This window comes from Amphiura filiformis, chromosome 3, assembly GCF_039555335.1.
Source record: "Amphiura filiformis chromosome 3, Afil_fr2py, whole genome shotgun sequence".
Classification (NCBI taxonomy): Eukaryota; Metazoa; Echinodermata; class Ophiuroidea; order Amphilepidida; family Amphiuridae; genus Amphiura; species Amphiura filiformis.
In genome coordinates this window covers 34663765-34807943 of record NC_092630.1, presented here as the reverse complement: position 1 = coordinate 34807943, position 144179 = coordinate 34663765, and the positions used below count along the sequence as shown (strand labels likewise).

The window sequence follows — 144179 nt, the reverse complement described above, 5'->3', positions numbered from 1 at the left end:
AACACGTGAAATCGACTGAAAAAAAGCAACCGAATTAATTTAGGTGCGGTGCAACAAAATGGCTTCGCCAAAATTCAAACCTACAACCTTCAGATCATTAGTTGAAACCGCTGCCATGAATTGAATAATACTTATCATACTAATGAACTGATATTTCACTTCCATATTTAACTGTTTTAACCTTATTATTCTACATTTGTTCTTCAATCTAATCATGCTAATTGTGATCTTACTTTGACAGCCCAGCAATTCAAACCGCATACTGATATTTCCATGCCATTCAGTAGGCACAACTCGAATGTACTGTGCTGTAATCGGTCCCTGAAATGTATTTGTGACCGGTGTATCACGATCTAAACTTCCAGGAAATACCTGCAACATATGAAATGAGTATATTGACTTATTGGATTCGTCGGACATGTCGGAACGGGTCACAATAATGCAAATATTTTGACTTAATATTGCATTGACCATTGCCGTTGACGACGTAGTTTTAATATCCTGTGTCTTTTATGCCGTTGTTGATCAGCATCAAGTAATAGGTCTAAAAAGAAGAATAAAATACTTTAGGGTAAGGATGCTTAGGGATTAGGTTAGAATATGTATGAATAAATGGACGAGAGTCTGAAATGAAATGTTTTATGTCAAATCATTTATAGGTTAATAACTGCGCATCGGTTATTTGGAGGGCATTGTGAAAAATCTAAACATTTTGCTTTTGGAACCGAGGAATATCCCGAGGGGCGCAGCCCCGAGAGATATTCCGAGGTCCAAAGCAAAATGTTTAGATTTTTCACAAAGCCCGACATATAACTGATGCAAAGTTATTAACCGAATTCATAACCGTCATTTTTAACTCATCACTCAACCAAATCTCAAGATTTTATTCTCCGAAATTTGTTGAAATATACATTTTTTATCAAAACTTATATTTCGCCCTTCAAAAAGTCGCACAGTCTAAAACGGACTTACCAATTACAGCACTGCGCAATCACGCCATGTGCAAATATGGTAGTTGCGTGCGCGTGTAGAGTTCCGGCGCAACAGATGCGCACTACGCGGAAGTCATTGTACCGCGTAAGCATACGCGGAGGTCATTGATGGATATCAATAACCTCCGCGCCGGTACACCGCGGTGTGCGTAAATCATCTAACGACCAATTTGATTGGGACGCAAATATCATGGCGTAATACGCGGAGATTATGAATAATTATTAATAGTGAAATGGATTTTACGATGTAAGTTACGATGGATCTTTAAGCCTTACGAAGTGTCGTAAATATTAGTGATATGGCCTAGGTCTACTTGCGCGGGTTATTTTAATCTCATAAACGGTATTTGTCGAGAGTATAATTATTTCAGACCCGCCTTGTATTCGTCATTTTCCAATTATCAGGTGATTATCCCTACTGTATCCTTACCTTGTTGTTTCCATCACCATCTTTCACAAAGAGCCAGTCGACATTATTTAAGCTATGCTGGACTTGAAATCTCGTCACCCACTTATCAGTACTTGGATTGCCTTTAACAATTACTCCAGTAATTGAAATTTGACGCAGCAAACTAGCCTGAATCCATTGATTTTGGTCGTCAAATTCGGCAACCCAAGCTCCTTGAGATTCCGGTGATTCTGGTTGATGGTTAAGACGAGCACTAGTGGCACTAGTGTCATTGTTTAGTTTGGATGATGCAGTTAATTGACTATCGGTGATGTTACCATCTTCTAGTCCTAAGGGGTCGACACAGGGAAGTTTTTCACCTGCATACGAAACAATTGCATGGTTGTTTGCTTATAATGGTTTTGAAATTTTGTCATGTTAAAATTTCGTGGAAAAATATCGATCGCAATTTCAATGATACGCTCACTGGTTATTTAACCTATGCCAAAACCATTTAAAGACCCTGAAAGTGAACAATTATATTACAATGACAAAATCAGTTACAATTTCATTATTGCTCACCAATGCTACATTGAAAATCTAACACCTTCAACCACTCAAGAGTGAAAATCTTATATCAATATCAAAATATCAATTACAATACCTATCACGTATATTATTGGACGGCAAACACAAGCCCTACACTTGGTTTCAGAGAAGAACGGCAGTCCCTTGTGTTTCCTTCAAGGGCGCCGATCTGTGCCAACGTATTCAGTCAATCAGATAATCGGTCTATTACTAAGATTGTCAGACGACTGAATCAGCCAGTCAGAATCCCACATCCGTGTTTACGCTGTGCACACCCTCAAAATGTAAACAACTGCCGTTCTTCTCTGACATTCACTCTAGACGATAAAGTGTAAAACGCTCTTATAAATCCAGCCAGGAAATTTCCTGTCATCATATAAGGACAATATGAACCAACGATGTTTACCTGTGCAGCCAAGAAGTTCCAGTCGTAGTACGATGGCACCAAACCATTCAAGTGGGTGGATTCTTATGTACTTTGCGATTACCTCCTCATGAAACAAGTGTATCGCTGGAGTGGTTCGATCCCAGCACCCTTCAAAGGTCTAAGAAGGTGTTAAACATGGTGTTTATAAATAAAATAACAATTCTCTTAGCTGGTGCTTATTTAAATGTAAGTAATTCTTCATCGAATATAGAAACTTTTATTTCTTGCTGATGTCAATGCGTCTGGTCCGAGTCTGACATCACACCTGATAGCACGACGATATTGCATGAACAAGACGAACCAGAAATAACGCCCATGAGGAACTACACGGAGAAGGTACGTTACGAGGGGTAATTAAATGTTGTCACGCAAAATTATTTGGGCCTTGTTTATTAAATTGTATTGGGAATGATTCAATTCAAGTAAGTACCGAGATTAAGGATTACAAAATGATAACATGTCCAGAGAAGGGATTATGTGTTCAACAATAGATTCTATACTTACTTCAATAGTAAAGTTACTACCCACTACAGCGTTCCATTCTTTTCCATCCAGGCTAAACATGACATGATATCTGGTCACCCATTGGTCAGCATTCGGATTCCCTTGCAAGATGACGCCAGTTACTGGTGTGCTACGATATAAATCGATCTGAAGCCATTGGTTTTGATCATTAACGCCAGCTGTCCAAGTTTTTGGAGAATTTAAGCGAGCCTGGTATGGATATACATTGTCTTCGGAACTCAAAGCAGTTATTTGAGAGTCGGCGATTGTGCCGTTTTCGATTCCAAGGTTGTCATTGCAGGGCAAAACTGGTACTGCGGAGATAGATATGATATTCTTCAAATCATATTTTCGTACATTATGGGGGCCTGCTCTACCCAGCACTACACAATGAAGTCACATTACTTTAAACTATGAAGAACGTTAACCTTTCTTTTTGATCATGTTAATAGTTAGTACATGCTTTAGGGGTGATAAATACAATATCATTGATAAATTTACATTCTATCAACAATTATAATGCTTTATGTGACTGGTTTGTTTTGTACCATCAGCAGTCCAGGCAGAATACGTGCGCTTCAGGTTTTGTTCAGGACTCTTGCAATTAAAAAAATGTACGCCGTTGAACAGTGATTAGGATATTTAATGCTACCCCCTCATGCAAATCGAATCGATAGACTGACCAATCCCTTACATTTATTTACGGACAGATCACACAAACCACATCCTAAACCAGGTGATACTAAACCTAACTTTTCACTCCCCGTCAGTACTTAAAAGGGCATTTCGTGATCCACAGCATCATCCCCCCACTTTTCTAAAAAAAAGTTGAGATTTTTATATCACTGGAAACCTCTGGCTACATAACGTTTATGTACAAAATATTTCTTGCACATTAATTCGTTTAGCAAAAATATCGCCAAATTTGGATTTCGTTCTGGTGCACAAGAACGACATTACAACACATTGTCTATGGCGCAGTGTAATACACATAATCATGCATAACTCGCAAACGCAAAATCGGAATCAACTGAAATTTTGGGAATAGGTTTTTTTTGTAGATATCTCCATAAAAAGAGGATGCTAGAATCACGAAATACTCCTGTAAGTTGCAGAAGATAAATAAATACCTCGCACTTTCTTTTTTCTCAGCTTTCTAGTATGGTACATTTTGATCAATCCATTTTATGGACAAGAAATGCCCAATATTGAGATTGACTTACGTTGACATCCCAAAATCTCCAAACGAAGACTGATATGACTATTCCATTCCACGGGTATGATGCGCACATATTGGGCTTCGACAAGAGAGTGGAAGAGATGAATAACATCTGTGTCTTTATCCCAACTACCTTCAAAGACCTATGATAAACATTTGTGAAAGTACAATGACATGCATTGATAAAAGCGCGTACGGTCTATATAGTGACCTGTTGACGTGTTGTGTTCTTGAAGATGACACTTGACCTCGAGTAGTCCTCTTCACTCAGGTGTGCAAATGGGTTGGGAAAGTATAATTGAAGACCGAATTAAAAAGACTAGTTTGCGTATGAAGTCCTGTCAACAAGACCAAAAATGCCATACTGCGCAGGTCAGCAACCAATAACCGGTGCGCCTTTGTCATGACGTCAGACGCAAACTAGTCTTTTTAATTCGGTCTTTAATTATAAGCAGTCTCGTTGTGTGGATGATATGCGACCCACTGGACACGCAACATTATACACAGAAATCGCTAAAATGAAAAGAGATGCACAAAACAGTGTGACCACCACATGTACCTTTCATCTTTACATTGATGAATTGGTTACAGGGAGCACATTGCAGTTCAGACTTTGTAATTCTATTGATTCCAAGATACACGCCATGCCGTAAGAATTCCGAGGTCATGCAAGTTAAAATAAGTCCTTCTTGAATTGCCATAAAACCCTATAGCACATTGTTCGCGCGACAAGTAGGTGTAGATAATGTTACTTTGTCAAAACCCAATGGGTACACCCCGTACAATTATTTTTCAGTACATGCCCCTGGGTTGTGCAGATCCTCTCCATAAGAACTGTGTTAACCATGTTGCTTGTGATCTACGTGAGTCAGATGATATGTAAATGATGTAAGTAAATTGGCAAGTTATAATTTCCCATAAGCAATGCGCCTTACTGCTGGGACTCTAACAAAGATGGATGAATAGGATATAAAATCGAACATTCGCTATAATACACCCGCCTTGATCACAGTCCCTCCGTAAGGCACATGGTGTATGGGACATCGCAACCACGTTAATATTCTATTTGTACCCACCTCATCGGCTCCATGCTCGTCTGTAACATATTCCCAAACAGAACCATCCAGACTTGAAGAAACTTTATACCTCGTAACCCATTCATTTTTATCTTGTCTTCCTTGTATTATCACACCACCAATCCGTGTTTGGCGATACAGACTTATTTGAAGCCATTGGTTAGAATCAACCGTATCAGCAATCCAGCCTCCTTTGGTAATATTCGGTGTGCTTTGAAAGTTAAGACGTCCATACCGCGCGGATGTCTCGCCACTTGATGCAGATAATTGTCCATCTACAATGCGACCATCTTCAAGTCCCAAAGCGGCTGCAGAAAGATCTTCTATGCATTCTAAAGTTGGAACTAAATAAAGCAATAAAAATGTTAGCATTGTCGTATAAAGTTCAGTGAACTTTGCCAAACGAGTTGGACACTAACCGGGAACAGCGAACTGCTATTTTCTATCAGGCATCTGTGATTTGCTTTCCAAATTTCAAATTTGACAGGGGACGACTTTTGCAATGGTAATGTCGAATTGGGCCTTACTGACATTATGAACAGGTATTTTGTGACATGTATAAGATATGATGTGTTGGTAGTATTTGAAGTCACGAAAACCTTTGACCACTTCACCTATTATAACCTTCCATACCTGAACCCTGAAGCAACACGTCGTCGCGCTATGTTCGATTGTTCAGTGTTTGAAATAAAGCGCCTAAAGTCAAAGGTAACTGTAACCTGATGTTGAAGATAAGTGAACTTGCAACCTGATGTCGAAGGTAAGTGTAACCTGATGTCGAAGGTAAGAGACTTTGCAACCTGATGGCGAAAAGGAAAGTGGCTTTCAAACTGATGTCACAGGTAAGTTACCTTGGAACTTGATGGCGAAGGTAAGTGAACTTGCAACCTGATGTCGAAGGTAAGTGATCTTGGGGTGGCCGATCCCCACCCCATAAGCTCCTAGCCTTACCATTATTAATGCTTTTCATGGTGTTACATATTTAGATTCCATGGTGTTAAATATTATATAAACACACTTAATTGTTATATATTATTATTTATGGCTTAATCAGTGAGTCGTATGCATGGTCAAGAGAATACATTCCTATGTCTCTGTTGATGGTTTTGTCACCCCCTCTGCGAATCCATATTGTTTCGTGGATCTGTCTGTCATTGATTCCTTTTTCTTTGTTCTGGTCTAATTTCTGTTGCTTATCATCTTCTCGGCATCTTCTTGATGTTTTTTAAGCCTTCTTGCAAACCCTCTACCTGTTTTGCCCACATAAGTTTTGTCACATCCTTTGTAACTACTTCACATATCTCGTTGCTGGGATCCTTTTTATCTATGGGGTAAAGCTCTTGAAAGTGTTGTGGGGTTTCATGACGGTAGCTATCCGTAAAAGATGCGTTGAATGACGAACATTGCTTTAGATGGATCGCTGCCTGATTTGTTTGGTTTTAGTGCCCTTCTTGTTTTGTTTTGCATTTGTTGTTTAACCTTTTTAATTGTATATTTTGGATAGCCGCAGTTTGCAAGGGCTCTTATTATTCTTTCTCCCTCTTCCTTTTTGTCTTCGACATCGGTCACTATGTTGTACATTCTGTTTAAGAGCGTCTAATAGTGTCTAAGATTGTTCTCGTATTACGCCGAGTTTCTGATGTAACGGATGCTGTAAGGTAAAGTTCAGTTATTGATCTGTGTCAAGAGACCGAATCTGTAAAAAAAAAAACCTTATTCACACAAACATTATTAAGTCTTAGGTTTCTGATGGTATAAAAATCTCAACTGTTTTATTTGCGGCTTTGATTGGGCAGCACTGATATGCATGTTTAAAAATTAAAACAAATATGTTACATGATTTACAATATGATTCAAAAAGCTACCTTTACAACCAAGCAATTCCATTCTGATGTAGATATAGGACTGCCATGCCACTGGTAATATCCTGATATACTGTGCTTCTATATCTTGGGAGAAGAAGTGCCTTGCATAGACGTCGTGAACCCAATTACCTTCAAAAATCTACAAAGGTAAATGATTATTTACTGAACAGTGTACTTCAGGTATATTTTTAAATGCGCTTTTATAAATACCCACGTGACCAGATGGCCAGTGCCACATTTGCATTACATCATTGAAACTCACTGTCAATCACTGAAATGGCGACCATTGAGGGAATGGCTACAGTTGTGACCTTGTTTCGTGGCTAGCACTGGCAAGGAACATTAAATGGAGGTCCGATGCTAATTTGCAAGGATAATTGATATCGAAGAAGAATAGATTACGTAACGCATTGTTCCTTTGATGCCGATTTGATTTGCCCCCGGGCTCATGATTATTGCACACACCCCACCCACCCCACCCCCATGTACAAGCATAACTAATTTTTATTTATTTATTTATTTATTTATTTATTTATTTATTTATTTATTTACTTATTTATTTATTTATTTATTTATTTATTTATTTAATTATTACAAATATTACTTGTTCACCCTTTAGGTTTGGCGTATCTCACTCAATGGAATAATTGTGTACAACATTCCCCGTGTTTGACGACATAGTGGCATATCAGTGACATACACCACTATGTCGCAAATATGCCACTATACGCCACCATTTTGGTATATCATAGCTGTGTGGCCAATATGGATATGAATTCAAATATTATTCGACATCCTGGCGTATCACGTGTCCTATGTCAATTTTGAATGGAGAATAATTTGTCAAAAAATTTGACATACTGACGTATAAGTTTAATGACCACAATGTATTTTATACATTAAATGTAACTTTTTGTAAATATTTAAAAATATTTATATTTTCAAATCCATCCAAGAAAAGGCGACATTTTAATCGAGGCAATGTATGTAAAAGTTGCAAAAACTTAAGATGCAATTATCTCAAAATGACCAATTTCGTGATACACCACTATGTCATCCGAGCTAGTCGAGCGACGGTCTAATTGTGTTAACATATTTCTCAAGTACATTTTTGTGTGTTTATGTCAATTTCCTTATTTTCTTATCTCAACACCAATTATAATATAGATCACTCTCATCTTATCGTTAAATGCGTTCTTTTAACTTTGTGACCTGATATATTTGGAAAATCAAATTCTTTAAAACTTACGTATAACATAAAATGTCATCCCTTTCAAGTACTCATGCAAAAAGAACATGTAAATGTTTTTTGTAAATGTGACTAATTCCTAATGGAATTACCGACATTTATGCAGCGTGTTATTGGTAGCCTACAGTGTTTTTATTAATGATAATTATCATGATCATGTAATATATTGATTTCAAGTGAAAGGCCCTATTTTTCTCATAAACATATTGAAATTAGAAGTTCCAACTCAGTGTATTTCCGAAGATATTATCAAAAAACTGAGCTTACTGAAGATATCATCAAAAATATGAGCTTTCATCTCATAGCAAAATCAGCATTTTGATGAGGTAAAGTGGGGGATGAGATTGGCAATCAGGTTGCCCACCTTTAACAAGACACGGCAGAAAACGGTAAAATTACTCTAATAGCACGTGTTGAACTGTGATCATGGTAAAAGCAAACAGTTAACCGACTAATGGGTCTTTTCCTTTACAGTCTCTTTTTTAATTTATTCCAATTAAGTTTGTTGTGTTAATACTTCACCTCAGTTTCACCATCTTCATCCGTAACATTATGCCAAATAAAACCATCCAGACTCGTTATCACACTGTAGGTTTTCACATAATAATTATAACGGGATGATATTCCTTGCATGATAACACCAGTAACAATTGTCTGACGAAGAAGATTGACTTGCAACCAACTGTTGTCAGCTATAGATGGACGCCATCCAGAGCTACCATCTAGACGAGCGTATTGTACCGTGCCACTAGTCGAGGTAATCTGGTTAAGTAATATATCGCCATTCTTCATTCCAAGGTAGTCTTGACACGAGACTCTTTGGGCTAGATGTACAAGGTGCTGAAGTAGTTAGTATTCTTTTATATGGAAGTACACATTTCACAAGGAAAGGAACGACAGAAAAACTAACCCGACAAAAGGCAAATAAATACAGAGAAAAAATAAAATTAATATTAGGAGGTCCAGATTATCAACTTTAGTCAACTTTACAACGTTTATATTAACGACGTGACATCATCATGTTGCCTTCAGTTATATAAAAATTAACTAGCAACATCATCATTCTTCATAACCTGAATCAGATCGTCAGATATCAGATCAAACAATGTGATAATAACAATAAATAATAATTTGAAGCCATCTTAAAATCAGCTTACCTGGGCATCCCAGCATCTCAAATCTGAGAGCATAGTATGAACCTTGCTTAGTTCTTGGAAAGATTCTTACATATTGAGCGTAAATAGGTTGATAGAAAAGATGTGTAACAGGTGCAAAACGATCCCAGGATCCTTCAAAGGTCTGTTATTAAAATAAAACAAGAATAATTGGTAGTTTAAGCATCGTAAGCGTTGAAGTCAATCAAGAAATTTATTTTAGACAAAATACGACAAAGAGGATATATTTTCGGAGACATGACATCTGTAAAACAGTTCGCAGCAATACTCTACCGCGTCTGCTTTGATGCAAATCAACATAGAAAACATTTTAAACTGAGAGCTTACTTCGACAACACCATCTTCATCTACTACATCTCTCCACATATGCTTCCCCAAACTGGTTTTAACACGGTATGTCCTGGTCCAATATGGGTAATTATCATCTGGACTTCCTTGTACGATAATACCTCGCAATATAATCTGACGATATATATTAACTTCAATCCACTGGTCAGTACCAGAAGTCAACCACATTCTTGGCCCGTTTAGGCGTCCATACTTGGCGCTATCCGCATTATAGGGTGATGACAAGAATTGCTCGTCAGTTATATTGTAGTCCTCTAGCCCGATTGGTTCCAAACACGTAAAATCGACTGAAAAAAAGCAACATTATCAAACCCAATCCTTTATGGCGCAACACAAGATGGTGCAACCTTCAGATCATCAGTTGAAACCCGCTGCCATGAATTGAATAATACTTATGAACTGATCATTTCACTTTCTTGTTAAGCTGTTTTAACCTCTGTTTATTATTCTACCTTTGTTCTTCAACCTAATCGTGGTCTTACTTTGACAGCCCAGCAATTCAAACCGCATACTGATATTTCCATGCCATTCAATAGGTACAATTCGAATGTACTGTGCTGTAATCGCTTCTTGAAATGTATTTGTGACCGGTGTATCACGATCGAAACTTCCAGGAAATACCTGCAACATATGAAATGAGTATATTGACTTATTGGATTCGTCGGACATGTCGAAACGGGTCACAATAATGCAAATATTTTGACTTAATATTGCATTGACTATTGCTGTTGACGACGTAGTTTTAATATCCTGTGTCTTTTATGCCGTTGTTGATCAGCATCAAGTAATAGGCCTAAAAAGAAGAATAAAAGACTTTAGGGTAAGGATGCTTAGGGATCATGTTAGAATATGTATGAATAAATGGACGAGAGTCTGAAATGAAATATTTTATTTCAAAATCATAGTGAAATAGATTTTACGATGCGTTATAAGTTACGATGGATCTTTAAGCCTTACGAAGTGTCGTAAATATTAGTGATATGGCCCAGGTATACTTGCGCGGGTTATTTTAATCTCATAAACGGTATTTGTCGAGAGTATGGTTCTTTCAGACCCGCCTTGTATTCGTCATTTTCAAATTATCAAGTGATTATCCCTACTGTATCCTTACCTTGTTGTTTCCATCACCATCTTTCACAAAGAGCCAGTTGACGTTATCTAAGCTATGCTGGACTTGAAATCTCGTCACCCACTTATCAGTACTTGGATTGCCTTGAACAATTACTCCAGTAATTGAAATTTGACGCAGCAGACTAGTCTGAATCCATTGATTTTGGTCGTCAAATTCGGCAACCCAAGCTCCATGAGATTTCGGTGATTCTGGTTGATGGTTAAGGCGAGCCCTAGTGGCACTAGTGTCATTGTTTAGTTTGGATGATGCAGTTAATTGACTGTCGGTAATGTTACCAGCTTCTACGCCTAAGGGGTCCACACAGGGAAGTTTTTCACCTGCAGACGAAAAAATTGCATGGTTGTTTGCTTATAATGGTTTTGAAATTTTGTCATGTTAAAATTTCTTGGAAAAATATCGATCGCAATTTCTAGGATACGCTCACTGGTTATTTAACCTATGCCAAAACCATTTAAAGACCCTGAAAGTGAACAATTATATTACAATGACAAAATCAGTTACAATTTCATTATTGCTCACCAATGCTACATTGAAAATCTAACACCTTCAACCACTCAAGAGTGAAAATATCAATAACAATACCTATTCTATCACGTATATTATTGGACAGCAAACACAAGCCCTACACTTGGTTTCAGAGAAGAACGGCAGTCCCTTGTGTTTCCTTCAAGGGCGCCGATCTGCGCTAACGTATTCAGTCAATCAGATAATCGGTCTATTACTATGATTGTCAGACGATTGAATCAGCCAGTCAGAATCCTACATCCGTGTTTACACTGTGCACACCCTCAAAATGTAAACAAATGCCGTTCTTCTCTGACAGACACTCTAGACGATAACGTGTAAAACGCTCTTATAAATCAAGCCAGGAAATTTCCTATCATCATAAGGACAATATGAACCAACGATGTTTACCTGTGCAGCCAAGAAGTTCCAGTCGTAGTACGATGGCACCAAACCATTCAAGTGGCTGGATTCTTATGTACTTTGCGATTACCTCCTCATGAAACAAGTGTATCGCTGGAGTGGTTCGATCCCAGCACCCTTCAAAGGTCTAAGAAGATGTTAAACATGGTGTTTATAAATAAAATAACAATTCTCTTAGCTGGTGCTTATTTAAATGTAAGTAATTCTTCATCGAATATAGAAACTTTTATTTCTTGCTGATGTCAATGCGTCTGGTCCGAGTCTGACATCACACCTGATAGCCCGATGATATTGCATGAACAAGACGAACCCAAAGTAACGCCCATGACGAACTACACGTTACGAGGGGTAATTAAATGTTGTCACGCAAAATTATTTGGGCCTTGTTTATTAAATTGTATTGGGAATGATTCAATTCAAGTAAGTACCGAGATTAAGGATTACAAAATGATAACATATCCAGAGAAAGGAATATGTGTTCAATAGATTCTATACTTACTTCAATAGTAAAGTTACTATCCACTACAGCGTTCCATTCTTTTCCATCCAGGCTAAACATGACATGATATCTGTTCACCCATTGGTCAGCATTCGGATTCCCTTGCAAGATGACGCCAGTTACTGGTGTGCTACGATGCAAATCGATCTCAAGCCATTGGTTTCGATCAGTAACACCAGCTGTCCAAGTTTTTGGAGAATTTAAGCGAGCCTGGTATGGATATACGTTGTCTTCGGAACTCGATGCAGATATTTGAGCGTCGACGATTGTGTCGTTTTCGATTCCAAGGTTGTCATTGCAGGGCAAAACAGGTACTGTGAAGATAGATATGATATTCTTCAAATCATAATTTTCGTACAATATGGGGCCTGTTCTACCCAGCACTACACAATGAAGTCACATTACTTTAAACTATGAAGAACGTTAACCTTTCTTCTTGATCATGTTAATAGTTAGTACGTGTTTTAGGGTTGATAAAATTAATACAATATCATTGATAAATTTACATTCTATCAACAATTATAATGCTTAATGTGACTGGTTTGTTTTGTACCATCAGCAGTCCAGGCAGAATACGTGCTCTTCAGGTTTTGTTCAGGACTCTTGCATTTAACAAAATGTACGCCATTGAACAGTGATTAGTTTATTTAATGCTACCCCCTCATGCAAATCGAATCGATAGACTGATGACCAATCTCTTACAATTATTTACGGACAGATCACACGAACCACATCCTAGACCAGGTGACACTAAACCTAACTTTTCACTCCCCTTCAGTACTTAAGTTGCAGGAGATAAATAAAAACTTCGTACTTTCTTTTTTCTCAGCTTTCTAGTATGGTACATTTTGATCAATGCATTTTGTGGATAAAAAAATGCCTAATATTGAGATTGACTTACGTTGACATCCCAAAATCTCCAAACGAAGACTGATATGACTATTCCATTCCACAGGTATGATGCGCACATATTGGGCTTCGACAAGAGAGTGGAAGAGATGAACAGCATGTGTGTCTCTATCCCAACTACCTTCAAAGACCTATGATAAACATTCGTGAAAGTGCAATGACTTGCATTGATAAAAGCGCGTTCGGTCTATATAGTGACCTGTTGACGTGTTGTGTTCTTGAAGATGACACTTGACCTCGAGTAGTCCTCTTCACCCAGGTGTACAAATGGGTTGGGAAAGTAAGCACTCTAGTTGTGTGGATGATATGCGACCCACTGGACACGCAACATTATACACAGATATCGCTCTCAATCGCTAAATGAAAACCTGAGCGCAAGAAGACCGTAAGTCCTCTTGGCCCCTCACCATGTATACACTAAAGTTACGTATAGTTTCTTAGGGTTTTATAATGTTTAATACATGTTCCAGGGTGACAATATCATGAAAGGTTGTGAAAGACTTGTTTTGGCTCCTGAACATGTATAAAACATTACCAAACTATACGAAACTATACGCAACTTTAGTGTATACATGTTGAGGGGCCAAGTGGACTTGCGCTCAGGTCTTCAAATGAAAGAGATGCACAAAACAGTGTGACCACCACATGTACCTTTCATCTTTACATTGATGAATTGGTTACAGGGAGCACATTGTAGTTCAGACTTTGTACTTCTATTGATTCCAAGATACAAGCCATGCCGTAAGAATTCCGAGGTCATGCCAGTTAAAATAAGTCCTTGACTTGCCATAAAAACCCTATAGCATATTGTTAGGCGACAAGTATAGGTGTAGATAATGTTACTTTGTCAAAACCCACTGGGTACACCTTGTACAATTATTTTTCAGTACATGCCCCTGGGTTGTGCAGACCCTTTCCATAAGAACTGTGTTAACCATGTTGCTTGTGATCTACGTGAGTCAGATGATATGTAAATGATGTAAGTAAATATGGCAAGTTACAATTTCCCATAAGCAATGCGCCTTACTGCTGGGACTCTAACAAAGGTGGATGAATAGGATATAAAATCGAACATTCGCTATAATACACCCGCCTTGATCACAGTCCCTCCGTAAGGCGCATGGTGTATGGGACATCGCAACCACTTTAATATTCTATTTGTACCCACCTCATCGGCTCCATGCTCGTCTGTAACATATTCCCAAAGAGAACCATCCAAACTTGAAGAAACTTTATACCTCGTAACCCATTCATTTTTATCTTGCCTTCCTTGCATTATCACACCCCCAATCCGTGTTTGGCGATACAAACTTATTTGAAGCCATTGGTTAGAATCAACCATATCAGCAACCCAGCCTCCTTTGGTAATATTCGGTGTGCTTTGAAAGTTAAGACGGCCATAGCGCGCGGATGTCTCGCCACTTGATGCAGATAATTGTCCATCTACAATGCGACCATCTTCAAGTCCTAAAACGGCTGCAGAAAGATCTTCTAGGCATTCTAAAGTTGGAACTAAATAAAGCAATAAAAATGTTAGCATTGCCGTATAAAGTTTAGTGAACTTTGCCAAACAAGTTGGACACTAACCGGGAACAGCGAACTGCTATTTTCTATCAGGCATCTGTGATTTGCTTTCCAAATTTCAAATTTGACAGGGGACCACTTTTGCATTACTGACATATAAGATATGATGTGTTGGTAGTCACGAAAACCTTTGACCACTTCACCTATTATAACCTTCCATACCTGAACAGTGTAACCTGATGCCGAAGGTAAGTGTAACCTGATGCCGAAGGTAAGTGTAACCTGATGTCAAAGGTAAGTGTAACCTGATGCCGAAGGTAAGTGTAACCTGATGTCAAAGGTAAGTGTAACCTGATGTCAAAGGTAAGTGTAACCTGATGCCGAAGGTAAGTGTAACCTGATGTCAAAGGTAAGTGTAACCTGATGCCGAAGGTAAGTGTAACCTGATGCCGAAGGTAAGTGTAACCTGATGTCGAAGGTAAGTGTAACCTGATGTCGAAGGTAAGTGTAACTTGATGTCAAAGGTAAGTGTAACCTGATGTCAAAGGTAAGTGTAACCTGATGCCGAAGGTAAGTGTAACCTGATGTCGAAAGTAAGTGTAACCTGATGCCGAAGGTAAGTGTAACCTGATGTCAAAGGTAAGTATAACCTGATGTCAAAGGTAAGTGTAACCTGATGTCAAAGGTAAGTGTAACCTGATGCCGAAGGTAAGTGTAACCTGATGTCAAAGGTAAGTGTAACCTGATGTCAAAGGTAAGTGTAACCTGATGCCGAAGGTAAGTGTAACCTGATGTCGAAGGTAAGTGTAACCTGATGCCGAAGGTAAGTGTGACCTGATGCCGAAGATAAATGTAACCTGATGTCGAAGGTAAGTGTAACCTGATGTAGAAGGTAAGTGTAACCTGATGTCAAAGGTAAATGTAACCTGATGTCAAAGGTAAGTGTAACCTGATGCCGAAGGTAAGTGTAACCTGATGCCGAAGGTAAGTGTAACCTGATGTCGAAGGTAAGTGTAACCTAATGCCGAAGGTAAGTGTAACCTGATGTCAAAGGTAAGTGTAACCTGATGTCGCTGATGCCGAAGGTAAGTGTAACCTGATGTCGAAGGTAAGTGTAACCTGATGCCGAAAGTAAGTGTAACCTGATGCCCTGATGTCGAAGGTAAGTGTAACCTGATGCCGAAGGTAAGCGACTTTGCAACCTGATGTCGAAGATAAGTTTAATCTGATGTCACAGGTAAGTGACCTTGGAACTTGATGGCGAAGGTAAGTGATCTTCGGGTGGTCGATCTCCACCCCATAAGCTCCTAGCCTTACCATTATTAATACTTTTCATGGTGTTACATATTTATATTCCATGTTGTTAAATATTATATACACACACTTAATTGCTTGATATTATTATTTATGGCTTTATCAGTGAGTCGTATGCATGGTCAAGAGAATACATTCCTATGTCTCTGTTTATGGTTTGGTCACCCCCTCTGCGAATCCATATTGTTTCCTGGATCATTCTGTCATTGATTCCTATCTGTTTTGCCCACATAAGTTTTGTAACTACTTCGCATGTCTCGTTGCTGGGATCCTTTTTATCTATGGGGTGGACAAGTAAAGCTCTTTAAACATGTTAAAGTGTTGTGGGGTTTCATGACGGTAGCTATCCGGTGTTTCCAAAAGATGCGTTGAAGTTTCTGTGAAAGCCCTACTATGTATGGAATGACGACCATTGCTTTAGATGGATCGCTGCCTGATTTGTTTGGTTTTGATGCCCTTCTTGTTTTGTTTTGCATTTGTTGTGTAACCTTTTTAATTGTCTATTTTGGGTAGCCGCCGTTTGCAAGGGCTCTTATTATTCTTTCTTCCTCTTCCTTTTTGTCTTCGTCTTCGGTCACTATGTTGTACATTCTGTTTAAGAGTGTCTAATAGTGTCTGAGAATGTTCTCGTATTACGCCGAGTTTCTGATGTAACGGATGCTGTAAGGTAAATTTCAATTATTGATCTGTGTGGGTCTTTTACGGTTAACCAATAATTTGATGGCTCAATCTTGTAGGACGATCAGGGTATCAAGTTCATCCTAGGTGATCTTTATGTTCCCGGTGTGATCTATTGTATTGGGGTGTTCACTCAACTGTTCGGTGGTACCCTTTTGGATGATTTCAAGGACATCGTCAACATAACGGCGCAACGATTCGGTTTATAATCTAGTGGTGCGCTGGCATGGCCTGTTCTACCAAACACTCATGTAAATATTGGCGATAATAGCACCTACTGGGCTTCCTATATCTGTCCCAAAGCATTGACGACATATGCTGCCACGGATAGAGAAGTATGTAGTTGTCACAGTAAAACCTAGCAATTCAATGACGTCTTCTATGCTAAGATTTGTGCGTGTCGAGATACTTTCGTCTTGATGACATCTAACGCTTTTTCAACCGGTGTCTTCGTAAAAAGTGACACAACATCATGTACAATAAACATGCCCCATCCTTCGATGCAATGCCAGTCAGCTCATCTGTAAAATATTTTGAGTTGGTCACGTGGTAGCTCGTGGTGCTCAGTTTTTCACGCAATTGGTGCAAGGGTCTCTGCCAAGGCCTTTGAAGTTTTATAACTTACACTACCGATGCAATGTGCAATATACAATAGGTCGTATTGGAATTGGAATTTATTCTCTTAACCATACGACTCACTGATTAAGCACACATCACATCGTGGGAACGAGACTACCAGTTCTCGCGGAAGATGCAGTGTGCCTGGACAGCGCCTGGGAACAAGCTGGCATACCCTGCTATTGAAAGCTAAGAAGTGAGTAAAAACTTTGCATTTGTCTATCAAAATATCCCACAAATGCAACTCTTCAATGTTTTATATTAATATATTAAAAGTTCCATATTCAAGCTACATACTAGCATTTTAAGGAGACTGGGTTAAATATTTAGTACTTACCTAATAGTCCCAACAGTTCAATCTGAAAAGTTGCTGTATACAAGCCTTCCCATTCAACTGGACGAATTCGGATATATTGTGCCAAGATAGGGCCATAGAACAGATGAGTGGCAAGTTGATTATGGATCCAATTCCCTTCAAAAATCTGAAAGTACCGTGAAGTTTTTGTTCAATATGTTGGTGTTTGAAAAATGTATTTATTAATAACGGGGTGGATAGGACTCTTGTCAAATCTGATTGTGAACTAATTAAAGTCTTATTCAGATTCCCTTTTACAAATTAAGCGTACTGCTAGCCGTCCAGCGCGTATTATTTGCACAAGGTCCAATGCACACGCTTGGCGTCGCGCGCGTATACGCGATGGTTAAGCTGTCAAATGAAATCTGAATAAGACTTTATACAGATTATGGCTTTCTCTCGTGGTGTTCAAGAAGAACTGGAAAACATATCTCTATTAAATGCGTTTTAAATTGTTTGATGACTCTTACGTTTGCGCTTTATTTTTGTATGCCTTATGCTTTCCTTATCCAATTTTGATAATGATTTTTAATTAGTATGATATACAGATGGGTGATTCACTTTGGACTGCTTTCTCTGTGTTTTTATTCGTCTGGCCGACGTTTGTTGCTGAAGTCTTGCGGCCTTCAGTTGACATTTTATTGCTCAGAATAAATTAATATTATAAGCATACCTCTGTGTATCCGTTTTCATCGGTGACGTTTTCCCACGACACACCGTCCAAACAGACATCCACCCTGTATCGTGACGTATAATAGTTGCTTGAAGGTCGACCTAAGGTAACTACACCAGTAACGTTAGTTTGTCGCCACAAACTAATCTGAAACCATGGCTTCAAATCCCCTGATCCAGCGGTCCAGTAACCAAGATTAAGACGTCCAGCTGAAGTTACACTACCAGAGCTATACGTTATTTGGTTGTCAGTTATTAACTTGCTCTCCATGCCCAGAGGATCGGTGATCATATCAGGTACTAATAGCATGAGAAATAAAAGTAATTTAATATTGAAAAGATCATGAAACTATTAGGATGCATATCAGCAACACGGCGTTAATTATTCTTAGATTCTACATGTAACAATACAACGCACAGTAGGTATTTTATAGGGTCATCAAAGCCAGTCGATTGGTTATACAAAGGTGACGTCATATTGTCCCACATCGTCCAATATATTGTTTGCCCTGTGTATTTTACGTTGTACCGCAATGAGAATGTAAACATGGCCATCGTTCTGCCGACTGCATGACCATCGTTTTGTCGATTGGTTGCTGCTGAACGTGATTTAAACACAAGCACTTGTTATTTGTGTGATTATGTACCGTATTAATTTTGTACCAAATGAATAATGTACATTAAGTTTAAGGAGATTGAAATTTGCTAATGTAGCTTACGTCATGCGCGTATTTTTTTGGGGGGGCTTTGGGGGCGCCAGCCCCCCGGGGTCAAAGTAGGGGCGGCAAAAACGAAGGGGCGACAAAAAGAAGGGCGGCAAAAAGAAGAAGGGGCGGCAAAAGAATTAGTAAAGAAAAAAGGGCTGAAAATTCTTTTTTTTTTTTTTTGCTCTTCACTTTTTCAAACCACCGAAAAAAAAATTGGGTCAACCTTTTCGGGCTGTTGAGGAAGGGCCGGCAAAATGTGATATTCTTCAGCCCCCCGGGATAGGAGCGACCATGGTACGCCACTGTACGTCCTACGGCTTCTGCATGTTTTATCAAAGTGATGAATGCCTGCTTCTTCCAAACGCACCACTGGATCCAGTAATTGACATGACCGGACTTAATATAAAGTATAGGTCTAATATCTGGTGACTTCAAGTGGATCCTATGGTGCGTTCGGAGGAGGCAGTCTTTTCGAAAATACCTATGGATGGTGATCATTTTGATACAGCCTATATTCTTGTAAAAATCACTGCCGTGACGTACCTGATATCAAAGTAACTTAAAGGCCCGGTCACACTGTGACGAAATATGTCAAAATGTTACTTTTTAAGATTTATTTTGCTTTTGTATCATACTTTTAAGGATTATGATACAATTTACCAAGAACACTGTTAAATGTAAATAAAATTCGGAGAAAAGAAGCAATGAATACACAGCGCGGGGAGTAACAAAGTCAACAGGCAATCATATATGTATTTGAAAAGCAATTTTATATGAAAAACATTTTCTGTCTTCATTTCTCTACTTACATCTGCATCCAAGAAATTCGAATCTAACTGCGATGTAAGTAAGCCATGTGATCGGTATTATACGCACAAATTGGCCCAGAATAGCAGTATAGAAGTAATGCGTTACAGGTGTTTTTCTGTCCCAACTTCCTTCAAATATCTTCAATAAGAATATTGTCACGAGTGCAATGTCCAGGGTGAAAGAAAGCAAAGGGAATCATGTATAGTCAAAATTATTATTATTATTATTATTATTATTATTATTATTATTATTATTATTATTATTATTATCATTATTATTATTATTATTAATCTACCTTACACAGAGTGGGCTGGCATTCAAATTTTAGATGTCTCTTGGACAAACATTAAAATTTGGTATCGCTATAAAATGTGTCATAAAAACAAAACGGCACATGCTAATTCCTTGATTTTTTCACACATGATCTCAAATGGATATGTTATGTATAAAATGTTTTTAAACCTAAAAGGTTCAACTTAAGGTTCTTAAGGGACTGTTGCGTTATTGACCCGCAGAATTTTCCGGGTCGGACGATCAAGGTAGACTAATACATAATCGGGCCGTGTTCTTTACATCATCGTCCCCTTGAATCACTGAAGAATGAAAAGGTCATTCATAAACCAGATAATTGAGATGAGCGTCACGACCGCCCGCCGTGAGAATCGATCTTGTAAATTGCCGGTACTCGATGCTATTGTTATAATTGGTAATAACTTCTCAAAACCACTTATCACAACACAAAAGGAAGCTGACCGCATGTAATAGCATTTCGCTGTCAATGTTTGATTTAAAAAAAAATAATAAGGGTAATTAATTTGCTTTTGAAAGTTATTTATTTTAAATTTTACACAATCTAAACAAAAATAAAGTTTTATTAATTCTATAGTCAAAAAGTCAAAAGTAGAGAAAAAAAACCCCTTCAGCAGTATTGACATATTTTCTTAAGAACTATTCGATCTGTTTGGAAAATAGTAGGCCTATATGTTTTTAATTTTGGCTAAAAAACTAGTAGGCCTACACGCAAATTAATAACTCAAAATGTATACTGGTAGCACGCACTATATTTTGGATCTGAGCCAAATCAGCAGTGGTGTAGCCAGGGGGAGCCGGAGGTATATAACCCCCCAGAAAATTTTCAGGGATAAAATGGGAACAGCAAAAGAGAAAAATGTCGTTAAAATTACTAAAAACGGGATGAGAAAAGTGACAAATGGGACGAATATTTGGCTGTTTTACTTCATTCTAAAAGGCTGGCTTCACTGTTGCAAATCAGGCTCTCGAATCACAACCAAGTAATATAAAAACACGATTTTCTTAAACATGTTAAAGCGCATGCTACTTTTAAATAAAATTATTTTTCCTCATAGCTCAACCCAGGGGCTCAACGATGCAATATTAAAATTAAAGTTTAAAATGTCATATAGGCCTACATCTGAGTCTATTATCTGATTTAAACTATAACAGATTTATTATAATGAAATATAAACTAGGCCTAAACGAAAGCAAAATTAAAATTCAATATGACCCTAAAGATAAATAAATAAATATGTCAAAATAAAAATGAATTAATAAATAAAAAAAACAAGAAACGGCTTAAATATTGAAATGAAAAATGGATATGATAGATGAATATTAATTAAATAAATAAACAAATAAATATAAAGAGTTAAACAAGCAAATAAATATATAAATGGTCAGATATTGAGATGGATATATTCATGCAAATATGAACGCAAACGTGCTTAATAAATGCATTATACGCATTACCGTCAAAAGAGATAACATGTTTGCATCCAGTTCTTTTACGTCAAAACTTACAGATAAAACTGTAAATTTTTGGAACAAAATTAAAGCTTTTTCAATGAAATAAAAAGTATGCTTATACAGCTAAAACATGTTTAACCTTGTCTTGCTTGTTGCGAAAGTTTAATAGAATAAATGTTTATATAGCTTGGGCAGGATCGTCCATAAAGCATGATAGGTATAGGCATATTATAATACTTCTCGTGATTTAAATGTTGTATTATTTTATTTATTATAAATTAAGGAAATATATAGTAATTTAAGACGGTTTAATCAGGAATCGTTTCTCTAAATCAATAACATGGTTTATAAAAACTAGTCCAGTACTCCAGTTACGATCAATGTAATCGGTGACCAAACTAATTGACCACTTCAGCAAAGCACTTGAAATTGGCCACCGCAAATTGCTGTTTGAATACACGATCGATCTCAGGGTCATCATGGTCATGCTTCTTCCGTCCCGGTCTTTGAATTTCATCGGGTAGCTAAGCTTGTTTCGTCCCGGGTCGTCCCGGGCAGGTCTTTCGGGTCAATAACGCAACAGTCCCTAAATAAAAATGGATTCTGTTTTGACTCACCCTGTATAAACACGTATAGTCGAAGCATACTGATGAGTAGGATGTTTAGGGATAATAGTTCTAACGTATAGTTATAGCAGGTGTTCTGCGGGTGTTATCTAACAATTCATCGTATCAGATGGTCTGTGGCTATTTTGTTCTGGTTCAATCAGGAAGCATACTTATGCCTCAAATTTAAGTTAATATAAAACAACTAGCATCGATAACAATAACGCCAAAGAAACTTAATCTGTGTGTCTTACCTCTTCTACACCTGTTCCATCCCTCACAAAATCAAAGTCAACATTATCTAAGCTGAAATCCACTTTGTATGTTTTCAACCAATATTCATCAGCAGGTTCATCGGATTCTGGCCCCTGCACTATTACGCCGGTGACCCAAACTTGCCGATAGAAGTTCACTCCTATGTATTGGTTTGTATTTTGAGAAGAAGGACTCCACGCGCGGTAAGTAGACATTAAACGACTGTTTATTCGATCCCATCCGCTTCGTGTAGAATAGACCATTATTTGAGTATCAGTTATCATTTTGTTCTCGACTCCCATGGCGTCTGTGCATGGTAACTCTGGACCTAAAGAAGGAGAATTCACACCAGTGACCTAGCCAGGTTATCGGAACAGGGAAAAGGGAGCTCAAACTTGCGAATGTACCGATGTACCGACAAAATCATGACACCTTACCAGCTCTTACCGCTCCCTTCTGTAGCCTTTTCGTAGCGTAATTGAAAAAGGCCGAAAGGAAGAAGCGCATCGCAGATTTTGGCAAATTTTGTTCATATTGACTGTCGGTACACATTGCCTCGGGACCGTTTAAATTTTGGCGCGCCGAAATACAGCCTATCAGAATTATTATTTTAGCGGGCTGAAATAATTGTGGCCATCTTTGTCATAATTAAAACAATTTTCCGCGAAAACAATAATTTCACCGCGTTGAATTCAGAATCTCGACGCGTCAATATCAATTTCACCGCCGAGAAATTCAGAATTTTGCCGCGACATAATTTTATGCAAATAATTGAACAATAGGCCTACTGGCTTTAAGCAAACGAAAGATATCTGTTAGGCTAAAACAAAGTATTTTATAAGAAGTTGTACTTCCGTTCATGGTAATTAGCCACTGGTGTATTAGACTGAAGGAAAATCTCAAATATGTTCTTGATTAAAAGTTGGTACTTGAGGTATCTTCTAACTATTTTCGATTTGCTGAATCCATAATAGGTGGACAACCAAACGAGTCTATTTTAATTGAGTCTATGATCCTCAAATGACCCCAAAAATGATCCCACGGGGTTATATTAAAATAAAGTCGTTTGTGCGCATACAACCTGTGGGTGTGGACTTGTAAGCCAGAAGGGTCAAAAGTCAATTTTCAAGTTTTACAGGGGTAAAAAATTAAAATGGCTCCGATTTTCATAAAATTTGGACTACGGTAAATTGTAAATAAGTTTCCACTATTTGTGATGTAATAGTTACTACTCCACATTCCAGACAAATACAGCACTAATTTTTTGGAATTAAAAAAATATTATCCTGTTTTGCCAAATGAAACATAGCTAAATCCTAATCCTTTAGTTAGTCCTAACTGGCAATAAAAGTCAAATTTTAATATTTGGTCAATTTTTGGAAATAAGGGCCAAAAACATGCGTTTTTAGGGTGTTTTTCGTGTGCTGTGACAATCAAGCCTAAAGACTTGTATCAAGACTAATTTCAGTTTATGCAGATTAATTTTTGGGAAAGACATGTTTCAATCTGATAACCGATAATTTAATAAAAGTGAAAATTATAGCAAACTTTTGGCATATAGTCAAGATTTTGAATGCTTAGACTTGTTCCAAGTCTTTGATTTTTGTGACTCGATTGTCAGAAAATATGCCGAAAATGCATGTTTTTTTTTCTTTTATTGCCAGTTAGGACTAACTAAAGGATTATGATTGAGCTATGTTTCATTTGGCAAAACTTGATAATATTTTTTTTAATCCCAAAAAATTAGTGCTGTATTTTTCTGGAATAGGGAGTAAGGTAGAACTGATTAAATAGGACAATTACGATAATAACCTGTATAGACATAACTTCTTTGCCACGTAACAATTCTTAAACACTTGAGAAAGTTCCGACAGTCTTATTGGTTCTAAGCCTTCTGATATGAGTCCTTCATACACTCCATCCAATAGATAGTGAGAACCAATCAGAGCAGTAAATTACTAGCCTTGCATGAATATTGTATAATTGCACGGGCCCGCACGCGAGTAGTATGCACAGTGCTTCCGGACGCGTTCGTTTTGTTACGGGTTGATGCATTTTGCCAACATTTTAGTGACAATTTTGTTATAAAAATAACAAAAATAGGCTAATAAATCGGTATGTTTTTAGCCGTGCCGTGCTCTATCGTCTCATGTAGTGTGAAAGTTATCATCCAAGAATAAAATTCCAGGCTATTGTTTGGAGTGAACCTTTTGCAAATTTCTGACTACATGTAGATTAGATCTACATCAAGAATGATGATGATTTACGAGTGTATCGTCCAAATGCATGTAAATCTGACCAAGAGACATAAAGGGTTAATCAGCCTATGCATAAGTTTCCAAAAACATTCAATGGTTTAAAAAAAAACAATACGAAAAACTAATCAAACACTCAAAACAAAATGGCGCAATATACCGGTACCATTTATGTGGTTTATACGTACCTGGGCATCCTAGAAGTTCTAGCCTCATGCTGATGTTACCATGCCATTCTGTTGGACGTATTCGTACGTATTGAGCTACGATTGGTTCCGCAAAATTATGGCTCACAACTGTGATTCTATCACCGTTTCCATCGAAAATCTTTTTGTAAAATAAAATGAAAAATGCTGAGTTAAAATGAGTTTCAGACTTGATTTTTTTATACGAAAAAGGTCCGCGATGTCAGCGGGAAATGAGGACTATTATGTTCCGAATAAGTGCAATAGTGGCAATTTTGGTACTGAAATTTGAGTAAATTGCAGGACTAATGTAAATTTTATATAAGCGCAGTGATTTATAGTGTACTACACAAAGGCACAACGCCTAGACGTTGATACACAAAGCTCAGCACACTTTAAAATGTTGCCGCTGACCACTACAATTCAGGGACTTTGCTGCTTCAAGAGCGCACACCCTAGACATTCCACAAATAACCCTTGCAACCAGGATTTTTGACCCCAGTTTTGTACGGGTTACAACGAGACAATCAGCAGTAAGTTCTTTGTCCAGTGGAATTTCAAGCTAACTCGGTTTTTTTTCACGAGAGCGTACTAGGCACCGCCAGGGTTCGAACCCGCAACCTCTCGAACCATAGTTGAAAGCCTTATCGATTGAGCTATAATCGCGTGATTACGGATGTCAAGGTTATTTATCTACAAATTGGAAGAGACGTGTAAAGCAGCATTTGTGTCGATTTCATTCAAGTTATCTCAGAGATGAGCGCGGTTTGGTTAGATTTTTATCATTAAAAACAAACATCACCATTTTTCTTGGGCATTAATTACTGTTAGGACAGTCATCTAAACTGATACTATTGAGCTATCTATTTATTTTACTCTATTCATATATTTATTCATTTTTAATTGGTGCAGTAACTAACCTTTTCGCCTCCTGTCTCATTAAAGATACGAATATCCCAAATGTCATTTCCTAAACTCCCTTCAACTTTAAATTTAGTCACCCACTGGTCAGCATTTGGATTTCCTTGAATCTGAACACCCGTAATGTTGATCTGACGATAAAGACTTATTTTCAACCATTGATTCAGATCATCCACATCGGCTACCCACGCTCCCTGGTTATTAAGTCGAGCTTGAGTGGCATCGGCTCTTGTAGCAGAATTATTTAGATCACCGTGTTCGCTTGACGCGGCTAAACGGCTGTCAATGATATCCCCTGTCTCAAGTCCTAATGTATCGTTGCAAGCTGCAGAGCATGCTATAAAACAGAGCAGAACATGGAGAAACTAAGAATGTATTATCTTTTTGAGACCATTTTGGCAAAATCGGAGAATGTTGTCAAACGGTTAATCACAGGCAGGTCACACTAACCTTCTCCTAACTTCTTATGACCTGAGGAATGTATTGATGTAGTTTGAGCAAGTTGATAATTTACCTAATATGAACTTTGACCCCTGTTTAAAATGGGTGCATATGTCCATATTTTGGGGGATATTCTAAAATCTATATAAATAAAAGGAAGTCGCTAAATCTTGTCCAGAAGCAGGCTCCGAGATGCTTTCACAAACTATTCAATCACTATGGAAATAACAAAAAAACGCACCTGCGCGTACATGGTTTCACGCGCATTGCGGCGCATGGTATGGGCGCACTTAATGTTGGCTTACCGCGCGTAGGCCTACGTATGTGTATGTGACCGGCCATAGACATTGTTTGTCTGGGTACGTGACTGACTGCTTCTCTGAGACAGTGGCGGATCCAGGAATTTGGGAAGGGGTGGGGCACACTCGGAAGTTTTTTGCCGCCACCTTTTTGAATGGCCACGAAGCACCATTGTGTCTCGCGCCGTGCAGCCGGTTGTGTCCCCTCAGAATTGGAAACTTGGTCAAAGCAAAGGCCTTCATTAGGTGTAAGCTGATGAAATGGGGGGGGGGGTCATTGGGTGACAGATTTGCAAAAAAAAGTCCACTTTACAGAGGAATGTTAAAATGTAGCCAACAGAGTCGTGCAACTGTTCCGTATAGCCCGAAAAGGTTAAATATTAGGGGTGGATGAGCCCACTTTAGTGGAACTTGAAAGTCCACATTTTGGAAATTCTGCGGCCCCCACAAATAAATCCTGGCTATAATGTAGGCCTAGCTATTAACAACACAGAATCGCTTAAAATATTTTGCTGCAACTTTTAAACATGTTGCTTACATGTTTTATACCATTATAACCTGAAATTGAAACGTTTTCTAGCAACCTCTTCTAACATTAATGTTTTATGTTTGTTTGGATAAAGTTAAAATCAACCATTTTGTCACGAGCTGTTTCAAAAGAAATCTGAGGGATTGAGTGAGTAACAACATTATCACAGGTCTGGATATTTACTTAAAGTTTAGCTTCTTTAATATGACAGGAGTTAACATGATTTATGATTATCAAGCTAACATGATCATTACTATACTGGATGAATAATCTACAGATTCTACACCAAGACACCATGATAATTATCATCACCGTTGACCCATGTTTACTAACCACTCCCGTTTACTAACCGCTCCCGTTTACTCAAAGCGCGGGTCTCCCGCTAGTGAATCATATTTTAATTCAGTCGTTATGTCTTGTCAAGAATACTCGCAAAGAAAGCGCGCGCGTCGACACAAAACGCGGCGGTACGCTTGAAGATCCACAATGCAATGATCGCGCGATAATGCCATCGCGTACTGCACGTGCGCGAACTATGAACATGTAGGCGGTTTCGATGTTCGTGACGGCTTCTTTAATTTAAAACTACGGGGATGTCCTCGCAAAATAAAAGTAATTTTCTGGAAAAAAACAGTTTTACTTATATACAGGGCCGTCGCTAGAGGGGGGATGGGGGTGTGACCCCGGGGGGTTTGACACCCCAATACACAATTTTTGTCGGCAAAAATGGACTTTTGTCGTCAAAACCATGTGATTGCCGGCAAATGTAGTTAAAGCTTTGTGATTGTCGGCAAATTGCAAATCATATAAAAGATTATTGTGTTACGAAATGTTACGTAATAGACCTATTGTTACGCAATAGACATATTGTTACGTAATAGACCTATTGTTAATGTTATAGTAGTTACTAATGAAAAAAATTAAAAAAACATTTGACCCTCTCCCCCCACCCACCACCACCCCCCTCGCCCCTCCACCCACACTTTTTAGATTCTTGAGCGCCGTCCTGGCTAACCAAATTGGGTCTACAATTCACAAAATATTTCCGTCGGCAAAACATGCTGTACACCCCTGGAATCATATTGGTCTATCGACGCCTCTACATGAACTGAATAATAGGATTTTGTCTTTTGCCTATCCAATATCGTGTCATAATGGATGAGCTGGTCAATATCTTTAATGCCATCCAGGTGTTCTACAAGGACTCCAATAGTGCCGTTATGGTAGATGGAAGTATCTCAGAGGCTTTCCAAGTAACAACTGGAGTGCTTCAGGGTGATGTGTTGGCACCATTCCTGTTCATTATCCTGGTGGACTACCTCCTGAAGAAATCAACTTTTGGAATTGATGCTGGAATTGTTACCTACCCACGCTGAATGACCTGGATTTTGCTGATGATATTACCCTGTTGGAATCTTCTATAGCCCGGGACCAGTCACAGCTTACTAGGACTGCAACAGCAGCAGCAGATCTAGGCCTTGTCATCAGCGCGCCTAAGACAGAATATATGACTGCAAACTGTAACACCCAGCCAGCACTTGAAGTCTATGGTAGTACCATCAACCATGTCACATACTTCAAGTACTTGGGTTCCAAGATGGGTTCTAGTGTTGGAGACCTAAAAGAAGAAAAGCACTAGCCTGGGCCGCTTTCTGGAAACTGGAACGCGTTTGGAGAAGCCCATCCCTGCCAATCAGAACAAAAATCAAGCTGTTTGAGACAACCTGTGTCACTATCCTTCTGTACGGGTGCGAGTCATGGGTAATCACCAAGGACATGGAAAACAAGATCAATGCCTTTGCAACATCTTGCTACAGAGTCATGTTAAACATCAAGCGTGTGGATCGGATCCCAAATGAAACCATCTACAATCTGACCAACACCATACACCACTCCACTGGTTGCCAGAGTCAAGATTCATCAACTCAAATTTCTCGGCCATATACTGCGTCTTGAAGATGACGAGCCTGTGAAAGAATATGCCCTTTATATTCCACCACATGGAAAGAGGAAACCGGGACGGCCGCGGACACTGTACTTACAGTATGTACAGAACCTCCTGGGAGATACTGAAGGTATGCTACAGGCAAACAAAATTGTTTCGCTTGCCCAAGATCGCAATAGTTGGAGAAAGCTTGTAGTCGCCTGCTCCGCAGCCGACTAATGATGATGATGATGATGATGATGATGATGATGATGATGATGATGATGATGATGATGATGATGATGATGATGATGATGATGATGATGATGATGATGATGATGATGAGTTGCACCGGCATCCACTACTCAAAATATTGGTCATCCCGTTCCATTACGACACGAATTTGGATGAGCAAATGACAAAATCGAAGTGAAGACTCTGTCCCCTTTAATTTTGTTACCCTACCTGACTATTAAGCATTTACTAAAAGTCTAATAGTGAAAAGGTGACATTTTTTTAGGTCATTATGGAAAAGTAATGATCCATTAGCCTATAAATGATTCATGTTGCCGCATTCAAATTCAAGCAAGTAATTATAAGTAACTGTAATTATAACAACCATATAATTATACTGCTAGGTCCATTTCCGCCTCATACTAATGCATATCCATTGTTTAAGTTAACAATACGATTTTTGAGACTAGCTGATAATGATTTATTACTTCCTTATTAAAAAGAAACATTTTACTCATTACAAACGGGTTTTATTGTTGGAAACTAGTATTTTGGGTCAAATTTTGCCCTCAAAAATAGCACACAAATGTCCATAATGATCTCTAAAATAGTCCAAATTAACTTTTTCTTTAAAATTCTATGTAGAGACACGGTCATTTGTTTAAAATAACGGGAGAGTGTCAAACCTATGTACGCATAGACTTCAAAAATGTCAATCAAAATATTGTTTTGTAATTTTGGGAATGAGACCTTATTTTATAAGCTAATTTGTATAATAAAGCTTTCATCAGCCACTTACTAGATTTTTCCATACACTTAATAACACTACCAAGATCAACACTAGTAATTTTAATGTCAGTTTTTAAATTATTTTTGGTATTTCTTGCCAATGCCAAATAATGTGAATTATGTCTAAATAGCTTTTATTCTGCATATGTGACTGGACACGACGAATCAGCCGTAAAGTCGGTCCCGGTCAATTTTGTTTTATTCCGTGTTTAGAAAATATATATCATAAGCTTTAAAATGGCATATCATTTGACTTCAAACGATATCCAGAAGCGGGGTTATGGTTTGTTGAACTCTGCTCCTTCAACAAAATGGTACCTTTTTTTAGTTCTATACATGTGTCTCTGTTTCCACATTGCTGGTAATAAATATCAAACAGTCATAGTTGGCGGTCATGTCAAACCATCCCCAATGTCCTCTCATTGTTAATTGTTGGTTATACAGACCTAGACATACCTACCACTACTTGAGCAGGATTTAGCAAACAAAGACTAGAGTTATTTAAGGATTCTATTAGGTATATCACCTCAAAAATAATCGCAGCAGAAACACGTTATTGAATGTTCCTACATTATTGAGCTTTATTAAAGCATCAAAAATCAAAAAACAGAATTGAAATCGGTCAATGCATTGTGATGTAGTGTCAATTTAAAGATGCTCGTAGATGGAATGAAATCCTGCCACAAATGGCTGTAATGACAAAATCGGCACATTTCGAGATTTTGAAGGTTTATTTGGACGCTTGCTTGAAAAAGCAGCGTTAATTTAAATATCACATGTTAAATGCCTATCTTTCCTGACTTCGTTATAGAAAACAAAATTAAAAAAATCTATCATTGAATAATTATAATAAATTAACCAAATATACTATTTTAGCAATTTCGCCCAATCTGCAGACAAATTAACTCTCAAAAAATGACTAAGTTCAGCTAATTAATATGCAAAATTGATGCCAATAGAAAACCGTACATGATATAAAGGTGCGGTTTTTTTTGCACACATATGTATACAAAGTTCTTTCAATTGATAACAAAAAATACACAAAATGTATTTAATTATGCAAATTAGGTAATTACAGTTAATTATGTATTATTATGCAAATTAGGCATGAGTAATTTTGGTGTTTTTTTTTTTCAATATTTAATGAACGTCTGTTCATTCATCATAAATTTTTTAAGAATGATCCTTTATGAGGTTGAATAAATGAACTGCGGTTAATTATCTAAAAACAATACAAAAAATAATAAGTTTGACATTTTGACGGTGTCTGGAATATAATTTTCATTTTTACTGTAAACATGGTATGTGTTACCATTACTCAAAGCCAAGTCCGAAAAGTAAAAATAAAAATTCAGTTGCAATGAGACCTTAAATTAACATTTTGTCATCACGATTAACATGGGAGGACAATCGGTAAATGGAACAGCTATTTTACTGTACCGCGTATACAAAAGTAGTATGGCCTTGGACACACACAATGGCTTAGAGCTATTGTGGTTTGGAAAATTACTCCCTAAAAATATCATTGATTAATGTTTTGCTTCAACTAGTTTTAGGGAAGTGCTTCATTCGTTGTCTACGGAAATAATTTACATGCTAAGAAAGATTAGTATTTCAGCTAAATGGCGGTAGGTCCCTTTACTTCAATAGGCCTATATTTACTGATTTATGAGCGATCTTCAAAAATCCATAAAAACAGGCAGTAGTTCTGAAACAAAACAATTTTTAATTTTGGGGGACCCGATGGTAGCCTCGGGAAGGCTTCACACACCATATATTAAAAATTCAAACAATTTGGATAAATGAAGCATATGAAGAAATTCATTTATCGACATGGATGTTTTCTAAAATTGGCCAAATTTGAAGCGCGCCCTTTTCAATTCACTGTTATGCTTGCATGCACAGTGTAGCAGAATTATTGTGCAGCCACTGTGACATACCTAATTCTATAGAAATAGGTAGAAGCTTATTATCCTTTTCAGCAATAGGATTATTGATTGGTTTAAACGGTGTTCAAATGAGAAACTTTTGTCGAACCAAATTGAGGTACTTATGAATATGACCTTCACGCACATACACTGTAACTCAGAATACAATTTGCCGATTTTACGGCGCATTCGTAGTGTACGGCCACATATTAAAATAGCATGTGTAACCATAAAGTAATGCTAAACTATAGACTTGTAAATCTATTTTTATTTTCTTTCATGTATCTTATAAAGCAATATTGTAATATTTCCATAAGAAAAGCAAAATAGAATTGTATTTCGTGTAAATCCTACCTTATAATTTTGACCGAACATATGAGACAAAGCAAAGAAATCGCTATTTAGTTCTAGGGCACATATCGCCAATGCATGTTACTCTGTCGATCCTTACTGTTGTCGGTCTTTTTGTTTAAATGGTGTGATCAAAAACGTAGTGATTTGTGGTTACTACACCTGGAGTGTATGTACAATCCTATGGGGCATTGTTATACCCATTTCTGCTTTTTCATATCAGAACCGCTGCAGCAGTGCTACTAAAAAATTGGAAACGTATTGTTTTAATGGTAGGCCTCAATCTAAAATAGAAAACAGGACATGAAAAATTGGACCGCGCCTCTTTATTTATAAAAGAAAACGTATATCGAGCTGCCCAGCGGAGGTAATCGAATTCGGGAATATCAGGTATCTTAATGGCTTATAGGTTTGGGGTTTTGATTTAGGTTCCGTTGTTGATTGATTATTGACTACCCGAATATCGAGTATTGATCATTCGAATATCAATCAATCGATCAATTATCGACAACCAATTGGGTCCAAAACATTTGGGACAAAATGCACATGAAAACAACAGCTATAGAGAGGTCAAGCAGCTTCAGACGCTTATCAGAAAGAAAATATTTACGTATTAATGATTGAACAAGATTTGGACACGATCTGTAATCTTTTGGCTCATAACTTGCTCAATTTCCTATGTTTAAAGTTAATGGTTTCCTTCTTCAATTGAGAGCAAAGAAGAAGAAGAAGAAGAAAAAGAAGAAGAAGAAGGAAGAAGAAGAAGAAGAAGAAGAAGAAAAGAAGAAGAAGAAGAAGAAGAAGAAGAAGAAGAAGAAGAAGAAGAAGAAGAAGAAGAAGAAGAAGAAGAAGAAGAAGAAGAAGAAGAAGAAGAAGAAGAAGAAGAAGAAGAAGAAGAAGAAGAAAAGAAAAGAAAAGAAAAGATGAAGAAGAAGAAGAAGAAGAAAGAAATAGAAAAAGAAAAGAAAAAGAAAAAGATGAAGAAGAAGAAGAAGACGAAGAAGACGAAGAAGACGAAGAAGAAGAAAGAAATAGAAAAAGAAAAAGAAAAAGAAAAAGAAGAAGGGTGTTTCACATAGAAGTGGAAGTAGCACCAACATCGATTCCAAATTGAAGTGCTTTATTTTCTTTCCTCCTATCTAGAAGTATCATAATTTTTAATTAACATCTACTATTATACATGTATCTTTACAATGAGAGATAAAACAATCTGATGAACAGTTTTACTTACCTCCTGCTATTACCAAAATAAGAATAACACTCCCCATATTCGAACACTTCTATCCACAATCTCCCCTCACATCCATGATTTATGAAGTTCCTACTTCCTTATTATCCACATATAAATGCGAAGGAAGAATATATGTTGCTCGCCCGTATCGCCACCAATTGTTATCTGATGGTTTCAAACCAAGCCCACCCAGATATAACGTTTTGATGATATTCCTGCCAGCCTAACGAGATCACTAGACGATGAATTCGGATTAATATGGATCTGTGTAATCTGCATGCGTGGATAAAGGAAACCTTGAAGGCAGTTAATAATCTGGTGAGTCGGATCGGGCAAATGAAGACATTTCCTGCGCCTTGGAATAAAGTATTACGTTGCGCTTAACCAATATGAGCTAATATGACCACTTCTGCGTACATCAAAAGCAGTCCAGTTGGAACTGGGATAATAGCGTCATGTGCATATACCTGCTATCGGAACAAATGAACATGAATGCTAAGATTGATTGTTCCTTTATAATACTAGAACAATACCACTAATCGAAGCCTGGGTCCTGGTGTTTTGAGTAGTTCCGTTAATATGTCTGTGTCATTAATCATCCCGTTTATGAAAAGATCTCTTATTAATCGTAATAATTTTGAATAAATTCTACACACTCGCGCACGTAAATTGTTAAATTGGATCCATTTGCAATGAGTCAAACAGTTAGACACAGTTATATGAAATGGCTGTGCACTGCATTCCATTATAGTGTGTGAACTCCGGGGTGGACAGTACCACTTGAGGGAACTGCGCATTTACCATAGGTATATACTGTAGTTGACATCATGGGCTACACAGAAATGCCTGATACCAATTGAACCGAAGTAGCTTTAGGAGGGGAAAAGTCATCAAACTTTACACTAGGTCAAATTTTAAAGTTGTTCAAATTGTGTTAAAAACCATTCCAATGTATTCCTCTATTCACAAGGATTCGTATCTAGGACGTTCCATTCTTTAAGTTATAACCAAAATGGTCAAATATCATGTTTTTGGTTCTATAGGGGTTAAAAACATCAAAGTGCACCTATGTTGCCAAAAGAGAATGTTCGTTTTGATAAAACAATTCAAATAAGGATAGGATTGAACCATCTTGGATGTTTCGTTACATAGGTAGCACAGTAAAATAGGTCAAGTTCAATAGGCCTCAATGGTACAATGGCAGTGCAGCTTCGTCCCTCCCCCTTCCCCAACTTGTACCAAACACTGCATCTGAGGATATCCGGCTCACACGCTATTAAGCATTTTTGATACTACGAGGGTCGATCAGTATGTAATGAAAGTTGACTCATATATTGAATATTTTGATGAAATTTCTTTATGATCACATAAAGTCTGTACCTTTATTTTTCAAACCACATAAATAATACCATATACCTGATATGTTGAAGGTAACGTGGCCTTGGAATCTGATGTTGAAGGTAACGTGGCCTTGAAATCTGACAACGAAGGTAAGTAACCTTGCAACCTGATGTCGAAGGTAAGTGACCTTGCAACTTATTGTCGAAGGTAACGTGGCCTTGGAACCTGATAACGAAGGTAAGTAACCTTGCAACCTGATGTCGAAGGTAAGTGACCTTGCAACCTATTGTCGAAGGTAACGTGGCCTTGGAACCTGATAACGAAGGTAAGTAACCTTGCAACCTGATGTCGAAGGTAAATGACCTTGCAACCTGATGTCGAAGGTAACGTGGCCTTGGAACCTAATGTCGAAGGTAAGTAACCTTGCAACCTGATATCGGAGGTAAGGGACCTTGCAACCTGATGTCGAAGGTAACGTGGCCTTGGAACCTGATGTCGAAGGTAAGTAACCTTGCAACCTGATATCGGAGGTAAGGGACCTTGCAACCTGATGTCGAAGGTAACGTGGCCTTGGAACCTAATGTCGAAGGTAAGTAACCTTGCAACCTGATATCGGAGGTAAGGGACCTTGCAACCTGATGTCGAAGGTAACGTGGCCTTGCAACCTGATGTCGAAGGTAACGTAGCCTTGGAACCTGATATCGGAGGTAAGTAACCTTGCAACCTGATGTCGAAGGTAAGTGACCTTGCAACCTGTTGTCGAAGGTAAATGACCTTGCAACCTGATGTCGAAGGTAACGTGGCCTTGGAATCTGATGTCGAAGGTAATGTGGCCTTGAAACATGATATCGAAGGTAAGTAACCTTGCAACCTGATGTCGAAGGTATAGTACATGTCCTTGGAACCTGATGTCGAAGGTAAGTAACCTTGCAACCTGATGTCGCAGGTTAATGACATTGCAACCTGATATCGAAGGTAAATAACCTTGTAACCTGATGTCGAAGGTATAGTAAGTGTCCTTGCAACCTGATGTCGACGATAAGTAACCTTGCAACCTGATGTCGCAAGTAAATGACCTTGCAACCTGATGTCAAAGGTAAGGGACCTTGGAACCTGATAACGAAGGTAAGTAACCTTGCAACCTGATGTCGAAGGTAACGTGGCCTTGCAACCTAATATCGTAGTTAAGTGACCTTGCAACCTGATGTCGAAGGTAAGTGACCTTGCAACCTGATGTCGCAGGTAAATGACCTTGCAACCTGATGTCGCAGGTAAATGACCTTGCAACCTGATGTCGAAGGTAAGTGACCTTGCAACCTGATGTCGAAGGTAAGTGACCTTTTAATCTGATGTCGCAGGTATTGTAACATTGCAACCTGATGTCGGAGGTAAGGGACCTTGCAACCTGATTTCGAAGGTAACGTGGCCGTGGAACCTTATATTGAAGGTAAGTAACCTTGCAATCTGATGTCGAAGGTAAGGAACCTTGGAACCTGATATCGAAGGTAAGTGAACTGGCAACCTCAGGGAAGTAACCTTGGAACCTGGTGTCGAAGGTAAGTGTAACATGATGTCGCAGGTAAGGAACCTTGCGCTCTGATGTTGACGGTAAGTAACCTTCCCAGCAAACAAAAAAAGGGGTTTAAATAGGTTATTTTTGGGTTTTGGTAAAAACGTTTCAGGCCTAATAACATTAAATGCCGCGTCAAGGTCATATTGGGATCATTAGGGGTCACTCGGGGTCAAATTGCCATAGATTGTCGCAGGTTTATTAGATTTGGTGGGAACGTCCACCAAAGCGAGACCAAAATTGTCATATTGGGGTCATTTGTGGTCACACGGGGTTAAATTGCCATAGATTGTCGCAGGTTCATGACATTTGATGGGAACGTCCACTAAAGCGAGTTCAAAATTGTGAAGGTCATATTGGGGTCATTCGGGAACTCTCAAAACATAGCATTTGTGTGTATTAATGGCCATTTGCCATTTTTGTTCCCATTCGGAAAGCGTATCTAAATCTTCCTGTAGAAGATTTGAGTCGACTCCTGTTGAGTTTTAATCTGTCTATATATCACGCAATCATCTGCGAACAAACGAACTGTTGAGTGCAAATTATCCGGTAAGTCATTCAGGTATATGAGGAAAAGGAGAGGGCCAAATACCGTCCCTTGTGGTACTCCTGATTCCACGCTAACCCAGTTTGAATGTTCGCCTCCAACAACAACACGTTGTGAACGGTTTGTAAGAAATGCTTTTGAGCCCAGTTTTAATATTGCCAGTTGTACAGGGTGAGTCAAAAAAAGTGCAATAGAGAAAAGAATCCATTTTTATTTAAGAACCGAGTTTTATTTTATATATGATATATCCATCAGTGACCTTGTGTGAAAATATCAAGGAATTAGCATTTACCGTTTTGTTTTTATGACACATTTTATAGCGCTACCCAATTTTAATGTTTGTCCAAGAGACATCTAAAATAGAACTGCATCATATGCGGCGTCATGTGCATAGAGCAATATTACCACTAATTCGTTAATGCATTCAGCCGCTGATGTCTGCATGGAGTGCGTTTGATACAAATGTACATGTATGTTGGTGCCATCAAATCAATTATTAATTACCTCTTTTATTCAAGTATTTTTAAATTTAATATCGTAATTAAACTAAATGTGCACAATTCTGCAAACGCGGGCACATTAAAGGTGGCTCAATCGGCTACGGTGTCATACTTATAATACTAGCTCATACTACACGAAAGGGTGGGAGGACACTCACATGTAAAGGTGGTAAGGGTATGTGCGGCCGTCAAGGGTTACTTTTCGTGCTCTCCGAGTCTCAGGCAGTTCTTTAAGACCGACCACATTTGGATCTGCTCCAGTTCCCCCAAATTACGTAAATGTCCACTTTTTGCGGCAATTTGGCGCAACATTTGTCGATTTTGTCATTCCCCCTCCCTGAAATTTAATTTGGCCATTTTGTTCCGACCTGTTTAATAGTTTTGAGACGCATAATGGGCCGAGGGACATCCGTCTAAGGCTATTGACAATAGCCTGGTGACTGACCTCTGTACGGTCAGTGAGCATACATACGCCATGAGGTCATCTGCTTTTAGACTGCCTCCACGAGTATAGCCTACACTGCGATTTAGTTCGGCACATAATCAGAATTTGTGTCAGTTTTTGAGCTCAATACGCACGGTTCTTTCTCAATACGCAAGCCACCAGTAACGACTATCATATCCTTTCAACACATATATTCAAGTGCAAGCATAAAAATATGGCTTCTTTAATTTGCAAGACCTAGATTGATGACCGTAACTGAGTTAGGGAGTGTTCATAAATACTTTGGTGGGGGGGGGGGGGGCATGGAAAATATTGGGGGGCAAATTTTTGGGTCCTAAAAAGGGGGGGTCAAAAAAAAATTCAGTCCTTAATAGGGGAACAAAAACAATTGAGGGTAAAATTCCGGGGTAAAATGTACGAGAAGGCATGTACATTCCAAAGTTTTATGTATTCAATTTTGTAATCTCAAGCTACAAATCTACCAAATGTTCGCACTTTACAATTTGGGTGTAATTAACACTATGACTCCAATGAGTAATAACTCCAAACGGTAATTTTTAGCTAATGAGTTAATGACCATAGGGGTAGATCCCAGGGGGATAAATCCCCCCAATATTTTGATAGGGGGGCTGGTCCATACAATCATCCCCCCAATGTTGACGCCTGTATATGGGTTTCTATTAACCAAAAATTAACCCCATATTGCCATATTTGGTCATTTTAAAATAAAAAGTCCCGTAAAAAGTGCAAATTTTTTTGCGAAGAAACATTGGCACTTTTTATTTTAATTAATTCAAGTTCTTGAAATGAGAACCTTCCTTGTTGTTGGCTAAAAAATGACGACAGGTGGGGGGAAAAGAATCTACCTGATTGATTGACGTCGCGTCGCGGCAGCTGTTTTCCTACTGATACAAGTGGCATGACGTCACCTCATTAATATTAATAACCTGTTCTCCATGGTTGTTTACTGACTCTGGTTCATACCAATATTGCGATCACTTTTAAAAAGTTGTTCAATGTTTGCCTTTTTTTCTGGTTCATGACTTTTGTGTAGTTGAGAGTCATCATGGCATCTTTCCATCGGTTTTCAGTTGTTGGTAATCTTACCAGGTTCAAAGCAATACGTTCTATGCAGTCGCATGTAAGTATAATTTTAAGTAAGCTTAAATCATTCATTACCTGTATGCATCAATCATGTATAAGAACCTTTAGAGTTAACACATTTGCTAGTCAGCCAAATTGGCTAAACCGGGGCCCAAACACAATACATATTTACATTTCCCTAATTAAGTGCCAATAAATTTGGAAAATATATTCAAAATAGTTTACAGAATTGCTATAATATATCACATTTAAATATCCAATTCCTGGCTATATATAGGTATCACAGGGAAACCTCGGTTAACACATTTGTTAGTCAGTCAAAATGGCCTAAACCGGCAATACAAATTTACATTGAAATTAAAAAGAAGCTTTTTAAGAAGGAAACCTTCATAAATATGTTGTCTATACTTCACTTGACCCAAATACATTATATGATTTTTTTTGGTGATGAGAGACTCGCACAGGAATTTCAGAGAGATTTTGATAGCAGTTCCATTAAAAAAAAGGTGCTATCGTCATGAGACTAAGATCTAGAAACACCCCGTAATGCTGTTTTGGGAATTTTGCTAGGAGAATCTTTTTGATGAAAGTCAATCTTTGACAAGATGTAACTTTGCTACGGAAAGTGCTATGACAAAAGGTTTTCAGTGTTGGCTTTCTTTACTCAAGGGCTTTAATTTGATATATAAAATGATGCAGTTTGATGGCAAATTTGAATTCACCTGGCATACCTATATAATAGGGTATTCCAAAAATCAATATACAGTGAATAATTAGTAACAATAATGGTACATGTTCATGCAGGCATATACATGATGCACAATTAGCCTACATCAATAAACTATTTAACAATAACCAGAGATCAATATGTCATCAGATTAAATCCTTTTACTGTAATAATCTCCTTTGAGAAGATTTATTTTATATTTCAAAGATAAAACAATATTGAAATTTATTTCATATGCATGCATACAAAATTAAAGCCCATTGTATTGTATGACCCACATTCAGTGTTCGAAATAAGCACTTATCCTCTTGTCCTCTTGTCCAAAAATCACTGGGGACAACCATATTGAGCTATGTACTTATCCCCTGGACAGCCACTATATTTTACCTCTAAAAGTATGACGCATTTTGGGGACAACCAAAATGTATTAAGGACAAGCAGAATTTATGCTTTAGTTATCCTCGGGATAACCTCCATATTTTCCTTATTTCGGACACTGCCCACATTCCACTGCATTAATTAAAAGCTTGTTAAATCCTTAATTACTACAAGTTTATTAAGATTAACTTGGCAATTATAGTTATAGAAAGTTAAAAAAAAATAAGATTAACATAAATGGCCAATTCCATGCCAAAAGTGCCTTTTGTAACGTCCGTAACAAAATTTTGGAACATTATTGCTCTAAACAGGAGCATTTATTTCAAACTTGCTAATCATGCCTCCATAGATTGATGTCAGACCTACTTCAAGATAGTAAAGAAAAAAATCTGAGAAAGCACCTTGACAGTTTTTTTTCATTATGTAAAACGTTACGGACGTTACATTTGAGATAAAATGTAACGTCCGTAACACAAAATAAACAGTGTAGGACGATATAGGAGTATTAATTGCAAACTTGCTTTTCATGTTTACATAGATTGGAGTCAGGGCTTGCTCAATATAGTTAACAGAAAAAAATAAAACACAGAACTGAATGGAGATTTAAGGATATGTACCATCTGTCAAAAAGGCAGGCACTTTTATGTAACGTCCGTAACGCTTCGTTTCTAATTTCTGTAGCTAATTAACTAAGAAAGCCAAAACAAAATTGCTTCATTATATTGAACATTAGAGTGTGTACTAGTAGCATACTAAGAAATAAAGTGTTATCCTAACAGCAAACATGTGTGCTATTCACTTAAAAGTTGCAAGTTGCATGTATCTGTAAGTTGTAACGTCCGTAACGGTGGAATTGGCCAAATGCAAATTTATGCATTTTTAATTCTACTATAGTACTAGGTAACAAAGTGCATAAATTTTATTAATGAACATCAACTTCCCATTGGAATTACACAGAGCTCCTCCGCTTCCGGCTCCTCCACTTCCGGCACCACCCCTGACTAATTAACTTAAAGCTGTTGTAATTAATTAATACATTTATTCAATTGTATTTGTTATTAAGGGAGTACTACACCCATTGCATTTTTTTTTGCATTTTTTTGCATTTTGTGAAGAAATGAGAAAAAGAAATTGGACAAAGTGGTATGCAAAATGAAGGGCAAATCTTCTCGCTCAATTGGTGGTATCAGTATCAATGAAGCGTACATGTTTCTACTAATGATATAAGCCAAAAGGTGGTACATCACTGATGTTTTAAATTCACTTCATTTTGGAAAGCTTACTATCAACGGATTTCGTTAAAATTTTGGATATGTGTTGCTAACACATTAGGGAAATAATGTTGATATGTAAAATGGGAATAAGTGGTCCCTGATTTCTTTTATGACTTCATGAACTTGGTGCTCCACAACTATCAAAAAACGAACCGGTTAAAATGCTTCTATTTTCAATGTTGAGCTATATTTTGTATTTTGAACTTGCGACACTATTTCACTGAAACTTAATTAAGCCATAGGTAACAGGTTACCACAACCACACTACAGCAATGTTGAAAAAGATTGTATTTTTTGTCACCTATACCACCATATTAGGTAGTTTTCCGTAAGCTTCATTTTTTGTGATTTTGGTAACTATTTTATATTTATTTGCCCAATCCATCTCAACTAGGCAATCTAAATTGTACTCACCATTTACATCCCAAGGTATTTTAGTATATCCACCTCACACATTTCCATTATATATCCAGTAACAGACAAAATATCAAAATTGATGCCTCATTATGACATGTATGATATCACAGACTATCACATGTATTCAAAATTGATGTCTGAATTTGACCTGAACCAATTGACCTATAACCTGACCTTTGATGACCTTATAGCCTTTTTTAATCTCTTTTCCTAACAACACATTAGAGAAGATAAATACATGGTGTAGTATTAAATTGTCTATGTGGAAGAGATTAGGCCTATTTAATTTATTCAGTGTTATAATCAGTGAGTACATTTCTATAGATGGTATAACAAAGGATTTAATGTATTCTATTCATGTACCCTACTTGAACATGTTGAAAAGAATAAATTATGGTTTGTTATGAAACACGCATCTGAGTTACTAGGATACATATAAACAAAAAATATATAGGGCTAAAATGACTTACTATACAATGGTTTAAAAGCACCTTTTTTTTTTTTTTTTTTTCTTTTTTTTTTATTTCACATGATCCGTGCATATATCGCCTAGCTATAAATGAAAAAATATTTTTTAGACCAATCAAACTAATATATGGGTGTAGTACGCCCTTAATTCATTAGATTTTTAATTTATCATATTCATGATGAATTTTAGCAAAAATATAGGAATAAGTAGACAAAATGATTTCGCAAAATGTGACAGCACCACCTTTTTCAGGGCCCCAGTATAAAAAACATGACCATATATGAGCAAATCACCTGTCCAAAATGATGGGTAGTTAGAGCTACATGTATAAGCATGTTATGGCCCTTAAAAAGAACTTAAATAGTCCAATGTCAAATATCTAGTCTTTACTCTTATCATTTTTCAGAAGGCATGTTGTCTACAGTTTTCTACAAGTACTTCAGCAAGGTAAGTCGCTATCACAAATTCATGGGCTATTCCAGTTGAAATCCATACACCCCTTATATTGAAGACATGACCTTAACTTTCCACACAGGGAGTGTGAATTTCAAGTCCTCCTGTATGGGAGATTAAGGTTATGTCTTCCATCAATTGGGGTGTGTGGATTTCAAATAGAATAGCCCAATAGGTGGCCTGACATCTATTTTATTTTATTTATTTTGCTGTCCATCACTGTCTGGGATAACGGTAGTGCACCAACAATTGACAAACTTGCCCTAGTACTTCTAGTGGGAAATGAATGGTGACCACAAAATGATGCAGAGTCCAATTGCTCTTCAAAATTGCAGAACTTTTTATAGGGATGTGGAATTTTTATAGTTTAGTTATATCTGAAGTAATAAAAAGAATAGAGGCCTTGCATGTGACGTATCATCCCGTAAATATGGCGGACTACTCAAATGCATTCAACAAAAGCATGATTGCAATCTACCGTGACAGTTCGTCTCACACACATAACCCTGCACTACGATCAAATAGGTTGATGACAACATTTGATTGAATGGACTGCACTCCGCCATAACTACGGTGAAGGACACCGGCTCAAATCCTTTGTTTGGAGCCAATCGATAAAAGAATGCAGGGCCTCTATAGAATCTCTACCAACTTCTCCCAAGGCCTTAAAATATCTTGGGTCGAGGGGGGATCTGAGCTTTGATTGGTCAGAGAACCCTAACCAGAAATTATCATTATCTACAGTCTAAGGCCAAATTAAAAACGAGAGTCTCAAAACTCCTCTGTTGTTCAAAATGTAATGTGGCAAATATTGATACAAAACAGAATGCAATAATTTTGAGTTCAAATAATTATACAAAAACTTATAGAGCAAAATTGCATTTTTAATTTCACACAAACTCATAGATTTAAAATTGATACGAAGGTTGGAAGGAAGTTTGTTTGATGCAACTGACGATCTATAGCACATGTATAAAGGAAAGTTTTCATTTGAATAGTAAAATGTAATGTAATGTAATACAAGAAATTCTCGATTTGTCACAGGTCTAGCCATGATTACCTCCATGAGAGCATTTTACCCACAATGCATTTCCAAGCTGGGTTACCAAGGTTACCCATACCCAAACTGGATAAAAGCTGCCAGCGTTACCTGGCATCTCAAGAGGTGATGCTGGATGCAGATGCTTTTGAACACACTAAAAAGGTGGTTGAAGCTTTTGAGAAAAATGAAGGACAGAGTAAGTTTACAAAATATGTGAATAATATTATATTATTTTATTTACTGTTTCTTTTCCTTGCCCTCTTCTTCCTCCTCTTGCTCTTTCTTTTCTTCATCTTCTTCTTCTTTCTCTCATTAGGCTTCTTCTCTGATTGTCTCTTACTTTTAAAAACAATTACATAAAAAAATGCAATACCAGGATACTGAAGATTTCATAGGCCTGTTTTTTTCCCCGAGTTGCATTCATTTGGTATTGTAAAACTTTTTTAAAAAACATGTTCTTTTGAATAAAAATATGAAATAATAACTACATGTAGTATAAAAGTGGACATTATCGTGCCTGTAATTTTCCCGCTTTGCCAATTTTGAACTGTTTCACATGCTTTTAAATTTGTGATTCTTAATTTTCATACATTGTAATATATTTGCACATTGTGATTCTTGCTATAGCTGCTTGAAGCGAAAAATAAATGTCTATACAAATGTACTGTAGCGCAACTTTGTCCACTTTACAGTATGTACTTATTATTGTTGATTCAGGCAATTCGAAATCTTGTTTTTAAGTTAACGAATACTCTATCAATATTGTCTCATTTTCTATGCTCATCAAACAGGTTTGAATAGTGATCTGATAGCCAATGACAAGCAAAATAAACACACCAGCTATGTGTCAGGTGAGTGATGAACCATACATATGACATAAAGATTCAATTTTATCAAGGGCTGCAGTGGTTCTAATGTGTGTACCTTAACCCTAATGGCCCAACTCCTATTTTTGTGGAGGGAAAGGAAAGGATGGTTTGAACCACCAACCAACCCTGAGGTGCAGATCAACCTACCAGCAATAACAAGCCATGGGTGTGGCCGTTGCCTGGCTAACGGTTTCGAGCAGATGCTTTGTAGAGTAGTATTTTGCAGTACTGGGTACTGAAAGGGTTAATGACCATGAGGGTACATGCTGCAAATTTCTGCTGTGATGTAGCAAGCAACTTTGGAATATACATGTATACCAGTCTCTCTAGCAGTAACACTAACCCTAATCGTAACGCTAATATTAATCCTAACCCTAAGACGTACATATAATAACCCTATAATACACTAATCACCAAAAATATCTAGGCACCTTGCATGAGAGTTTTAGAAGAAACCACTGGTAACCCATTGAACTACTGTGTGACTATATTTTGATCAGCTCGTTACATGTAATAGGCGGAAATGTTAGGCTTTTACCACTATGTCCAAAAGTAGACCAATGTTAAGAGTGCTATTAGTTGACCCGCCTGGTCTATTTTTTGTGTGTTTTAAAGAAAGTAGACAAAGTATAGGACTTGAAATAATAATTTGTGATGCTCCTCGTAAGATGTCACAAGAACATTCTCAAAATATTTTGATATTAATCTGTGATGTTATAGGGCCCGCCAATTACAAACTGATCAAAGTACATGTATAGTTTCCTTTCCAGCTGCTTAGTGTGAGAAAGGACTATTCATTATAAATACAGCACAGTAAAATACTATCATAATATTTTGATATCTGGGATGATTTTAACACTACTTAGGCCAACAAAAAAAAAGGTTTGTCTCAAAGCTCGCGCGCGCATTTGTAAAATCGTGAGATTTGGAAAAAAAAGAAATGCGGAATTTTTTTAATTTCAATTTTTTTTTTTTTTTTTTTTTTTTTTAGTTTTTCCAGAAAAATTCGCAAAATTCGATTTTTTCTCCAAATACCATGAAAAAATTTGAATAAAAAAAAAAAAAAATCGCATTTGCTTTCAAACCACTCGTGAGCTTTGAGACAAACCATTATTTTTTTTGGCCTTATAGGTGTCTAACTACTCTTTGGTGATTTATAGTGTAGTTATCTTGCTGATTATAGCTTCCAAGAAGTTAACTGTACCTATAATTATAATGCCAACCTTTCATTTAAACATTGTAAAATATTAGTCAAGAAACTTCAGGGACTAAATTATGTTTACAGTTGAAGAGCTAAAGAACATATGAATATGTTCTATAAACTTTGGAAAGTTTTGAAAAATTAGTAACCTTCCTTAAAAATGATAGAAACATTGCTGTTATTTTCATAGGTTTTTCTTTCATTTTCCCAAAAAATCAGGATCTTCATTTTCTGTGTAAAGTTATGGCAAATAAGTTGGTGGTATGTGTCCTTGACCTGCATAACCTCAATATTCAAAGCATTCTGCTTCATTTGAGAAAAATAGTTGTGACCATCCACTACAATTGGGCTAGAATATATTGGCAAAGCTACTTTTTACATGTAGATATGGTTCATTGAGCATATCAGTAAACAATAGAAAACAAATGATTCTTTTAGCCATCAATTATTTCACTGTAAAGTTTAATTAAAGGAGAATTGGCTTGTCTAATATCTCAAAAATAAAATTGCACTTTTTGTTTGTGATGGATGATTGCAAAGATTTACCCAAGTATTTTATAACTTATGATGAATATAATTATATATAATAACCTGACCATCAAACAATATGCTAACTATTCAAATGAACTAAATTTCTTACATCAAAATTTACCCTATGTATATGACCCTTCTTACAGATCGATGGTTCCATATTTATTTAGCTGACAGAGTTCCTGTGGTACTGAATTATAACCCTTTTATGTGCTACAAGAATGATGAGAGACCAGAGTACAATGACCAGGTAAGATCTTTGCTTGGTTGAACAGATTCACCAGGATCGGTAATAGTAAGCTCAGGAGACAAGGTTATATCTGATCCAGAAACTGCACTTGTGTACATTTCAGCAAGCACTGTTGCTTAACACTTGATGAATAGTGATGGTTACTTGCAGTTGTGAATATTTTCATTAACCATTTCACTGAGTTAACCAATGGTGCTGGTGATAACTGAGGTCAGCATAAGAAGGCTATCATTTTTTTCAGAAGGGGTCCCAAATTTTACAAAAAGTTGGCATCAATAAAATTGCGCCCCCCCCCCCCCTATTTTAGCAACAAAAATTTATGACCCTCCTACCACCGATACACCTTGCCCCCTAAACAAGCTAAAATTGTATTGAAATCAGTCTTTTAAAATTAAAATAAACACACTATCTGTGGTCATCTTGTGACTCCTACATTTTGGTCATCAAAATTTTATGTCCCCCCCCATTTTTTCCAAAAATTTATGACCCCGTCCCTCCCCATGTTAGACAGTTTCATCACCCAGGTTGGGTGACTTCTTCAGTAATGTGATGAGACTTTCCCACAAGACTTCTCATCCCTAGGGTGCACAGTTTTCAACAGCAGATCATATATATGTGATTCAGAGAATATATGCCTTAATTGGGATTTGACATTACACTCCTGATGACTCTACCAACATCAAATAATTTGACTTGAATTTGAATAAATAGTGCACCAAAAAATATCTCACATTTTTGGGACAAATTAAATAATGTAACCTAGAAAAGCATAATCTATGCATGCGTAGGTTGTTTTGAAGCAATCAGTTGCTGAAAGAGAATTCAATGTATTATTTTACATATGACCCAGAGAGTCAGGATATTAAAGGACAGTGTCAAAAAGTTGACTTTGTCAGGATATGGTGATTTATCATTTAAATCTTTACATTTGTAATTGCTGAAGTCTGATATATGATAATCATTTGACTGTACTAAATAAAGAATTTGTCCAACAATGCTGCTTTTTCTTGCAGTTGATACGGGCAACCAACTTGACAGTGGCGGCATTGAAGTTTATGAAAACATTGAGAGCTAACAAACTGGATCCAGAAGTGTTTCACTTAAACCCTGCTAAAACTGACACTCCTGGTTTTAAGAAAATAGCCAGGTAAGATATGATGGATACTATACTAGTTCGTCAATAGTATATGTACCTAAACTGAGGAATTGCACATTGATCCATTGGCCCTATTTACTATAAATATTTTACATTGAGGGGTAGAATTTCTTTTCACTTTGCGAGAATCCACTTTGATTCTGGCAACAGTGTTTTACAAGAATCTTATCCTTTAACTTGGTGGGTTGGCTCAAAAATTCTACAAGAATCTCGTTAGATTCATGCAAGTCAGTTTTGGAGATTCTTATGAGAATGGATTCTCACTGAATTTCTGAGTCTGTGTATGTAGGTGAAAGAGATAAGTTACCATTCATTTATCAAATTTCAGATACCTTTGTGCCTAATCAGGAAACTTCAGTGACCAAGTGGTTATTAGCATCTTTAGGCAGAGATTTTGTGTAAACTGGTCTGCCCCCCCCCCCCCCAAAAAAAATTATGTGGGGAGTAGGTTATTAGGCAGATATAAGTAGATGTATGGGTGGTCATCAGTGTGTGGCTCAAGGTTGATAGAGTTCTGGCTGGAGAGTTCTGGTGCTGTGTATGTTGGTGTGACATTATTTTGTTCATTTACATACCTGGATCACAAATCTATTTCTATCACTGTAATGTCATTATGCCAAATTACAATAAGTAATAATATTACAATAAGTTTAATAGGATTATGACTAGGTACTTCTTATTCCTATTTTCCTCCTTTGTTATTATGTAAAGAAATTGTGAATTCTGAAGTTTTATTTTACATTCTTGTAGGTGGATACCAAGTTCACTGGCAGCTTACTATGCAATTCTCAACAAAGCCTTCCCTCTAGATATGAGTCAATATTTCCGTCTCTTCAATTCCACACGGGTACCCCAGCTTGGAAAAGATGTCCTGAAAACAGAACCAAGTGGCAAGCATCTACTGGTCGTCAGGAATGGTCATCTTTATACATTTGATGTTCTAGACAGAGATGGTAGGTGACAAAATAATTTAATATCAGGGAAAGAAAACAAATTCATTCACAGCTGAGAGTTCCTTGTTTTAGTGCACTGGCCTGTAAATCCTTTCAAAATAGCATTGTAGCCTCCAAGCATTGATGTCCTCTTTTGACCATTATGCATTGTGAAAATTACAGAATTTGATAACAGGAGCCTCTGATGATAAAATATCAGTTGTGAATGCGTTAAATTGTCCAGTTATGTCCTTGTGGCACATTTATTCACATACTTATTAAAATCAGCCTCGGCCTTAATGCAGCTGCAGTGTTATCCCATGCTTTGTCTAGATCACAAGTATTATACCTGTAATTTTAGAAGCACTTTTAAAAATATAAATTCCCCATATAAAGGAAACAAGCTTGTCTGCACTTTTCTGTATATAGACAGATCCAGAATAAAATAGCAGGTCATATGCTTTGCAAGTGTTTGTATTTTATTTGCATATTCAAATTTTGATATACATCTCTTATCTCAATCCAATCCACAGGTAACATTGTACCACCAGCAGAGATCCAAGCACACCTGCAATATATCCTCAAAGACAACACACCACCACCAGAACATCCACTAGGCTACCTCACAACAGAGAACAGAGATATCTGGGCATCACTGAGGACTCAGCTTGTGAATACCAGCGCTAGGAATACTGAGGTCTTGGATAAGATCGATACAGCTGTGTATTGCTTGTGTTTAGATGAGACAGCACCAGAAGAGGCAGAGGATATGAATAGGAATATGCTCTATGGGGATGGTGCAAATAGGTAAAATATATCTTGTACTATCAATAGATACTTTGTACGAACTCACATGCCTAAGAGATACTCATGTTACCCTACCTTCTTTTGCTTTTAACCATTTATTTGGTTCATTAGCATATCTATGCCTGTTGTACCAAAGATGCAAAATCAGAATTTTATGGTGTTTTAGCAAATCACTGATAATCAGATAACACAGATATTGTCTTTTTACTTTAGAGGACAGAATTACTAATGACTTTATTTGTTGTGTACCACACAGGTGGTTTGACAAGTCTTTCCAGTTAATCATCTGCAAGAATGGCTTAACAGCTTGTAACTTTGAGCATTCCTGGGGTGATGGAGTAGCGGTTCTGAGATTCTTCAATGAAACATTCAAGTATACAACAGAAACACCTTCTATCTCGCCGTCATCTGCACCAGCTAGCATTGATTCCTCCCAATGTGTATCTAGGGTAAGGTTTAATTTTTATTTATTTTTATTTATCCTTACTGTTTGCAGACATTTCAGAATATGTACAACCACAATGTACATGTAGGGAGCCAATGCAATGAGGCCAGCAAGGTAGTGGTTTGTTCAGTAGAAGATGATCCAGTTCATGAGAAGTTTTTATAAAAATAAAGGCATAAAGGCCAGCCATGATAAAGGAATCTGTGTTTTCATCTACTGGCCCCTGTACGGTACTGCCTGATTCCTCGTTCAATGCAGTAATAAGTTTGACCAGAGAAGATAAAATAAAATATTACATCTTCTCTGGTGTGACCTACAAATTGTCTTGACTTTGAGAATAAAAGATAGATTTTGTCTTTTGCCTATCCAATATCGTGTCATAATGGATGGTCTGGCCAATATTTTGAGTAGTGGATGCCGGCGCAACTACGATAAAAATATTGGCCACCCCATGACACGATATTGGATAGGCAAAAGACATAATCCTATCTTTTATTCTCATTCTTATTCAGTTTTAATGTAATTTTTGCGAGAAAAACTGCCTTTTTTCAGAAAAAAATAAAGTTGCTTTTGTGAGGACATCCCCGTTGTTTTAAATGAACAAAACCATCACAAACATCTAAGCCGCCGAATCGCGTTCTTAGTTCTCGCACACGCGAACGCATTATCGCTACGATCATTGAATGGCGCTACGCCTGACTAATATCACTATCAACTATTGTGAGATATTATACACCAGAAAACCAATCAAATTACGTGAATTCTTTACAAGATGCACCCATTGAATAAGAATGTTACTTGACTGAGTGCACAACAAACTCAAAAATGTCCTAAGATGGAAAAATTGACAAAAATTCAAGATGGTGGCAGATCAACAGTGCCCTCTTTTAAATACCTTGGCTTACATTTTGATCAAACCCTATCCTGGAATGTTCATGTTGATAATGTTATTAAATCTGTGGTGAAATATATTGGGTTGTTCTACAGAATAAGAAAGTATCTGTCTCAGGAAAGTCTTACCATTTTACACAATTCCCTTTTATTGCCAAGAATTGATTACTGTGATATTGTATGGGGCAACTGCAGCAAGTATTTATGTGACAGAATAGAGCGCCTCCAAACAAGATCAGCCAGGGCTATTCTAAGGAAACCAATTCGCACAAGTAATGAGTATCTTCGTAAAAAGATGGGGTGGGAAACTTTGGAAAAACGCAGAAATTACCATCTCAATCTTGCTGTTTTTAAATGTCTTTCTGGGCTGGTCCCAAATGCTTTGTGCAATCATTTTTCACTTGTAGGAATTCACACACTCTCAATACTCGCCGAGTGCTCATGGGAAAATTAGACCCATTAGGCCTTTTCTTGAATATGGCAGGCGCTCATTTCAATATAGGGGGCTCTAGCTTGGAATCAACTCCACAATTCAATCATTTCTCCGTTACCAACCAGTACTGGTGTTTTTAAATCAAGATTCTATCCAAAATAGTAGGTTTATAAATTTCTCTTGCCACCAAACATTGGTTTAAAATTTAGGCTCTTTTGTTGAGTATTTTTAAATAATAGGCATTGCAATGATTGTTACAGGATCAACTTTTGCCAAATTTCTTTTGTTTAACATTTTTTGCTGTTTGATTATTGTGTTCTATCCTTCATTTTGTAGCCACTAAGTTTTTATCCATTTCCTTTGATTATTTGAATGTAGTTTGTTGTTTTTGAAATCCTGATTTAAATTATTATGCTGGCATGATGTTTTATCATTTTAAAATTTAAATTCTCATAGTGCAATAAGAAATAATAATAATATGAATTTTGTCAATGTATTTGAAAATGTAGTATAATTAATGCAATATAGTGTGTGCTATGTATTATTTTTTTACCTATCTTTTAATATTATTGTTGTACCCAATTAATTTTGGTAATTCATGTAATTTAAGTTAATATAGTAAATTATTCTAAGTGTTTTGTAATTATTTATTTGTATTTTTAGTATGTAATAACTGGGCCATATGGAAGAACAGGGGAATACTTAAATTTTCCCCTGAATATGGACCCAGTATAAAGAAGAAATAAACAAACAAACAAACAATCAAAACATGAATACCCTCTACAATGGCTGGTACAACTTTTTGTCTAGTTTCTTGATCCCGGTTTCAGTTTACAATATACATAATAGAGATAATTGCATCCGGCTTGGGAAAATGTGTATTAAATGTCATTGATAGTGTGTTAATAAATATTAACTGATTTTCAACATCAAATAGTATCCTCTTGTATGTTTTCATTGTAGATTCAACTGGATCTAGATCCACAAGTAAAGGAAGGTATCAAAACAGCCAGACAGAAGTACATGGACTACACTGGATCTCTAAATGTAGAAACTAAACAGAGCTTCTCATTTGGCAAAGACTTCTTGAAATCTAATAAAGTTAGCCCAGATTCTGTCATGCAATTAGCCTTTCAGGTAAGCGGAGTGATTTTTTTCTTTTTTTTTCATATTTTACCCCTTTTAATAATCTTAGTTAAAAGTTAATGGCATTGGTAGATGTTTTAAGATTTGGACCAAAATTGTCACAAGGTTAGTTTATTTATGTCAAATTATTTTAGTACTCGACAAGGAAAGAAAGAAAAACAGTAAAGTACACTATATCAATTTTTGAAAACTCGTAATGATATGAACTTCAAACGTAGTTAAGAACAAGAGCTCTATAGAAATTGTCATGCGAGACATGACACACAAGCAGACCTGTTGATGGGTCAAGTTTGAGCAATTTAGAAACTTGACCTTTGACCCCTAAACTTTGACCTTTGGGGTCATAAATATTTTTAACATGTTTAGAATGTCGTAAGAATAATTCCTGTTGAATTTGAGCTCGATTGGACCAATTTCGAAATTTGACCTTTGACCCCTATAACTTGACCCTTGGGTCACGGATGGGGTCAACTGCTCTTGCATTGTGCTTAGGATGTCATAAGAAAGATTCCTGGTGAATTTCAGCTTAATCGGAACTTATACATGGATTTTGATTTTTTTAAATTTTTGATTGACCTTTTGATCCCCTTAATGACCTTTGACCTCAATGAAAAAAAAACCTTATGTACACCGACAAAATGCATTGTTCCAATTTTAATTTAAAAATTCTAACATGTTTAGTTCTCGAGATAAAAATTCTTGAAGTTATTCAGCTAAAAACAGGAAGTGACTCCTTAATGACCTTTGACCCCCAAAATAAAAATACCATGCATACATCAGGGAACACTGATTCATGTATGATGGTTATATTATTCTGGTCTGTTTATCTTTTGAGATAAAAAATTTTTGAACATTTTTGATAATTTTGGTTTTGGACTGAAGTAACCCCTTAATGACCTTTGACCCCAAAACTGTAGGCATCCTAAAGACCCCGTCTAGTAGCAATGCATGTGTGCTAATGGCGACAATCTGCTATGTAATTTGTAAAGACAGTGATTTTTTGAGTATTATTTACAAGTTTTTCAGACTGTAACCGGAAATGACCCCTTAATGACCTTTGACCCCTTATCAATGAACACCCTATATACACCGACCATAGACGAGTCATGTGACCAAACCGTGTCATCATCGCATGTTGTTTGTAGGAGAAGATACATTTTGAAGAAAAATCACATTGTTGACCTCTTTATCTAGGTCAAAGGTCACACGTAGTTCAAAGTCATATGACATGTGCGGGGCAATGCCAACGGTCCTTCTGACAACGTTTAGTTAAAATACGCCAACCCGTGACTGAGTTATACGTACGAATGTGGTCGACAGAAAGAAGAACGCTAAGAAGACAGTACAAGCCGGCGTTAAATCAGTCGGCTTGTAACAACAAATTGTATCATCAGGTAATGCAATTAAGAGATCCTAGATACTCTGTAAATTGTACACTGGTCTCTATGTATGTGAACTGTACAGTGAGAAGAGTCCATAGACCCAATATAGCTAATTCGGCTCTGTGTAAGAGACTAATTACAGCAGTGCCAAATTTTGAACCATTCTCAAGCAACAATATGCCTGCACCATATTTCATTTTTTGTATCACTAACTAAGTGTTAGTATTAGTACCGGTAATAAAAATGTTTAAAAAATATTTTTATGGCAAGCGTCTATAATGCAAGACTATGATTACAAAATGTATATTATTGACTCTATTCTTTAATTTTAATTCTATTCTTCATTTTTTGTGTGCACACAGATGGGCTTCTATAAACTAACAGGGAAAGTAGCTGGTACCTATGAATCATGCAGTACAGCTGCCTTCAGACATGGCCGTACTGAAACCATCAGGTCTGCCACCAAGGAAACCAAGATGTGTTCACAAGCTTTTATGGAGGGATCAGGAGTCACTGATGCTGAGAAGAGAAGTCTTATGCAGATGTGTTCAGATAAACATAATCAGATCACCAAGGAAGCTGCAATGGGTTAGTTATTAAAGTGTTTGTTTTAAAAATTCCCTCTTGCCCTACTGGAAGCTACTGGATATTTTACTTGCCCTGCATCTGAATGCTACGTTAGTGTTCAAACAAGGTGTGGCATACAGGGTGGGACATCTTGCACAAAATGTATACATCCATAGCAAAAGGATGCACTTGTCGGCTGCTACATGTGTCTCTTTTTACATAATAGCTACGAATAAATACAAGACTTGTCTCAGGTGGAGGTCACTTCAAATCATTTTTAAGTTGCATAGTTTAGGAACGTTCTCTGTATTGAGGATGATTTGAAGTTACTGCCACGTGAGATGAGTCGGGACATGCCCATGTCATGTATATACAAATTTTATTACACAGTTACTCATTGCCAATACAGAGGTCAAACATATGGACATAATCTGTTTTAATCACAAAATTTTAAATATTTCAACTGTTCAGAGACTAATTAATAGATAGAAGGTATGCAATACGACATTACTCATGACAGAGTCATATCATTTGAATAAATTTCTATCCTCCAAGAGACCCCCACTGGGAGTTTCCCATGATAAAACACTGAAATACATTTTTGTATGTGGTAGTTGTGAATGGCAGTGGAATCAATCTAGAGACCTGTCCCTCTGTCATCTTAGAACTGTCCTCCAACATGGCTGCCATTTCAATTGTTATACTGTTCTGGGTGGTTTATTGCATAGGGTCTATAATTAAATAAGCAGGAGAGATTCTTGGATTTTACATATGCGCAGGATTTCACATATTGGAGTTAAGATCGCGATTCATCTGCCTGATACCCCTAACTTAAGCCAAACTGGGTAGAAAATGATACTGTTGAACTTGTAATTTGTTACACTAATTGCAAAGACCTTTCACAGTGGCTGACTGCTTGTCCTGATCATCTTGTGAAAAGAACTAGTGACTGACGCCTGAGTCACACAATGCTACACAGCTTGTTCGGGGAATGAGGTGCCGATGTGATGATGATGTGACTCAATTAGCCAATCAGAACCCCACTTTCTGTTTACGCTGCGTGCCAAATCGGGCAATTAAGAGTCTTTGCAAAATACTGTAATATGAATCAAAATAAGAATAGACCCAGTGATGATATCTTTCTCTTTTATCCTGTGTACATCCAACAGGTCAAGGATGGGACAGACATCTATTAGCACTACGTTTCTTGGCTCAGGACAAGGAGCTTACTCCAGATATATTCACAGACCCAGCCTACGCCGCCATCTGTCACATCATCATATCAACGAGTACGCTATCCAGTCCAGCTGTAATGGCAGGTGGCTTTGCACCTGTAGTACCCAATGGATTTGGTGTAGGCTATGGTATTTTGGATAACGAGCATGGTGTGAACATTACAAGCTATCCGGCATCATACAATGTCAAAGACTATGTAGAATGTGTTATGGGAAGCTTAAATCAAATACATGATGTTCTACAGGCAACGTCCAATTCCAACTGATTAGAACTGTAGGTAGATCAGACAAAATGGGCTATTCCAGTTAAAATCCACACTACCCCTGTGGAAGATTTTGGAAATATCCTCCATAGAAGGAGTGTGTTTTTCAAATGTAATTGGTCAGGGTTAATCATTTTGAAACCCATACTCCCCTGTATATTATGGCTTTACCATCTTCTTCAACAACTGGTGTAAGTATTTCAAATGGAAGTTACCCAAATGTCTATTCTATTTGAAACTCATACTCCCTGTATGGAAGACTTTAGCTAAATCTTCCACAGGGGTAGTATGGATTTTAAATGGAATAGCGCAATGGAAATTATAACAATTATTTTATTTTATGATGCGTAATTGTACTGAATGTTTTTGGGTTTTGCTAACATTGTGTGCAATATTTTTTGTACTTGTCAAATGTTTTACTTAATTTCACCGTGTAATGGTAAACTACACAAATGAAAATATGATATAATAAGAGTGCATTAATGCACAAAGATAATTTAGCGGATTTCAGTTCAACAGATAACCCTAACTTTCTGATGGGGGTTTGGTCACAGATGCCTTGTGTGTTGCCCTTAACACCCACTGGTGGTATTTGGCAAGGTTAGGGATAATAAGCAATTGAGTGAGCTAAAGAGGAGAAAGGTGGGTGCGCATATGTGGTGTGTGTGTGTGTAAGAGGCAAAAAGTGTTGCTAACTTGTCAGTATGACAAACAATGAGCCCATGTCGCCTATCCCTGTGAATATACCTCCGGGATCATAGTGGCATATAAAAAGCCAAAAACCTTGTTATGTGCATGCATTCCATGCTGTTTTTGGCCATATTTTGGGTAGTCGCCTTTTGGCTATATGGGTCATATTAACCCTAACATTCTGATTGGGGTTTGGTTGGATGTGCCCTGTATGTTGCATGCCCATCCCTTCTGAATGGTGGTATTTTGTGGTATTTGGTAGGTTTAAGGGATCAAAAAAAATAGCATTGTGATCAAAATATAGTAACAGGGAATGATGATTAACTTAAACTATTACTTTTATTTAACTTAGCCTATCAGTTTCAATCATTCTTCTCTTATTACCGTACTGTCTCGAGTATAATAGTCCCACCCTGTTTTCAAAATTGGAGGCTGGGACTATACTTGAATTTTTTGGTTTTGTAGTGTCCCTGGACCTAGAGCTAATTTATAAGTCAACCATGAATGATACTAGCATTTAGCTCTAGGTCCAGGGACACTCCAAAACTGAAAAAATAAATAACTTAAAAAAAACTTTACTCGAAGGTGGGATTATACTCGCGTCATATGAACCCACAAAAGTATGCTGCAAAATTCTTATTGCTACCACCTGCACAAGTACACTGTTGTCAAAGTACCTGACTGGTACACACAAAGTACCTACATAGTACCAATGCTGTTAATGCACAGGACTCACCAGCAGTGGTACTGCACTGGTACTCCCCTGGTACCAGCCAAGTATTGGTGACAGTGTACTGTAGGTGACCCCAATAGGAATCTTGTAGTGCTCTTCCATTACTTGCCATTATTATAGTGACGTGATTTATATGAAATTTGCCATGTATTCAAAATGTTAGCATTCGATATCAGGTAAGTTACATACGCACAAATATTTCAGTGGTATAATTTAAAGTTGTATATTTGGATATTGAAAAATATTGGTTTGATAAATCAATAAATGAACCAAAAGTAAAATACAATTCTATGTGAGTGTATAATGATGTATGTTATTATTGTGTGAAATAATGTTACAAATAACTCCCATCTCTATTATGATGGGCTGTCAGCGATATAGAATAAAAACTAGATAACCAAAGGACCAATCACAGGATGAGCTAGCTGGAGGAATGGCGACCATTATGCTAATTAGGAGATTTTATGTCCGTGACATCATTTTTTGCCAAAAATTTTTGTGCCGAAAAATGACGAACAATTTCAGTTTTCTTTCCATTACTGTTATATTGTGAAAAACCATATAGCTGTGGAGTTAGTCCAATATGTTAGGAAAATATTCAAACCGATGACCCCATGTTGACACTGGCTAAATAAGCTGTATTTTCACTCGTAAGGGTGACAGTCACTGTTGCAATTTCGTCATTTTATTTTTCACAGACGAAATGAGAAGATTTGACCTTTTGAGGTCATTTAGTAAACCTGTTTACCAGTCGTTTTGATTTTTGTAACAACAGTTCGCCCTTTGAAAAGTGAACTTCGACGTATGTGGTGCGAAACTTTCTTGCCACCACTTGCCAAGTTTTCTTACGGTGCTTCCCGAATCTTTTTATCGTGTGGTTGATCAGTGCATGAGCGGTAATGACACACGGCACCAGGGCATTCGCTTAACTGCCTTGTGGGCTTTTATGCTGGCGAAGTGATGTCATAATCGGATTAACTACCATAGCAATAGATGAATACAACTACAGCAGGTTGCACTCATCACATGTCTTTAATCATATAATAAATTGAATACAATACCACTCTTTTCAAAGAGACTAATCTTACAGGTGCAAGTGATTAGCATTTCTTTGACATCTATCTATGGTTCAATGCATCAGTACCGCATTATCGTTGTAGTGCGGGCGATATAGAGGGTATCCACTTTACTCATGCGTGACTCCTAACAAAAGGCGCTGATTCCCGTAGTATTCCTCATTCAAAACAATTCAATGCACGACCTCGGAGTTACCTGCATGACTTAAGACTTTGGCAGGCAATTTTGAGGCAGTCACGATTGCACATGCAGGTACTTCTTTTGAAAGTCTTAAACAAGGTATAGCAGTCGCGGATAGCATATGCAACTTATAGAACACGGATAACCTCTATTGTCAAAATTGTATTCATCTATTGCTATGGTAGTTAATCCGATTAACTCCGTCACTTCGCCAGCGTATAATGTTCCATTTGAAATCCATACACCCCTTATGGAAGACATTACCTTAATCTCCCACACAGGGATGTAGATTTCAAATGTAGTCACCCATTCGGGTAACCTCATTTAAATTCACACTTCCATATGGGTGTATGTAATACAGCAATGGGCTATTCAATTTGAAATCCACACTCCTCCCCCCCTGGAAGATTTAGAGGGAGTATGGGTTTTCATACTTCCATTTAAAATACCATCTCCTGTAGTGTAGGTAAAGCCATATACAGGAGAAGTATGTACACAGGAGCACAGCAGATTTGAAATGGAATAGCCTAATGCAGTCACATAACAACATGTCCCTGTGGGTGAATAGCTACTGTTAATTTGGTCAATTCACAATACTAGTATGATGCAGCTCTAGCTGTTGGTTGGGAGAGGCCAAAATATGCAGTGCATTCAACATTTGACAAAAAGTCGACATTCAAAGCCCCCATAATACAAATGCGACACAGGAACATAATGCCATTAGCCTTTTCGAAGTATGGCGTACACAAAAGGAGGGCAGTCTTTTTAAGTTGGGTAAAACTCTGCAAATTCTTTACCCACTTCGTGCAGCGCCATCCTATTGTGTCCGCCATATCTCGAAAAGGCGTATTGTCTAGAAGCCACTTCTCATGACAATTTGTCTAAATGCAACATATACATGTAGTCCATATTTTTACAAGCTTGAGGGTGAATATAAGTTGTTTAAAATTGTTTACAAAATATTTTAATTAATGGAAAAAAAGACACAAAATAACCATAAATGAACAATCATAGTTACAGATCATTTAATAGTTTGTAATATATATTACTTAATTTTATTCAACATTTTTTAATTCTTTGAAACAATACTATATAACAATACTTCATTCAAGTGAAGTATGCACATAAAATTTATACAAAATACACATTCAGTACAAATTATATATATTTATAATTATTACCAGAATAGTTCAAGGTCTTTATTTCATTAAGGCATCTGTTGAATAGACTTTTGCAATAAAACCTATCAAGTCATAACTGGTAAAATGTTTTCAAGAGGAACAATAACCAAAAACATTCAAATGAGTGTGTTTCAATACGCAGATTTAGGGTTTCTCTACCAGAAGTCAATTTGTGCCGAAATTCCTTTCCACAATGCAATATGCGTATTGCATAACAAAGGAGATCGATTAACCTCCTAACTGTATCTATTGTTATGCAAAACGCTTATTGCATTATGGGAAGGAATTTCGGCACAGACTAACTTCCGGTAGAGAAACCCTAAATCCGTGTATTGACAAGTGCCCAAGCACATTTGATGGTGATGTAGTTGTCAGAATTTTAGACCGCAAAAGTTCTCCTGAAAACATTATTCAACTGGGCAAAATAGGTACTGCCATCTCTGCCCTTTCTTAAAATAAGCAAAATATGAAGAAGCACAAGGTTTTTATTGGGATTGTCTACCTGTACACTGTTTCCAGTGTGAAGTATTTGAAAAAAGAATACTTTGAACTTGATGCAATACATGTGACTTGCTACGGATAAAACAGTTTAGTACTGATGTAATAAATTGGTTGTCACAAATACTTCTCAATGAATATCTTTGGTTAACCATTAAAAGCTGCTTGAAATTTCTCCCTATGCACTAATTATTGCTGAATACAAAGGCATTTAGCCATCGCATATTTATCAGAATACCTATCTATCTGTGTTTCAGTATGCATGACCAGTCATATCACAAGGAGAAAACTGTTAACAGTGATATTCATACATGTATAATCAAAAATTGTTACACACTATTATTAGTGGAAAGTGTGGAGCCTGTAGAACACAATGCACTTATAATTATACCCACCTCAAAAAATGCCTCAATTAACAAAATACAATTCCAGTTGCATGGGTGGAGGGTATGATCACATGCTTGCTGACACCTCTGCACATCCAAGGTAACTTATATTGAACAAGAAATGATACTTCCAGAGGATCTTCCAGTGACTGCAGTTGCAATCACCATCACCTCATAGAATCAGCAATAAATGGCAGTAATATGATGCTCTTGCTGAAAATATTTTGGATAACAATGTGACTCATTCAGAGGAGCAGTTGCTGACAGCGCTTTCCAAAAGGCCAAATTCAGGACTCCAGCTGTTACACTCTTTGCTCGCTATGCTGCTATTTGTCACAATATCAAAAAGAATTGTGTTTTTACAACAAATCTTGTAGCATCTTCAGTGGCATAGCCAAACATTTTTTGGGTGGCAGAGTGAAATGTCATTATTATTAAAATGACTAGAAACGGGACAAAAAGTTGACAAATGGGGCCGAAAATCTGACTTTACCTCCTCACACTAAAAGACTGGCTACGCTGATGGGCATCTTTGGGTATGAGAATATGAATCATTATTCACCATCACTGTGTCTGACCTGACCATCAAGCCTCAATATCTCTACTCCCAAGGTGTCTACAGCAGAATGTATCAACTATTTGTTGATGTTACAGTATATTTTGCAAACCATGGTGAATCAGAGGACTTTGTTCTGCACAATGCAAATGAAGAAGTTGAGAATGGGTTGTGAATTATTACTAAATTTGAATTGTGGGGCAGATGCAGTGGATGACAAAGACTTTGCAGCCAGTTCTGCTCAGGGTAATGCCTCTCTATTCGTACACTGAATGATTTACCTACGTTAAGTAAGACACACACAAAAAATGGTAAGGGGAAAGGTAATTTATGAAAAATTTTCAATACAGCAGATTTCATTTTTGGCCTGTTGTGATATGACTGGTAGTTCTTGCTGGCACAAACCCTGACTGGTCCAATGAATTCACCCCAGAGAGGGCAGACACCACCTGATTTACATGCAGCCCATGTGGGGAAAATATGTACCTCTGGATTGTTTCAATATACATTCAGCTAAGGTATCCGTAAATAAAGGTATTATGTGTACAAACAATGTGGCTAATAGTGTGCTTGGCACACTTAGTACTAACTTTTGTGATGATCTGGCTTTCTAAGAAACCAAACATGGATGAGAAGCACTATTTTAGTACCAATGCATAACAATCCAACAGGTTGAATTTCCCATGGTATTACACATGGGGCTTCATTAAGTCTACAAAATCTATTTTAATTCTGTCACATAATTCAATTTTCAGTGTTTGTCTCATAACAATATGTACTACACTCTATATAAAATACTGGTTGGACGGAGATATTCTATATATGTGATCCGATCAAGCAAAATCAGTCAAAACTCAGAAATATTGATTTTGAGATATAGCCAAACAAAGGAAATATTTCCTTTTGTTTTCTGCTGTTCTGGAAACTCTTTAATTGCTCATATCTTTGGAACTGGTTGTTCAATTTCAATAGGGTTTTCTGGAAAATGCCGCTTTTTACTATCCTACATTGTATAAGAAACTGAAGATTTAATATTTCCGAGTTCCGACTGATTTTGCTTGATCGCATCACATATAGAGAAATTAGTACTATCACTACTATCTTAATGAGGTCAAGGTACCCAGGCTACCAACAAGTTATGCCTTTGAATGGCCAAATTTTGTACATCAAGAGTTATTGACTGGGGATTATAAAACTTCTTAATTTATATGTGAAGCCATATATGATCCAATCAGGCCGATGGTGACTGGCATTTGTGAAATTCAGACAGGCAGTCCAGAAAATAAGGAGGAAAGGGAACAATCTAATAAGAGCATTAGCAATGTAAAAATTCATAACTTTGCAACCAAGTGTGCTAGCTAGGGATGTACAGGCGTCAGCAATTATTACGTACACTTGGTTATTGTGCAAGTTGGTGACAATTATTTTAAAAACTGCCTCCTTTGGCCTGATTGGATAAGACTGGATCAGATTGTGTTCAATACATGTAAACATATATGACATTTGACAGGTAAAAATATCAAATACATGTAATATTAACAAATGTGTAAAAAAAAGTACCACTATGCTGTTTGTCCTACTGCAAGGTAGCTGTTCAACATTTTTTTTACATTGCAATTGCTCAATGTGTTATCATGTATTGCAGAAATGCATATATGAAAAATATTGCTTTTAATTCTCTAGCTAACAGAGAGCAACTTGGTGCTTAAGATAAAATGCTTGTGTATGTTCATATCAAGTGCTTGAAACAAAAATGTTCAGTGCTTTTTCAAATCAGTCAAATCCTTTACATTTGACTATGAGCATTGTTCGATTTACCAGGTGTAGCAGAGCAAAATACTCCCCATTTTGGACAACCTGCTACACAAATTTCAGCTTGTAAATCAATTGTTTACAATGTAAACACATATGCTAAAATGTCATAAAAATATCACCTAAATTTATCAAAGTAAATCGAACCCTGACTATGAACATTGTAATGTGCAAAGCTAAGGGCATCTGAAACTTTAGAAATGTCAGATTAGACATTAATACCATCTGTAAATAACAGCAATCCATTTCCAAAATGTGTGATGTCCTCATAGCTTTATCTATTACTATGTGCATATAGTTGAGTGTAAAGGAATTTTACAATTAGCTGTTTTGAAAAGGCAAATTCCTTGTGCTCCAAGCAATCGATGTACATGTAATTATTAGTGTTCACACATTTTAAAAAACCTTTAGAAAGACCTTAATCTCAATGCAGGAAAGCCTAATCATTTCATTATTTAGTAACAATATAAAATCATGACAAAAAGATCCAAGGATATTTTGCAACTATTTACATGCTTCATGTGAAAAAAAAAACCAAAAAAAAACTTTGTTTTGGCTTATAATTGACGAAAATTATCCGGTTTTTATGTTACTGGGCGGGTCAATATGGTCCCAACTTACGCGCGGGTAGATTCACATATGCATGCGCCAGTTACGCATTACACAATGAGCAACTAGCATATGTGCTGCGCGGAACTGTGTGCACGCAATTCTATAGTTATACACAATATTATGAATCTCATTTTTTTCACCAATTAGAAGCCAAAGAAAGTATATAGCTGTAACATACATGTTTACATGATACAAGAAAGTGCCACTAATCACATGCTAGCTTGGTCTGATCATAGCAGATAGTTTTATATAATTATTTTTGTGGCAAATCCAACTTCCAAATCATGATGCATTGTAAGAGTGCAATTTATCCTAGGATTGTGTCCTCAGTTCTTTAACAACTCGGAATTAAATTACCAAAGCTAAATCAAATAACTAACCCTATAATACTGGTATGAACCATCAGTCTTTCAAGTGAGCTGCTGTTGACCAACTAATTATTATGTAAGATTATTGTACTACACTTCTGACAACATATGGGGAATTGATTCTGCACATTTGTGTCCATATTAGTAATAATTTTGGATGTGTGTGTACATGGTGCAGCTTGTGACCACACATACCAAATTTGATGACAATGCATTGTGTCATCACAGGATACAGTTACTAACAAACACGCCAAATTCAGTTCTGAGTTTGTTATTACTTCTAGAATGCCCTGTTACATGAGCAATTGTGAAAGACAAAAAGATCCAGTAGCCAATTGATACCCTTGTTGAAGGAGAATATGAACAACTATATGCTCTTTGTTAAAGTTGCACTGGAGACTGAATATCAGTGTAACATGATGTTAAAAACAATATTTGAAATAAATAAAATTACAAACACAAACCAGTTCTTCTGACCATGATGATGTCACTTGAGTTCATAGTACTTTCCTGATCTAGGGTCAAAGTAACAATTAAGGCAAGGGTCATACAACAGGTCCAGTTCATCCTCATCATGTCCATCACTTGTACTCTCAGTTTGTCTGCTGCCATGCTCCTCACTGCTTGTAGATTTGTTGCGACTAAACTCGGGAATACCTGATACAAGCAAAGTAATAAAAAGTTTGTTACTTGGAGTGCACTAGATCAAAGAGACGGCAACAGGCATCTACTCTCAAAACCATATTTAGTAGCATTCAGGGATCCAAATATGAAGAACATACTATGAAGAGCATACTCTAAAATATAAACCTTCAAAAGAGAGGCAGCATCTCTTAAATCACCCTTTTTGTAAATATAAATTTATTAATTACATTCCAACATGATGCAAATAACTGTTGTAGACCTACTACTTACACTGGAGATGAACAAACTCTGTTGACATGTGAATAACTACTATATTCTTGTAAAGTGAAGAAATGAAGCAGCCTAATTCTGTATGAGTGATTATAAAACAAAAAATCTAAAAAGTGTCTTAAATTTGCTTGTGAAGTGGATGGAATATAATCACTCTCACTCTTTGAAGATGGATTATTCCAATACATTATGATATGAGACACCTTCCTACAAAATGAGAGGAAAGTTGCTAATTTTTATTTTTAAATTCAAAAGTCAATATTTGATGGTATCACACGCAACGTAGCTTTGCTAAAAATAGTAAGTCCAGTATTTTGATTTTATTCCAAACTTCATATACTACAACTGGATGACTGAAAACATTCATCAATTTACTTTGTGAAATATTTGACAATAACTGACCTGCAGAAGTATCTTTGTTGGGTGAATGTTGATCAGCAAGAAGCATACCGGTATTATCCATCTCTTCCCTCATCTTCTCACTGGGAAGAACTATAGGAGGACTAAATGGTTCTCCCCAGTCTCTGTGTTATAGAAAGGAAATGAGGAAATCAGTTATTGAGTAACCAATTCAGTGCCTAAATTAAGTTTGATGGGCAGAGATCCCAGTTTGAAATTGCAAGCATATGTGACACAGTTAAGGGACATGAGTGTTACAATGTTGTTTTGGGGTTTTTTTTCTCCCATTTAGCATTCTTGATCAACTAATGGGCTACAATATGCCACAAATTCCATCAAGATTGATATCAAAGTTCCCCAGAAATAATTATTTTCATGTTAGAATTTGACAATTTTTTGGCAGTACCGTAACTGAAAATCAAAAAATTAGCAAATTAACAACCCTTTTTGCTTGATTTTGCATACATATCAAACCTGCAGGATATTTTACACTTTTTATTTTAATTTATTTTAGTTTATTTTAATTGTAAACAAGAGGTTCTACTGTATCAGCCAATCAGGACACCTCATTTTTGGAAATTCAAGTACTCAAAATCTCGATAAGCAACTACTATAGACGAATCCAGCAAGCCAAGTGATGGTCAGAATTCATTTGGCCATTGCTGGCTTCCCGCCGCACCAAACTGGTGTTGTGACTGCCCAAATGGGTGGATTAAATCCGCTTAAAAATTGATATTATATTGTATTGTGTTGTAAACTTTCATCATTCTATTGTCTACATATAACACGGGTGATGGAATGCAGTTTAAAATCCCCACCAAAGCCGCATCATTTCACATTTTAGGTGGGATGGACTCGATGGGGACCCAGCTATGGCTGCCATTGAGGTGTAGGAATGTGTGAAATTGGATTTGTCTATAGAGTGTCACCACTGACCTGGCAATCATTTATGCATCATACACAGAACTTAAAATACAAAATAAGAAAAAGGAAAAAACAACATCCTGATAATCAGTGGTGTTGGAGCTTGATCAACTCAGATGCTGCCCAACCCACAACTGCCCAACACTAGGTATTGCTAGTCTTTTAATGCCTGTTTTGCTTACCGTGGATTGGACTGTAATAATGGGTTGCCATTGGCTGGAAAATGCATCTCATCTTGGTACCTGTTAAGCCGCCGCGATAAATCCTGGGAGGAAAAAGGCACAAAATATCATATCAGTCTATTTCACATTGTCAAATTGAAGACATGCAGATATTTGTGACCGTTCCATCAGATTATTATTTCAGTTGGCAGAAGCCCTGTCTATAGATATATTTATACTTGAATGGGCAATTGAATGCAGTGCGACAAGTGCCTGCATTACCACTAGTCATTCTTGACATTGGATAATAAAAACCTCAGAAATGAAACTTTTGTTGAACCTTCCTTACCCCTATATTAGCAAGTGATGGGTTTTTGACCCATACCTTGATAAGGCCAGTATATCAGTTTACTATTTTGCATGCCTTTTGCTGCTGTACCAAAACAATTGCCACAGGGACAAAACATCAAGGAGAATAAAGCTTGAAACAATGGTAATCATAATAGCAAAAAATTACACATTCGAATGAAATAAATTTTACTGTTTTTGAGAGTTACTGGTAAAATATTGACCAACTACAATTTCAAACGCTAAACTCACAGGTGGTTTAAATGTGCCAAACGTAGCTGTCGTATCATCACTGCTTGAGCTGCTCAAATCATCGTCACCATAATTGTGGAGATCAAAACTATTGGTAGCCTGGTTGTGTTCTCCATCCTCTTCAAACATCTCCTCCAGCTGCTGCCGTCTTAGACTGGCCAACATGTTGGCCTCCATGGATGAGGCCAGGGAACTGTTGTTAGACTGGTACTTTCTCCAGTCATATTCCTTGATTAGGAAAAAAAACGTTTCAAAAGTTTTATCAACTGAAATACAGGACTACTTACTAATGTATAGCAAAATATATTTAGTAGTAAAGTCTGTGGAGTGGCTTCTACATCTTTTTGTGGCTTTTCTTCCCTCTCATGGCTTCTGGCACTTTCTTCACTTCTGCTTTCACTTACTACTAGTATGGATGTTGGCGTAATATTATGCTCATATAAAAGCCATCTCTATATTTTGGCACAAATTTTAGCTGATACACTGAAAATTCCAATCCCCCCAAGTTTTTGACCTCTCAATTTACTAGTCTCAAGCTTGCACAAACTCAAGACTCTATCCAATAGACACATTTTAATGTTATAAATATTGATTGAGATGAGAGAAATGTTTGCTTCAAAACCAGTCATAATGTTGCATTTGTGCAATTCAGAGTTAAGTTCCAAAGACACTCCCATCTCCAAATTCAAATCATATGTTAGTTCCAAACAGTATGATTGTCTCAGCACAGTATGGCACTTTCTTAATTGTTTAATAAGTCCAACCTCTTTTATATGGATCTCTATGTTATCTGGTCGTGTGATTTGAGTTTCAATGCTTTGATACCTTAATTATATACTCAGAAGCATTTAGAATTCATATCTATGTTGAATACAGCATTCAAAGACATGGAACATCTTATAGTGTTATTACCCCATATTGAGTAATCTTTGTTGTCCCAATTTTAGCAATTCAGACAATCAATGCAAAATTACACATAATTCACAATTTTCACTTATCAAGCCTATGTTTGGTGACCTTGGTCCCATCCTGGTCAAACAAAAAAGGGTTAGATTGTAGCTAAATTTATATTACTGTATGATTCATGATGTGGCATAACCTAGGCAGCAAATGATGTACACAAAAATCTGAATTCAGACTACTTCTTTGATTTGTTATGCATCCATGGATATATGTGGTACATACAAAATAAAGGTAAAGAACTGTAAAACAACTTACATCAGAAAGAGACAATCTTGGATCATCTTTGGGTATTTCCTTGAGTTTCTTTGTACTAACACTACATCTTGACACAGATCTGGGCAGGGATTTCTGCAGAGGTGTACCTTCTACATCCTGACTCTTCTCTGAGCGATCACCACCTCCACGATTTCCTCCCAACTTAGAGCGTCTCAAAGTTGGTGAACCTTTTGCAGGCACAGGGCCCTGATTTGCTGCAGAGGTTGAGTTCCTATTTTCATTTTCTTTGAAAGACTGCTCAGTGGACACATGTGGCGGCCTTTGACCTGGCACCGGTGACATTTGATCAGGCACAGAAGACCTGGTTAACCGTGGGCTAGGAGTTCTTGCTATTATGGATCGATATCTCTCCTTTGAGGTTATTAGTTTTTTATCACTCTCCTCTTCAAAATGTTCATCTTCTGTGCTAATATTGCCTTTGAGAAAATCTGCTTCTAATTCTGCTTCTCTAGAACTAGTGGCCATTTCCATGTCGACAGCTGAGGAATCTGGACCTTGAGATGACAAACTGATTTTTTCTAATTGCATCTGAGAAATGAGAACAAACAAAATATTACACATCAGCAACACATGTAAATTGTTAATTCTTAAACAGTTGTTTTTTCCTTTAATTTCATTGCTTCTTGCCCGAGTACAGCTTGGTACAAACTGAACTGCGCATATGCATGCATCATGTGTGATGCACATAACATCAGATGCATGGCATGAAGTGATCTAGTGCATCAGCACTGTGCGATATTTTGTGTCCATGAATGAAGAACTCAATAGATTTGCCAATTTCATGTACTGGATTGATTGCACTTGAACACATTGACCATAAAAAGTGGACATAAATTACATTCAAACATGATTTTACAGTTGATCTGTTTAAGAATAACAATAAAGGTATTGTTCTGAGACCGAGCCATATATTAACCTTCAGTCCTTACTCCTTCAGCCTTGTTGTTATTTATGTAAAAATAATGAAATATGTGTGTTCTATCAGGAAATAGATCCACAGCTGGGTTTCAAAACATTATTCTCTAATTATTAAAGCACAAGATTATATTCAAGGAAATGACACAATGGAAGGGTACAAATCATTTTGATACAGCCTGTGTAAGTGATTAGCTTAACTCTCATAACATCCTCAAGGAGCTATTCCATTTGAAATCTACACTCCCCCAGGGGAAGATTTAGCAAACGTTTTCCACTGAAGAAGATGTGTTTCAAATAGAATAGACAATTGGGTAACTTCCATTTGAAATACTCACTCCAGTTGTGGAAGATATGTACAGCCATACAGGGAATATCGGTTTCAAAATAATTAACCCTAGCCAATTTCATTTGAAAAACATTCTCTCTCTGTGGAAGACTTTTCTTAAATCTTTCACATGGGTATGGTAGATTTTAAATTTAAATGGAATAGCTCAATATATCCATACTTTAATTCAGAGGCTTGCCATGCTCTAAAATTCCAAATATTTTGCTCTGCATTTTTCATTCACCTGTAATTTCTTAGCATCCAACTGCCTTGATCTTTCCACTGTCCTCACTGGAGCTTTCCTTGGAGGTGACTGGAAGGTGTAGATTTTGCCTTGATGTTCTTCATCTTCATCTATATTATCTTGTCTGGGAGTGTACTGTTCATCATCATCATCATCGTATACATTCAGTTGTTTGTTATTTGACTGCCTATCTCCTAGTCTATTTGCAGTTTGCTCAGCACCTGAACCTGTAAGAAAATAGTGACAAGTGGTAATATACTTTGAAAGAGTCTGTGGCTTTGACATTATTCACTAAGTCACTTTTTTGCACTGACCTGACAAACTGATTTTTTATGCTCTTTCCACTGTGCTCATTAAATTTCATAAATATGCAAATAACATAACACAAAACTATACAGAACATTAGGCCACCATATCCTATCACCAAACCAAATTTGAAGTTGATCGGTTATTGCCTAGCTGCAGAGTGGATTAATGGTTTTGCTTACGCCCTGGCAGCCAGACAAACAAACAGGCAGAGACTCGACAGCCAAACAAACAGGGAGGCAACCATCTGGGTGATAACATAATAATAAGTCCCACATATATGTGGGGAGCAAAAATATTACATTTTTATACCATCATAAACTACATAACGTTCGTGTGCATAACATTTCTTGCAGATTTGGTAGTTTGACAAATACATACTGTCCAGTTTGTATTTTAAGGCTGTTTTTTTTCTCCAAATACCATGAAAAAAGTCGGGGGAAAAAAATCGCATTTCGCATTTGTTTTCAAACCACTTGTGAGCTTTGAGACAAACCATTATTTTTTTTGGCCTTAGCTTGCATATTCAATGTAACAATCAATTGAAATTTTGGAATAAGCTTTTTCCGTGGATAATCATACCCTGAAAGAGGATGCCAAAATCACAAAGTATATATATTTGATTCTATATTTAAGTTTGATAACCTAACAATAAATCAACCAACCTTTTTGATTTCTCCTAGTATCACCATGAGCTTCATAAGTACCATTAGTTTTCCCTTTACTCTTGCCTCCTCCTCTACTATATCCTATACCAGTTCTGCCTCCATTGCTTCTATATCTGCTTGTCTGCTGATTCTCCTCTGTCTCCGAGTAGCTATCCAGTCTTCCTCTCTCTGGCTTCTTCTTTCTTCTTTGCACTTTCCCCCTACCTGCAGACAATACATTCTTACTACTTCTAGCTAGCACGTCATCTGACTCCGAGTAGCTCTCAGCATTAGTTCTTCCACTAAGATAATATTTATTATTACTAGCTTGATTGATATTATCACCATCTTCAAATAGTTCTTCATCCTCTGATATACTTTGAGTTCTGATTCTTGCCGCAGCGCTCTTCAAAAGAGCTGCATCAGGCAGTCTTTGCAAGGCATCAGCATCACTGGATTCTTCCGATGCTTGATCCTGAGAGTACTTTCTTCTTTCATATGTACCACCTCTCCTTGCGGTGCCAGAGTTATCTCGTGACCTAGAGTCACTGCTATCTCTATCTTTGCCACTGGATGGCCTCACTTTTATGACTCTTCTTGACTTGTCGCCTGATTTCTGTCTTGGTGGATGTGGTTTTATGGATGCCAATTCTTCTGCAATACCACCAGTTCCTGGTGACCATGTTTTGCTACCGCTCAAAGTTCCTAGATATGAAGAAAACAAATGTAACAATAAAATAATATAATAAATGACATTTTTATATTTATCATCTCACCAAAAACTATATTTTGATTACATTCAGTTGGGTCAAAATTGCAAATTCATCCTGCTGACCAGCTCCCAAATTATTTTACCAGGTCAAGCACACAAATGGGCACACAATACTTAAATAAATTTGACATGCAATTACTTAAGTTTTGGTCTTAAACAGGCCAAAATAAAATTGCAAACAAAAGCTTTGGTTGATTATGTTCCTGTATTTTGAGCAAAGGGGACAATTCCCCCCTGAACTTCCCTCTTATGATCAGGAAAAATACTTCGCCAGTCAAGAAACATGACTGTGTTTAATGATGAATTCAAATAGAATTTGGTCCTACCTTTATCTAGATCTGAATCAGGTGATATTTCAGTCCCGGGGTCAGATTTTTGTCGCATGTGCCCATGAAGAACCAGCGTGTCAGGTTGCTCTCGGGCTGAACGTTTACCTCTGGCACTAGGAATAGAGTCTGTCAAAAGAAAGATGTTACAAATTAATCACAAGTTCACCTTTTATCATGTGGAAGTATGGCTTCTTTATAATCGAAGTTAAGTATCACGGAGCACGGTGGCCTAGCGGAACGGGCACTGACTCATAATCGGAAGGTTGCGGGTTCGAGCCCCGGCGACGCCATCGTGTTGTGCCCTTGAGTAAGGCACTTTATCTCGATTACTCCTCTCCACCCAGGTGTTTAAATGGGTACCGGCATTCTTAAATGCTGGGAAGGTAACAGACTCGCTGTAGAGGTGTAGCCCCCTATAGCAACATTACATGGAGGAGTCTCGACCCAATCGCCAATGAAAGAGAGATGGGCACTCCGATCACTGTTTATACTGGGATCGCCTCCTTTACCTTTACCTTTTTTTTAAGTATCAGCTGTAGCCAGACATCCCTTAGAGGAAGCTAGCTTTATGCCTGATGAAAGGATCCTTTACCATTCATATAATCAGACATAGACAATACCAACATTAACAGAGCCATAATAGGTAATCTTATCACTTATAACTGGCATGCCCCAGGTTTCTTTGAACCAAGCTTTCACATGCATATATTTATCCTTATAATCATCACCTTTCATTTGATTTCACTTTTTTTTTGTAGAAAAATACTTGTGCCAAGAAAAAAAAACTTTTTAAAATCAATAAGAAAATGCACTGAATGCATAGAAAGACATAGAAAGTGTACATGCACTTACCATCATTTCTTTGTGACATGGAATGTGATGATCGGCTGGTGCGACTCCCTGCACTACTGGACCCCTACATGTACAAATGACAAATAACACTTTAGTGCTTTTTCTATTTAAAGCTCAAACTTTTATAAGCACTATTTATTTGTTAAGGGCCACCTTAAATGTCTCTCTTCATTAAAGTGACAAAGCGGAAACCTGAATGTAGCTGACTGGATTTTAACCAATCAGTTTACAAAGTAACAAATATCATGTCACTATATCTCATAAATATTAAAAAGGCAATCCAATATCTTATTTCATATCTCCTGAAACCATACAAATTATAAAAGTCAGCTCAAATCTCAGATCGAAGTTAATGGACTTGTATTCTATATTTTTATTTAATTTAAAAATATCATTCTTCTAATTTTATTAATTTGGCATCTACTTTTTAATGTCAGTATCTTGATAACCAGAAGCATTAGTTACTGGGTAAACAATGTGTACATTGCAAAGTCAAGGACATTTCAGAAACGTAGTGCCATTATAGAAATCAGATGGCAGTACATGTATAGTCTGATCAGACATGTCAGAAATGTCTAATACCTTCGGCTTTGCATTACAATGCTCGTAATCAAGTATAAAAGTGACTGACTTGAAAAAGCACTTAACTTTTTGCACTCCAAGCAGTTGATATGCTAAGTGCAAATGCTGAACTTAACAATGACTTGGTCATAATTTGTATTTAAAAAAACACCAGTTTAATTGTACCTTTCATGTTTACATTAAATTTCCTTGCAGGCATATTTGACAACATTCTTTTCTGTATACACTCTCATTGCATGTTTTACAACAAGCTCCTTTTTCACATGTCACATACCTCCCTGGACCCAGTGGATGATGTAATTCTCTTGCCACTAGCTGTTGTAGGTACCAGTACTTTAGTCCCAAATGCAATATGTGTAGGTTTGTCATCCTGTTTTCCTCTCATGCTTGAATTCAAATCTGAAAAAAGTAGTATTGATTGTACAATATACATACTTAATATCTTGATCAAATTCAAACTTAATGTTTTAACAGTAGGTATTCTTTTAAAGAGGCACATTGTAATCTACAGCCTCATCCACCAACCTACCCAAAAAAAGTTGAGATTTTTATGTTTAAAATATCATTCAATTTCTATTTTCCAGCTGTCAACAGCGGTATAAATTACGGTATAAATATAAATATTTACGGTATAAATTATGGCCTATGGGTGCTGTAATACATCTAATTATGCGTAACTTGTAAATTCAATGTCCGAATCAATTGAAATTTTTGCATAGCCTATAAAGAGGATGCTAAAATCATAAAACACTCCTTAAGATAATGAAGAAGCCTGGCTAAATGATGTCAATCACAGTAATTTGTGAATGCTCCTCTTATTCTTCAACATTCTCTAAAAGTTTGATGAAGTTAATTTTTGATCAATAATTTTTGTTGTTGTCCACTTATAAAACCAAGAGAAATTACCAGTATATTATAAAAGCTCATGTTTTACAGTAATTACCAATTTGGGTATCCGTAAAAAGGCAGTAGGGCCCATAGAGTAAACTTACCTGTTTCAGTGGATGATGGTGGTCGACTACTTTCACCTCGGAGCTTTGCCACAGCACATTTTAACTTATTCATTGTAAGAACCTGTTCATGGAAATTACAAAATAAACAAGAAGGTATAAATTTTTTTTGGTGGCCTTTTAAGCAACAAATGAGACAAGACTCTTTAATTACAGACTTACTGGTACTTCTTTTTAAAAGGCTAATTACATACATGTGATCAAACTAAACAAGTTGTTTGTCACTAATAGTGATTTTGAGATATAGCCACTAATACAGTAAGCTAAATAATTAAGGTACCATTTATGTTTACCCCCTGTATATCCTAAACAAAGACAGATATGTCATAATTGGAACCAGCAGGCAATAGCTGCATCTTTTAACTCAAATGTACTAAAGACATCATTCGTTGAAATTGTTCAAGAAATAAAGACACAACGATCCATAAACCCAAGGAAGATGCCAATTTCAAAGTTGCAGTTTGCCCATTACATGCCCTATTGATTTATACACAAAGCGTTCACGAAAAAGTGAACTAGCGCTATGCTTCCATTGATTAAAACTAGCGCGGTGCTTTCATTGATTGGAACACAAAAGTGCAACTTTTGATTTTGTTTCTTCATTAGGTTTTAGATCACAGTTTCTTTAATTCTAAACCAATTTCAACAAATAAGGTCTTAAATCAGAGCTAAAGAGAACATAGTATATACAGGGGTGAACACAACTGGTACCTTAATTCTTTGGCTTACTGTAGTATTCACCGTCTTTGTACATAAATGACCATAACTTTAGAACTGTAAGTACAATTGTGATGGAAATTTTTATTCTTTATTTTACAGTCCTATAGGCCTATTATGTGAGAATATAACATGGTTAAAGCATGTACCAAAATAACAACAAGGTCTCAAAATCAGCAAAGATAAAATGAGATTCTTACAAGTATTTCAGCAAGACTATTTTTAAGTGGTGTGTTCCCTTTCCAGCAATAAGATAAGATTGTGACAAGTGATTGTACATTACCTGAGTTTGATAAGACACATCAGGGGCAAACTGGAAAGTTTTAGGCAGGGTGTCCAATTCATTTTCATTAGTTGGTGACTTGCAGTCATACAAATCTGGTGGAAGATAAATGTAATACAATTTGATATAATATAATGTATATATTAGTATTATTAGCTTACTATCATTTATACCCCTAAACTTTTAGATTACCATTCACATGATGTCACTGACGGTCTTTGTCAGAATTCTTTTACAACTTTTACCCACGCACTATTGTGTTGTGTATTGTGTAAATATAGAAGTGGGGTCTGAGATAACATAATAAAATACAACACCCCCATCACAAGATGTGGGTGGTACAAAAAATGAACTCCAGATTCTGCCGATCAGATTCAGCGCTCCAAAAAGGTGACTTAAAAGTGTCTTATTTACTGATGAGTGACGAACATGTAAAGGCCCACAATCTGTAACACTTATTACATTTTCCTATTACACACTGGATGACCAAAATATTTGCTTGAGTTACTCACCATCATCATCAGTATCATCTGGTAGCTGGCATTTCATGGTGAATACCTTGCGTAGATGGCATGCAGCTGAGATGGTTAAAGTATCTAATGATTTGTATGTCTGTCCACGGAATGCTTCTCCCACTATAGATAACATATCTATGCACAAATTCAGCCACTGAAAAATGTATACAACATGATGTGTGATTATCCATTAAAATTACCAATTTTTTTTTGCTTGAATAAATCTTAATAGAAGAAATCCTTTTTTTTACTGATCAAGTTATGTGGCCAAATAAAAGAGGTTGGACTGTATGTAGAATATAATGACTACATGTAGATTTGAACCAACCAGCCTAAAGGGTATTGTGATATTAAAGCGAGATATAGGCAAATATATGGAAAAAAAAGTGGCCTTGTTAAAGCTCACAACTATGCACCTAAGTGTGCCAAGGATGTGGGTATTTCAGCAACACTTGGTTTGCAAGTTGATGATGAAAATTGCTCAATTTTCAAAATCGCCTCTTGGTTGGTTCGGATCATGTCACTATACACTTTGTATAATTCTTCAAAACTGTCACTACAGTTAAACCTCTCTTATCCGGCCATGATGGGACTCAAGGATTGGGCCAGTTATGTACAAAATCTGTATAAGTGAATTTTAGTGAAACCATCAGTCAAGTCTCTACTCAATCTGATGGAGATCCAGTGAACCAGTCACAACATTTCTAAAAAATAGTTGATGAGTCCAGAATTTGATTAATATTATTGTCTATTTTACATTCATAACTTTGATGAATGTAAGGGAATAACCCAAAAGTTTGATGAAGCCCTATAAAGGAAAGTAGGGAAGGAGGGGGGTCAAAAAGTCCGATTAAGTTTGTAAAGAAGTAGTTAAAACATCGGTCAAAGTTGATCTTTTTTTAAGGATTTAATATATAATTGTAAAATTTTAGTATTTTCTGAAGTACGATATTGACATTTTACAGTGGTTGCTTCAAAATGATTTAAAATAAATATAGAGTGCAGTACAATGTACTCGCAACCTGCAACTTGTAAATTCATTTTTTAAAGCAGCTGTACAGCACTTTGATTCTTTTTCTATTTGAAAATACAGCAAGTCCTCATTTTTTATGAAGAAAAGTATTTCAAAATAAAATAGAATTATTGTTTCTTAAACGTGATCAATATCCTAGCAATGTCGCACCCCTCCACAACCCCATCGACCATAGCGACGGCCCTGTGCCCAATGAATACGGGTTGGAATTTTCAATATTTGACACTTACATTAAAGGGGAGGAGGTTAGCCTTCTAATGAAAGGACTTTCGTTTATAGGGCTTCATCAAACTTTTGGGTTGCTCCCTAACTTATTCTGGTTCAGCTAGCTACTTACATCTCAACTATTATGTTTTACAATAAATTAAGATTGACTAGACTTGACTTACCACTGCTCTTTTGAGAATAGTGAGGGGAACTTTGGCATGTAGTGGTGTTGCTGCAATATCTCTCTGTGCAGTTGAAAACAACAGACGGCGTTTATTGTTGCTCATGTCACTCACACTGTTGGCAAAAAGAGAGGATTTTAAAATCGGTTAAATAATTAGCTAGTACCTTTTAAACATATAATTTGTTTAAAAAATAAGCTCAAAAAAGTTCAAAATGACCAGTAGAGATATTCTATCTCCTTCCAGAAATTAATGAAAGCATACAAAGATGAATTTTATCATAATAACTTGTACGTCTTGATGATACAGCTCAAGTAACTCCTTTTGAAAGGCCAGTCAGTTCATTGTGAATACTGGTACCTAAATAATCAAAGTTGACTACATGTAAAGGTTTAATATTAATCTACCATTTATGCTCTAATTAAGGGGGTACTACACCCCTCGATAAATTTGTGTCTATTTTTGCATTTTTCTCAAAAACTAATAACACACTGGTAACAAAAGTTACGTATATTATAGGGGCAAGGAATCCAATTACTACACTGGAATTTCAGTGACCCAAGACAAGCGGTTCGTTATTTATGATAAAAAATAAGGTACCGCTAGGATGTACCTCTTTTCCTGTCATATATACTGAACCGCTTGTCTTGAGTCACTAAAATTTCAGTGTAGTAATTGGATTCCTTGCCCCAATAAGATACATAACTTTTGTTACCAGTGTGTTATTATTTTTTGAGAAAAGTGCGAAAATAGTCACAAATTTACCACAGGGGTGTAGTACCCCCTTAAGGCCCATTTAGAGTAGTCTTGAGGTTCTTGAGTTATAATGTATTGTAAAGAGTGTCGAAATGAAACATCTCCATAAAAACATGTCCTCACAAAAGTAACTTTATTTTTTTCTGAAAAAAGGCAGTTTTTCTCGCAAAAATTACATTAAAACTGAATAAGAATGGGAATAAACGGTAGGATTTTGTCTTTTGCCTATCAATATCGTGTCATAATGGATGGGCTGGCCAATATTTTTATTGTAGTTGCGCCGCATCCACTACTCAAAATATTGGCCAGCCCATCCATTATGACACGATATTGATAGGCAAAAAGACAAAATCCTATCTTTATTCTCTAATTATTGTTAGGTAAGAAGAACTCTAATAAATGCTCCTCCCCTTTTGAAAATGTCGTGCCACAGGGGGATTTATTGGAGAATATGCAATGCTATGCAAGTAAGTATTATACTTACCTGATTTCAATGGAGAAGTCCTTTCCCAAAGGAACTAATAGTTGTAACACCAAATACCTTTGGATTAACACCACTGAAACAAATCAAAGTCAAAAACAAATTAACATACCGGTACTTATTGCTATTTTTTTCGTGAGGTGCCTTTCTTAATTCCAGGTAAATCTAAGCAGTTTTGATTTTAAATCTATTAGATCTAATTGCTCCATTTTTTTTTTTTTTTCATTCACATCTAGAAACCTCCTCTCCTAGAGAAAATCGCCAGCATCATTTCATTTGCCTTACTGAAAAGTGAGACTTAGTATAAAATACATTTACCAATTGTATAGCGTGTACAAGCACATACAGTGTACCACATACCCTAGAAAAGAGTATGTCAGCAATGTGTTGTCAGTCATCTAGAAAGTGCACACTGCATATGTGTGAATAATCAGGCCTTGTGCATACATTTTTTAACAACTGTTCCACTATTTTAGCTTGGACCATTTTTCAAATGAGTTAACTGTATTTTACAACTTGCCTCTTGCATTACAGTTTGCTCAAGACATTTATGGGCTAGATTTGTCCAATGGATTGTGCTAATTTCGAGCCCTGTACATAATATAATTTGTGTAACTTACATGTTTGTTTGGAATCTTTAGGCAACTGTATCTTGGTAGTTGTTGTTGCTCCTTCCAACACATGTACATAACTCTTGACTTTTTTCTCATATACCTACCAAGAAAAAACATTGATCAAATTCAGCACATTTATACCACAAATTTAACACAAAAATACGAAAACAAACAAAAATAATGAAAACAGAAATGTATAATATTTACAACCTCAATCTTACACAAATACAGTGTCTGAACTATAGCATTGAAGTTATTGAAGCATTTTGAAGTTTTTTTAAATGTCCTCATCATGACATTTTCCTTGCCTCTTGTTAACACCACACATGTCACTGTCCCTAAGGGTCGTTATGTCCAAGTCCCATTTAAGTCCATCAAAGCATGTGGGGAAAATCATCAAAAGAAGCCAATTTTTGCACACACAGCTATATAGTGTTCCCTTTTCAAAATTTCTTATAACAGACAATAAAAGCTGTTGTAACAGTCGTATTCAATTCAGAAATAAGTTCAAAATGAAGACCATAGCAACATTATGTTTAAACTCACTGAACCCCAATAGGCTGCTAAAGCTTTCATAGTTACTATATACATCACTCTGTAAGGTCAAATTTGGATAGTCGAACAGTCAACCCCCATTTCCAGCTAAGACGCAAAACACATCCATGTTGTACAGCAAATAATACAAAACTGTGCCTTTGATTAGTTCACTGTTTTTCAAACATTTTTTGTTGTTGTAATTTTCAAAAACATTTAAAGTTGGTTATAATAAATATCATACAAACCAATGTAAAGATGCCATTTTCACAGAAAAATTCTTGGCCACTACATAAATTTGCAGTATAATGCGATTTATGTTAGATAAAACTTTTAAAATAGGGTTTCCTGATTTTAAAAAGCTACCACACTTAGTTCCAGACCTAAATGTATCACGGTATCACTTAATTTTGTTTGCAATTTTGTGTCTTACCTTTTGTATGGAGGATGAGCCCATGAGCTTCCATTTACCCAATGGATCCTTGCCTTGGGAACTGAAAATTTCAACACTGGGACCTCCCTATATAGATAATGATAGGAAAGAGACATCATTTATCACACATCAAACTTTGCATGTTTCACCTTCCAAAAATTAGCTTGTGGTATCAACCTTATTATGTAAGAGTACAGTATCTCATCTGCAGCTGTGATCAGTTTGGCTGTATTTGGTGTCCATTTCAAATATGAGGAATTTTTTGTAATTTTAAAGACACACATCTGCATCCAGAGTGCTTCAATTTGAAATTTCATTGCAAATATTGGTGCAGAGCAATTCTTAAAGTTGGTAAATATTCTTGAAACACAAGTGAAATCAAAGTTTAGATAACAAAATGCTAAATAATGGGACAAAAATCCTAAAATTCCAACCCAAAATAGCTAGACCCTCAGTTCATGCCTTGCAGAATTGTATAATGTGGAGCACCGCAGCACTGCCAGGCGGTACAAGCGAAGCAATTATCATTGTACAAAAGACCTCTAACCGATGCCCACATTTGGAAAATGAAACACCCCGGGGGCATTAATTATAAAGAATACAGTATTTTACTTGCCCTTTCCACACATTCATTTCACCTTATTGCCGTATTTATGGTAGCCCCTCCACTACTCCCCAAACAAGGTATAGCATGCAGTACCGGGGTTTTTTATTCACAGGTGCCTCATATGATCATATCTATAGTTCATTTAGTAATATCAGTTTGCATTAATATATTTGTAATCACATCTGTTACTTTAAAATCTAGATGCTCAAATGACATGTCAGTAATTTTAGTTGCCTGACATCAACTTTTGATTCAAATGAAATCCAGGGTTGCCGGGCAAGCTGGGGGTTTACCAGGCCTGTCTTAGTTGTGTGGAAAGTGCTTGAATAAACTTGTACAGTTTAACAGTGTTGGGGTGAAGGTTGTTGTTATTAAACAAAACATCATATGTGTGCATCCATATCAAAACGATGCACTTGTCGGCTGCTACATGTTTCTCATTTCACATAATAGCTAGGATTAAATACCAGACTCATCTCCGCAGTGGAGGTCACTTCAAATCATCCGAAGTCACATGGGTTAGGAATACAGAGAACATTCCTTATACAATTTGACTTGGGGATGATTTGAAGTGACCTACACTTGATATGAGTCTGATATTTATTCCTAGCTATTATGTGAAATGAGACACATGTAGCAGCCGACAAGTGCATCCTTTTGATATGGATGCACACATATGATTACCGGGACGATTACTTACTTGGAAAACATTTTTAAACATAGTGTTACATTAATGTAATGACTGAAGTAGCAGCAAAGTTTGTAGCAGCAAATTATATATGCTGGATGTTGCGTCTCTCATTCTTCTTGCCATAACTTGTCAAGTCAAAGAGGATCTGTAATTGTAAGTGAAACACAAAAAAAACAGGTAATCATAATCAGGTATACAAAAATAGGTAATAAAGTTCTAAAGGGAATTAGTCAAGGTTGAAATTTATCTATACTAATTCTGTCATCAAGTAACAGCTGTAAATCAATTCCTCTGTGGTGAATTAATTGAGTGGGAGGGCCCCTTTAAAACCAACACGATCATATACATATACGATCAGATATAGGTAGTGTATGTATGTGCAACGTACGTGATTAGGAAGTCACATAAAGCCGATGTTGGTCCCGTGTTCAGGAGGATTCATCCCTGTGCATGTTAAAGTGTCAGAGCTATTCAAAAAGAAAAGGGGGACCATCCCGGTTCTGATATCTGCACTCATCTTCTCTAGGTTCCAGAGTGCTTCTAGCTTGGCCCTAATAAGGTGTTGAGAAGTATTCAACTAGAACTAGAACTATACATGTATATCCAGCAGTATTCCCATGATGTTTATAATATGGCCAGAATTTACCAGCTTCCCATTTTAATGCACCCAGATACAGGCTCTTCAAGAGGTGAGATCAATTGATATAAAAAGAAGCCACCTGACCGGTTGGTACCAATTTCGTAAGTCAATATAAAGATAACCCTTAAATGAATAAATAATAATAATGTTTGTGTTTACTCAAGAAATCTTTGAATTTACTGATAGCTTTAAAACAATTTTAGCTAGTCCAAAGCTTTAGAAATCTACTAGAAATTGATAATGCATGATAGATACTGTGTAATTTAAAAGCAATGGAAGTTCAGAAGGAAATACAACTGATCACGACGAGCAATTACATCAAAAATGTTGTTAAAATTGCACTTCAACTCAATTTTAGACTGTTCAGAAGACAAAATAGGCAACCTTTGCTCTAAAAAAGTCTAAAATGATTATCAGTTGACTCATCCAAATTTTACTTATGAAGAGTTTGGTTCCAAACCATGTTTCTGATTTACCTGTGCGATATTGCAATGGGTTGTGATGCTATAGGCAAGGTAATTTCAGTTGGATGCACCATTACAAAGCAATCAGTGGATGGATACACAGTAACAATATGAGGCATTTGGTTCCCAAATGAGAACAATAGTCAGCATATTGTTAAACAGCATTGTTGTGGTAAATAATGGCTTGTTGATGGTACAACTCATTATTGCTACATGTAATGTAAACTTGTCAAAGTCATTGTGATTGTTCACACAAGTAAATGAGAAACATGTGGTTGTGGACTTAACATGGTTTGAAAACGAGCTCTTCAAATAGAGAATAGTATACTCAAGTAAGCTTATCAACTATGTATTTTACCAGCATTTTTTTGTAGATCAGAGAAGTGCAGCAGGTTTTTCTCTGATTGATGTGAGTGCCCTGTTAATGAGCGACAATATGCGGAATCATCAAATCACAAATCGGTCAATCAGATTATTGTGCGGTCAACCAGTTTGTTGTCAATTCATAATGATTGTCAAACGATTAAATCAGCCAATCAGCTCAGGTAAACCCAACTAACTAGGTAACTTCCATCTTTACGCTATGCTCACTCAAAATGTAAACAAGTGCTGTTCAATCAATCAATCAATCAATCTTTATTTCATTCAAAATACAACAATACAATAACAATCAATCAATCTTTATTTCATTCAAAATACAACAATACAATAACAGCAAAACATACACATTTGAATGAGGAGATGCTCAGAAAGCCAATAAGGCCTGAAACAAAATCCCCCTTAACATAATGGCCTAAGTTTCATAATTTATCTAATAAAAAACAAAATAATACATACATGAACACACCCCACAAACCCACACTTTTTCATACATTCATATAGAACTAAGCACAAAAAATTGATGGATAAAAAACATGCAGAACATAAGACAAATTAAGATTTCATAACATATAATCACATAATATCGTACAAGAAAGCTGACATTTGTGCCCATCCACCACAAACTGGTCGTAAAGTCGGCATTCTCCATTTTGAGATACAATCAAAAACAGTAGGCCTAATTGGATTTCTATGTTGAATATACTAAGAATTTGACCTTTGATGAACTATAACTTCACTTCCAGATGTCCGATGAAGCTGGTTGAGGTGTCATTTTGAAGCTGAAAGTGAATTCTTTCAAAATCTGCAATAAACAGAAAATGATCTAGAGCCGACTTTACTGCCACTTCGTGGTGGATGGTCACATTTTGTGAATTTTTTTTATAGTATAAATGCGAGGAGATCAGTTAGGTTTAAGCATGTGTTTTTTAAGGGAGAAAAAAAAAAACAATTAAGAAGTAAAAACCAAACTAAGAGGTATTTAAGTGTACATTTCCACAAGGTTTGTTTTAATTTGGGACCTAAAGAGTTTTACTGATGTACCGGTAGCTGTTTTGGCGCATTTGTCAATCGAATGCCATATTCTTGGCCCGGCAGTTCTTATTGTTTTGTTAGCAAACTCTGTTTTTGTTAAACAGATCTTGTAATCTTCTTCTCTGTCAGAGACATTTACTGACCGCTGCCTAACTGCCTTGAACTCATCTAGTGGGACCCGTGCAAATTATTTTGAGTTTGATTCGTTTGACTAGAATTGACTAGGCCTAGAGACGAAGAAAAGGAAGAAAGACAAGAGTCGGAGAAACGGAAAGAATGCGAAAGAGGTATAGATAGAAGGAAAGGCATAGAGAGGGAAAGAATGAAATAGAAAGAAGTTAGGAAATAGTGTGAGCAAAAGAGAGAGATAGAATGACTGAGAACAAAGGGAAGTCAAGAAAGAAAGAGATAGAGGGATAGAATGGTTTAATGACGGAGGAGTCTGAAAATAAATAAAGAAAGAAATGGTAGAAGAGGGAAAGAATGAAAGAAAGTGAGAAATAAATAAAGAAATGGTGGGAAAGGGAAAGAAGAGAGATCAAAGAAAACAACGAACGAATGAAAGAAAGGAAGGGAAAGTGAGAAATGGAAAGAAAGAAAGTTAATAATGAAAGCAAAAGAGAGATAGAAGGACTGAGAACAAAGGAAATCAAGCAAGAAAGAAGGAGATAAAGGGAAAGAAAGATTTAATGACGGAGGAGTCTGGAAATAAATAAATAAATGGTGGGAAAGAATGAAAGAAAGTGAGGACGAAAGGATGTGTCGAAAAGAGATCAAAGAAACCAATTAACCGTGCAAATGAAAGAAATACAGGAAGGGAAAGTGAGAAATCAAAGAAAGAAAGACGTAAAAAAAAGGGTATAGTTAGCTAGTACCTATAACATGATGAACATGGGTAAACATCAGCTACAATTGTACAAGCCTGCAACCCTATGGGGTTAACCAGGTCCAGGAGGGCCCTTCTTCGTTAATTGCCTGCTGCCTTGCTCCGCGTCAACGCCCTGTGTTGTACAACAGGTAGATGAGGTATGGTAGTACAACAAGTCATACCTAGAATATTTTCTCAATTTGAATTTTATCCTTTCTAGGTATGACTGCTTTTACCGTAAAATTGTGCGTCAATTGAATTCCCGATGTCATGATATGTGCGCCATGTTTTTTAGGCTCCGCAATTGCCGATTATAGACGAGCTACGAGAGCAACTGGTAACCAGCGACAGCGTCAGCGAACCTGTGCAGTATCGGGCTGCTATTCAATTGCGTGGTGCATGGGTGACATGTATTATCAATGTAAAATGCCTATATACTATACGGTGATACACCCAAAATAAAAAAATCACCGTATAGATCCCTGACCCTGTACTATATAGTAGGAATTACAATTGAATGAACGCAGCTTTCAATAGCGTGACATTTTTTGCGTACACTGCCGAATGTACGCCAGCGTGTTCGACTGTGCGTGAGTAACGCGGAAGTCAGTTCGGAAGTGAATCCAACCATGCCAACGAACGCACTTGTGATTGGTTAGCATTGTATCCAAGGACAGGACGTGCGTTCGCGTTGTAGTTTGAAATACGCGATATACGATCACGGTTTGATAGAGACCAGCTGTTGAAATCTGTGACTAAGAACAGGTAAGCTTACATCATACATGTACACAATTTACTTACTAATTAAATTTTAATACGCACGCACATACATGTCTAAACTAAACTTCGCTCTGTTTTGGACAGTGTGTGAACCTCAAACATGTAAACTAAAACTCTGATATCCTACTTTAGATATAAACGGTCTGCACTTATCAAAAAAACGTTCCTTTTTCACAACTTACCGGCGTACTTTTGTCTATATAGCAACGTAAATTTTCTTCACTCGCCATTTTTAGAGTAGATAACATACTCATACAACCTTTACGCACTGTCAAATTTACCATTCTTACGTTTCTTAATATTAGCCAGGGGTAGAAATACTTAGGCTACATTGATTTGTTTACGTTATGATGTTTATTCCTTTTTTTTTTTTTTTTTCGCTTTAATAAAAGGTGGTCATGCATGATCAGGCATGACCTGGCATGATGAGCATACTCGAATATTAAAATCGAGTATCAATTTTAAGTAGATTTTCTTCAAAATAGTTCTCAGAACTCTTCTCGGGGGATTTAATTCTAGAGTGAATTTTAATGTATCTCTTTTCTGATTTCAAGTTTAATTCATTAGAAACAGCATGCGCAGGAGATTCAACTTGAACTTCAATGTTAACGAATGTAAGATGTGGTCATCATCATTATTTATAGAATATAGATGTTGTCCAATTAATTTTCTCTACTTAGCACTGAATTTAAGCTAAAATATCTGGATAAGGTCATACATTTGTTTTGCAACTGAAATTTTGCCTTGAAAAAAAACCAGGCTGCGCTGAACAAAGTGTATGATAGGCCCGATAGATATTGTCTGCCCGCCCTTGAATTTGCATGAATATCATAGCAAACAAACTAAATGCAAATATTCAGAGCAATTAGTAGGTAATTAATTATAGTTAATTAAACAGAACACATTGACCAAGTTTCAGGGCAAAATCCTGCTAAATAACAGTACCCTGTGGACATTTTATGCATTGATTTTAGCAAAATAATGGCACTAGCTGTGAAAACTTTCATGAGCTTTTTTACAATTTTGATATTAAAATGGACCAAAATGAAAAAATTAGGCCTATGGGCTAACACCGGGCCAAAGGAAGAGGCACATTACAACGTTTGGTCATTTTCTGGGTAGGCCTATTTCGACCAGGGGGGGTCAAGTTACAGTCCATGAAGTGGGGAGTCAAATGTAGCTATAGTGAACAGAGTTAAAAACAAATGTCCACCCCAGCCAGGTATTTTTGAACACGCCGCGACACCAAACATTTAGGTAAAAAAAAAGTTGTTTGATTATCCTCATCCGATCAACCCTAATTTGAAGAATCTTGAAAACAGTTTTTTTGTGTGTGTGGTTTTACTGTACAAAAAAGAATAACGACCCTAAATTTTGAAATTCCAGATTACATTTTTTTTAGTCTCAGCGGGTGAAGCCGTATTCGATATCTCTCTGTTCGTCCTCCTACCCATGCCTATAAAAATAGTCACGTGTTTGAATGCTTGGCTTGTATGAACAATTGAACATGTATCTTCACAACTGGGATCTTGATCGATCAAGAACAAAAGCTATACAATCAGGTACAATATTGCCAAATTGTGCTAGTTCATGATAACTTAAGATCGTTTACCACGACTTCATCAAAATCTTGACGTTATAGATCCCGGTTTTACAATTGTTTGAAAATACGCTTTTTTCTTACGAGTTAATGGAACACAACGACATCACCTGGCTAATAATTACTTGGTGCATCAGAGATACTGAACTCAATACCCGGGATCGATACACGTGAATGTGCTATGCACGAGTTTGATATGAGACGAAAATCTTTGGATACCGGGGTAGAAAATGATGAATATCTCCCATAAATGATTTCGTCTAAAGAAGCCAGATGTGGTTCCGGTTTCCTTGCACTTGAATATATGAATAGATATGATAGTCGTTAGCTAGCGTCTTGAGAAAGAAGCTTGCGTCTTGAACTCAAAAACTGACAATAATTCTGATTTTATATGTGCCGACTATATAGCGCAGTGTACAGGCCAATCGTGGAGGTAGTCTAAAAGCAGATGACATATGGCGTACCATGGTCACTTACACACTAGCGAGGTTAGTCACCCATGGTCACCGGGCTATTGTGAGTAGCCTTAGTCAGATGTCCTTCGGCCCATTATGCGACTCAAAACTATTAAACAGGTCGGAACAAAATGGCCATGCGTGGCGGATTCAACCTACCATGGCGATTTCTGCCATGAAGATATCGGGGCGATGACACTGTGTGGAGCCTGTGGGCCGTGATGGACCAATATATATACATCAATTATTGATTATAGGTATAATTGCACATGGTTTATCAATAAAGTGTTCCTCTGTTGGCTAAACGTAACCTTTTTAAACCCGAGGACATTTGGCGCGGATTGGGAGATCGATTGTTGATTCACCACGCCTTTGTGTTTTCACTGCTTAAAGACATCGTCTGATCGTCAACCTGAGATCCAGATATGGGTTCAATTGAGGTTTTATTGTGTGGGGTCAAACAGACGTGTAGGGAGGAAGGGGAGGGTCAACATAATTATTTACTTGAGATAATCCCCGTTGGTAATCCTGTCGGATCTGATGTAACGTGCCGTGAACTTTGATGTGAACTTATAGTCACGCGCACAGAATGAAACATCTGATGTGAAAAGTTGTCGTCTAAAACATGCCATTTAGTCCTATGTACGGAATAACCGGGGGAATAACCTGTCCACCCACCGTACAATTTGGCTTAGATTGTAAACATGAGTAAACATACGAAATCAAAAGAAAGCGAGGGTATCAGAAGGTGCGACCCGCAAGCCGGAAGATACGTCAATGGCTACTGGGGAAGAGAGAGATGCTGCTCGAGTATACCTAGCTATACCTGTTGGTGATGACAGATCAGGATTAAAGCCTGCTAAGGAAGTCCTGTTCTTGACGGTCACAGGAAGGAAAGGAACAGCACCCCAATAAATGAGAGAGTGATGACTATAATAAGACTGCAAGGACATCCTTTAAATATATTTATCATACAAGTTTATGCACCGACATCAGATGTGTGAGATGACAGACTTCTATAAGATGGTACAAGGAATTATGAATAACATACCTAGGAGAGACTATTATTCATCGTACTCATGGTACTGGGGGATTGGAATGTTATGATTGGAAAATGAAGGAGAAAACTGGTAAATAAAGCCAACATGGACTTGGGATCAGAAATAAATGTGGAGACAGCCTGGATGGATTTTTTGAATAAATAACCTAGTCATTGGGAACATTATCATCCACGGAGACTATGGACTTGGGAAGCCAGATCGATTACATCATGGTCAGGAAGAGCTGGAAAACATCACTCCAAAATGTCAGGACACGACCGGGCCCTGACTATGGTAGTATCAGCTACTTGCAAAGTGAATCTAAGACTGAAAGCGAAGAGAGACGATGTACTACCTACCAGGTATGGTGTTGACAACATTCCCACTGAATATTCAGTAGAGGTGACGAACAAGTTTGACGAGTTACTGAAAGTCAATGAAGAGGAGAAGACCCCAAATGAATTGTGGGAAGATATGAAAGAAGCAGTCCAGAGAGAGCACAGCAAAGAAGCACATCCCCAGAAAGAAGAAACGAAAACAGCCGTGGATCTCTCAGCAGACCTTAAACCTATAGCTGATGACAGGAAGAGAGCAAAGGCAGATTGGGGAAAGGAAGAATGGGCACGCTTAAACAAAGATGTCTCCAAACGTGTTAAGGTTACACGAAGAAACGTATAAAAAACGTATAAAAGACGTATAAAGTTGTTCTCTAAAACCGCGTTTTCTCAGCAATCAAATATCGCAATGAGTCGAATGTTGGTGCATGGATGTATCTTAACATTATTTTTGTGTGTTTATACACATTTTTAGAATCTGTTTGAAAATCCTTCGTTTAAATCATTTTTACGCACCATGTTCACAAGATCAAAAACACGTTCCATGCAGTTTTTTTCAAATATTCGCTCCGTATAAAACCACGCCGAGTGATTGTTTTCTCCTTCTTTGTATTGTACTACAAATCGACCAAAGAAATAATGTTGCCATGGGGAAGAACCAAATACAGTACTGATTAAATTTTATTAGCCCGTTTTTGGGAACAATTTTCGAGAATCTTGTACCACAAAACACTGTTATGTTACATTATCGATATCTGGATTGTGGAACGTTAATTTTGATTTCTAACTGCCTACATTATTTCTCAAAAGTATGTCGATTCCTTTACCATTTGAATTTCACTCCAAATTTAAGCTACTTTTGCAAAAATCGAGGTTTTTCGCCATCGATACCTCCGACATTTACAGCGGTGATGAGATTGTTTATCATAAGAGCCTGGTATGCACTATTCCATAATAGTCAGTTTGAGATCGATCGATTTCACAGCTCACTCAGTTGCTCAATCGGTTAGCGCGCTGGTTCAACTATATTTATAATGCTATAGTTTTGAGCTGGAATACTTTGGTACGTGTTCGAGTCCCTATGTGGTCCATTCCATCTATTTTATTTTAGTTTTCTCTCACTTTTTTCTTGTTCGTTTCTTTCTTTCTGACTGCAGCGATTGATTGTTTTTGCCCGGTTTTTTTTTTTTCATTATATAGCCTAATTCAGGAATTTTTAGGCTATACTAGTCTAATAGGCGCGGCCTATGAATATATTTTTACAAATTAGATTAACAAAAATTATATTGGTTGTTGGTTTTGTTACTGTTGTTGTAGTTATTGTTGTAGGCCTATATATTGCATAATCAGGGTATAAATAGGCATACTAGGCCTATAGAAGCATTGATTTATTTCACGACAGATATCATCCATGATTTTAAAAATTGAAAATTTAGAAAATCCAAAGGAAAATTGCCGAAAACGGCTGCCCATAATCACCCCCCCATCAGCCCATATGGTCCTATCATGGTCGCCCCTTCCTATCCCTGCAACATATAGGATGACTCACGAGCCGCGGTTTGTCCGTGGCCCTAGTTCAGATTGATACACTATTGTACGCATGAGTTAATTCATTCTTTTCTGCATGGCTGTTTCCATTATTAACTTACGCCCCTCTGGAATCAAGCCTTGAAAATCAATTGTATTTAACCTTAAGGAGGACAAAAGAAACTACATCGAAAGGAATGTGTGGAAATGGAAAGATGTAAAGCATGTAAATAGGCGACTCATAAATAACTTTTGGGATCGTCAAAGAACTTGAGAAAGGTAACACTTTTACCGAAAGTGAAGACATCAAGAGGCAATGGGTTCAGTATAGTACCCAGCACGGTATATAGGTACAGTGTGAAACGAGTGAGGAAGAACCTCCACCATTGAGATCTGAAGTTGAGCTTGCTAAGGAATAAATGAAAAATGCCAAGTCACCTGGCATTGATAATGTAGCTTTGGAGTTGTGGAAGGCACCTTGGTCTGGGGCGGACATTTTAAAAATGAATTTAGAAGAGCAGCAACGACATCACTTGCATTACATTCCAGATGTTAAATCTACATCATAATTTATGCAAAATTTGAGGAAATTCGCACGAGTCCGTTTTATTTTAGGGCCATTTGTCTATAACTGGTCTTTACATGTAGCCCTATGGAGAGAGTGCCCGTTGAGGGCGCTATAACCCCATTTTAGGAACAAAAATGTGATTTTAAAAAAACGGACTCGTGCGAATTTTCTAAAATTATGTATGTAGTATGAACATGTAGAAATATAATCAAGTAGTTGCCCTACCTGCTCTTCTCCGAAAAAATAAAAAGTCCTAGCCTATACCTCAATGATAATGAAACCTAGGTGAAGGCATCTTGGAAAGAAGGGATAGACATAATGTGGCGTCTATGTTGTATCATCTGGAAAAAGATGAAATGGTCGAGAGACTGGTGCAGGGCAGTTTTTATTCCACTGACGAAGAAGACAAATTTGAAAGAATGCGCCAATCACCGGACCATCAGCCTGATTTGTCATGCAGATCATCATAAAGAGAATGAAGAACAAAATGGAGCAAGAAATATCTGATGAGCAGGCAGGATTTCGTGAAGGAAGGGGGACTAGGGACCAAATTGTCAATATCAGGAATGTGATTGAGAAATGCAGAGAGCATAGACTTCCTCATTACATGTACTTAATAGATTACAGTAAAGCTTTTTGGCTGTGTTAACCATCCTTAGATGGGAGAAACTATGAAAAAGATGGGTTTCCCAAGTCATCTTGGTTTTAGAGAGAGAGAGCGTGACAGTGATGAGTTTGTGATAGATGGACAGCAGATTGTGGAGATGAAGCAATTTGAATACATGATTTCAATGATTAACAACATTGGTGACAGCACAACTGCAATTAAGAGAAGACTGGCTTTTGCAAGGACAACTGTGCAAGGCATGTCAAACATATTGAAAAGCCGCATAAACTGTGCATGAGTATACAGACCTGTTGGTAGATGATCTAACCCGCCGACTCAACAATTAACAGTCCTGATTTGGTTTCACCAACAATAATTCTTCCTGCAATAAGATCATGGGAGTCATACTATGATGGGCTAGGATTAAGGAAATGTTTACGTATTGTCCAAAAAATGAAACATGTTTGATAGCAAGATCAAGAACATTAGAAAACAAAATGTCATCTAACAGAAGGTATCTTCTTTTGTCCACATATATAATCGCCAAGGAAACGGTGTATTAAGAAGAATTAGCCTGTACGGTCAAGCTAAAACGAACAGTGCACACCCAACGTATACGTGTATCTTCCAAGTGATTGTGCAAATATTTTTGCGCAATTGTTTTAATTTAACAGGAGAACCATGGTGAGGTATAAATTGGTTGCGCATTTTGACACAACTGGTCCAACTGGTTCAACTCACAAACAATGCAATCTCTAGATCACCTCTGGTGGAATATCATCTTCTGATCTCCATAACTCTTGCTTTCCTTAATAATCTTTGCTTCAGGTAGTTAGTTGTTCATGTCAAATGTATCTTCCTTTGTAACTTGAGTGGTGTAAGTGTGGATAGCTCTTGAAACATTTGAAATGGCCATGCCATTTCTTCAGTCTTTCTTCTTTAGTGTCATCCTTTAGTATTCTACTCCTTTCCTTCCCTAATGTATGTGCTTAAGCTTGGCCCTTTATGTTACTTCAACTTAAAGGAGTATTTCGTGATCATAGCATACTCTTTTTATGACATTTTTCAGTACATATCCACGAAAAAGCATATTCCCAAAATTTCAGTTGATTCCGATTTTGCGTTTGCGAGTTATGCATGATTATGTGTATTACACTGCTCCATAGACAATGCGTTTGTAATTTCGTTCTGGTGCACCAGAACGAAATTCAAATTTCACGATATCTTTGCAAAACGAATTAATCTGCAAGAAATATTTTGTACATAAACATTATGTAGCCAGAGGTTTCCAGTGATGTAAAAATCTCAACTTTTTTTGAGAAAAGTGGGGGGATGAGGCTGTGGATCACGAAATGCCCCTTTAAACGTTCTCATGTCTAGAACGTACTGTTCGCTTCTTCATATACCTTTTCTAGTCCCTCCTTGCATTGCTCAAATTCTAAATGAGTATCATTGGTATTCTCTTTGACGTGTCTTTGGTTGATTTCTGTTAGTTATTGTCTATAGTGTGCCTCGTCTCAAGTTGAGAGTAACGCCATGTTTGATTTCGCAGTGGCAGATTCGAATCAGTGCGTTTACGCGGTTGCGCCGCCAGCGTCCGGACAAATCGCCCTTCTAAGGATGTGTACACGCCTAGCTACGCCTGGCAGGATTAGGTAATAGCGCGCGCGATCAGTTGAATCTGCCACTGCGAAATCCAACATTAACATGACGTTACTCTCAACTTGAGACGAGATAGATAAATAGCTATTTCTACTTATTGTATGAAAGCAAAGTGCTTCCCTATGTTTTTTGGCAGTTTATCCTTTTTTTCAGCAGCCTCCTTGTTGGCCTTAATCAGATAGTTTGTGTGTGTAGGAGGTGGGGTGTGGGGTGAAGGTGTGGGGGTGGTGGTGGTGGTGTGTTTGGTCTGTACATTAAAATAGATGATCTATTCTTAATCTCCAGAGTATACGTTGTCCTGCAGTTCATGGTATGTTGCCAAAAGAATCGCCGCAAAAATGCTTAAGTATTTTTTATAGAGGGTGAGGACCCCTCTGGATCTGCCCTTACCATGCAGCGGTAGGGAGTGTTAGACCCACACTTTTTAAGTTGGACAAGGATTTAAACAACCTGTAGATGAATGGATTTTGTTTTTGCATTAAATTATTAAAACAACAATATAAATATAACAACAATTAAAATTCCATGTGGCGGGCGCTGACCTATATCACTGATTAATAATGGTTGTGTGGTTGCGAACCTTTATCAGGGGGTGTGATGACCGGGGCCGATGATTGATTCCAGTGAGGATGATTGGATAAATTTTTAAAAGGAAAGAGATGAATCGGTGTGTCTGGACTGTGGTTACTAGCTGTTACTGTCAGCGTGCTCAATTACTATCTGACTGAGAGGCCAAATGCCCTGTAATTGCCTCCCGCAGGATATCAAAACGTGGATGAATATCTGGCAGTAAATTCAAGTATCAGGTTGTACTAGGCCCATAGATGAGCAAACGCAATGTTCAACTGCAAAAAGAAATTATTGCATACAATCATGACATGGACATTTGCGGAACAGGTTTAATCACACAAATCCAGGGTGGGGCATAAACCTCTAACAATAGAAATAAAACGTAAAACGTTTCGCGCGCGAGTTTGTGTCTTTTGAGTAACGGGTGTGTTGCGGCATTTTTGCTAACATGCATAGAGCAAAGGAGGCTGTTTCTACTTTCATTTTTGTTTGACAAGTTAAGCGTTCCCCATTTGTCACCAAAGTAGACTTGGACTAATTAACATCTTCTGAGTTGTCAAGATATAACAAACCCAAAGACATTAAACAAAATGAAGCAAAAACAAACAAAGGAGTAAATAAGCATAGATTACTTTTTTTCCATCCATAGTATTAGCTTAGTATGCAAACTCATTTTGAGACTGATGCTCGCAACTGGATTTTTTAATACCGCACACGTGTATTTTTTTTAAATGTGCACACAGTTGAAATCGGTTACCACCCATCTCGAAAGCGCGGTAATCTCAAAGCTGCTGCCAAAGACTACACGTCCCGACTCTAGTTTCTATTTCATTGCGTGTTGTCTACGACGTGCTATTTCTTTACCCACTCTCTATCTATTTATCTCCACCTGTGTTTCCTCTAATTATTAGTTATACCACAATGGAAAACCAAAGAAGGTTGCAAGAAATTCATACGACTTCATCAATGATTAAACCAAGTGTAGCTATACAATTCCGTGGTTTAGTTAAATTGAGATGAGACGGAAACAATGTCAGTACCATCTTACCTGTTAGCCGCAACTTCAATGTTGTATTTGTGCAGTTATGTGACAATAACGTTTGCCTGTGGACCCTTTAGTGAATTTCGACGAACACCGAAGCATCCACAAGCTCTTTATTGTGAAGCAGATTTTGGTGAGTTAATTCATAGACATTTTTCAGTATGTTATGAACGTTCAGAATGTAAACGAACCTCTCTGCAATTATAGAAGCGCTCGTTTTTGTAAGGCAAAGTTCTGTGATTAGGAATTAATTGTAATTGGTTAATCACTTATAATAAGTAATTTAGATTAAATTAAGTCAAGCATATCAAATCATAATCTTATGAATGCTTGTGTTACTCTACACTGATTATCTTCCTTTTTCTTTCTCTTTTCTGTTTTTTTTGTACTCTCTAAATGAGGCTTAAATGTAAACCATTGTCAATCACTCTGTATCTAGGCTTTTAGTGCTAAACATGAAGGTGAAAATGAAGAGCACAATTATTGCATTGGTCTCTGTGTACATGTTCTTTAGGTACAATTCACTCTTTAATGTGTGAAATATCAATTATGTGTACACATATTTTACTTAACTCGATACTGGAATATCTACCGTAAAGTACCACCAGCCAGGGTTCGCAGGTTTTTGCAAGTTTTTGCCGGCAAAAATGGCAAAAACTAAAACAGTGATTTATAGTTCAGTTTTTTCATCTCAAAACAAATTATTAAATCACAAAAATCATTTCCTGAGTGTAACAAGGCCAGATTGTGTAATTATAAGTAACATCTTAAGAAATTAAAGCCATGCGTTTTCATTGCTCAAGTGCATTTAACCGAAATGTGGCATATATTAGATTCAAAGGTTTTTCATATTAAGGACTTGATGAGACAAAATTATGTTGAATGATTCATTTAAGTTGTGTGCTCCTGTTTATGAGCTTTCTGTGTTATTTTTAATATTTAAGTGACTATATGTGAGTTTTTGCCAGTTTGTTCCATTTTTGCCGGTTTAAACCAGGGAAAAACTGCTTTTTGCTAGTTTTTGCCACCGGCAATGGCGGCAAAAACAGGTTTTTGCCGAACCCTGCCACCAGCCTTTTGACAACGCATTCCTTGGCCCGTAGTCTCGGTTTGAAAAGTTGCCATGTCACGGTTACACTTCGTAGTCCACTTCCCCATTGTTCATACCCTGGCTATTATATTGAAGCAAACCTCTGATTTGTATTTTAATACACATCAGAGTTTAAATTTGTATACAACTGATAGATTTTCACATCTGATCTTTTCAGTCACCGTACTCCCTCTGTTTGTTTGCTTCCATAGTTTTTGCTCTAATATCATAATAGTTCAGTATTGAAGTGAGCCATTAAAATACTCGGTCGAGTTTTCCAAAGTTTAAAAATACATTCATAAATAAGGGATAGTTAAAGCCATATTATAACATTTGCTGAGGAGGACGCCCTCACTGAATTTTTTTAATTCATTTTTTTACACGATTAAATTGTACTTTATTAAACCAATATAGCCTGCAAAAATCAAGACTCTAGGTGCTGTAGTTTTGTCAAAATCAAAGATTTTGAATAAAAGGCTGATTCAGCCCTTTATTATTACGATGGAATTGTTAGTCGAACGCATACACGATGTTCATAACACACAGTACTACGCGGCGTGCGCGACGGTGATATACACAACAAAGGGTCGTACCATAACATGACCGAAGGAGTGGTACGTATTGGCGACATGTGCGCTGGTAGTAAATTCCATTTTTCTTTGCTTTGAAGTAGTTGTTCGGCTCAAAAATAAAAGGGGATATATCTGACAGTAAAAGCTAACATTTTATGGCAAAGAAATGCTAATCTATTTTGTTTGAAAATGTTATAATATTGCTTTAATGAGATGAAGAAGAAGTGAGTGAAATTTAGCAACGCGACCGAGGTTTTTATTAGCGCGAAGTCTTCCACTTCCAAATCTATTGAAATCCATCATTGTTATTCTATTCATTTCTATTCATCAATCGTAATGCAGGAATCGCCGGCGTTTCGCAATTATTAACATATTAACACATTGTAATTATGAAAACTAAAAACTTTGAAATTTAACATATATCAACCATCGAATATACAGTAAGCAAAGGAATTAAGGTAGCAGTTGTGTTCACTCTTGTATATCCTAAATAAAGACAAATATGTTAAAATTAAAACAAGCAGTCGATGCCTGAAATTGGTTGAGAATTAAAGAAACGGTGATCCAAAACCTAATGAAGATATGAAATAAAAAGTTGCACTTTTGTGTTCTAATCAATAACAGCACGACGCTAGGTTTTCGTGCTAATCAATGAAAGCACGGCGCTAGTTATCTTGTTCGCGAACGCTTTTGTGTACAAATCAATAGTGCATGCAATGTGGCAAACTGCTATTTTTAAATTTGAATCTTCCTTGGGTTTTTTGATCGTCGTGTCTTTATTTCTTGAACAATTTCAACGAATAAGGTCTTAAATTCGAGCTAAAAGATGCAGCTATTGGCTGTTGGTTCCATTTTACGTCATCAAACATTCGTTAGAACTTAAACATTCAGATTCAGATTCATTTATTTGGTTTCATCTCATACATAGAAATTCACAAATATACATAATAATAATAATGATAATAATAATAATTGTAATATTGAAGTAATAATAATAATATTAATAATGATAATAATAAAAGCTGAAAAATATCATATGAAAGAGACGGGGATGCCAGTCCTGAACGCATAGCGTGAATTAGGTGGCACCCCATGGTTTACAAAAAAAATATCATATAGGGCCTAATATAAATATAATTACGAAAAAAAGAAAAATACAAAAATGGAATAGGTAGGCTATATAAATACATAATACTAAAGTCCATTAAATTTAAAGGAAAAACAAAAACAGAAAAGAAAAAATTTTTCCATTACTGGAAATAGAATGGCAATAGATTAAACAACGCAAAACACCCTCTTATCTATACATCACAAGTTCTACTTGAATGGTTATAATTAGGAAAATATCGATATTACGGGAGGCAACAACTTAAACCTCAACTGCTTCAGAAGTGACCAGAAGCGCCCAATATGTCTCATTGTTATGTTTTGATGAATCCAATTGTGTGAAAATATTGGAGCCAACACGTAATAATGATTAAATTGGATGATTTATGCCCAATATTATTGGTCTCGCTATGAGTTTTATAAAGCTCGACCAATAAATATGGGCTCAACGATCCAATTTATATCATACATGATTTTATGCACCAAGTACTGATTCATTTAGGCTTATTACCGAAAACTAGAAGTCGTAAAAAATGGCATCATCAACATTACCCCTGTGTTTTTTGATATAAATGTTGAATGTTGCTGCAGTTTGTTGTGATATTATCGGTCGCAACACATAGTGGCGTAGAGTGATTTTCGAAATTTTCCGTTTCACATAGTGGCGTATAGGTTTAGAGCTAGCTATTATCCTAAAATAGTAATTCCTTGTTAACTATTAAAGATACAGTTTGATAGATTGAACCTTAAACTTCAATTTCAAATGAAATCGGGCGACTGAGAGATAAAAGTGGAGGAGTATCGACTCTGTTACTAGTGGCATATCCTTCAAAAATGTTTTGCTCGGAAACGTATTTTGTCCTTCACGTACGCCATTATGTATTGCGACCGACGTATAAATGTAACAATAATTATTCAATTGGATTTCTACTGTGTGTCGCGTAACAGTGTGCAATGTGCGTCTGTCAAAGAAGTAATTTTTTGTTTCAAAAAAGCATAAATGTCTACCAAAAAACGTTTCAAAACGTAAAAATGGGCTCAAGTTTAAAAATCTTTAATGTGTGGCTTTTCACCCTTTTTAAACTTGGTCCCATTTAGAAAAGTCGTAAGAACCTGAAGAACGACTCACAAATGTTATTTTTATATGTAACAATTTTCCATAAGTTATAGTTTTATGAATGTTCGAAAAAAATGAAAGCAGTGCAATATGCAGCAGGTAATGTATTACCAGGCTTCTCATTGTTCCGCATACACGCACTCTAACTGGTGATAAAGCCTTCTTTGTAGCTATGGTAGCAGGACCTTTTCTTTGGAACAAACTCCCTCGCCATATCCGCCACTACGCTGGCAACCTTCCGGTCTAATCTAAAGACTCATTTATTTGATATTTGATTTGTTGTTTGTTCTTGTATGTTTTTTTTGTGTTTTTTTTTTTTTATTTGTTTTGTTTTTTGTTTTTGTTTTTTCTTCTTCTTTATTTTCTTTTGTAAAGCGCTGTGATACATGGTTGTCTTTGTAAGAGCGCTATGTAAGTGCCTGCATAGCATAGCATAGCATATCAAAAAACATTTGAAGGTTTATGTTTTATTATACTGCGTGTTCATAAAGAGTAGTATTATATAGACTAAGCAAATTGACGTCTGTCAACCTACTCCATATATAGGCCCTACACATATCGACGAGGATTTTAACAAAGTGAGTCTTCGCTCCATCTTCCGCAAACCACAAACCGCGAAAGACTACCAATATCCAAATATATTGCCCCGCAGTGCTACAAAGAACCAATAGCCGCGAAATTTGGATAGCCAACAAGCTTTACCCCGCAAGGCTACAAAGAACCACTAAACGCAAAATTTGGATCATGAGCCAATAAGCTTTGCCTCGCAGGGCTACACTAACCAATCACGAACCAACATTAATTCATACACTCTTCGAAATGCTTTCAGAAAACACAGAAAATCAACAAGTAAAGATGACTTTGTATACATCTTAAGAAAGTATCATAAATGGGACCAAATTTTAAAAAGGTTGAAAAGCCACACAGGAAAGACTTTTTGGCCCCTTTTAACGTTTTGAAACGTTTTTAAGATATGTCGCATTCAATAACATACGTATACTTTACTTTTACTGTGCAGTCACTAATTGTAAATTGTAGAAACTTATTTATTATTTATGACCATGACAGACGTAAAGCTGAATCATAGTTTAATCGCTATCTGTGATCGAAGCCTGTTTATAAGTTAGCCTTTTATAAGCAATATACTTACTTGAACTATCCAGTGCAAGAATTAAACATCTTTTTATTGGTAAATATTTAATTGTCCATTTTTAGCGATTAACAAATTTAACATAAGACCCATTATGTGCTAGTAGACCACCAACGCTATTAGCAGCCGAATTTATTGGTCTCAGTTTGGTATCAATGAACCTCATTACAAATCTCCAGGTTCTCAGGTTTATACGCAGAAAAAAATTGATAAGAATTATTGTTACCTATGACACCAATTTGTCACATCACAAGGGGGTTCTTTTGCAAAGGTGGGTTAAGTTCAACGTTTGTTTACGTACACCCACTTATATCAACACTCCCACCAACTTGTCAATTCTTACATGCACATACTGGAGCTTTCGCGGGGTCATCACTGTGGTATACTTCAACAGTTGTCATTCTTGATGTGAATGGGGTTAATGTCATGATGAAGGTAATTCCCCTTTCGGTAGTGGCGTACCCATACATTATTAAATCTTCTTGTACATCCCAAATGTAACCCGTAATTACTTACATTTTGCATTGCAACCCCGGGATTGCAACTATGAACTAAAATACCAAGAAGAGAGGCGTTTTGAAACTGAACTCCACAAGATGAATTTCACATCTCGGGCACATCAATAGGGACTGTCAATCAAATCTGTTAGGATTTTACAATGGAAAATACGTTCAGTAGATTTGTAAACTTAAAGCTATTTTTCCTAACAGTTTTAGTTCCCAAATTTAGTCTATTTGTAGCTGTCACTGAGTGGGATAGTACTTGTAGTTTGTCCGAATTCGATACGGGCTTTGCTCAACGCAAATTGTAGACTTGTTGACTTTATTGTGTTTGTGGTAAATGATCTGATGATTCGAGGCCCAAAACACCTTTTAACCAAAATCACTTCTGAATGCACAACAAAACACATTATTATGTTTTGATGAATCCAAGTGTGTGAAAATATTGGATCCGAAACATAATAATGATAAAATTGGATGCTTTACGCCCAATATTTATTGGTCAAGCTATGAGTTTTCAAATATTTCAAAACTCATAGCTTGACCAACAAATATGGGCCCAATCGATCCAATTTTATATCAGTGTTGGATTAAGTTAAAAAATATGCATCTTTAGTGTTAAGTGTGATTTGACAATGATTTTGCAAATGAATATTATACATAAAATCATTCAGAATGTCTAGGACTGTTACTTATCCAGCAGCCTTCTTCTTGTTGTTGATTACAAAGTTCTGTTGCACTCAATGTTCTGGACGGCCGATGTACATCTTGATTGCACAAATAACAATTTCTGAAATTACCAATCACTCACTTTCTCCAGGGAACAGGCTTTCTCTGCCCTGATCCACTTTATTGACAGATGTGTTCTAAACCACACATGAGCAAGTCGAAAGAAGAACATATTGCCCTATTGGGAAGAGAAGAACACTTTGTCGCAGTCGAAATTACCTTCGTAATATATTGCTGGAATAATAGCACATTGGCTATGTAAATAGATATGCTCATAGGTACCTTTTAAAGGCACATAGCCTCAGATCTGCCACGAGAAACACTTCTGCCTTGTCTTTTATACCAAAGTAGTAAAACTGACAATTCCACAGCTACATGATGTCCTAAACAAATTACCGAGTGCATAAAATTGAACGTAAGTCGTGAAATAGACATCAGAATCAAAACATTTAAAATGTAGGGCATAGCCTATTTGATTGTGCATCACATACGAAAATTTTATTTGATTCGGTTGACTGGTTGTGAAGAAATAAACGATTACATAATGCACGCATCAATGCAGTTCATTCCAAGTTTGATCAACAGTCGCTTTTTTCATACTCGCTCACCGCTTCCTAAATTCTGTGTATCTCATTAAATTTAGTCCACATTATCTATTTTATAATCCGACGGTGTTGTGTTATTTATGCTCTCACTGAAGATGACTATAACAGTATGTCCGAGAAAACTTCGATTTCTGCAATTGGAAGCTTTCCAACTTTAATTCTTTAGGTTGTGCAAATATGTTATATTTTAACTTTCCAAAGAACATTTGAGCCCAGAATGACAATGATCAAGTGCTTACAGCTTAACGTGTGATTTTTGATACCATGCATGTAACATTAATGTTGAAGATTTAAAAGATATAAACTTTGCATTACAAATCTTGGAAATATTCCAAAAACATTAATGTGTGTGAGAAATTTTTTTAGAGCCAGCTGAAATTCTTTATGCAATAATTCTTTATGCAACATTTATATCAACATTAAAGAAAAAAGATATTTACAAGTACCGAGCATGATCTTACTTGCAAGCTTTCATTTTCAATATCGTGTAGGTTTTCAAATTTGAACAAAACCTAATTAAATGTTTTGCAAGAAATAGATTGTTTAGAAAGAACGAAAAGGATTTCACTGAACAAAATATGAAACCCATTGACAGTTAATCACTAGTGCGCATTGTGTTGAATGATCTTTATTTCAAATTTGGAATGAAGTGAATTGACGCTTGCGTTATGTAATCTCTCATTTCTTCGCAATCAGTCAACCGATTCCAGTAAAATTAGCGTATAAGAGGCAGAATAGGATGTGATACACGCTGATTTTTGGATTTTGATGTCTATTTCCCGACTTACGTCCAAATTTATTCGCCCGGTAATTTTTTCTGCAATTGGAAGCTTTCAAACTTTAATTCTTTAGGTTGTGCAAATATGTTATATTTTAACTTTCCAAAGAACATTTGAGCCCAGAATGACAATGGTCAAGTGCTTTCAGCTGAACGTGTGATTTTTGATACAATGCATGTAACATTAATGTTGAAGATTTAAAAGATTCAAACTTTGCATTACAAATTCTTGGAAATATTCCAAAAACATTAATGTGTGTGAGAAATTTTTAAGCCAGCTGGAATTCTTTATGCAATAATTCTTTATGCAACATTTATATCAACATTAACAAAAAAGATATTTACAAGTACCGAGCATGATCTTAAATGAAAGCTTTCATTTTCAATATCGTGCAGGTTTTCAAATTTGAACAAAAATCTAGCTAACACGCCTTGGACAATTGCGTTTGGCAATCAAACTACAATCATACTTTTTAAAACGATGTAGAACAGCGTAACCAACGTTCCATAATAATATACCTATTTGTGAATGCACTCTTGAATTGCCATCAGGACCTGGCAAGCTGCCTCCTTGAGTATTAATACAATAATTATGCTTAAAATACATTCAGCGGGGTTTTCAGTAATTAGATTTGACGTACCTCGGAAATTATTTTAGAATCATTTACTGTTCTTAAAATATGTGCATTATTTTTGTCACGTCGGCTATAATTCTCGAGCCCTTTTCAAGCATAACTTCACATAGTGTGAACTCTTGTTAAGTCCTACTGTTAAGCAACTGTTCAGATCAGCAGTAGTGTAATTCATTAAAGCATTCTGAGAGGATCGTAATAGAAAATGAGCCGTGTTTAGATCGGCAGGTGTTAGGTAACTTACACGTCGTGTCATCTTCATGATGCAAGATGAGGGCTGACCTTGACAGTCAGAGACCTTTCAGGTAAGGTCCACAAGAAATGTAAATAAAGGAGTCCATATTATTTTAATGTATGGTCAGTGCTGTTTGGTCACGGGGTTCAATAAAATAAAAGAAGAGATTCATAAAATCAAATACGCAACGATTTGAATTTGTTTTCGTCTAACATTTGCTTAGCGGTCCAATAGTTGAATTATCTCCATTGGGCACTTTTCCGGAGCTGATTATAAACGGTCCCGTAAACGGTCGACAACCATTTCGCAGTCAGTTCCTAACCACACGTAATAACTGTCTTTATGCTTAATCATGGAAGTATACTAGTATATAAGATCTTACCCATGATAAAACATGACAATATATATTGTATTTTTTCATGGCCGAAGAGCGACTCTGAAAATTTTGAAATGAAAATTATTTATCCTTATTTGAAAAGTATGCATCGTCAGTAAAATGTTCGTTTTGTGTATTATTGTTGTTATGACGCATTTACAAATGTGATTAATATATTATCTAATTTCATTTTATTAAACCCAAGCCTTTCGTGGAAAAGTACTCAGATCCTATCGTGCGGACCATTACCTTCGAAGAACTTGCCGCGAAGAACTCAACATAAGAGAGCGTCGTCGCTCTGGACTACCTCCTGGAATACCTGATTATATTTTCGAAACACTAAGTAGTGCCTCAAACAATGAAAGTCAATTCGAGGAGGAGCAGCAAGAGGAAGAAGATGATTTCCCTCAACTACCGTGTCCACTGACCACTGAATCTATTGCGGAATATCACAGACTTTGGCAGTTGTGGTCGCGAAGTTTAAAATGGAATCTGGAAGTTGAGATGAGCGGAGATGGTAGGTTACCAGACCAAGTCTCTGAAATAGTTTACGTGCCCGGACCAGCGGTGATTACCACAGTGTATCTTGTCGCTGTAATTAAAGTGTTTAAAGGAGAACAGTACGTGACCGAGCGGGATATTGCCCAGGTGTTTTCTTGGGGACTTAATTTACACTCGGATTTCATCTATATCATGACAGGTATGTTATACATTTCAAAACTATGACCTATAATACGACTACTAGAACAGGTAATATGTATGTAGCAAGAATACAAACCATGTGATAACAGTGAAATCGGCTTCAGATCAAAGAGCCGGCTATATAAACAATTTTCGGTCGAGATAATCATTTTACTGGATAAAAGTAATGGTTGCGCCGATTGATATAATATTGTTATTGTTTAAAAAAAAACTCTTAAGAGATTGATTATAATGGTGTGGCAGTAAATCTACGCAGGGATAGTGACGACCAGATTGGATGAGCGAGCTTCGAAAATTCTTCATTCTTCAATGGTATATCCGGCTCTGGAAAAATAACATTAGACATGCCTTTGTTCATACTTTTGGTTTTTAATTTCAACCATGATGATGGCGTTCATAAGGCTAGTTTAATAGTTCATCTACTTTCCATTAGATCTCACACAGCTCTTATGATGCTATGCACTAAACTATGTAGTGTAATCACAGGCTGCGTAGCGTAGAGGCTAGACTGGCTAAGCTTGGAAATATCTGTGTGCTCGGGTATATCGAGGTGGAAACTGTACGTAGATGCATTTATAAGAGGATCGTTTTTGTAGTCAAACCTTTTCATATGTCAGCCCATTTTTGACCAAATTCCCTCCACTCTTGAAAGTTGCCGTTCCCCCTTTACCCCTCCCCTCTGAAAAAGTCCTGGCTACACCACTGCTTATAACTCATTCTTCCTCTTTCCAGGTCACGTACACAAAGACAGTGTTGTAAAGGATAACGATAGAAGTGAAGAAGTACGAACGAGTATGCTGGAAGGCCAACTGAATATTATGGGAGCACATTGGGTCAGTCTTTGGAGTGATATTACCCGACATCAAGAGAAAGGTCTCCTTGGATTTTACCGTCAAAATTGTCAATGCTCGGTAAGACCATATCCGGGACCATATCCCAGGGTCGGATTTATTAAGCGGTGGGACCGCGCCTGTAGATTTTGCATCGGGCTAGTCAATATTCAACAATGCTGACCTGGCAGGCCACTAAATTTGTGAGATGATATGAGATAAGCTATAGGCTACATGATATATAAGTCTGGCGATTCACAATACGATCATGACGATGCGCCGCCAGCGGTTGCTCTTGCTAATCCAATTTTTTAATCCAATTTTTGACATCGACGTTCTAGCCACCATTGGATTTTCGCACGAGTGTGATAATAATAATGTTGAAAACAGCTCCACGAAGGATTCCGTGTGATCAATAAATAGAAAATGGATCTACTATAATTGTAAATACTGTTTTACTGGGCATTCACGTGTAACATCATTATATTGACATTTAAACAGACAATGACATTATGTTCCTGTGTTGTATTCGTATTACGCGGGATTTCAACATTTTCCCATTATTCACTGCGTATTTTGACCTCTCCCCCAGCAAACGCTGGAGGCGCTTCGTATTGCGAATAAGGCAAAAAAAGAAAAGGTTCGTTTCCAGTAGCGCGCGCATAATTGCTTTCTGGCAATTTTTTTCGCATTGCTTTCATTTTAAATATTTGTGTTAAAAATCAAAAAAACTAAAAAAAAGGAAAGAAAGGAAAAGAAACAAGCTAGAATAATTTACGACCAACAGCAGTTCAACTAGGGACAACTCTGTTACAATTTGTAAATTAAACATTTTTCTGTTATATTTTCTTAATAAATGTTAAAAGGATATCTCTTTGGTACTAACGCCCAAACCAAACATAACTATAACTGATGTGGGTGAGGAATAAATCGGCTATCACATACTATTTAATTTTAAATGAAATATTAGAGTTTTACGAAACTACCTCATTTTCAAACGTTTCCACGAATTCAAAATATAGGTGCCAATTACTGAGGCGTCTATTTGTCATTGGTTGGTTTTGACTCCGTGGAACGGATTGAAAATGAGGTATATTCGCAAAATGCGTATTACATTTGTATTTCAAGAACGGAGTGGTCAATTGACAAAATTCAAAAAATATATTATAGTCGTTTTATTCCTTAACCCCATCAACTATAGACTTCTCCGTAGTCCACTTGCCCATTTTGCATACTCTGGCTATTAAATTTAAGCATATAACTCTGATTTGTATTAATTTGTGTGAAATTGATAGATTTTCACATCTGATCTTTTCAGTCACCGTACTCCCTCTGTGTGTTAGCTTCCCTTACTTTGAATTGCGGTTAACATTTTTAACACGGGTCTCTATGTAAAGCTAGGCCAATTTTTGGCCTAACAAAAATTGGTCATGATGTAATGCATCTTTAAATGAATCTTGCTTGTGATTGGTCGCCCTGATCTCGTTGGTTTAAATCCTCCGGGCACGTGCCATTACCAGTGCACTTCGGGTATATATATAAATGCGCTTTTATAAATGCGCACGTGACATCTATATACAAGTCGCCATACCGTGTTCAACGATGTAAGGTACCCGTATGTACACAAACTCCACACGCAAAAGTATTGGCGAAAATGACAGGTTACAAGGAAAATTGTTCTTGCAAAATAGTGGCATTTATTGCAAAGGGCAAACTAATTTGACCCGAAACATAAACTCTGTAAGGCATCAGGCAGGACTAGTGTATAGCTATGAAAAGTGTCGTTGAGGAATAGTCGTTGGTAAAACATCAACGGTGTCACCATCGAAGCCTATTTTCACAGTATAGTGTGCACTGGGGTCTCTGGACTTAGGACCAGCCTTAGGACCAGTGGACTTAGGACCAGTGCATATCGATGGTGTTGATATAAACTCGTATCTGTCGGAATGCCTTTGTATTTACTGCATAGCCAGATGATGTAGCGGGTTCTCAGATCTGTTTTGGAGGCAGTGTCTAGGATTGGTTTTCTTTTCCCCTTTGAGACTCCTAAGGCAGCTAAACACTTGGTTAGTGATGTGTTATAGAAGCCTCTGTTTCCCACTTCTACTGGGAAGCAAAACACAGTCCATCCTCTGTTTTCACATTCGGCTACCAGGTCTTCATATTTACATTTTCCTGGCGTACGCATTGGATAGGTTCTCCTCCGATGGTACTGACAATTCTATGATGATTGCATGTTTGGTGGTGGCTGAATAGATCGTAATATCAGGCCGCTTGACAGTTTCTGCTATTTCTGGAGGGAACACTATTGGTGTTTGCTCCTCATCCATCAGGAAGGTCCAGTCTCTAGCCTTCTTGATGTTTTTTTACTTGTGTCTTTGGAGTACGTGGAGCTGGGTTCATGTATGTTGTGCCATCAGCTGTACGGAAAGCAATGGTAGGGAAGCAGTCTGGAGTATACTCTGTTGTTTTGCTGTTGTTAGCTTCATCAATATACAGATATATGGTACCAGTCCTGATGCTATTGTTCTTAGTGTTTGGTCATGGCGCCAGTTGTACCTTCCATTCTCAAGCGAGTAGCTGCAACAATTCAGGATGTGGAGCAGGGTACAGTTACCGTAGTTGCAGAGTTGGCACAGTCCAAGATTGGTTTTCTCCCACAGTTTCAGATTAGCAGGTGAAGGAAGTTGGTCATTTAATGACATAAAAAATTAGCAAGGATCAACCGGGGTTTGACTTTGACTGTTAAAACCTACATCTTGGTCAAAAAAATTTGCGTGAATTGGCCGTTTTCAACAGATTTACCACATTCGCCTTGCTATAAACATAAAATTGCGTCTTCTGTTGACGTAATGAAAAAAAAGTGTTTTTGACGGAAAGTGTTAGCTTTCGGTCAATACAAAAACTTTTCTGATTGGATGAAGGAACTATCGAGGTTTAGACAAAGCCAATCACAGATGCCGTATTTTCCACTAGTCAACAGCTAGAAGCTCACACAGAGCCGATGCATTGCTAAACTCACTGTGCTTGGACAAATTTGTGTACTCAGGTGTATCGAGATGAAATTTGTGCATAGATGCATTTATAGGGCCTAAAGAGTATCGTTTTGTAGCCAAACCTTTCGATATGATTTCGAAAAGAGTAGAGACACCTCAATATTACTTTCAGTTATTTAGACAGATTTTCCCCGTTTCATGCCTGTTAGCATGGTTAGAAAAGAGAATAAATAATAAGACAAAATAATTTCGGCACTTTTATAACGTTAATGCCCCAACAAGAAACACTTAATTAAGAAGACCTTCATATCCTTTATAATGTGTCAACTTCTTTCTTATTTTTTACTTAATATTTACAGATCTTGCAATGCCAATCGGGTCGGAGTCAAAGGGAATGTGCAATGGAAGCAATTCACCAAGGATTCCATGAAAAAGATAATTACTGTTCCTGGAAAGCAGATGATTTTATGTGTCTCCATTACTTTTCCGCGTGCGTGAATTCTTCCAGTGAAAATGGATCATCGCATAAATGCGTGTGGAACTGGCATCGAGACATGAGAGTATGCAATCGTCATTTGCCTACCAGTATTGAAAGGAATCAGACTGGGCGTGTCTAAAATTTGCTGATGGAGAACTTCTACAATCCAGGTTGTCCCAAAAAGATCTCAACACTCGGATGGCGAATAATTTTAGGAAAGCGGTGAAAGCGGTTATAAACCTTTTCGAAAGTTTTCCGAAGTTTGTTCCAATTTGTACAATTCCGGGTCATCGACGCTAACGCAAACGCAATTATTACGTCTGAACACAAATCTGCGTGAAAGACACGGTCAAGCGTTGGGTATGGCTTGTGCAAGAGATTGATATTTATATTGCGAAGACCACACGAAGACCAAATCAAATGTGCCGCAGACGACAAACATTTGCATTTTTCTTTCTTTTACTGTCACATTGTGAAGTGCCAAATAGTGGAACCGTTAGTTCAATACCTTTAGAAAATATTTCTCTGTGATGACTCGTGTTGATTTTGGCTAAAAACGTTGTATTTTCACTCAAAAGGGTACGTGATTCAGCTTGATTAATTGTGCACCAATTTGATCCCCTAGCTTACTGAATAAATACTGCGCTTTTCCGATCTTGATTTGAAAAGGTCTATAAGCTGTCCAATAAGCATTTTAAAGCAGGTGTTGTTGTTAATCTACCCCTCACGACCCGGAGGTGGCACTCTGTATAAATGGTCGTCGAGGATGAATTAATTTCACCATTGTCTCGGAGATAGCACTCAGTACACACACATCCCAGCAAACACAAAAACGTTTTTAAAACGTTTTGAATAAGTTATATTTTGGGTTTTGGTTTAGGTAAAAACGTTTCAATAACATTAAAATGTCGGGTTATAATTATAAAGGTCATGAAATCGTTTTAAAACGTTTAGTATGAAAACACACTACAACAATACTTTTAAAATGTTTTCGATATGTCATTGTAAACTATTTTTGCAAACATTTTTGGCCAAATATTTTGTCAACACTTAAATAACATTATGTTAAAATATTTGCACCAAGCAAACACAGAAATGTTCTTAAAATGTTTTTTTACATAACGTTTTAATAACATTTAAATGTCGTGAAAACATTTTAAAAACGTTATTGTAAATATTTTGGGCAAACATTTTTTGCAAAATATTTTTCAACCCCAAAATAACATTCTGTTTAGAATGATTTGTACCAAGTTTTCAAAATGTTTTTGGAATGTTATTAAAACGTTTTTTTTTTTTTTATATAACCCAACATTTAAATGTTTTCTGTTAAACATTTGTGTTTGCTGTGCAGTATATTACCAACAAATGTGATTTAATGTTATGAAAACGTTTTATACCATTAATGTACCCTTTATATAACCCGACATTTATAACCTTTTATAACCTTTTGCGAATGATGTCGAAAACGTTTTGTGTTTGCTGGGATGATAGTCTGGGATGTATCAATTTCACCATAGTCTCCTTTCTATTTGGTTTACGGGACAAGAATTATCATTTTAACTTAAATGAAGATTTCTATAGTTATAGTAGGGGACATGCTGAAAAAACAGTATTGCCCATATACTAACACCAACCTGGGCTTTACACCACCTGAGTTCAAGTGTATGTTGCAATTCTTTGGAACATAAACTTCAGTCTTTTAAAACGTACCTTCGAAGGCTTCGATCAATATTCAAGCAGTTTTTTATTTTGAGAAAATGATTCTTGGACTTATTATATAATTGGGTTATTTGAGGGTACAAATTTATCGGCGCCCTTATTTATGGCACCTGATGTGTGTACCTGTAGAGTACATAAAGTTAATTCCATATTATTATTTATTTGTAATTTTAGGCCGAGAGCACTAGATCTCTTACTCAGCGTTTAGCAGTGTCGTCTCTTTATCCATCGTACTAGTATGTATTTCGTCATGTATACTTTGAACCATGAACCTTACATATCTACTAATTAATTTATATTGCATATTAGTAAAGTATTAGTATTTTCCAATAAAATTAAAATCCACATACCCATTTAGAAGACATGACCTTAATCTTCCACAAAGGGAGTGTAAATTTCAAATTATGGTTACCTGTATGGGTGACTCCATTTGAAATCTACATCCCATGTAGCACCCTGTATGTGAGTCATGTCTTCCATAGAGGGGTGTATGTATTTCAAGTGGAATAACCGAATGTTGTTTGTATTTTTATGATGTTTGGATAAAATAAAACTGGACTAAACTGAACTGAACCTATTTTTTTTCCTGCACATAGACATGAACAGTGATGAAATAACAACTATTATTTCTCGCTTGCTGCTTAATGTTCCATTTTGTTACACGAGTCGGAAAGAATCAGGTTTCAAGGTCAAAATCACCTTACACCCGATTTCACTTCATAATGCACAACTTCATACACTGTTTGTTTGATTTAACAAAATCTTTAATGAAAAGTAGAGGATGGTTGGTTTTTCTTAAACATACAATCAAGTACAATCAACAAAATATAATTATTGATTTACTTATCCAGCAATCTTTTTTAGGATTAATGGTCAATAAGTAGATATATTTTACAAGATATGCACGTTTTTTGCTCAAAAACATCCATGAGAGTCACTTTTGCCAAATGATTTTAGAAGTGCAAGTCTTGATGAAGCCGTTGATCATGGCGATAGTTTTGAAACAGAATATACCCCAAAAATGTTGCATTTTTTACCTAATGGGACTTGAATGCAGAGGTTGTTATGGGCTATTGTTTATTCTGTTATTTCATCTGAAATATGTTCGGCCGTTTTCTATCTCTGCTGGTATTTCTATTCATACGCCTATAAAAATAACATTCACATATTAATGTATAGGCTTACAAGAGCATACATTGTACGTTATATTCACAACTTGTAACTTCATCGATCCAGAACAAAAGGTATAGATATCATTGACAATAGAGTACAATTTTGCCAACACTGCGGTTAAAGCGCCAAATTTTGCTAGTTCATTTTATAACATAAGATCGTTTACCACGGCTTCATAGACTCTTCATATGAATATTTAACTTTAGATCCCGGTTTTGGTTTGAAAGTATATTTTCTTTACGAGTTGATGGAGCAACATACATCAATAAGTATTTGATGGTTTATTAATGAAGTGTCTCTCCGTTGGCTAAATGTAGCTGGGACTGGGAGGTCAATTGTTGATTTGCCACGCCTTTGTACTTCTTTCACTGCTTGTAAAGTATCGAGATATCGTGGAAATTTGGCATGTTGCCCATGGGGATCGACGCTAAGTCAGGTGCCGCGTGAGCAAACTCAAAAATAGCGCAAATAGCGCGAGCGTACACAAAAGAAACTTCGCGCGATGTCGCCAGGTCTGAACTATGTACCGGCGTCAGCTGAATTCGTGTACACTTAGAGGGCACAGGCATGGAAAATTCCAATCTGTTTACTTATTAATCTGAGGGTATCGACAACACTGACTGAGCGAGTTGGGTTCAAATGAGGTTTTCCTGCGGGGTCAAACAGATATGTACATGCTGATTCAAAAAAGAAATAAACTCGTGTAAATGAAAATATCATTGAGAAGAGAAGATTCTGAACGTCTAAATTAAAAAAAGAATTTACTCACACCAAACCCGAGTTATACTCATTTTAATAAAACCAACCATTTTGTAGCTGCACACGGTTTCACTTACCATGCGTGTAGTGTATTGATTGGTATGGCGCTATATTCAAATGCAAAATCCACGACGGTGCTACAGTTTGTATAGATACCACCTCGTAACCATGGTAACTCGTGTAAATTATTGTCTTCCGGAGTTAAAAGGTGCGGAGCAAATTTCACATAAAATTTTGACATGAAAAGAATAGATTAAATGTACTCAACACCACTTTATAATCAATTTCCAGGTGTAATTTTCTCACTGACTTGCCGATAAACATTAGTAATCACCGCCTTAATGTTTAATTTTTAATATCATCATAAATACAATCGTGTTGTAACTTGTAATAGCGTGTCAAAATAGAGATAGTGTATTTGACAACACTATTGACAATTTGATACGTGGATCCAGTAATAAGTCTCAAATTGTTTGATTTACGTCAGCTTATAATCATGACAGCTGACGTAAGAATTAACGTAGGGGAAACTCCCTTCGTTGAACAAGAACAAGTGGCGTAGCAAAGGGGGCCATGGGATGCTGGTCGCCTTTATATTCAAGGTCTTAAACATTTTCGTCCAATTTTCCCCTTGAATGTTCCCCCCAAAAAAAAAAGTCTATCTATACCCCACTGATAAGAACAAGAAACAACTATAATCGCAGGGAGAGATATCGCGGGATTTTTCTTTGCCAATTGTTTTAAACCTAACGATGGTGAAATAATTGGTACGTAGGCTATGTCCTGAACAAACCTGAAAAATAACAAAGAGATAGAAAAGGAAAGACTATACTGAAATGGCCAGAATATGCGGTTTTGGACATGCATGATACAGTTCTTATGTAGGCTGTAACAAAAGAAAAACCAATACAATCGCCGAATCGGGTATTTTTTGCAAGAAACACATTGAAAACAATACATTGCAATAATCTTTAATCACTCGGGTTAATTGTACCGCGTAATATTTGCAGATCACAAAAGAAAACTGTATTTCCAAATCTCATGAAATCAAATTATATGTATACAAATACTGCCAAATGATGTTAGAACCATGTTGATTAAAACTTCATGATCTATGCATAATTATTTGCATGATAATTAAATTAGGTGTTTCTAGAGTCTAGACTTTAATTGACTTACTTTTACTTTATACTTCCACTTGTACTGTACAGTGTCGCGGGGAGGAGACGAACTTCTGGGCTACGATTAAATTGGTCAAAATAATAGGCATGTGATCAACCCGTCTCACATGTACATGTGTTTCGACAGGGGAGGAGAAAGAAAATGTTTAGCACATGGAATATCACATAAATATTTTGGCATCGGAGCATTCGAGCGTCTTCCTTCGTTATAATTGAGTCACCAGAATATTAACATGTTAAAGATGTATTCCAGAGCTGCTAATTTCCTGCTTGCTTTCCCAAACGTGTGCGAATTACTATCATCTCATTTTCGCGGAGGAATAATATCATGGAAGTCCGCTGCAGCAAGCAATCAGGTAAAACTACTCTTGAAGCTTTAATACGGGGAAGTGGTCATGTAATATTTTCTTTATGTTTGTTGTAGAAATTCACTAAATAGTCGAAATGTGAGTGTTAAGTTAGGCATGATTAACTTTGTTTTTACTTTTATGTTGATGTTTGGGTTATAGAAAATAAGAATATAACAGGTGGGTACCTTTCGGCATTCCGAGATATCTATAGTTCAAAGTTTACACAATTAAGGGTCAAATTTTGTCTTCTTATAACAATCCAAAAAAAGAATAGTTTGCACTATGTAAGACATTTTGTTTCCTATAGGTAATACAGCAAAATGGGTTAGTATATACCCATTAGCTGTGTTTCCTTACTAACATGATGATATCATATATTATGCAAATTATTCATTTTATTTCTATATCTAGATAAACAATTGGAGATACATTTTTATAAAAAAATTGCAGGAAATTTTCTGTTTTGACCAATGTGAGCCCAAAATCGTTAACCTTTGACATTTTCACCAATAACGCAAGACTGACCAATCAAACTATACCGTAAACGTTCGCCTAATTGCGCTATGGATTTCATAGAAATGAGAGGGCGCCCTCCTTGTAAAATCTCAACAGCATATTCTTAATGAAACATTTGACGAGTGGGCACCACTTGGGCATTTTGAGATTATCTAGGATCAAAGGTTGCACAGGGGTAAAAGTTCAAAATTACTTAAATTCCACTTTTTGCGGCAATTTTGCACAAAATTTGCCGATCGATTTTCCCCCATGAAATTCACTTTGCCCCCTATCCCCCGAAAAAAATCATGGTGCCGCCACTGCGAATGTCGCCGGTTCGAATCCGGCCAGATGTACTGGGTTTTCAACGTTTATTTGCACTGGCTGCTCTGGATAAATTTGTTCATCCTATCAACCCAGAGAATTAGTATATAATTTTTAACCTGTTAAATAGTTCACATCAACATTAGGAGGATTGTAGAACCAGTCAAGAAGGATACCATTCATAAGGGAATTATACATTCTCATATGTTTGATGGGGATATTAAACTGCTCGATCACAATATCCTCAAATGTCTTAACAAAAAATTATAGCCCCGATCCAGATCAGCAACCGTATAAATACCCTCATCAATCCATTTAGGGTAACAAAAGAAGCTCCTGCGTTTAAGGCTAATATCTTTATTCCATCACAGCAGATCCTGCAATTGATAATCACCAAAGCCCATATTGTGCTTAATTCTATCCCTGTAAATATACCAAGTCCTGATGGTTTCAGAGAGCTGGCAGTTTTCAAAGAGGAAATAACGGCCTTAGGGGCATTCGCTCTCCACAAGAAAGATGTATTTTCATGGAATTTACTGAAAATGCTTAGTTCAATACATTTCCAAGCAGAGACATAAGGATCAAACAATAGTTTTGCCCAAAAAAGTTTTTGAGCTTGTGAAAAAGCTTCAATGTCCACCATTCTCAAACCAGCTTCCTTATGGTCATTATAAAACAAGTTACGCTTGACACGATCAATCCCTCCTTTCCAGATAAATTTAAAAAATAAAGTGTTGACTTTCTTAAAGAAAAGCTTGGGAATGGAATTACATAAAACAAAAAATAAGTAAAGTAGCTGGGGAAGCAAGAGTGTTTTAATAACAGTTACTTTACCAATCAAAGACAAATTTCTCCCCCTTGGGGGCACTTCAATATGAAATGGATATAGGTGTAGGGCTGGCACTTTCGCACTAAGGGGCATTCGGTGAGAGCAAAATGTAAAAAATATGGGGTCATTGGGTGAGAGCATGATTTTAGGCATTCGGTGAGAGCAAAATGTAAAAAATATGGGGTCATTGGGTGAGAACATGACCTTTTTTTAAATGGAATCTTTGGGTGAGAGCCGAAACAGCGCCACAGAAACCTCGAAGTAAGTAACAAAATCAGTGATAAATGAAAGTTGCTGTTCAAATTGAACTTGTAAGGGTCTTTGGGTGACAGATCAAATGGAAAAATAAGGGGTCTTTGGATGACAGAGCATATGTTCGTAAAAACATATAGGGTCTTTGGGTGACAGCGATGCTGAAAAAGGGGTCTTAACAGCCCTACATACGCGTCACCTCCAAAGTTGGAGTGCCCCCCCGAATTTCTCATTCTCCAGCAATTCAAAATCAGTTCGAGTTGGTAATGCTTTGGAACAAACTTGAGCTCATAAAGAGCATTTGTATTCAGAGAAAAGTTGATACCAAGAGTGTTTGACTTCCAAAGCAAACCATTGTCCTTAAAGGGTCTAAAATCACTGCCTTTAAGAGTACCAACATGAGAATAGCCTCAGATTTAGTCAAATTAATTTTGCATCCAGAACATTTCACTGACTTTATGTGTTGATTGCCTTGGGCCGTGCTTCCTCTGCGTCAGATTAAATTGCACAACAACTTTCAAAATGGGGTGCAAAAGAGGACCCCCCCCCAAAGAAAAATTTAATTCGAAGACTGTCAGGTGCTTTGTGTGCAGTGCAATATGATAAAATTGAAAATCAAAAATCAAAAATCAAAAAAGAACTCTTGAGGCCGTCTGTATAAGCCATATGGTGGTCCGCTAGGCATTATTGATCGAAACCATTCATGCCATACACAACTTTTTATTTTGCATTTGAATATCGCGCCATACCAATAACGTGATCATGACTATACATTCTAGGGAAGTGAAACCGTGTGCAGCTAAAAATGTGTGGTTTTATTGAAATGAGTATAACTCGGATTTGGTGCAAACAAATACAACAATTCTTTTAAATTTAGACGTCCAGGACCTGCTCTTTTAATGATATTTTCATTTACAGCGGATTCCTTGTTGATTTCATGGCAAAAGCGCCACAAACATGAGTTTACTTCTTTTTGACTGGCCAAGCACAGTCAACATGTTTTCGATGTTTTATTTCAAGGAACTAATCAAATTAAAAGGTGCACTTTTACGCATGCAATTTTGAAATAACATGTAATAAAATAATGAATATATTAAATGTACTCAACACCATTTTGTAATCATTTTACCCCGGCATTTTACATGTGTAATTTTCTCACTGACTAGTATAATCCCGGCCTTATGCCTAATGTTTGATTTTTAATATCATCAAATACAATCGTGTTTGTAACTTGTAATAGCGTGTCAAGTGTATTTGACAACACTTTGACAAAACTGGATTAGGACTATTGTTTCTGAACTGCATCATAATTGCTTGTTTTGCGATCTACCGTACAGTAGACCTACTGGAAAGACCCGCATTTAACCCAAGAACTACTGAGCCATATTCTGCATTCTGTTGTTGCAACCGCCTAATTTTCAATTATAAACCATTATATTCGGTACTAATGTATAGCTTTACGTCTCCCCCCCCCCTCCAGTGATACCAACAAAAGTACAAACATGCCCCACATAATGTCGTTATGAAGTCATAATGTGAACGCATCTTTGCAAAATTAGGAAATTGTTTGCTAAAAATTCTACGAACATGCGATTTTCACCGAATTTTCTCCTAGATTTCAAACTAATTAACAAGTAAAAAAAAGGCACTATCTTTTGGAACAATTTTACAAGAGCGAAATGAAAATCATGGATTTTACTGTGGCAACCTATGGTGGGCCTCGTCCCCCCGGTCATTTATGATGGTCGGTCCTACCTCCGGGTAAGGTGCTGGAGTAAAAATTTATCACTAAAATGAGCGTAAAGGATGGATCTATGATTAGCTTAAGACGTTTGGGCGTATAGTAAACATAACATTTTCACAACCTTACATAACGCTGTGACGCTATAATAACGTGGCTATATTTTACCCGAGGAAAATGTTAAGCCTATACTTAGTTATTCTTGCCACAGAAATGTAGAACGTATATAGTTGTGCCACAAAAATAGATAACATCATTATATTTCTGTCGTTCTTGCACAAGTCCATAAGAAAAAATGGCGTAGCAAATGTTTTTAGGCTTTTTGTACTTTTATGCTCAATTTTTGCCCTTTTCGTCAAATTTACCCCTTGAAAATTGCCCCTCCTCCCCCCCAAAAAAAAGGTCTGGCTACCCCACTGATAAGAACAAGAAACAACTATAATCGCAGGGAGAGATATTCGGTTTTTTCTTTGCCAATTGTTTTAAACCTAAAGATAAGGTGAAATAATTGGTACGTATAATCTGAGACGATATTCGTCCTGAGACGATATATGTTTCAGGTATAATGTCCTGAACAAACCTGAAAAATAACAAAGGGATAGATAAGTAAAGACTATAGTAAAGCCAAAATATGCGGTTTTGGACATGCATGATACCGTTCTTATGTAGGCTGTAACAAAAGAAAAAAACCAATACAATCGCCGAATCGGATATTTTTGCAAGAAACAAATTGAAAACAAAACATTGCAATAATCTTTAATCGCTCGGGTTCAAAAGTTATATGCCCAATTATTTAAATTGTACCGCGTCATATTTGACTTCTATGCAGATCACAAAAGAAAACTCTATTTCCAAATCTCATGAAATCAAATTATATGCATACAAATACTGCCAAATGATGTTAGAACCATGTTGATTAAAACTTCATGATCTATGCATAATTATTTGCATGGTAATTAAATTAGGTGTTTCTAGACTCTAGACTTTAATTGACTTACTTTTACTTTATACTTCCACTTGTACTGTAAAGTGTCGCGGGGAGACGAACTTCATTTCAACATGTTCAAGGGCCACGGTTGTTTGATGGCATGTAAAACTGAGTCATTTTTAAGAAAAATGGAAAAATGATGGCGCTATTTATCTAAAATTTTATTGACATATTTGTAGACACTTGTAAAATAGCATTAGAACATCAGCAAACAGACTAACAAATGGCATGGCAAGGGAATTTTAAAAAACGCCTTTTTATCATGGAGTTAAAGTACAACTCATATTATTTGGCTAATTTTAATTTTAACTATAATTATGCAAATTGCGCCCTCAATTTGCACACAAATGTACAGTTTAATAAAATTACCATTAAAAAGCAGAAAAAGATGAATAATTTGATATAGAAACGAAACTCTATGTTAAAAATTGCTACAAAATATATGTGTATCTACAGTTTATTTTTGTGATAGCTGTTGGTATTAATCAGATCTAGAATTGAACATTAATAATGTTTTTAAAAATTGATAAATGATAACATCAAACAACCGTGGGGCTGAGCTACAATTAAATTGGTCAAAATAATAGGCATGGGATCAACCCGTCTTGTACATGTGTTTCGATAGGGAGGAAGAAGAAAATGTTTAGCACATGGAATATCACATAAATATTTTGGCATCGGAACATTCGAACGTATTCCTTTGTTATAATTGAGTCACCAGAATATTAACATGTTAAAGATGTATTCCAGAGCTGCTAATTTCCTGCTTGCTTTCCCAAACGTGTGCGAATTACTATCATCTCATTTTCGCGGAGGAATAATATCATGGAAGTCCACTGCACCAAGCAATCAGGTAAAACTACTCTTGAAGGTTTAATACGGGGAAGTTCTCATGTAATCTTTCTTTTTGTTTGTTGTAGAAATTCACTAAATAGTCGAAATGTGAGTGTCAAGTTAGGCATGACTAACTTTGTTTTTACTTTTATGTTGATGTTTGGGTTGTTATAGAAAATAAGAATATAACAGATGGGTACCTTTCGGCATTCCGAGATATCTATAGTTCAAAGTTTACACAATTAAGGGTCAAATTTTGTCTTCTTATAACAATCAGAAAAAGAATAGTTTGCACTATGTAAGACATTTTGTTACCTTTAGGTAATACAGCGAAATGGTTTAGTATATACCCATTAGCTGTGTTTCCTTAGTAACATGATGATATCCTATATTATGCAAATTATTCTTTTTATTTCTATATCCAGATAAACAATTGGAGATAATTTTGATAAAAATTGCAGGAAATTTTCTGTTTTGACCCATGTGAGCCCAAAATTGTTAACCTTTGACATTTTCACCAATAACGCAAGACTGACCAATCAAACTATAGCGTAGACGTTCGCCTAATGGCGCTATGGATTTCCAGGGATTTCATAGAAATGAGAGAGCGCCTTCCTTGTAAAATCTCAACAGCATATTCTTAATGAAAAATTTGACGAGTGGGCACCACTTGGGCATTTTGAGATAATCTACTGATCAAAGGTTACACAGGGGCAAAAGTTCAAAATTACTTGAATAAGTAACAAGGTAATAATCAAGGATTCAGAATATACGGTAGATTAAAATCTTCCGCTCTTCGCCTTTGTGCCTCTGTGGATCAATTGGCTATAGTATTAGGGAACAACCCAAAAGTTCGATGAAGTCCTATAAACGAAAGTCCTTTCGTTAGAAGGCTACCGCCCCTCCCCCCTCCCCTCTAACGTAAGTGACAAATATCGAAAATTCTAACCCGTATTCATATAGGATAGGCCCTACAGGGGCCGTCGCTATGGTGCATGGGGTTGTGGAGGGGGTGATGTGACAATGCTAGGATATTGATCCCGTTAAAATATTTTTCTTCATTAACTTTTTTGGCACGGAAAAAATAGCAGTTGGTGGATTTCCAAATAAAAAAAAGAAAGTGGTATCAAACACAAAACGTTTTCGACATCATTCGCCAAAGGTTAGAAAAGGTTGCCAGAAAACGTTTAAATGTCGGATTATATAGAGGGTATAAGGGTAAACACGTTTTCATATTAAACATTTGAAAACATTTTTTGATAATCTCCTGCAAATATTCTAACATAATGGTCTTAAAAATGTTTTACAGTAACATTTTGAAAATATTTTAGAAATAGTTTTGTAGTGTGTTTTCATACATAACGTTTAAAACGTTTTCATGACCTTTATATAACCAGGGGATGAGACTGCACTCTATGTTGATTTGAAATCATTTTGAAGAAATCACTGTCAAATGTTAATACGTACTTTTCGAATTTGGAAATGATATAGTAAATCCCCGAGTAAATCCTTAAAAAAAAGATCAACTTTGACCGATGTTTTAATTCCTTTTTTACAAACGTAATCGGACTTTCTGACCCCCTCCCCCACTAACGAAAGGACTTTCGTTTATAGGGCTTCATCGAACTTTTGGGTTGTTCCCTAATACGAAGGTCCAGTGGTGGAGTGGTGGTGCTACGCGTACTACGGGGAGGGGGGGCAAGGGCCATTTGACCCCCAAATATTTGTCTTGCTCCCCCCCTCCACACTTTTGAGACAAAACCCAAAACATTCTGTAAATTTCCACTTTTTGCGGCAATTGTGCACAAAATTTGCCGATTTTCCCCCCATGAAATTCACTTTGCCCCCTATGCCCCACCCCACCCCCGAAAAATCATGGTGCCGCCACTGCGAAGGTCGCCGGTTCCGCGGTTCGAATCCGGCCAGATGTACTTGGTTTTCAACGTTTATTTGCGCTGGCTGCTCTGGGTATCCTATCAACACACAGAGAATTAAGTATAATATTTTTAGTATTTAAATATAATATTTTAGTAGCTAATAATAGTATAGTCTTTTACACTCATAATAAGAATAAAATATCTTATTATCTTCAACTTCATCACCTCAGGGGGGTCACTCCCATTTTGGCCTGTACATCATCCGCGATAATGAACTTTTAAAAAGCACCCTAAACAAGGCTAAAACGATACCCTACTAAACAGGTAACACGTGCCTGTTTTCACACCCTAAACAGGGGTTTTATTCATTGCATCATATTTCATACCCTAAATTTCATTTCCGCGTATTAGTAATTTCAATTTTGCTACCCTATTTTCCAATTTTTCATGTTTTTTGAGGGTGTGGGGGGGGTCATCAATATGTCGGTTACCGGAGTCAATTTTTTATGACCCCCCTATCGCGGGCTAAATTTTTTACGACCCCCCTATGTTGGGTCGAAAATTTTTATGACCCCCCCTTCTGCTTACACAGACTCTAGTCAAATTAAATTAATTGAAGAAAGTGTGCGGAGCACGTTAAAATATTGATTTTAAGTGGAAAGAAGGTGCGCGGAGAGCGCAAAAATTTGGATAAATAAAGATTGTGTGCATGTTTTGATTGTTAAGTTAAAGAATGCGCGCGCAGTGCGTGAAAATTTTGAGTAGGCCTACTGACCCTTAATAGACTCTTAATAATTCTATAACCCCCCTATTTTAGGTGTTAAAAATTATAACCCCCTACTTTTGTTTTCAAAATTCTATGAACCCCCCCCAGTACAGCCCCTAAACACGATACCTCATGAAGATTTTTTAAATTTATTTTAAGTATTTTTCCATTGTTTCCGATGGTTGTCTTTCAATTTCTTTTATTTTTATTGTTTAGTTCCCTTGTTCCTTATGTTGTCAGCCAATTTCTTCTTGCTGGTTTAGTGAATCACGTATTTCTTTTTATTTACCTTGTTCCCGTGTTCCCCTGTTCCCATGCCTCATGAAAAAAAAAAGATTTTTGATTAATTTTATTTTAATTTTATTTCTTTTTATTTACCTTGTTCCCTTGTTCCCCTGTTTCCATGCCTCATGAAGGTTTTTTTTAAATTAATTGTATTTCTTTTTATTGACATTGTTCCCTTGTTCCCCTGTTTCCATGCCTCATGAAGATTTTTTAAAAATTAATTTTATTTCTTTTTATTTACCTTGTTCCCCTGTTTCCATGCCTCATGAAGATTTTTCAAATTAATTTTATTTTTTATTTACCTTGTTCCCTTGTTCCCCTGTTTCCATGCCTCATGAAGATTTTTTTAAATTTATTTTAAGTATTTTCCATTGTTTCCGATGGCTGTCTTTCAATTTCTTTTATTTTTATTGTTTAATTCCCATGTTCCTCATGTTGTCAGCCAATTTCTTCTTGCTGGTTTAGTGAATCACATATTTCTTTTTATTTACCTTGTTCCCGTGTTCCCCTCTTCCCATGCCTCATGAAAAAAATGTTTTGATTATTTTTATTTCAATTTTATTTCTTTTTATTTACCTTGTTCCCTTGTTCCCCTGTTTCCATGCCCAATGAAGATTTAAATTTTAAAATTATTTTTTATTATTTGTTTGTTTTGATTTCACTGTTTCCGATTGTTGTCTTTTAATTTCTTTTATATTTTTTATTATTTTAGTTCCATTGTTCCTCATGTTGCCAACCGAGTCCTTCATGCTGGTTTCTTTCATTTGGCTCAGTTTGTTTCCGTTTTTCAGGGCTGGTTTAGTGAATCTCGCATGGTGTGTGTTTTAAATTTTGCTTTTAATTTGCATAATTTTTTGTATCCATTTGACAGATCATTTCATTTTTGTAAATCTTTTGCTTTCCATTTTCAAACTGACGCTTTCCTCTTGGGACTCATATTCTGAATTCTGTTCCTCGTTCCAGTGGAACCAAAAAAACATGCCAAATTACCAACCTCAAATCGTGCACTGTCTACGCGAGTATCAGTAGAGCTAAGTGGTTATGCGCCCGTAAATTTACGACGACAGGCTGTTAATGTTAACGAGTGTGAGCCCGTGACCCTGATGAACAAAATCAACAACATTGAAGAAAGATTTCCGCATCATTTTCAACAACATTCACTGCAAATTGGGCGAGTTTACGCATATCCATGATGAATTGTAAGTAGCTACTTTAATTGCAGTGTGGATTTTGTGATGTGACAGCATTGTCAAGTACTCACATGTGCAATAAACGTTGAATTGGCGTAGGCCTACTTTTGCACAGCAGATGCTAGCATTCAGTATCATGACATGTTGTTTAGTCATTGCTAGTCCGAGGTTGCTCAGCCTGAGTCCACTATTGGGACGTGGAGAAGGCTAGATTTATTCAGCTATTAGCAGATGCTTGGTGAAAATCAGTAACTGTTGTAGTTACTACAAATTTCGAATGTTTAAGGATTTGTTCTTAGCAAGCAGTAGTGTAGGGGGACCAGAGTGCCCCCCTCCCCGATAAAAAATGAAAGAAAAAGTGCCCTCTGACAAAAAGGAAAGGAAATTTGGAGGGCAAAAAAGGTGCAAGGAGCCCTTTTCCACCAAAATTCACCTCAATAATGGGCCAAAATATTGTAAAATACACAATTTTTGCACACTACATGCGCACATTGTCACAGTAAAGCCCTTTTCATCCCGATCATGGGCGAAAATAGTGTAAAATACAATTTTTTTTGCATGCTATCTTGCGTACATCATCCCAGTGAAGCCTTTTTTGGAAGTTCAAAGACATGTACAGCCTTCAATTTTTTTTTGTCTGTACCCCTGAAATTTTATTATGCCTTCCCCCCCCCCACCCCACCCCAACCAATAAAGCTAAAGCTGGCTAAGCCCCTGGTAGGAATTGCCATATTGTGTCTCCAGTGGTAAAACTGTTTTCATTAATAAATGTTGCAAAATATTAATATTGACAACAATAATTGACAACCTGTTTGACCTATGGTATCCATATTCATGTGTATACATTGCTTAGTGTGTTTTCTAAAGTCATCTTTTGTAGTGAAAATTATTACAAAAATGAGTAATTTGTAAATCAACATATCTTGTGGTCTAATTAATTAAAATTGGGCCAAAATATAGGTTGTTTAGTATGACCAGCTTTTTGCTTAAGAGCTACAATTTTGGGATTAATATTTAAAATGAGGGCTAAACAACTGGAGCACGATTCCTAGCAGGTCTTCAAATCTGCCAGGGGACCTCACCTCACCCCCACCCCACCTAGTTAATAACAAACATCAGTTAAATAAACAGTCACATATCATTTTCATTGATCATTAATTTATTATAAATTAGTAATTATATTGTTATTATTTCAGAAATGTGTGTTGCTATTTTAAATGTTTGGGAGCTTTTGTTGTTACCGAGGAAGTATGGCTAGGGCAGATGATGACTGTCCAATAGAAAACATCACAGATGATGCCTTGTGTCCAATAGAAAAGCTTACAGATGATGCCCTGTTGATCATATTCTCTTTTCTCACAAATGAAGAAAAATGTAAAATAGCAAGGTTTGTATATAAAACAGTTGTTAACATGTTGCTAACATTATTTGCTCTGTTTTAAGTGGTGATTTTCACAAGTTTCTTACATACAGTATAATTTTGTGCCTTGTAGGATGGAAAATTAACAACACATCTTAGGGGGCTGGCATTTTCTTTGGAAGGGGGTCCCAAAAATACAGGGGGGGTCATAGAATTTTCAGACCAAAAATAGGGGGTTATAATTTTTTAACACCCAAAATAGGGGGGTTATAGAATTATTAAGGGCTGGTGACTCCTAATTTTCGCACATTCTTTATCTTCACAATCAAAATGTGTGTACAATCTATGCACAATTTTTACGCGCTCTGCGCGCCTTCTTTACCATTATAATAACAATTTTAATATGCTCCGCGCACTTTCTTCGCTCTTAAGTGTTGGCACGCTCCACGCCATAGTTCCGGCAATGAATAATTTGTCTTGAGTCTTTGTAGGTGGAAGGGGGGGGGTCATAAAAATTTTCGACCCAAGATAGGGGTGTCATAATTATAGAGATATTTTTGGCATAAATATAAGTATTAGAAGTATGAATTTCTCTAGCAAAGAAGATTATGTAAAAGGCTTCTATGTACAAAATCACCAACATTGTGTAAATGAAAATAACCAGTTTTACATACATTATAATATCATGAATGTGGCAGCTTAAGGTGGCATAAGAGGCATTTTGGAAGTTTCCTATGCATGTTTTAAACAGATTTATTGCGTAGAGCAAAGCACACTGATCAATATGCCAGTCAATTTTTAGAAATGTTTTTTATAATTGGCTTCAAGTATTTACAGTCCTGGAAGTACTACAAAAACAGCAGTCAAATTCTGATGGTGAAAAATACCATTTTTTTCTTTGTTTTTTGATCTGAAACTGTTAATGCTCTTAAGTACCAGCTTTACTTTGAAAATAGACACAAAATATACGTCTTTTTAAAGTGCACTGCCGTTGACATAGGGACTGCACATGCACGTGCTATACACCATCTTTACCAATCTATGATTTTATGAATTCAGCCTATTTATGATAGTAAATAGCTGGTTATTTTTAAGCATTTATTTTAACCCTAACAGTACCAGGTACTACAAAATACTACTTGATATATGCACTGCACGTGTGTGCATCCCAGGCGATGTGATGATGCAATCTCCCTAAGTGATATATAAGCACGCTTCGTTGGCCAGGCCATCGGAAGATGTGTGGCTAAGTGTCGCCGGCCTACTGCTTGGCATGCGAGGGATCTCAGGTTCGAATCCCACCCAGAGCAAACAACTTCTTTCTTTGTTTTCTCTCTTTATTCCTTCCTTCTTTCCCTTCCAGTCGCCAAAGAGCCCTTAGACCATTAGGGTTAGGTACATACTAGGGGATAAGTATTTTGAATATTGATCAGTAAGTTTAAAAGGCTGTAGTGCATTTTTATAATTTTATTTGTTTCTTGTTTTTTCCTCCAGAGTATGTCAGAGATTTCGAAGACTTGCACAAGATGGGAGTTTGTGGAGGTACATTGATGTTCACCATGCACTGGGACAACAAATTAAAGCATTTCTTCAGAGATATACTTGCCAAGCAACCAAGTACTTAAAACTTGGTCATGTCAATCATACCATTCTGCAAGTTATTCACCATAGATGTCCAAATTTGCTGCAGTTATCACTCACAATGGGCTCAGGAGACACAGATCTTTCTATGATACCTACAAATTTGGTTTGGTTGTATGTGGCACTAGTCAAGGAAGAATCTCTTCAGCTGCAAAGTTACAGCAGAAAAGGTGTGCAGATCCAGAGATTATGGGAAGCACCATTAGTTTGCTTGGAATATTTAAGTGTAAAAGGTGGTATCATCAATGATATGGTTTGTGAGAGACTTTCTGGCAGTCATGCATTGAGGCAGCTTCGGTTTGACTATAGTGCTATCACAGCTTCAGTTGAATGCCAAAAGGACATTCTGAGACAGGTGGAAATGCTAGAAATCCATGACTGTAGGTTTAAATCAAGTGATGCTTTCTATAACATGTGTGACATTGTAGGACACAGTAGTAACCTGAAGGGGTTGGAACTTTGTGATCCCTCATTTAGTGAGCCTCTGCCTATTGGATCAATTTCTCTTGATAATCTGTTTCAAGCAATGAGTGGTCACTGTAGTCTGGTCTTGCTAAGTGTAAATGGTCCTGGCTTTTTCACTTTCAGAGAAGCCAGTTTAGTTCAACTCCTTCAAAATCTACATGATCTAGAAATTCTGTCCTTTGTGTACTGCCAAGATGTAGGTGATCAAGTCCTGAGTGCAATTCAAGTTGGGGCAAAGAATCTGAAGGTTTTGAACCTCTTTGGTAATAGATGCATCACAGAGGCAGGTTTCGAATTGCTTCGTGATCACCCAACACTTCTGGCACTAAGTGTAGGGTCATGTATGAAACTGCAACCATTAGTTATATTACAGATAGCTGCTACTATCCCCAACCTAATCCTGCTAGGAATGTCCACACGTGGACAGGATATCAAAATAGAACTAGCTCAGTTTGAGAGTGAACACCCCAATGTGAGCATTGAGTTTAGTTATGATCAATGGGTTGGCCAGGTTGAGAGAATCACTCAGGTAGTGAGTGAATATGAAATGAAACAATTTATCCATTGAGTAAAATCATTTCAAGAAAATCATAATCCCTAGGGGTTTCTATGCGTCTGTGTTGAGCATTGGATCTGTCCATACATTGCATGTTCTTCATCTGGGGTACTAAGAATTTTGGCGAAAATATTCCTTAGTGTACTGCCAAGATGTAGGTGATCAAGTCCTGAGTGCAATTCAAGTTGGGGCAAAGAATCTGAAGGTTTTGAACCTCTTTGGTAATAGATGCTTCACAGAGGCAGGTTTTGAATTGCTTTGATCACCCAACACTTCTGGCACTAAGTGTAGGGTCATGTATGAAACTGCAACCATTAGTTATATTACAGATAGCTGCTACTATCCCCAACCTAATCCTGCTAGGAATGTCCACACGTGGACAGGATATCAAAATAGAACTAGCTCAGTTTGAGAGTGAACACCCCAATGTGAGCATTGAGTTTAGTTATGATCAATGGGTTGGCCAGGTTGAGAGAATCACTCAGGTAGTGAGTGAATATGAAATGAAACAATTTATCCATTGAGTAAAATCATTTCAAGAAAATCATAATCCCTAGGGGTTTCTATGCGTCTGTGTTGAGCATTGGATCTGTCCATACATTGCATGTTCTTCATCTGGGGTACTAAGAATTTTGGGAAAATATTCCTTAGTGTACTGCCAAGATGTAGGTGATCAAGTCCTGAGTGCAATTCAAGTTGGGGCAAAGAATCTGAAGGTTTTGAACCTCTTTGGTAATAGATGCTTCACAGAGGCAGGTTTTGAATTGCTTCGTGATCACCCAACACTTCTGGCACTAAGTGTAGGGTCATGTATGAAACTGCAACCATTAGTTATATTACAGATAGCTGCTACTATCCCCAACCTAATCCTGCTAGGAATGTCCACACGTGGACAGGATATCAAAACAGAACTAGCTCAGTTTGAGAGTGAACACCCCAATGTGAGCATTGAGTTTAGTTATGATCAATGGGTTGGCCAGGTTGAGAGAATCACTCAGGTAGTGAGTGAATATGAAATGAAACAATTTATCCATTGAGTAAAGTCATTTCAAGAAAATCATAATCCCTAGGGGTTTCTATGCATCTGTGTTGAGCATTGGATCTGTCCATGCATTGCATGTTCTTCATCTGGGGTACTAAGAATTTTGGCAACATGCATGAATAAAAATTGATTTTGATCAGTTTTAAAATCTAATCTAAACAGTTGATACTTTGCAGGAACTAAGATCAATAATTTGTGTGTGGATTGAGGTCAGAGGTTATTCCAGCAGAGAATGCCATGTTTTTGGTGTTGGTTGTTTTGCCAGTTTAAGTGTGTTTCTTTGGTCAAACTATGCGGTTTTTAAATCTGTGAGAAATTAAAATCAAATTTGATTCATGCATGTCTTTTTACAAGGATCTATTCTCTGTGAGAATGATTTGCAAATTTGCACCAAAATTCTCAGTACCCCCAGATGAAGAACATGCAATGTATGAACAGATGAATAAACCAACTTAAATGGCACTAGTAAAAATTGACAAGGTTTTAGGTCAATTGTTTGTAAAGGAATTTCTTTTTCATTCATTCATATTCATTCAATAAGCATTTGTATTTCTTCCTGGCATGTGTACTTGCTCAAATAGCAAGTACAGTGATTATTTATATGAATGTTTTGGGATTTAGGTTTTTAAAAGAGGAAGAGGGTGTTATAACCTAATATTAAATACATGATGTAGGCATTTTTGGGACTGTAATTTGTGTGGGTGATGGTGCAGAGTATAGTAGGTATAGTTATAGTATATAGGAGATATAGTTTTTAGGTGTATATTAAATGAAGACTACTTCCTAAACATTAATGTCATATGTTTTAATATAATGCATTGGATTTTTGCACATTTTGGGGCATAGAATGGACACTGTAAAATGATGGTGGGCATGTCCTCTTTTTGAAACATTTATCTCCCAATTTTATCTCCTAGATTTATAGATTTTGAAAAAAAAAAAAAGTAACAGTTTGTTTAGTGAGTTGGTTTTAAAAAACATATGACATGTACATGATTGTAAACTAAATGCAGTGCAATATATGAGTGCAAACATTTATAACATTTATCAGTACTATTTGTATTATTATATGTACAGCTGTGGCAAAACTGTGGTATCACTGAGCAAAACATACAGTACAACTGAAAGGGATAGAATGTGATCATTGAATTTTGATGGCATTTTCATATTTGCAAATTCTTATCTCTGAACTAAAATGAAGTAGTGGTTAAAAGTATAATTTAATAAACTGTTCTTATTCCCAAATTGGTATCCTGGGGGCAGATTCACATATATGTATAGGGTGTGCTATATATATGTATGTGTGTATCCCGGGGTGTGTATATTAACCTTCTGTCAACCTCCATGTACTGTGTAACTGTGTTGCCATTGTGCCGAACACCCATGACCAAGGCCCCGGCAGATGCTAATACATCGTAAGTTTACCCAGTGGCGGTGGAAGCATTCAAATTTAGGGGGGTGGGGTGGGGACAAGCATATTTTGTTCCTACTAATGTTATTTAGCTCAATTGAAGGTGTGTTTTGCTATTTGATGGGCCAGTGCAATTTGCAATTTTACCCTATTTGGGCCCTAAAATTGTTACCAGGGCTATTAGAGGTGCATCCCCTTGCAACAATATATATGTGTCCCCCTGCTCCTGCTTCCACCACCTATAAGCTTGCCTACGTAGCAGCAAAGGTACCCACGGCCAGTATGGTCAGGGTATAGCTGAACGACCCCATCCCAGGTGGCCGTGGTTGTGACAAATTGGTTTTACAAGGGGGAGCCGCTCAGTATAGGGAGTTTGATACAGAATATCTATATTTAAGATATATCTCGGGATTTATTTGATGAATTTTGCTCCAGTGTTGGAAATAAATTATTTCAATTTCTTTTTTATTTCGTTATTTCGATAGAAATTTTTCACTCTGCACAAAAATTGGGTAAATTTGTTCTATTAAGACCAAGCCAAGATTAGACAATTTTAAATCATGCTTTGCCTCGATACCCTGACAAATTGTACATGTAGTGAAACTGGATTGTTACATCTATAACATCTTTGGTTGAAAAAAGAGAGAAAATAAATAAAGTAAAATAATGTAATGTTTTTGTGTGTGTGGGAAGGGAGGTATCAGATATGTGTTTTAAGCCACTCATGCTTTACAACTTAATACAAGGTCTAGGTCTGCTCCTTAAAATTATATTCTAATTGACAGGAATTAAAGCCATAATGTACGATCTTATAATATGAATTTGGTTAATTTTTTTCAAACCTGATTTTTTGGCACATTTGTAATGTTTACACATGTCCCAACTTGCACCTAAATGGAATCGGCCAAATGTGTTGTCTTTGTAACTCAACATGGCAAAGTTCGACATAAGGTCATAATTTTAAAAATTATGACTTTATGTCTTCCCATAAAACTGCATGTTAAATGGCCAAATTAACCAGTAGGGTTTCTTTCACTTTACCTTGTTATTTCATTGATCAGCTGAAAATGGACAGCAACCCTTCCCGGCAGTTATTACTAATATTATTTCAACATTTTGAATAAAGAATAACAAAATTAAAATTTGACGGAAATCGTACATTAAGGCTTTAATTGCTTATGGTCACGATTTACCCCAGGGGCCATAGGCATCAATCTGGGGCAGAGGGGACATGTCCCTTCGATATTTTGGGATGGGGGACACAATGTCAAATGCCTTGGTCTTTAGAATTAGGCTTATATACATACAGCCTATTTTTGGAATTATAATACCTTGATTTTTGGCTAAAATGGTATGAAATTGTAAATTTTTTTGCACTTTGCGTGCACTTCATCCTCTATACATTCAAATTCACATCGATTGGGGCTAAAATAGCAGTTTTCCTGGAAGTAGAAGGATTGACCCCCCCCCACCCCAAAGGAAAAATTATTTGTTCCTAGCTCTTTTAAATGTACACATTTGGTAAACACCTTAATTTGGGTATAGTGTAAAAATGCAAATGCGTGTTTCTTTCTTTCTATATATACATCTTTCTAAGAATATGTGAAGGAAAATTAACAAAATGGCAGTAGCTTGTACCTCAGATTAAATTAAAGTGATTTTTCTTTCCTTTTTTCACTACATATTCTTAGAAATTTATATCTTTAGAATATGTAGCAATATTGCAAATAGCTGTTCTAACTCTGAGAAATTAACTTTAGAAATTGGGTAAAGTTCTTTTTGGACCACCCTGTAAAGTCTTAAGCAAAATGTTGACATGTTCCGGTTTTTCAGGGAATGGGTCTCATAAAGGTCGAGGTGTAACAATTTAAATTGACAGTAGACTGGAATGGGCTATTCCTTTTGAGATTCATATTCCCGTGTGGAAAATTTAGCTAGTCTTCCAAGGAAGGAGTATGGGTTTCAAATATACTGCGACAAAAAAGTAATCACAATTTCAAAACTGAACCATTATTGGTGTAAATTTGTTTTGTTTTTTAATAGATGCACTAGTTTCTAATCTGGTACATTATGATACCCTATTGAATTCACAATGTGACTTCAAGAAGCAAAGTTACAAGCATTTGATTAGACGAAGGTCCAAACTGGCCTATTTAAAACTCCACGGACTAGACATCTGGTTTAAGAGTTGCGAATGGCTAATTTGTGTGTGCCTTTAATTTAAAACAAAAGAAAACTGAAACAACAGAGCTGACAAATAAAATGAAAGTTATGAAAAGTACAGAGAAGTAAAAACTGATATAAAAACTGCTTTAAATAAAGCTTCATTGAAGAAACTTTGTTGTCTCTTTGTTGCGGTAGTTGGAATCTTTTTGCGCCTTGTATTGGCCAGTTCGTCACTTTTAAAACTGGACGTCTATTCAATTGCTTTTATAACTTCTTGAGGTCACATTGGATTCGATGTGGTGTCATAATGTGCAGGATTAGATAGTGCATTAAGACATCAAATTTACCCCAATATGGTTCATTTATGAAATTTTGATTATTTTTCCAATTGTAAGGATACTTTTTTGGCGCAGTATAGATGAGTTGACTTCTGACGTCAATGCCTGGCAGTATGCACACGCATCATCACAATTTCCATTGTCTTTTGCCTGGCAGTATGCGCGCGCATCATATTATAATCAGGGCTCATGTTTTTAAAACTCCCGCAACATCACAATAAGGCTATTGAACAGTGTAGTGGTTACATGGGGTTCACTCAAGTATATCTATATACCAGTCCCTTGCCTTTGTTGATAAACATTGAGGTCACCTCATCTATAGAATAGACAATGGGTAGCTTCAATTTGAAATACTCACTCCTGTAGAAGATATTGACAAAGCCATATTACAGTGGGATGGTAGATTTCAAATGAAAGAATTATCTCCGCAGGCCAAAAAAAATCCTGCATTCGTCAATAGAGGCCCTGCATTCTTTTATCGATTGGCTCCAAACAAAGGATTTGTACCGGTGTCCTTCACCGTAGTTATGGCGGAGTGCAGTCCATTCAATCAAATGTAGTCATCAACCTATTTCACTATGAAAGTTTGACGCTGAAAATCACACTGAAAACCATTTTCAGCGTTACTCTAGCCATTTCCATTGTTACTCTGGGTATTTTCAGTGTGACTATTGTCGAGGGATTATTTTTCATAACAATAGCATGGCCCAATGCATTTCAGTGTGATTAGGACCATTTCAGTGGGATTAAGGAATGGCCTCTCATTTTAAGAATGTTGCGGTCTATTTTCAGTGTGATTATAGACATTAATCTGATAACAAAAGAACTCTTTTCAGTGCTATTTCAGTGGCATTATCTATTGTATAATTTTTCAGCATTACTCAGCACTTTTCAGTGTGATTTTCAGTCTCAATATCTCATAGTGTTTGACCGTAGTGCAGGGTTATGTGTGTTGGACGAACTGTCACGGTAGTTTGCAATCATGCTTTTGTTGAATGCATTTGAGTAGTCCGCCATATTTACGGGATGATACGTCACATGCAAGGCCTCTATAAATCATTGTTGCCCGTGTAAACAGATCCGGCGAGTTTTAAAACATGCTTTAATAGTATCCGTGTGCCGGGAAAACAATGTTTCTCTGACATGTTTGAGTGACCCTTGATGTGAATTTGCAGCGTGTAAGCTACTCATGCTTGTTTGTTTGACGATCTATGCCGGGGGTTCTGTGATTTTTGATAGGCAATTCCAAAGTATCACCACGCTTCGAGGATTAATTGATTCAATTAAATTGTAAAAAAATAATAGAAAGTAAAATAATAGGATGGTATATAATGGCTCCTCATCTGAAATATTTGTAATTTACCATCTGTTGGAATATTACGATTCTGCCTTTTTAACGTGTTTATATGTACCAGTATTTAAAATTCACTTCAACAAATTACCATGATTGATTGATTCAAATAAATTGTTGCAAGATACTAAAAATCAAGTGAAAATTGTGGTTGACAGTGCGCTGGAATAATATATTGCTTGCCTTTGTGCTTTTATTTTTAACGTGTTTATACGTATACAATATTTAAAATTCACTTCAACAAATTACATGATCTGAATTTAAACCAAATCCGAAGTTACTACCGTACTTTTTTTCAAACTGACAGTGATATAAATGTATAGGTATGCCCCCTCCCCCAAAAGCAGAGTACTGTCATGATTCACCTACCCTTGATTTATTGACGGTCGTTTTGGGGTGTTTTTTTTTTTTGCCTGCGGAGATTTTGAACTCGGAACCTCTCGGCCCAAAGGAAAAGACCTTAACTAGTGTGTCACGCTGCCCTTCTGTTTGTGACGAATCAAAAAGTTATCATCAAAAAGGTCAACAGTCAAATTTTGGACTATAGTATAACCATGGAGGTATATATACCTCCATGGTATAACACGTTTTGTGTGAACAATACGTGCAGTTGTCCCTGGACAAGTCACCCAATTTCGAAAACTGGACGTTGAATGTACAAGATTCAAGATTCAAGATTCTTTTATTGTTCAAAACCTTACTAATACAAGGTACAGAACATAAGCACTTAAAATAAAATTTCAGTACGGCACAACAATTTCAGTTATTACAACAAAATACAGGAACAAAATTTTACATAATATAAAAATAAACATACGCAATAAAATAGATTGGATTTGTACAAAATTAGGAAGATGATCTCAGTTGTTTGGAAATATAAAATAAAAATTTACACAAGTTAATCAATTCTCTACCTGATGAATTGAATAACTGACAAAATTTGATACTGGACGGATTATCATAAAAATACTTTTTGATTTCCTTTCGTCACTAAAGAAACTGCATTCTAAAACATAATGAAACTCATCACCAATACTATTACTATCACATTTGTCACATAATCTATTTGCTAGTGAAATATTCAAATAACTACCAGAAACAACAGGTAATTTACTGAAATTCCTACATCTAAAACGAGTGTATGTGATTCTCAAATTTGAAGACAATTTGTTTGAGTAGGTTTCATAACACCACTCATTTTTAAAAAGACTATAATTAATACAACTACTTGCTGTATCTACATTTGACTTCCATTCTTGACTAAATTGATCAGTGAGGCATTGAGACACAGTGTTTTTTAGCCAAAAACTATTTACTTCACAACACTGATTTAACCAAATATATCCAAGACCTAAATTATTTAGAGATGATTCAATATGTTGAATCCATTTGCACTCAAAAGACTCATTCTTATACATATGTAACATGACTTTGTAGATTATTGTAGACAATTTATCATTTTTATTAGAAGCTAATTTACTCCAAAACTGTATCATTCTAGACTTAACTATACAATTTAGAGGCAATCTGCCTAGTTCACCATAGATCATGCTGGAACAGGTACTTTTTTCAATTTCAAAAGTATTTTGCAAAATTTTTAATGTTATTTCTCAATCAAATTCAAATTTGAAAAACCCCAAATCTCACAACCGTATATAATGATTGGAATAACAACAGAATCAAACAGTTTGAGTTGAATATCAATAGATAAGAACATGGATCTGCCCTTTTTCAATATTTCAAACATTGCCCTAGTGGCTATATCATGCAACCTTTTAATTGCAATATTAAAAGACCCATTGTAATTAAACGTAATTCCTAAATATGTGTAGCTAAAAACAACTTCCAAGATCTGGTCCCCAAAATAGATATTTGGTTTATTTCTTATTTTTCCTCTTGAAAAGACCAAGACTTTTGTTTTAGAAACATTAATCTGTAGATTCCACATATCACAGTATTCTTTAATGCCATTCATAGCCATTTGTAACTGAACATCATCTTCTGCTAAAACAATGGTGTCATCAGCATATAATTATACAAACAGATTCAAGTAAAGTACGGTATCATCATCCTCAAGAGAATTATACACGCTTTCTTTGAAATCAGGCAGACCATCATATTTTTGGGCTAGCAATGATTCAAGATCACACAGAAAGATGGCAAACAAAAGAGGTGATAAATTTTCACCTTGTCTAACACCTGTCAGACAACTAAAGTAATTGGACTTGTTACCACACATGATTTTGCATGCTTGTACATATTAAAAATAACATTGAACAGTTTACCATTTGTATTTTGGCCAAGCATTTTTTTCCACAAATTCACTCTGTCAACATTATCAAAAGCTTTACGGTAATCAATAAACGCACAATACAGGCGTTTTCTTTGACCTAAATAATAATCAATCAAAAGCTTAAATGTAAAAATGTGGTCCAATGTAGAGAAACCTTTACGAAAACCAGCTTGTTCAGAACCTATAACATCGTATTCATTTACATACTTGGTAAGACGATTATTGATTACAGATGTAAATAATTTGCCATAACAACTCAGTATTGTGATACCTCTATAGTTATCAGGCATCTTTTTATCCCCTTTTTGCTTGTATATCGGAATAATAACACCTTCTAACCAACTTTTTGGAATACAACCAGTGTCCAAAATTATGTTAAATAATTTTACATACACAGTAGAAAATATGTGGTAAGTTGACTTCAGAAATTCATTTAAAATTAAATCATCACCATTAGACTTATTATTTTTTAACTGAACAATACATTTAGCAATTTCATTTTCTGTAATTGGCATGTTGAGCTCAGCATTTACAACATTGGCAGAATCTTTGAGATTCCGTTCAACTTGTGGCAGAATTACAGGCCCATCATTTAAATTTTGAAAATGACTTCTGAAACAATCAAGATCTGGAGAATCATTTTTCTTACTACACATAGACTTATTCTTCAAGATTTTCCAAAATTCCTTGGGATCTTTAGATGACAAGTCCTTAATTTTTTTGTTGATGTTCATATAATAATCATTTCTACAATACTTCAACTTACACTTGTACAGTTTGCTTGCATTTTTCATTCTATTAACACTCCCATTTGAATGATCAAATTTCAAAGCATTTTTTGCAGCAAAATACTCCTTTCTCAATTTCTCGCACTCTTTCGTGAACCAAGGCTTATTTGGTGATTTTCTTCTACTCATATTATTTTTGATGCGATGTTTTTTCAACATATTACACATTTCAGCACTGTCAAGAAATGCATTACCAATCATGTCAACAACCTTATCAACATTGTCTTGCTTTATGTTACTAGGTGTGTTCAATAATTCATCAAGAAACATTTCAGTATTATTCACAGTATCAATACAAATATTGTTTATAAAATCCGTCTTCTTATCTGTAGACCAGAAAATTGATTTACTTCTTGCGTATTCTTGACCAGAATTAACACTTTTGTCCTCAGTAGCATTTTCATGTTCGGATGCAATTGATGGGTCTTTATGTTTTCTAAAGGTAGTAGCAACAGGGTTGTGTTTATCTGATAACAACTTACAAAAAGGTATTATATCAAAATCAACAATATTGCACATTATATCAAGTGAGCAAAGCACATAATCAACCACACTTACATCTGCACATGTTGTGTCACCTTTTACACCATCCTTACCACATCTGCCATTTGCAATGATATCATAAGACCCATGTTTTTACATAGACTTAGCAACCTGTTTCCATAATTGTTTACACATTTATCTTTTGAAACACGATTGAGGTTATAACCAAGTTCAGTTAACATGTATTCATACTCAATTTGTTTTTGAACAAAATCATTATTCAAATCAATAATATCCTGATCAAAAGACAATACATCGTCTTGAGTCCCAGTTCTGGCATTAAAATCCCCCATAATGCAAACACTAGAAGATTCATTATGAAGTGAAATAATTTCGTTTTCGATATCATCAAACATATCAATAGATGAGTAGCTAGAATTTTCTGGCGGGATGTAAACAATTCCAAAAGTAATTTCACGACCAAACACATGACTATCAATATGAAACCACGAAGAAAAATCGTGATCAGTTTTAATTTGGTGAATGTAATTTGCAATAGAATTTCTCACTAACAAAGCAACACCACCAGACGCTCGTTTTGATAGCTTTCTGTTTTTGGTAAAACAATGAAAATCACTAAAATAATTAGTTATATCATCAAGCTGGTCCAGTTTTGTTTCATTAAGGCAAAACATATCATAATTATCAACAAAGTTTTCGAAGTCATTGGATTGACTATATGGTTGCAGTTTCATACATGACCCTACACTTAGTGCCAGAAGTGTTGGTGATCAATTAGCAATTCAACCTGTGATGCATCTATTACCAAAGAGTATCTTGGTGTAGAGTATTCATCCAGTAGTTCAAAACATTATTTTGTAAATTAAATCAAATACTGGAACTAAAATTTGCAACTCACTTTGCTACGTTGCGTCCGAAAGCATCGGACTTCGTCAGGCATCTGATTGAAGATGTTGTGATGACGTCAGATGTTGTGACGTCAGACGGCGAAGGGAATGTCTAGTCCCATGCGTGTGACAACTGGAAGCGGAGTCCCCCTTTTCTGTTAATGGCGGGCTCCTCCACTCTCTCCCATATGGATTCTCTGACTCCTCGCTCAAACCACTTCTCCTCCTTATCTAGAATAACCGCTTCCTCAGGGTTGAAGAAATGGTATTACCAAAGAGGTTCAAAACCTTCATATATTCTTTGTCCCAACTTGAATTGCACTCTGGACTTGATCACCTACATCTTGGCAGTAGGTATGTAACCTTTGACCTTCTCGGTAATAACTAATGCATAAACTATACATTTTTGCAATGGTTTTAACACGATTTGTTCAATAGAATCTTGTGATCAATCCGTATAGACATTACCAGTACTTAGGTTATATCTATAAATGCGCTTTTATAAATGCCAACGTGACCCATGGGCACGACATACCAAGACCAGCAAGCGTGACCAAATCCTCATGCATTGACCACTCTACAGAAAAGGATAGAAACTCTGTAGATAAATATCATCAAATTTAAGTATTAATTGAATTGCAAAATTATTACACATTTTGCAATTCCGAATTTGTAATATGTTATCAACAACAACATTTTGAAAGTATTTGACGACGGAAAAAATATTCAAGGACTGAAACGTTTACAATATATAATCACAAAGTTGAACAAAATAGTGGTGCGCAGCAGTCTCATGTTGTTCCGCCTTTGCATTCAAATGTATAGAAAGACCACTCGCTATGTAGAAGGTCACTTCGAGACTTACTGTTTATAAGCTGTTATGGCAGCGTGGAGGTGGTCACGTGCGCATTTATAAAAGCGCATTTTATTTTATATATATAACCGAAGTACACTGATTTCTATCCATACATCAAAGTGATATGTATTTGGTAGACATTAATATCAAGTTTTGTTGAACGAACAAAATACAGTACGACGGCAACTTAGCTCACTTCCGGTATTTTTACCGGCGTAGCCTCTGCTGTTACGTAACAAAATGGCGAAAATAAGCCGGCAAATACGGCTTTCTGCTTAATTCCCGTACGATTGAGCCCATAGGTCAGCATACCTGTCCCAGGGGTGGACAATGATGATCATGTTGCCATTGCGAATAAAAAATATCAATGATCAGTTTGTGCAGGTCTCTTCCCATATGACACCTTTGGATCTTTGCAATCTTGAGACCTACTTACCGGCCATTGATTCCCCTCCATTGCTCTACCCATGGGATGTGAAAGCTGAACTCAGTAAAGTTAAAGCCAGTAAAGCATGTGGCCCAGATAGGGTTTCCCCAAGGTTGATCAAGGAATTCGCATACGAATTAAGTATCCCTGTGACTGACATTTTGAATTGTTCTTATCATGAGGGAGTGGTCCCCACACAGTGGAAAAAAGCCATTGTCCCGATCCCCAAAACAAAACCTCCCAAGGTCGATAAACTTAGACCTGTCTCCTTGACCGATGTTTTGTCAAAAATAGCTGAAGAATTTGTTGTGAAGTGGATTTTGGAAGACATCGAAGACAAAATTGACCTCCAATAGTTTAGTAACATCAAGGGTATCTCGACTTCCCACTACTTGATCAACCTCCTCCACACTCTTCATCAAGGTGCTGACAGGGTCAACAACGTGGGAACGGTGGTTCTGACGGACTTCTCCAAAGCGTTCGATATGATACTGAGACCATAACATCCTCATTGAGAAATTTATCCACTTGGGAGTCCGCAGATCCATCGTTCCCTGGTTGTGTGACTTTGTCAGCAACCGTATGCAATGTGTCCGCTACAATCAGTCACTCTCTGAGTTCAAAGTTCTCAATGGTGCCCTCCCCATCCCACAGGGGACTAAACTCGGCCCAATTGGCTTCCAGGTTATCATTAATGATGCAGTTCAGTCCAAAGATGCAAACATCAACTGTTCAAATGGAAGTACGTGGATGACCTGACACTTGCTGGAAATCGTCCGTATTCCCAACCAAGCAAGCTTCAAGATACACTGGACGAGTTCACTGAGTGGACAAACAAAAACAAGCTTAGCTTGAACCCTAGCAAGTGTCAGGCCATCCAGGTCTGTTTCAAAAATGAAAACCGCCCCCTATTGAGCTTAAGATAGCTGGTAAGCCCTTGAATTATGTAACTGAGGCTAAGATACTAGGGGTTAACCTTCAAAATGACTTGAAATGGGACAAAAATGTTAATGAAATAACAAAGAAGTCTAACCAGAAGTTGTATATGCTAAAACTGCTGAAATTTGGTTTTCAATAACGAAGAACTAATTACTGTGTACATAAGGTTATGTGTGCCCTGTTCTTGAGTGCGCAGATGTCACCTGGCGCTCCTCGTTAACAACAAATCAGACAAAGTCACTTGAACAACTCCAAAGACGTGCATGCAGGATCATTTTAGGCCAGAGATTTACCTCATATGCCGAGGCGGTGCAAGCTTGCGACCTTGAGCGCTTGTCAGATAGAAGAGAAGATCATTGTCGAAGGTTAGCCGAAGGGCTTGCCTACTCAGACCGTACCAAAGATCTTCTTCCTACATCTACACAAAGTGCTCATGGTCGCAACCTTCGCAATGCGCATAAATTCACCCAACTGCGATTCAGAACCTCCCGCTTCCAAAAATAGTCCCATACCATACTTTGTGGACCTGCTAAACAAGTAATGTGTAATTTTTCTTTTTTATTCATGTGCTCATTGTATCCTGCATGCACAGTGGCCGTGCAATCACCCCGCTTTTCTGAAGTGTATTATGCAATGTGTTTCTTTCCTTTTCTTTTTATTTACCGTACTGACGCGAGTATAGTCCCACCCCGTTTTTGGGTGAACATTTGTCCCTGGACCTAGACCTAAATGCTAGGATCATTCATGGTTGACCTAAAAATAAAAATAAAATTTCAAGATGTTTTGTATTTTTAATATGAAAATTGATATTTTGTATTCATGTCATACTCTATTAATGATTTCAAAAAGCACGAATATTTTGTAGCAGGCTGTTGTGGTGAAGTGATTAACACTTTTGTCTTGAATGCGAGAGGTTGAAGTTTCGAACCCCTACCGTTTCGTTTTGGATTTTTTTTTCTCTTGTCTTGTTATGGGTGTGGCACTTGTGTATCGTTTATAATTATTCTGAAATATCAATGCAAATGCGGGTTTTTTTACCACTGTCTTCCCTGCAATTTTTTCTATATGCATTTATCAAATCTGATTTTTTGGTATATTTGTTATTTAACCAAAAAAAAATTGCCAAAAATTTACTACTTCCAAAATTGACCCTTAAATGGATCATATTTAAATGACCCAAATATATAGTCATTTTTCGACCCACGTTCCGGGGTCATTTTTTAACCGGGACCCCTTAATGTAGTCATTTCAACCACGTTACGGGTAATTTTCTAATCATGACCCCTGGATATAGTCAATTTTTAACACTAATAGGGTTATTTTTCAACTGACTCTATCAGGGGTCAAATCATTTTTGACCCTAAATGTAGTCATTTTTAACTACAATTTAGGTCAAATTTTTCACTTGATCACCGTGGTCAAATTTGACACTTCTAGTTTCGGTGTATAGTTGACCCTGAAAATGGGGTCATTAGGGTCATTTTTGACTACCTATTTTTAAGTGTGTAGAGTCCTGGGGGTCATTATTTTAATGTAGAGTCCTGGGGGTCATTATTTAATAATTTAAAAATACCCGTAGATACCGGACTATTATGAGGCAACTGCATGAAGCCAACATAATATGCCTATCGTATGCCAACACTATATTATCATGTTGTATATATTAGCGCTATATAAATTATCTAAAAAAATGCACATATAGCACTTAATAAAATGAAAAGCATAAAACATATGTTATAGGTATCAAACACGCTTTTGTAAATTTCGACAAAAAGCAGCAGATTGTATTTGTCAGTGGCCATCGGGATATGTGGCTTTCAAATCGCTGGTTGCCGTGAAATTGATTTCTAGTTTCTCGTGTCAATTTTAATTCCATTCACTGGTATCTGAAAACTACATAAGGCTGTATTATGACAATAATTTCGTGATCTTGGTGATGATTTTAAATAACAACATGAGGATACAGGTAAGTTTTGTAAGGTTTTTTTTTTGGTTTTTTTTTTTTTTTTTTTTTTTTGATAGTTTGTTTCACAGACCCAAAAGGGTTGTTTTTATTACTATGTAAAATAAATATTTAAAAAAATCACATACATATTAAAAGGGCATTTCGTGATCCACAGCATCATCCCCCCACTTTTCTCAAAAAAATTGAGATTTTTATATCACTGGAAACCTCTGGCTACATAATGTGTATGTACAAAAATATCTTGCAGATAAATTCGTTTAGCAAAGATATCGTGAAATTTGAATTTCGTTCTGGTGCACCAGAACGAAATTACAACGCATTGTCTATGGAGCAGTGAAATACACATAATCATGCATAACTCGCAAACGCAAAATCGGAATGAACTGACATTTTGGGAATAATCTTTTTTCGTGGATATCTACTGAAAAATGTCATAAAAAGAGGATGCTAGGATCACGAAATACTCCTTTAAATTGCAGAGTACGGCATTTTATACATGGTATAGAAAAGAAGAAACAATACAAGAAGTATTTTTTGAAGAAAAATATTATTACATCAAATTAAAAAAAGGACGACATCAGACAATATTCCGTGAAGTAAATTTTCACAGAAACTTAATGGCAGCAATTATAACAATAACAAATAATATCTTCTACTTTTAAAAGTATTTTTAGCAATTCACCAGTTGCTACGACAACGAGTTGGATGTCAGCTTGTATTACACTATTTCAAGCTTTACATCAATGCTCATAGTTAAAATAGATAACAAAATGGTAGCGATATTTGTGGCTTCATGATCTTTATTATTGACAGAAAACAAAAGTGTGAAATGTATTTAGCTAATTCTTCAGCTCCTCCAAATAAGGTAGGTGTATGTGATTTTTAATGTAGTGGTAGAGAGATGGATGAAACGTTTTGCATACATAAAAAAATTCATTCAAGAGTGGTTCCACATAATTATTACACGACGCTGTTTTCAGTAAATAGCCAGATATTATACTAACAATTAATAACAAGCAAGTTTTACAAATAAGATATGCTAAGAACTGGTACTGGCTGTTTTGATTAGTGCGGAACAAAAAAATAATATTTTATGCTGATGTAAAGAATAAATATGTTTAAACAAATGGAAAACAATTTCGCACTGAACTTGAACCATCTGTTCATTTCACTTAAGCTATATATGCACAAATAATATCCATTCCAATCGTCGGTTGGTTAGAGTACTAAAATGTGGTATATCACTGTATATAGGATAATTGGTAGAGCTAAGTCTCCTGACTGTTATTTCGGTGATGAATTTAATAAAATCATTTTGCATAATCTTCCCATTGTCATGATTGTGGGATGAACTTTGTTTTTATATAATACAGGATACAGTTTGACTGGTATAACTTTCTTATTTTTTAAATGACGTGTTTGACAACATGTTTGGTATCAGGGATATTTCTGAACATTATTATGTGTATTGTATTTTCGGTTTCTTGTGTCTTAAAGTTCATATTCATAGAGATGTAAATTTCATAA

General features: G+C 36.6%; 7 protein-coding genes across 8 annotated transcripts in view; 4 read left to right on the top strand and 3 right to left on the bottom strand.

The window, feature by feature from the left end:
- Nucleotides 1-9999, bottom strand: part of LOC140147210 (uncharacterized) — a 15753-nt gene extending 5754 nt beyond the window's left edge. Inside the window, exons 1-11 of the mRNA XM_072168991.1 lie at nt 9811-9999; nt 9466-9607; nt 8831-9132; nt 7060-7198; nt 5195-5538; nt 4123-4261; nt 2900-3213; nt 2375-2513; nt 1423-1760; nt 234-507; nt 1-15 (exon numbers count right to left, since the gene is read on the bottom strand). The exon at nt 1-15 is cut by the window's left edge and continues 293 nt beyond it. Of these exons, the coding sequence (XP_072025092.1) occupies nt 1-15; nt 234-507; nt 1423-1760; nt 2375-2513; nt 2900-3213; nt 4123-4261; nt 5195-5538; nt 7060-7198; nt 8831-9132; nt 9466-9607; nt 9811-9999 (2335 nt within the window). The remainder of the gene's footprint in view (nt 16-233; nt 508-1422; nt 1761-2374; nt 2514-2899; nt 3214-4122; nt 4262-5194; nt 5539-7059; nt 7199-8830; nt 9133-9465; nt 9608-9810) is intronic.
- A 261-nt stretch (nt 10000-10260) lies between these two features.
- Nucleotides 10261-33724, bottom strand: LOC140147209 (uncharacterized). Its single transcript, XM_072168990.1, has 11 exons — nt 33688-33724; nt 25961-26298; nt 25044-25182; nt 18461-18759; nt 17770-17914; nt 14467-14810; nt 13291-13429; nt 12390-12703; nt 11879-12017; nt 10943-11280; nt 10261-10452 (listed from the first exon to the last, which is right to left on the bottom strand). Exons 1-11 carry the CDS (start codon nt 33722-33724, stop codon nt 10261-10263), a joined length of 2424 nt encoding a protein of 807 aa, XP_072025091.1.
- A 5316-nt stretch (nt 33725-39040) lies between these two features.
- Nucleotides 39041-57771, top strand: LOC140148418 (carnitine O-palmitoyltransferase 2, mitochondrial-like). 2 transcript variants are annotated; one of them, XM_072170350.1, is made up of 12 exons: nt 39041-39231; nt 42869-42906; nt 43957-44150; nt 44746-44805; nt 46702-46805; nt 47819-47952; nt 48712-48914; nt 49427-49700; nt 49957-50149; nt 52433-52606; nt 54360-54585; nt 55734-57771. In XM_072170350.1, exons 1-12 carry the CDS (start codon nt 39157-39159, stop codon nt 56063-56065), a joined length of 2007 nt encoding a protein of 668 aa, XP_072026451.1. In that variant the 5' UTR covers nt 39041-39156; the 3' UTR covers nt 56066-57771. The 2 variants fall into 2 exon arrangements, with proteins under 2 accessions (XP_072026451.1, XP_072026450.1); XM_072170349.1 differs by having other exon boundaries at nt 39042-39231; nt 42866-42906.
- Nucleotides 57772-59781: 2010 nt separating this feature from the next.
- On the bottom strand, nt 59782-85849 carry LOC140148417 (protein CFAP20DC-like). Its single transcript, XM_072170348.1, has 19 exons — nt 85779-85849; nt 81441-81576; nt 80134-80220; nt 79173-79266; nt 78556-78628; nt 77316-77430; nt 75891-76047; nt 75379-75473; nt 74361-74442; nt 73643-73767; nt 72787-72850; nt 71932-72060; nt 70852-71538; nt 69881-70107; nt 68373-68921; nt 67155-67382; nt 66576-66658; nt 65473-65594; nt 59782-64812 (listed from the first exon to the last, which is right to left on the bottom strand). Exons 2-19 carry the CDS (start codon nt 81459-81461, stop codon nt 64643-64645), a joined length of 3108 nt encoding a protein of 1035 aa, XP_072026449.1. The 5' UTR covers nt 81462-81576; nt 85779-85849; the 3' UTR covers nt 59782-64642.
- An 8994-nt stretch (nt 85850-94843) lies between these two features.
- Nucleotides 94844-109987, top strand: LOC140147676 (uncharacterized). Its single transcript, XM_072169446.1, has 4 exons — nt 94844-95135; nt 104099-104593; nt 105328-105506; nt 108781-109987. Exons 1-4 carry the CDS (start codon nt 94991-94993, stop codon nt 109036-109038), a joined length of 1077 nt encoding a protein of 358 aa, XP_072025547.1. The 5' UTR covers nt 94844-94990; the 3' UTR covers nt 109039-109987.
- A 13577-nt stretch (nt 109988-123564) lies between these two features.
- On the top strand, nt 123565-128828 carry LOC140148416 (uncharacterized). Its single transcript, XM_072170347.1, has 3 exons — nt 123565-123671; nt 124859-125049; nt 126517-128828. Exons 2-3 carry the CDS (start codon nt 124880-124882, stop codon nt 127694-127696), a joined length of 1350 nt encoding a protein of 449 aa, XP_072026448.1. The 5' UTR covers nt 123565-123671; nt 124859-124879; the 3' UTR covers nt 127697-128828.
- A 13698-nt stretch (nt 128829-142526) lies between these two features.
- LOC140148415 (carbohydrate sulfotransferase 15-like) overlaps nt 142527-144179 on the top strand; it is a 19293-nt gene continuing 17640 nt past the window's right edge. Inside the window, exon 1 of the mRNA XM_072170345.1 lies at nt 142527-142652. Within this exon, the coding sequence (XP_072026446.1) occupies nt 142623-142652 (30 nt within the window). The 5' untranslated portion in view covers nt 142527-142622. The remainder of the gene's footprint in view (nt 142653-144179) is intronic.

What these genes read in the sequence shown, in the direction of transcription:
- LOC140147209 (XM_072168990.1), bottom strand. Translation starts at nt 33,724, where the DNA reads ATGGGGAGTGTTATTCTTATTTTGGTAATAGCAGGAG. An exon ending in TATTTTGGTAATAGCAGGAG is followed by an intron (nt 26,299 to 33,687) that starts GTAAGTAAAACT and finishes TCTGTTTTATAG; the next exon opens with CATGCTCTGCAGCTTGCAAC. An exon ending in ATGGTGATGGAAACAACAAG is followed by an intron (nt 10,453 to 10,942) that starts GTAAGGATACAG and finishes CATATGTTGCAG; the next exon opens with GTATTTCCTGGAAGTTTCGA.
- LOC140148418 (XM_072170349.1), top strand. Translation starts at nt 39,157, where the DNA reads ATGGCATCTTTCCATCGGTTTTCAGTTGTTGGTAATCTTACCAGGTTC. An exon ending in TGATGTTCTAGACAGAGATG is followed by an intron (nt 48,915 to 49,426) that starts GTAGGTGACAAA and finishes TCCAATCCACAG; the next exon opens with GTAACATTGTACCACCAGCA. An exon ending in TCATGCAATTAGCCTTTCAG is followed by an intron (nt 52,607 to 54,359) that starts GTAAGCGGAGTG and finishes GTGTGCACACAG; the next exon opens with ATGGGCTTCTATAAACTAAC.
- LOC140148417 (XM_072170348.1), bottom strand. Translation starts at nt 81,461, where the DNA reads ATGTTTAAAAATGTTTTCCAA. An exon ending in ATGTGTCTTATCAAACTCAG is followed by an intron (nt 74,443 to 75,378) that starts GTAATGTACAAT and finishes TTCCATGAACAG; the next exon opens with GTTCTTACAATGAATAAGTT. An exon ending in CAAGATTGTCTCTTTCTGAT is followed by an intron (nt 67,383 to 68,372) that starts GTAAGTTGTTTT and finishes TTCCTAATCAAG; the next exon opens with GAATATGACTGGAGAAAGTA.
- LOC140147676 (XM_072169446.1), top strand. Translation starts at nt 94,991, where the DNA reads ATGTCAGTACCATCTTACCTGTTAGCCGCAACTTCAATGTTGTATTTG. An exon ending in TTATTGTGAAGCAGATTTTG is followed by an intron (nt 95,136 to 104,098) that starts GTGAGTTAATTC and finishes ATTAAACCCAAG; the next exon opens with CCTTTCGTGGAAAAGTACTC. An exon ending in GTCAAAATTGTCAATGCTCG is followed by an intron (nt 105,507 to 108,780) that starts GTAAGACCATAT and finishes TAATATTTACAG; the next exon opens with ATCTTGCAATGCCAATCGGG.
- LOC140148416 (XM_072170347.1), top strand. Translation starts at nt 124,880, where the DNA reads ATGTTTGGGAGCTTTTGTTGTTACCGAGGAAGTATGGCTAGGGCAGAT. An exon ending in GAAAAATGTAAAATAGCAAG is followed by an intron (nt 125,050 to 126,516) that starts GTTTGTATATAA and finishes TTTTTCCTCCAG; the next exon opens with AGTATGTCAGAGATTTCGAA.